General features: G+C 41.5%; 3 protein-coding genes across 3 annotated transcripts; all 3 read right to left on the bottom strand.

The window, feature by feature from the left end:
- Positions 1-32,476: 32,476 nt before the first annotated feature.
- Positions 32,477-36,214, bottom strand: LOC139381532 (protein phosphatase 1 regulatory subunit 3C-B-like). The gene is made up of 2 exons (XM_071125151.1): positions 36,025-36,214; positions 32,477-33,785 (listed from the first exon to the last, which is right to left on the bottom strand). Exon 2 carries the CDS (start codon positions 33,755-33,757, stop codon positions 32,822-32,824), a length of 936 nt encoding a protein of 311 aa, XP_070981252.1. The 5' UTR covers positions 33,758-33,785; positions 36,025-36,214; the 3' UTR covers positions 32,477-32,821.
- A 20,207-nt stretch (positions 36,215-56,421) lies between these two features.
- On the bottom strand, positions 56,422-58,077 carry LOC139381832 (fibroblast growth factor-binding protein 2-like). Its single transcript, XM_071125638.1, has 2 exons — positions 58,021-58,077; positions 56,422-57,262 (listed from the first exon to the last, which is right to left on the bottom strand). The coding sequence occupies exon 2, from the start codon at positions 57,154-57,156 to the stop codon at positions 56,524-56,526; it is 633 nt and encodes a 210-aa protein (XP_070981739.1). The 5' UTR covers positions 57,157-57,262; positions 58,021-58,077; the 3' UTR covers positions 56,422-56,523.
- Positions 58,078-71,865: 13,788 nt separating this feature from the next.
- LOC139381565 (D(1C) dopamine receptor-like) lies at positions 71,866-75,273 on the bottom strand. Its single transcript, XM_071125200.1, has one exon. It carries the CDS (start codon positions 75,271-75,273, stop codon positions 74,011-74,013), a length of 1,263 nt encoding a protein of 420 aa, XP_070981301.1. The 3' UTR covers positions 71,866-74,010.
- Positions 75,274-119,798: the final 44,525 nt, after the last annotated feature.

Below are 119,798 nucleotides of genomic sequence, written 5' to 3'. Positions count from 1 at the left end.
ACGCCGCCAGGGACTCAAATCCTGCAGTGCCAGACGTGTCCCCCTGCTTAAGCCAGTACATGTCCAGGCCCGTCTGAAGTTTGCTAGAGAGCATTTGGATGATCCATAAGAAGATTGGGAGAATGTCATATGGTCAGATGAAACCAAAATATAACTTTTTGGTAAAAACTCAACTCGTCGTGTTTGGAGGACAAAGAATGCTAAGTTGCATCCAAAGAACACCATACCTACTGTGAAGCATGGGGCTGGAAACATCATGCTTTGGGGCTGTTTTTCTGCAAAGGGACCAGGACGACTGATCCGTGTAAAGGAAAGAATGAATGGGGCCATGTATCGTGAGATTTTGAGTGAAAACCTCCTTCCATCAGCAAGGGCATTGAAGATGAAACGTGGCTGGGTCTTTCAGCATGACAATGATCCCAAACACACCGCCCGGGCGACGAAGGAGTGGCTTCGTAAGAAGCATTTTAAGGTCCTGGAGTGGCCTAGCCAGTCTCCAGATCTCAACCCCATAGAAAATCTTTGGAGGGAGTTGAAAGTCCATGTTGCCCAGCAACAGCCCCAAAACATCACTGCTCTAGAGGAGATCTGCATGGAGGAATGGGCCAAAAAAAAAACAGCAGCAGTGTTGAAAACCTTGTGAAGACTTACAGAAAACGTTTGACCTCTGTCATTGTCAAATACCAACAAAGGGTATTTAACAAAGTATTGAGATAAACTTTTGTTATTGACCAAATACTTATTTTCCACCATAATTTGCAAATACATTCATAAAAAATCCTACAATGTGATTTTTTGATTTTTTTTTCTCATTTTGTCTGTCATAGTTGAAGTGTACCTATGATGAAAACTACAGGCCTCTCTCGTCTTTTTTAAGTGGGAGAACTTGCACTATTTGTGGCTGACTAAATACTTTTTTGCCCCAGTGTATATATACAGTGCCTTGCGAAAGTATTCGGCCCCCTTGAACTTTGCGACCTTTTGCCACATTTCAGGCTTCAAACATAAAGATATAAAACTGTATTTTTTTGTGAAGAATCAACAACAAGTGGGACACATCCATGAAGTGGAACGACATTTATTGGATATTTCAAACTTTTTTAACAAATAAAAAACTGAAAAATTGGGCGTGCAAAATTATTCAGCCCCCTTAAGTTAATATTTTGTAGCGCCACCTTTTGCTGCGATTACAGCTGTAAGTCGCTTGGGGTATGTCTCTATCAGTTTTGCACATCGAGAGACTGACATTTTTTCCCATTCCTCCTTGCAAAACAGCTCGAGCTCAGTGAGGTTGGATGGAGAGCATTTGTGAACAGCAGTTTTCAGTTCTTTCCACAGATTCTCGATTGGATTCAGGTCTGGACTTTGACTTGGCCATTCTAACACCTGGATATGTTTATTTTTGAACCATTCCATTGTAGATTTTGCTTTATGTTTTGGATCATTGTCTTGTTTGAAGACAAATCTCCGTCCCAGTCTCAGGTCTTTTGCAGACTCCATCAGGTTCTCTTCCAGAATGGTCCTGTATTTGGCTCCATCCATCTTCCCATCAATTTTAACCATCTTCCCTGTCCCTGCTGAAGAAAAGATTCTTCACAAAAAAATACAGTTTTATATCTTTATGTTTGAAGCCTGAAATGTGGCAAAAGGTCGCAAAGTTCAAGGGGGCCGAATACTTTCGCAAGGCACTGTATATTTTTTGTGTTTATGTTACTCTATACTAATCTGGCAATAGAAGAGAATCTATCATTTTATTGTCTTACAAACTAACTAATCATACAGTAAATCAATGTCATAGTCTGTCACATGAATTATTGAAAATGTGTTCTCTATTCCGAATGTACAGCTATACTGTAGATCTGTAGAGCAAGTCTATGATGAGACATCAGGTTACAGTTCAGGTGTGTAATGTAACTGTTGATAACGTTATGTTGTGTTTCTATTTATTTGTGAGAATTACTGTCTTGTCACAAGCAATAAACTTCTCCCTTTGAGGTATTTTCTCGCACAAATGAAGTGACTGATGGAAAATCTTTTATGTTGTGAATTTGAATGAGTGCAGGGCCAGGTTAAATGTCCAGGATCGATTCCGTTTGGCAAAATCTCTAAAGTGAATTTGCCAAAAACACTCACAGGTAAATGTTATCAGGCGTCTGTTTTGCAAAACTTGTGTCAGCTGTGGCTCCATCCAGGGAAAGCACACTGTAACTTAAAGTAATACCCCATATCTGTATTTCAGCCTCACACAACCATATCTGAGTTTGAACTATAGCCCCACAAGCCATAATATAAGCAGTCAGAATGGCCTGCCTCAACAGGAGAAGAACACACCCTGAGAGAAGGGTAGAGGAACAAGCTGTCATTTTTAGGTATGCCTAATAGGTCAGGTCCTGCAGTCTGACCACTGCCAGGGTCATAGGCCACAGTATTACTAGGTTCTGGGAATGGCCGCAAAACGATTTCACAATACTTAGGTGCCGATATGATATGTATTGCCAATGAAAATGGCGCCGATAGATATCGTGCTTCTGGCCCCTTGGTAACTTTGCAGTATTTTTTTTTAATGTGTTATTTCTTATATTATTAGCGCATATTTTTTTGTTTTGTTATTAATATATTCTTAACTCCATTTCTTTACTTAGATTTGTGTGTATTGTGTGTATTGTTGGGAAATTGTTTGATATTACTTGTTAGATATTACTGCAATGTTGGGGCTAGAAACACAAGCATTTAGCTAAACCTGCAATAACATCTGCTAAACACGTGTATGTAACCAATAAAATTTGATTCAATTTTTCTATATGTATCAAGATTCTATATGTATTGCAATTCAATACTGTTATTTTATTGAGATTCAATGTTCCAAACATATTGCTTATTGCTTACTGTATGCCTGATGCAGAGGGACAGGAGAAAGCCTGGATAAAATGTGACTGACCGGCTCTATTCAGTCTTATGTAGCAAAATTAGAAATGGTGTTTTTTACATTGGATAAAAGTAGCGACAGAGCTAGAAAATGGAATATCATACACTACGGTTGAGGAACAATGGGAAAGTAATTCTGCTTTGAAAGTTGATAAATTTGTAACCTCACTTTTGAGAAAATGACCTATGAATGTTTTGGTAAAGTTACTGGAGACCTCTTCTTTGTCTACACCCATTCAGCATCGTTCACACCCTCTTAAGCCTTAGCCTCACCCATCTCTTTAATTAAGGATTCACATGTGAGGCCATGTACTAAACAACCAAAAATGTCAAGACTAAAGACTAGTTTATACTATGGCTGTGTCGTAAATTCAATCTGGAGTGCCAGAGTAAGCTCTGGGCGTTCGTAAACTCAGAGCGTTGTCAGATTGCTCTCGGAGCATACACTGGACGCTCTGGCTGAGGAGCAGGGTTGATCCGAGCGTTCAGACCTATCAAAAGCAGTCAAGCACCAACGCCAATTGGCTAATGTTAGCTAGCTTGCTAGCTACTTCCAGACACAAATGAGATAACAGCTCACTCTGACTATTTCACTCTCCCTAGCAGAGCTGGTTAGGCTGTTTTTATGTTATCCAGAGCATTGGTGACTGTAACTTGGCTGCTGGCAATTTTTTGGCAATGTTTACTGACACCGGCCATATTCAACGGGTGTTGAGCGTTTGTAAATTTGTCACTTATTCTGCACTCGGATGAGAGTGCTCTGAAATTTGGAGTAGATAGCCAGAGTGAATTTATTAGCTACGTCTATCGATAGTTGTCACAGTGACATCATGAACATTCTATTGAAATGGTTACTTGCATAATGGAGTCTTTTGTTTAGACCTGTAGCTAGCTAGCTAAACAATGAACCATAATCCCAACTCATAACGTTACTACTCTGCATGAATCTGCAGGTAACTAACCAGCCAGGTTCAATGTTAGCTAGCTAACATTAGAATATAACTAGCAATGCAAATGGCTCTGAGATACAAATAATATTACTACATAGATGATACACGTAACGTTAGCTAGCGAGACAGCCAGCTAACGTTAGCTAGCTAGCTAACAGTACGCTTTAACTTGAAATGAAAATGACTTTCTGACAAAATTAGAAACCTGTAATACCTGAAAATGTAGCTAACTAGACTAGCTTACATGGATTGACGCTTCTCCCTATCTGTCACGGATGCCATGGTTGCCCGTAGTTTGAAGATGTAACTCTGAGACAGGTGTTTTATACAACAGTGTGTTCTCTTTTCAACTCCCTCTGCATATTTACAATTCCATTTGCAATTCCAAATTCCATCTCCTCAGCTATCATACTCTAATTACACCAAGCATTCCACTGATTTCAAAAGTCGGTCCTCCAGAAAGTGGAGAGCAACACTTTTGCAGTTCTACTATGTGATATCTAAAAAAAGCCATGTTAGAAAGGATTACCTACACATACTGACCAGCTCATGTTATAGACAGAAGCTACATGGCAGACCAATCCAAACTCATCTCCAGCCCACCCATTATCTCAGCGAATCATGGCTAGCGGGAAGATTGCTTTCTTTTTTTTGTGGCTAAACAGACTGGTCTCGTAATTTAACAATTGTATTTGTATTTACAAATGGCATACAAGTTTGTGAGTAAGGCACATGAAAGTTAATATGTTCCAGAAGGCATTTCTGTTTTAAAAACAGTTTATGTTCAAATGGCTCTCCTGTGAAGTAGTGACTTGCGACATACACCTAGTTTCCTGAGATCATATATACAGATAAGATACATAGAAACATACACACAAGTAAAACCTGTTGATGAGTGGCTTGTAAACCAGTGTCATATAGAGGAAGAGTGATAGAAGGAGAGAGTGATGAAGGGGGTAGGTCAACACAAAGTTTACACGCTGCTGCAGAAGAGTATGTCCCTGCAGCCTGACCCAAGCATACCAGCAAGTAACCATCTGTGCTTACATGGATGAATCATTTAGATGTTAAAGTGCATTGTTAAAAAAATATATTGTACAACTTTTGAAATAACCACACACTATGCACAATAATCATAGAACAACTAGAAAATTACTTATTAACATGACTTTGTTATATACAAATTTCCAAATATTTTTTGCAAATAGTGTTTACTGATCTGAGTTGTTCTCATATGAACCAGACTAACCCCACATAATTGTGATAAAGCATAGAGTTAAGTCCCAAGGATTTCCTCCTTGCCATGCGCATGGTTTATAAAACTTTTGTTCGGTTGTGATTGTGTCGTATCTGACTTCAAATCAGTACCCACAAGTCATTGCTGGAAAGCAAATGCCCTTCTGATGCAAAATACTTAAACAAAAACAAGACTGGATTGATGATTAGTGCGAAGGGACAACCTCAAAGCTCCATTGCTATGCTGTTCATTGCCCTAGAAATCCCAGAGTAGCCAAGTGACCCAGTTAAGACACGTCTTTGCACATTGCTCCGTTCATCTTTCCCTTGATCCTGACTAGTCTCCCAGTGCCTGCTGCTGAAAAACATCCCCACAGCATTATGCTGCCACCACCGTAGGGATGGTATTGGCCAGGTGATAAGTGATGCCAGGTTTCTTCCAGATGTGATGCTTGGTTTTCAAGCCAAAGAGTTCACTCTTGGTTAATTCAGATCAGAAAATCTTGTTTCTCATGGTCTGAGTGTCCTTTAAGTGCCTTTTGGCAAACTCCAAGTGGGCTGTCATTTGCCTTTTACTGAGGAGTGGCTTCCGTCTGGTCACTCTACCATAAAGGCCTGATTGGTGGAGTGCTGCAGAGATGGGCGTCCTTCTGGAAGGTTTTCCCATCTCCACCAAGTAACTCTGGAGCTCTGTCATAGTGACCATCGGGTTCTTGGTCACCTCCCTGACCAAGGCGCTTCTCCTCCGATTGCTCAGATTGGCAGGGCGGCAAACTCTGGGAAGACTTTTGGTGGTTCCAAACTTCTTCAATTTAAGAATGATGTAGGCCACTGTGTCCATGGGGACCTTCAATGCTCCAGAAATGTTTTAGTACCCTTCCCCAGATCTGAGCCTCGACACAATCCTGTCTCAGAGCTCTAAGGACAATTCCTTCGACCTCATGGCTTGTTTTATGCTCTGACATGCACTGTCAACTGTGGGACCTTACATGGTCAGGTGTGTGCCTTTCCAAATCATGTCCAATTATTTGAATTTACCCCAGGTGGACTCCAATCAAGTTGTACAAACATCTCAAGGATGATGAATGGAAACAGGATGCACCTGAGCTCAATTTTGTCTCATTGAAAAAAGGTCTGAATACTTAAATAAGGTATTTCTGTTTTTATGAATACATTTGCAAACATTTCTAAAAACCTGTTTTGCTTTGTCATTATGGGGCACTGTGTGTCAATTTTTATTTTTGATATTTAATACACTTTAGAATAAGGCTTTAACGTAAGTGGCTAATGTTGGTGAGAGCTATGGGTTAGGGTTAAGGTTAGGGTGTCACGCCCTGGTCGAAGTATTTTGTGTTTATCTTCATTTATTTGGTCAGGCCAGGGTGTGGCATGGGTTTTTGTATGTGGTGTGTTGGGATTGTAGCTTAGTGGGGTGTTCTAGTTAGGTCTATGGCTGTCTGAAGTGGTTCTCAATCAGAGGCAGGTGTTTATCGTTGTCTCTGATTGGGAACCATATTTAGGCAGCCATATTCTTTGATTGTTTTGTGGGTGATTGTCCTTAGTGTCTTGTGTTAGTTTGCACCAGTTTAGGCTGTTTCAGTTTTCACGTTACGTTTATTGTTTTTGTATTGATTCGTGTTTACGTTGTTTTATTAAACATGAATCTCAATAGCCACGCCGCATTTTGGTCCGACTCTCCTTCAACCGAAGAATGCCGTTACATAGGGTTAGCTAAAAGGGTTAAGGTTATGGTTAGGGGAATGGTTAGCTAACCTGCTAAGTAGTTGAACAGATGCTACGTTACGGCGCCGACAGAGATGGCCGCCTCGCTTCGCGTTCCTAGGAAACTATGCAGTTTTTTGTTTTTTTACGTGTTATTTCTTACATTAGTACCCCAGGTCATCTTAGGTTTCATTACATACAGTCGAGAAGAACTACTGAATATAAGATCAGCGTCAACTCACCATCAGTACGACCAAGAATATGTTTTTCGCGACGCGGACCCTGTGTTCTGCCTTACAAACAGGACAACGGAGTGGATCCTATGCAGCGACCCAAAAAAACGACTTCGAAAGAGAGGGAAACGAGGCGGTCTTCTGGTCAGACTCCGGAGACGGGCACACCGTGCACCACTCTCTAGCATTCTTCTTGCCAATGTCCAGTCTCTTGACAACAAGGTTGATGAAATCCGAGCAAGGGTAGCATTCCAGAGGGACATCAGAGACTGTAACGTCCTTTGCTTCACTAAAACATGGCTCACTGGAGAGACTCTATCCGAAGCGGTGCAGCCAACGGGTTTCTCCACGCATCGCGCTGACAGAAACAAACATCTTTCTGGTAAGAAGAGGGGCGGGGGCGTATGCCTCATGGCCAACGTGACATGGTGTGATGAAAGAAACATACAGGAACTCAAATCCTTCTGTTCACCTGATTTAGAATTCCTCACAATCAAATGTAGACCGCATTATCTACCAAGAGAATTCTCTTCGATTATAATCACAGCCGTATATATCCCCCCCCCCCAAGCAGACACATCGATGGCTCTGAACGAACTTTATTTAACTCTCTGCAAACTGGAAACGATTTATCCGGAGGCTGCATTCATTGTAGCTGGGGATTTTAACCTCTTTGATCTCTAGGGGCGCTATTTCATTTTTGGATAAAAAACGTTCCCGTTTTAAGCGCGATATTTTGTCACGAAAAGATGCTCGACTATGCATATTCTTGACAGTTTTTGAAAGAAAACACTCTGAAGTTTCAGAATCTGCAAAGATATTGTCTGTAAGTGCCCCAGAACTCATTCTACAGGCGAAACCAAGATGATGCGTCAACCAGGAAATGAGCAGAATTTCTGAAGCTCTGTTTTCCATTGTCTCCTTATATGGCTGTGATTGCGCAAGGAATGAGCCTACACTTTCTGTCGTTCCCCCAAGGTGTTAGCAGCATTGTGACGTATTTGTAGGCATATCATTGGAAGATTGACCATAAGAGACTACATTTTCCAAGTGTCCGCCTGGTGTCCTGCATCGAAACTGGTGCGCAAAGCCATGTGCAAGTATTTTTCCATTTGATTGAGGGGAGAAACCATGCTTCCACGAACGATATATCATTGAAGAGATATGTGAAAAACACTTTGAGGATTGATTCTAAACAACGTTTGCCATGTTTTCAGTCGATATTATGGAGTTAATTTGGAAAAAAGTTCGCGTTTTGAGGACTGAATTTTCGGGTTTTTTTGGTAGCCAAATGTGATGTATAAAACGGAGCTATTTCTAATACACAAAGAATCTTTTTGGAAAAACTGAGCATCTGCTATCTAACTGAGAGTATCCTCATTGAAAACATCAGAAGTTCTTCAAAGGTAAATGATTTTATTTGAAGGCTTTTATGTTTTTGTTGAAATGTTGCGTGCTGGATGCTAACGCTAATGCTAACGCTAAATGCTACGCTAGCTAGCTACTTTTACACAAATGATTGTTTTCCTATGGTTGAGAAGCATATTTTGAAAATCTGAGATGACAGTGTTGTTTACAAAAGGCTAAGCTTGAGAGATGGCATATTTATTTCATTTCATTTGCGATTTTCATGAATAGTTAACGTTGCGTTATGGTAATGAGCTTGAGTCTGTATTCCTGATACCGGATCCGGGATGGGGAGATCAGAGAGGTTAACAAGGCTAATCTGAAAACAAGACTCCCTAAATTTTATCAGCATATCGATTGCGCAACCAGGGGTGGAAAGACCTTGGATCATTGTTACTCTAACTTCCGCGACGCATATAAGGCCCTGCCCCGCCCCCCTTTCGGAAAAGCTGACCACGACTCCATTTTGTTGATCCCTGCCTACAGACAGAAACTAAAACAAGACTCCCACGCTGAGGTCTGTCCAACGCTGGTCCGACCAAGCTGACTCCACACTCCAAGACTGCTTCCATCACGTGGACTGGGAGATGTTTCGTATTGCGTCAGATAACAACATTGACGAATACGCTGATTCGGTGTGCGAGTTCATTAGAACGTGCGTTGAAGATGTTGTTCCCATAGCAACGATTAAAACATTCCCTAACCAGAAACCGTGGATTGATGGCAGCATTCGTGTGAAACTGAAAGCGCAAACCACTGCTTTTAATCAGGGCAAGGTGTCTGGTAACATGACCGAATACAAACAGTGCAGCTATTCCCTCCGCAAGGCGATCAAACAAGCTAAGCGCCAGTACAGAGACAAAGTAGAATCTCAATTCAACGGCTCAGACACAAGAGGCATGTGGCAGGGTCTACAGTCAATCACGGACTACAGGAAGAAATCCAGCCCAGTCACGGACCAGGATGTCTTGCTCCCAGGCAGACTAAATAACTTTTTTGCCCGCTTTGAGGACAATACAGTGCCACTGACACGGCCTGCAACGAAAACATGCGGTCTCTCCTTCACTGCAGCCGAGGTGAGTAAGACATTTAAACGTGTTAACCCTCGCAAAGCTGCAGGCCCAGACGGCATCCCCAGCCGCGCCCTCAGAGCATGCACAGACCAGCTGGCCGGTGTGTTTACGGACATATTCAATCAATCCCTATACCAGTCTGCTGTTCCAACATGCTTCAAGAGGGCCACCATTGTTCCTGTTCCCAAGAAAGCTAAGGTAACTGAGCTAAACGACTACCGCCCCGTAGCACTCACATCCGTCATCATGAAGTGCTTTGAGAGACTAGTCAAGGACCATATCACCTCCACCCTACCTGACACCCTAGACCCACTCCAATTTGCTTACCGCCCAAATAGGTCCACAGACGATGCAATCTCAACCACACTGCACACTGCCCTAACCCATCTGGACAAGAGGAATACCTATGTGAGAATGCTGTTCATCGACTACAGCTCAGCATTCAACACCATAGTACCCTCCAAGCTCGTCATCAAGCTCGAGACCCTGGGTCTCGACCCCGCCCTGTGCAACTGGGTACTGGACTTCCTGACAGGCCGCCCCCAGGTGGTGAGGGTAGGCAACAACATCTCCTCCCCGCTGATCCTCAACACTGGGGCCCCACAAGGGTGCGTTCTGAGCCCTCTCCTGTACTCCCTGTTCACCCACGACTGCGTGGCCACGCACGCCTCCAACTCAATCATCAAGTTTGCGGACGACACAACAGTGGTAGGCTTGATTACCAACAACGACGAGACGGCCTACAGGGAGGAGGTGAGGGCCCTCGGAGTGTGGTGTCAGGAAAATAACCTCACACTCAACGTCAACAAAACTAAGGAGATGATTGTGGACTTCAGGAAACAGCAGAGGGAACACCCCCCTATCCACATCGATGGAACAGTAGTGGAGAGGGTAGCAAGTTTTAAGTTCCTCGGCATACACATCACAGACAAACTGAATTGGTCCACTCACACAGACAGCATCGTGAAGAAGGCGCAGCAGCGCCTCTTCAACCTCAGGAGGCTGAAGAAATTCGGCTTGTCACCAAAAGCACTCACAAACTTCTACAGATGCACAATCGAGAGCATCCTGGCGGGCTGTATCACCGCCTGGTATGGCAACTGCACCGCCCTCAACCGTAAGGCTCTCCAGAGGGTAGTGAGGTCTGCACAACGCATCACCGGGGGCAAACTACCTGCCCTCCAGGACATCTACACCACCCGATGTCACAGGAAGGCCATAAAGATCATCAAGGACATCAAACACCCGAGCCACTGCCTGTTCACCCCGCTATCATCCAGAAGGCGAGGTCAGTACAGGTGCATCAAAGCTGGGACCGAGAGACTGAAAAACAGCTTCTATCTCAAGGCCATCAGACTGTTAAACAGCCACCACTAACACTGAGTGGCTGCTGCCAACACACTGACACTGACTCAACTCCAGCCACTTTAATAATGGGAATTGATGGGAAATGATGTAAATATATCACTAGCCACTTTAAACAATGCTACCTTATATAATGTTACTTACCCTACATTATTCATCTCATATGCATACGTATATACTGTACTCTATATCATCGACTGTATCCTTATGTAATACATGTATCACTAGCCACCTTAAACTATGCCACTTTGTTTACATACTCATCTCATTTGTACATACTGTACTCGATACCATCTACTGTATCTTGCCTATGCTGCTCTGTACCATCACTCATTCATATATCCTTATGTACATATTCTTTATCCCCTTACACTGTGTACAAGACAGTAGTTTTGGAATTGTTAGTTAGATTACTTGTTATTACTGCATTGTCGGAACTAAAAGCACAAGCGTTTCGCTACACTCGCATTAACATCTGCTAACCAGATGTATGTGACAAATAAAATTTGATTTGATTTGATTTAATTAGCTAAAATGCTATTTCGAATGAGATTTGAACTTGCAACCATCAAATCCACCACAACCAATTCCCCCTCAATTACCCTACATTTGTTTTTGCCTTCAGTAACTATCTGTCTTATGAAACCATGCCAATTGTAACATATACGTATTTGATGTTCTTGGATTTACGTTTATTATGTTACGTCTAGTCTATGAGACCCGGCTGGAATACCATACTGTAAAGTATGAAGCTCAGTGTCATTATGACCCCAGAAAGCTATTTCTTAACCTGATACTTTCCTGTGAGGGACACACTGATCAAGTTGCGGCAGCACACATACCAAATGAAGCAGCTCAACAATACAGAGGAGCTGTCTGCAATATCTATAGCCTACAAAACATCGTCGCCACGTACTGCACTATAACACTGTCTTTGTCCACTTATTATTTAAGTCTGCCTCATACGGCCAATACAGGTGCCCAGTGTCATCTCTGGTAACCATTCAGACCATATTTTATCAAACACCTGATTTAACCACACAAATCAAATCACCTGGAACTTGTTATATATTGGCTTGCATGCTGTACCAAAATGCTGGCTGTGGTATCTGTTGGATTGAGAGAATATATTTGCCATGTCAGTTGGCACCGTTGGTCTTGTTTCCAGCCTTGTATCTTTGACAGACAGCTGCTATACTATAGTGGCACTGTAAGCCTGCAAAGCATGGCTAGCTAAGTATCAACAGGGGTGCCATGTTACATGCTAGAGAGCTGAAAATTAGCTGGACATTGCTGAACAAAATTATACTGAATAGAATATATCAATATTCTGCATGCATCAATTCAGCCTATATACATTTTAATACACTAGATAGCCAATACCATAGTTATAAGTTGAATAAAGACAATATGGATCTACAGTTGCCCCCTGTTTAAGTGACAGTGTACACCTCATCATTAAAGCCTTAGCCCACCATGTTGGACTCTTGCCCGTTACTATGCACAGCCCTGAGTGGTCAGGTTGCACCAGGCAGATCAACTGCATGTTCTGGCTGAGCAGGGCTTTCCACGCTCCCCTTTATCCAAAATGCCATGCTCTTCATGTCCATTCAACCTCCTCTCATACAACAGGCCATGTGAACATTAGGCCTGTCCTAGTTGATATAGGGGACTGGAGTACAGAGGATGTGTGTTAAGAGACAGATTACATTGTTGATTGTTTTTGGGCTGTATACCTGTCCAACATTTTACGCTCTAAATGCCCCCCCCCCCCCCCCCCCCCCCAACCCCTCTTTTTACGCTGCTGCTCCTCTCTGTTTATCATATATGCATAGTCACTTTAACTATACATTCATGTACACACTACCTCAATTGGGCTGACCAACCAGTGCTACCGCACAGTGGCTAACCGGGCTATCTGCATTGTGTCCCACCCACCACCCGCCAACCCCTATTTTTACCCTACTGCTACTCTCTGTTCATCATATATGCATAGTCACTTTAACCATACCCACATGTACATACTACCTCAATAAGCCCGACTAACCGGTATCTGTATATAGCCTTGCTACTCTTATTTTCAAATATCTTTTTACTCAATCAGCCTGACTAACCGGTGTCTGTATGTAGCCTCGCTACTTTTATAGCCTTGCTACTGTATATAGCCTGTCTTTTACTGTTGTTTTATTTCTTTACCTACCTATTGTTCACCTAATACATTTTTTTTGCACTATTGGTTAGAGCCTGTAAGGAAGCATTTCACTGTAAAGTCTACATCTGTTGTATTCAGCGCACGTGACAAATAAACTTTGATTCGATTTGATTTGAAAGGCCCTCTGTCGATGAGACTCACATGACCTGTGAAGGGTTATCTCAAATTCCACTCTTCTCTGTCTTCACATTTCCCCTGATGCTTGGTGGAAAGGAAAACAAGCTCTACTCTTTCCACAATGACAACAGAATGGAGGTAGACATAACTTTTCCATGTACAGTCATTTGAAAGCCTGTATAACAACATTCTAAATTGCAAGCCCTGTGTTCCTCTTTAATACTCTTTCTACACCTCCCCCCTCTCCCACCATCTCCTGCTCCCTCTGCCCCTCTCCCCTACCTCAATTTGAGGTTGATCATGCCCAGAAAGCATGGGCATTGAATGACTGCAGTCAGTAACACATGGACCAATCCTCAGTCATGGACAAAAATAGTGCTCCCCTATCAAATGTCACCATCCACACAGAAGGGCAGGTGGGCAGGTGGTCCATATCTTTCCCCAAAATATGTCAACTGAAATAAATGTAGGGGGATGAAATATGTAAAGCTATAGCTATAAATCTTATGAAAGGACAATGACCCTTTCATGGATGTTCAGGCAAGGTTAGCTCTCACATCAATTATACTTATTCCAGTAGGGAAGACCAATGTCTCACTTATAGGACTTTACTTTACCAGATACAAGTATATAAGCTATTAGCAGCTTGATTGATTTCCTGCTGTCTATAGATTGGACTTTTGAGAGGCCATGTGAACATCATGCTTGTTGTGACCTTTGGGACCTTAAATGATTTAAACTTCATTCAACACTGATTCATGGTCGTGAGTCAGTCTACATTGTCCATTGCTTAATAACTACATTTCTGGCCACTACCTTTGCCAACTCCGAACCATCTATATTTACAGTCTCTCTTATGTCTATCTCCAACCTCATATCTATCAGCTATAGTCTATTCTAATCTATTATTGTCTGATACTTTACATTGAGGTAAGTACTTTGTTCTTCCATTGCATAGCATTCTATTGGAAATGAAAGATTTAGTGAAACTTTTTCAGTCAGTTGCATCAGGGTTCCCAGGCTAATTGTGCACAAGTGTCTGGTGCACGAAATATGATAGGCTTCTTACATTCTTGTCACTACTTACTTTCTTAGGTTACTTTTGCACTCTTTTGGCAGAACTTTCTATATTTACCCATCTGGATCCTCTGACTGGGCTCTGCCATTGAGCTTCCCATTGAAGGTGCATGACATGCATCCAAATGAAGGATTGAAGGATTGATGGGTTGTCTTAGTGTCAGGGATTACCCTGGAAAAGGCCAATAACAACATATATTTTCAGCATAATGTAACGAATCTCCTCTTCGGCTCTGGCAGCTCCTGACTGATGGGCGGCTCTGGCAGCTCCTGACTGACGGGCGGCTCTGGCAGCGCTGGACAGGAGGGAGACTCTGGCAGCACTGGACAGGAGGGAGACTCTGGCAGCGCTGGACAGGAGGGAGACTCTGGCAGCGCTGGACAGGAGGGAGACTCTGGCAGCGCTGGACAGGAGGGAGACTCTGGCAGCGCTGGACAGGAGGGAGACTCTGGCAGCGCTGGACAGGAGGGAGACCCTGGCAGCGCTGGACAGGAGGGAGACTCTAGCAGCACTGGACAGGAGGGAGACTCTGGCAGCGCTGGACAGGAGGGAGACCCTGGCAGCGCTGGACAGGAGGGAGACCCTGGCAGCGCTGGACAGGAGGGAGACCCTGGCAGCGCTGGACAGGAGGGAGACCCTGGAAGCGCTGGACAGGCCGGAGCACCTGGAGGGAGGAGACGGAGAGACAGCCTGGTGCGTAAGAGGCCTGGTGCGTGGAGGAGGCACCGGATGGACCGGACCGTGGAGGCGCACTGGAGGTCTCGAGCACAGAGCCTGCACAAACTGTCCTGGCTGGATACCCCCTGTAGCCCGGCAAGTGCGGCGGGGTGGAACAGACCGCACTGGGCTGTGCTGGCGAACCGGGACACCGTGCGTAGGGCTGGTGCCATATACCCCGGGCCGAGGAGACGCGCCGGAGACCAGATGCGCTGAGCCGGCCTCATTTCCCCTGGCTCGATGCCCACTCTAGCCCGGCTGATATGAGGCGCTGCGATGTAGCGCACCGGGCTATGCCTGCGCATTGGGGACACCGTGCGCCTTACGGCATAACACGGTGCCTGCCCGGTCCACCTCGCTCCACGGTAAGCACAGAGAGTTGGCTCAGGTCTCCTATCTGACTTAGCCACACTCCCCGTGTTCCCCTCCAATACATTTTTGGGGCTGCCTCCCGTCCCTGTTGCGCTGCCGTGCTAGCTCCTCATATTTCCGCCGCTCGGCTTTGGCAGCCTCCAGCTCTTCCCGGGGGCTGCGATATTCCCCAGCCTGTGCCCAGGGTCCCCTACCGTCCAAAATCTCCTCCCATGTCCAGGAGTCCAGAAGCCTCTGCTCCTGGTTACCACGCTTCTTGGTCCGGTTGTGGTGGGTGGTTCTGTAATGAATCTCCTCTTCGTCTGAGGAAGAGTAAGAAGGATCGGACCGATATGCAGAGTGGTAAGTGTCCGTCATAATTTATTGACTGAACGCACAAAACAAAATAACAAAGTGAAATGGACGAAACAAAACAGTTCTGTAAGGTGACATACACTAAACAGAAAACAACCACACACAAACAAGAGTGGGAAAACAGGCTACCTAAGTATGGTTCTCAATCAGAGACATCGATTGACAGCTGCCTCTGATTGGGAACCATACCAGGCCAAACACATAGAAATACACAACATAGAACAAAAACATTGATTGCCCACCCCAACTCACACGCTGACCAACCTAAAAATAGAAACATACAAAAGGAACTAAGGTCAGGACGTGACACATAAACACATAAACTTCAGGTCTAGTGGAATGTGAGGCCATACACAACAAGACACCTTCAGTTCTATGGCCTTTACATGGTTAGACTACACTAATTCAATGAAACTATAGCTCAGATCATCCATTACTAACATCACTGTCATCATAATTAGTTATAGTTTCTTATGTATGTCATATCATATTGCATCTTTAACAACAATAAAATGCAACGTTGTTTACATGTACATTACAGGACTCTCCCGCAGCTGTTTTGTTCTGAGTTTGTCACTCAAGAATGTGACATCCATACGGGCTTTGGCAGATTCACTAGTAGCTGTACACTCTTAAATTTAAAAGGTTCCAGTCGGAACCAAATAAGGTTCTTCAGAGCGATGCCATAGGGGAACCATTTTAGGTTCTCTGAAGACCCTTAAATGGGATGGTTCTTTGAAGAACCATGCCAAAAATCAAAAACTCCAAAGAGCCATTATTGGTTCCATAGTGAACCGTCATAAAAGGTTATACAAAAATATGTTTATGGTTCTTTGGATGGTTTTGGAGTGTTGTTTTAACACTGTAGGTTTGAGCCTTATTTGCATATTTTCCAGGGGGCCATTTGAGTGTCACGACCTTAGAGATCCTTTAAATTCTCTATTTGGTAGGTCAGGGCGTGACGAGGGTGGGAAATCTATGTTTATATTTCTTTGTTGGCCGAGTATGGTTCCCTATCAGAGGCAGCTGTCTATCATTGTCTCTGATTGGGGATCATACTTAGGCAGCCCTTTTTCCCACCTTCTGTTGTGGGATCTTGTCTTTATGTGTTGCATGTGTTGCACTCCTAGCTTTGCGTTCGTTGAGTTGTTTATTGTTTTTTGGTGGAACATTTAAAATGAAAGAAAATGTACGCCTTCCACACTGCACCTTGGTCTTCATTTAACGACGGACGTAACAGAAGATCCCACCACCAACAGACCAAGCAGCGTGGTCAGGAGGACTGGACCTGGGAGGAAATCCTGGAGGGAGCAGGACCCTGGACAATGGCCGGGGAGTATTGCTGTCTGAAGGAGGAGATAGAGGCAGCGAAAGCGGAACAGCGACAATACGAGGAGATAACTCAACGAAGCAAGTACGAGAGGCACCCCCCCCCCCCCAAAAAAGAAATTGGGGGCACACGGGGAGATTGGTAGAGTCAGGGTTCAGACCTGAGCCAACTCCCCGTGCTTACCGTGGGGAGCGAGTGACCGGTCAAGCATCGTGTTATCAGGTTCTGCGCACCATGCCTTCACAGCACATCCACAGCCCGGTGCGCTCTATGCAAGCTCCCCGCAGTTGCCGTGCTAGAGTGGGCATTCAGCCAGGATGGATTGTGCCGGCTCAGCGCTCCTGGCCTCTGGTACATCTCTTCGGTCCAGGATATCCTGCGCCAGCTCTACACACGGTATCCCCAGTTCGCCAGCACAACCCAGTGCGGACTGTTCCATTTCCCCGCACTTGTCGTGCTACAGGGGGATTCAACCAGGACGCGTTGTGCCAGCTCTACGCTCCAGGCCTCCAGTGCGCCTTCATAGCCCAGTGTGTCCCGTGCCAGCTCTCCATACTCACTGAGCTAAAGTGGGTATCCAGCCGGGACGGGTTGTGGCAGCTCCCCGCACCAGGCTTCCAGTACATCTCCTCAGTCCGGTGAGACCTGTTCCGGCTCCATGTACGAAGCCTCCAGTGATGATCCATGGCCCGGAGCCTCTAGTGATGATCCATGGCACGAAGCCTCCAGTGATGATCCATGGCCCGGAGCCTGTAGCGAAGATCCATGGCAAGGAGCCTGCAGCGACGGTCCCCAGTCCGGAGCCTGCAGTGACGGTCCGCAGTCTGTAGCCTCCAGCGACGGTCCGCAGTCCAGCACCTCCAGCGGTGGTTCCCAGTTCAGAGCCTCCGCTTCTGATCCACAGTCAGGTTCCTCCGGCAGCGATTCACGGTCCGGAGTCTCCGCGAAGATCCACAGTCTGGTTCCACAGAAGCGGAGGGATCAGCGTAGGGAGCGGGGGCTACGTCCCGAACCGGAGCCGCCACCGAGGGTAGATGCCCACCCGGAGTCCGCACCTTTGGGAGGAATCCGCACCTTGGGGGGAGGGGGGGGGTACTGTCACACCCTGACCTTAGAGATCCTTTAAATGCTCTATTTGGTAGATCAGGGTGTGACTAGGGTGGGAAATCTATGTTTATTTCTTTGTTGGCCCGAGTATGGTTCCCAATCAGAGGCAGCTGTCTTTCGTTGTCTCTGATTGGAGATCATACTTAGGCAGCCCTTTTCCCAGCTTCTGTTGTGGGATCTTGTCTTTGTGTGTTGCACTCCTAGCTTTACGTTCGTAGAGTTGTTTATTGTTTTTTGGTGGAACATTTCAAATTAAAGAAAATGTACGCCTACCACGCCGCACCTTGGTCTTCATTTAACGACGGACTTAACATCGAGTGAATTTTTGTTACCAGTACATGACTATGTTTGCTAGTGACAGAGTCATACAGTAGTTCATTTTCAGTCATGTGGCCTTCAAGTAAGATCCTAAGTGAATATGATATCATTAAAATTAAGTTCTTTAAGACAATAAAATACATAGGGTACCGGTCAAACGTTTGGACACACCTACTCATTCCAGGGCCTTTCTTTAGCTTTACTATTTTCTACATTGTAGAATAATAGTAAAGACATAAAAACTATAAAATAACCCAAAACCAAAAAAAGTGTTAAACAAATCAAAATATATTTTATATTTGAGATTCTTCAAAGTAACCACCCTTTCCCTTGATGACAACTTGATGGCACACTCTTGGCATTCTCTCAACCAGATTCATGAGGTCAACTGGAATGCATTTAAATTAACAGGTGTGCCTTGTTAAAAGTTAATTTGTGGAATTTCTTTCCTTAATGCATTTGAGCCAATCAGTTGTGTTGTGAAAAAGTAGGGGTGGTATACAGACGATAGCCCTATTTGGTAAAAAAACAAGTCCATATTATGGCAAGAACAGCTCAAATAAGCAAAGAAAAACGACAGTCCATCATTACTTTAAGACATCAAGGTCAGTCAGTCAAGAACTTTGAAAGTTTCTTCAAGTTCAGTTGCAAAAACCATCAAGTGCTATGATGAAACTGGTTCTCATGAGGACCACCAAAGGAAAGGAAGACCCGTTTACCTCTACTGCAGAAGATAAGTTCATTAGAGTTACCAGCTTCAAAAATTGCAGCCCAAATAAATGCTTCACAGAGTTCAAGTATCAGACACATCTCAACAACAACTGTTCAGAGGAGACTGCGTGAATCAGGCCTTCATGGGCGAATTAATGCAAAGAAACCACTACTAAAGTACAGCAATAAGAAGAGGAGACATGCTTGGGCCAAGAGACAGGAGCAATAGACATTAGACCGGTGAAAATATGTCCTTTGGTCTGATGGTTCCAACTGCCGTGTTTTTGTGAGAGTAGGTGAACGGATGATGTCCGCATGTGTGGTACCCACCATGAAGCATGGAGGTGTGATGGTGTTGGTGTGCTTTGCTGGTGACAATGTCAATGATTTATTTAGAATTCAGGGCACACTTGACCAGCATGGCTACCACAGCATTCTGCAGCGATACGCCATCCCGTCTGGTTTGGAATGAGTTGGACCGCAGAGTGAAGGACAAGCAGCCAACAACTGCTCAGTATATGTGGGAACTCCTTCAAGACTGTTGGAAAATAATGTGTTTAACACTTTTTTGGTTACCACACGATTCCATATGGTTTATTTCATAGGTTTGATGTCTTCACTATTATTCTACACTGTAGAAAACAGTAAAAATAAAGAAAAAACATTGAATGAGTAGGTGTCCAAACTTTTAACTGGTACTGTACTGTACATGTACAAACTACTTCTGCTAACCTATACCCCTGCACATTGACTCGATACAGTATATAGCCTGGTTATTGTTATGTCATTTTATTGTGTTACTTTTTATTTTTTACTTTATTTTAGTCTATTTCTTGTCCTACATTGTTGGTTAAGGGCTTGTAAGGAAGCATTTCACCGTAAGGTGTTGTATTCGGCACATGTGACAACAACAATTTTATTTTATTTGATCAGCTGCACCATCGAGAGTACCTTGACTGGTACGACAACTGCAGCGCCCTCAACCAGAAGGCCTTACAGAGCGTGATGCAGACAGCCTAATACATCAGTGGGGGCGTGCTCCCTGCCCTCCAGGACTTCTACACCAAGCGGTGTCTGAGAGAGGCCTGAAAGATCATCAACAACTCCAGTCACCCGAGCCAAGGACTGTTTACTCTATTACCATCCGGCAAGCAATACCGGATCTCAGACCAATAGGCTCCGAAACAGCTTTTAACACCAGGCCATCCGACTGCTGAAAAGCTCAACCTAACTGTCTCCATGCACAGACCTGCATCTTAGAGACTATTTGCACTGACTACTCACACATCCAACCCTTACAAACAAATTTACAAACAAACACCCATAAACACACACACACACAAGCAGGCACACACACTCAGAACTCATACACACATACAGTCAACACTGGTGTTGTATTATATAATATTGATTCCACGACCCGCTTTATATTTCTAAATACTGTGTAAATACAGTCTATTATTACTATGCATACTAATTCTTATGTTACTTCTACGACTTGTTATGTTTTTGTTACGATTGATTGTTGATTAATGCACTGCATTGTTGAGGGAGCTAGCACATAAGCATTTCACAGCACCTTTTATACCTAATGTAAACTGTGTAAGTGACGAATACATTTGATTGGATATTAACTGGAACAAACATTTCAGTAACGGGTGCAATGAATCCAAGTAACAGATTGGATTAGTTTATAGAAAATATACGTTATTTATTTTTGAGAAGCATAAGATTCATTTAACAATCAATGTCCATGCAAAACATAGATATTGACACAAACAATTGTAAAATGAACCTGCAATATAAAATGTGAAAATAATGGGCATATTTTTGGTTCAACTCTGGTTATTAACACCAACACTGGGGTTCTTTTACACTACTGAGTTTTAATTGAACTCTTTACAGTTTTAATTTCACTCCTGAATCAGTGTATAAATGTTACACTGAAAATCAGTGTAGTGTAGTAGGAGAGTGTGTAGATGTCACGCCAAGAACCCCCACTTAACTCAACGGTTCTTTATCAGACACTAGTTGTCCAAGGAGTCTTAAGTGTTAAGAGCTGAGGAAGAAGCTCTATGTTTTCCTGCCTCTTAACAACTCATATGTTGGTTTGCATGCAGTTTTTGGTGAAGGTAGATTATTCTAATAAGCTGTTACTGAAACCAGTCTATAAGAACAGTAATGGACTCCTCAGAGCTGCAGTGGCTGATGTTTGACTTGTAGAATGATACACCTAATGAAACTGGTTTTAATGACCAGGGACTTAAATTAGACAGGACATTAATGTGTTTTATTTTTGCACTTTTTGCACTGAAACAAGACGTTATTTTTTTTATATGTAATCAAAGCCATTTCAGCCCAGGGACTGGAGACTGGGGAGGGAGCGACATGCTTGAGCAAACAGTCCACTCCCATCCTATTCCTACTCAAAGTGGACCTTTTTTTACTGTGGTGTTATAAAACCAAACAGGCTCCAATAGACATAGGCTATTTGCAATGTGTATGCATGGTTAACCAATGTTATATTATTGGCATTTGCAACATCTCCATTTTTGGATAATAAAATGTTCATGCAAGGTTTACCTGTAAATCTAATTTAAAATATAAAAATGGTCTGATATTATGGGTTAGGTGTAGGCTTTTAAGATTCTGTCAATTTCAACCGGCCTTGTATGTAGGTAAAATAGTTGTGGTATTCGGTTCTCATGGTGCAGTGTCCTTTTTTCTCAAGGTACAGAGTTCCCTTTGGCAGTGCTGTAATGACAAGAATGGCATCACATCACATAAGTGAGTTCTTAATGGCATCACATCACATAAGTGAGTTCTTAAGAGACTGGATAAGACTGTGGTTAAGCTTGGCCATTTATCAGTGTCATTTAGTTTTTTCCTTGAAACCGCGTGTCTGGGTAGAATTCCTTGCCTCTCATAGTCAGAAGTGAGTTCTGTACAACAGTGTTTACTTTGAAAAGTTATGAAACAAAAACAGTTTGTTCCACCAGAATATCGAATAAACTCTTCTTAACAACCTATCCCTACCCTGCCAGTTCCACACTGTTCTTTTGTTTTGATATCTCCCATGACAATGAACAACCACAATGCCATTTTCATGGCTGAACGATCGCAAAACACACAATGTAGTACAGTGCATTCTGAAAGTATTCAGACTCCTCGACTTTTTCCACATTTTGTTACGTTAAAGTCTTATTCTAAAATGATTTGTAGATTTTTCTGTAAAAAAAACTGCAAATGCAAAAAAACAAACGCATCGAACAAATTTGAAGTCACAAGATAGATGTAGTCATTTCTTGCTACGAATATGTTAACAAATACTTCACTCTTTACTACTTTAATAAACATACAGTTGATGTCGGAAGTTTACATACACTTAGGTTGGAGTCATTAAAACTCGTTTTTCAACCCCTCCACAAATTTCTTGTTAACAAACTATAGTTTTGGCAAGTCAGTTAGGACAGCTACTTCATGCATGACGCAAGTAATTTTTCCAACAATTGTTTACAGACAGATTATTTCATTTATAATCCATTGTATCACAATTCCAGGGGGTCAGAAATGTCTTTAACAGCTGTGCCTTTAAACAGCTTGGAAAATTCCAGAAAAGGATGTCATGGCTTTAGAAGATTCAGATAGGCTAATTGACATCCTTTGAGTAAATTGGAGGTGTACCTGTGAATGTATTTCAAGGCCTACCTTCAAACTCAGTGCCTCTTCGCTTGACATCATGGGAAAATCCAAAGAAATCAGCCAAGACCTCGGAAAAACATTGTAGACCTCCACAAGTCTGGTTCATCCTTGGAAGCAATTTGCAAAAGCCTGAAGGTACCACGTTCATCTGTATAAACAATAGTGTGCAAGTATAAACACCATGGGACCACGCAGCTGCTTCATACCGCTCAGGAAGGAGACACGTTCTGTCTCCTAGAGATGAACGTACTTTGGTGCGAAAAGTGCAAATCAATCCCAGAACCACAGCAAAGGACCTTGTGAAGATAATGGGGGAAACCGGTACAAAAGTATCTATATCCACAGTAAAAAGAGTCATAACCTGAAAGGCCACTCAGTAAGGAAGAAGCCACTGCTCCAAAACCACCATAAAAAGCCAGACTACGGTTTGCAACTGCACATGGGAACAAATATCGTACTTTTTGGAGAAATGTCCTCTGGTCTGATGAAACAAAAATAGAACTGTTTGGCCAAAATGACCATAGTTATGTTTGGAGGAGAAAGGGGGAGGCTTGCAAGCCGAAGAACACCATCCCAACCGTGGAGCACGGGGGTGGCAGCATTAATTTTGTGGGGTTGCTTTGCTGCAGGAGGGATTGGTGCACTTCACAAAATAGATGGCATAATGAAGAAGGACAATTATGTGGATATATTGAAGGAACATCTCAAGACATCAGTCAGGAAGTGAAAGCTTGGTCGCAAATGGATCTTCCAAATGGACAATGACCCAAGCATACTTCCAAAGTTGTGGCAAAATGGCTTAAGGACAACTAAGTCAAGGTATTGGAGTGGCCATCACAAAGCCCTGACCTCAATCCCATAGAAAATTTGTGGGCAGAACTGAAAAAGCGTGTGCGAGCAAGGAGGCCTACAAACCTGACTCAGTTACACCAGCTGTCAGGAGGAATGGGCCAAAATTCACCCAACTTATTGTGGGAAGCTTATGGAAGGCTATCCGAAAAGTTTGACCCAAGTCAAACAATTTAAAGGCAGTGCTACCAAATAGTAATTGAGTGTATGTAAACTTCTGACCCACTGGGAATGTGATGAAAGAAAGAAAAGCTGAAATAAATTATTTTCTCTCCTATTATTCTGACATTTCACATTCTTAAAATAAAGTGGTGATCCTAACTGACAGGGAATGTTTACTAGGATTAAATGTCAGGAATTGTGAAAAACTGAGTTGGCTAAGGTATGTACTTGGCTAAGGTATATGTAAACTTCCGACTTCAACTGTATCTACAATACAAAATGTATACTACCACCATACAACAATGTAACAATGTATGTGTGTGTAGAGTGTGTGTGCTAGCGCTTGTGTGCTACTCCCCTCTGTTCCATAAGATGTATTTTCACCTGTTTTTCTAAATCTGATTCTACTTCTTACATCAGTTACCTGATGTGGAATAGAGTTACATGTAGTCATGGTTCGATGGGGTTGAGGTCAGGGCTCTGTACAGGCCAGTCAAGGTCTTCCACATCGATCTTGACAAACCATTTCTGTATGGACCTCACTTTGTACATGGGGCATTCTCATCCCCAAAGCACAGAATCGTCTGGAATGTCATTCTATGCTGTAGTGTTAAGATTTCCCTTCACTGGAACTAAGGGGCCTTGCCCGAACCATGAAAAACAGCCCCAGACCATTGTTCCTCCTCCACCAAACTTTCAAGTTGGCACTATGCATTAGGGCAGGTAGCTTTCTCCTGGCATCCACTAAACCTAGATTCTTCCGTCGGACTGCCAGATGGTAAATCGTGATTCATCACTCCAGAGAACGTGTTTACACTGCTCCAGAGTGAGCTTTACACCACTCCAGATTGCTTTTGGCATTGTGCAAGGTGATCTTAGGCTTGTGTGCAGCTGCTTGGCCATGGAAACCCATTTCATGAAGCTCCCAACGAACAGTTATTGTGCTGACGTTACTTCCAGAGGCAGTTTGGAACTCACTTGTGAGTGTTGCAACCGAGGACAGACCATTTTTATATACTACGTGCTTCAACACTCTGTGGTCCCGTTCTGTGGGCTTATGTGACCTACCACTTCGCAAACGGGGCGTTGTTGCTCCTAGACGTTTCCACTTCACAATAAAAGCACTTACAGTTGACACGGGCAGCTCAGCGGGGAAGAAATTTGACTAACTAACTTGTTGGAAAGGTGGCATCCTATGACGGTGCCACATTGAATGTCACTTGGCTCTTCAGTAAGGCCATTCTACTGCCAATGTTTTCTGTGGAGATTGCATGGCTGTGTTCTCAATTTTACACCCCTTTTAGCAACAGCAACTTTTGTATGTATAGTGTATTTTATTGTCCATAATGTAGCGAATTTGTTTATCAGATAGTTTCAGGAAATGAAAACACTTGTATTTTGCCCATCATTCAGGGGCTGGTGAGCGGACGTATCCTGGGGCTCTTCCTGTTTGAGGCAAAGAAGTTATTTTGTATCCTGCAGGGTATGAGTCTGCACAGAGCACAGGAAACTGACTAGAGTCAGAGAACACTTTCATTTACTGACAGAATGACAGAATGACACTGACAGAATAATGCATGGACATATAACCACCTCTGAAAGAAGAGAGTGATGAAAATATATCTCGGTTATCCTTCTCCCCTCTACATTTAAGAGGTTATTTAAGGCTTTTTTTGCTATTGTATATGTAATAACCAATGACACACTGCAACTACTTGTCTTAATAAAACTTTAATGCTGTATGTAATTTCCATCTATGTGTAGCCACACTGCCCTTATTCCAAGGTGTCACAAGACGGGTGTTGAGTTTCAGCACTCCTCTGGCATGTGAGCGGCCAACAAGCATTTATGTGTCATGCTGCTGGCCTAGGTGTAAAGGATTCTAGGGGTTACCCAAAAGGGGAGGCTGTAGTAGGGAGTTGACTTCAACCCTCTCCAATACCTCATCGTCAAAGTCATCTGTTTAACGTTTGTCAATAGAAAGTTCTGCTCACAGTCAGTGACAAGAGGAGCACTTTGCCTTATTAGGCCTTACATTGAGGCATACCCCTCAAGAGGTGATGAAAAGTGACTCGGGATCATGAACGGTTTGCACAATATTTTATTTCTAAAAGTATCACATGCACTTTAAACACACATTCAAGTGCACACTGAGATAAATACCTTTTTTCACAGTAATTAAATAGTGTACATACATATTTCAGACTCATGCTCACGTCAGCCACACCACTTCTCAACACTCACACCAAAATTGCTCTTAAAGAAATTAGAAAAACAATCATATAGCCCAGTTAAACTTTGAATAGATCCACAACAAGGCACAGTTCTGTAATACTGACCGAACAGTATCGGTGTCCCTTCCACGGGACTGTTTAGCTACCGTAGGCTAATGCGATTAGCATGAGGTTATAAGTAACAAGTAAATTTCACAGGACATAGACAATTCTGATATTGGCAGAAAGATTGAATTATTGTTAATCTAACTGCACTGTCGAATTTACAGTAGCCATTACAGTGAAATAATCTCATGCTATTGTTTGAGGAGGGTGCACAATTTTGAACATGAAAAGTTATTAATAAACAAATTACGCACATTTGGGCAGTCTTGATACAACATTCTGAACAGAAATGCAATGGTTCATGGGATCAGTCTAAAACGTTGCACATACACTGCTGCCATCCAGTGGCCAAAATCTAAATTGCACCTGGGCTGGAATAATACATTATTGCCTTTCTCTTGCATTTTAAAGATGATGGTAAAAACAGACGGTTGTTTTTATCTTTGAATTTTCTTTTACCAGATCTATTGTGTTATATTCTCCTACATTAATTTCACATAAATAATTCAAATATCTTATCCATAATAAATTATCAAAGTTTTTGAATGAAGGGGAAATATCATCCAATATCTCAGACTTAGGAAAATATTGGAGAGAAAGGCGTTAAGTTCTGGATTCAGCCCCACCAGTTTTTCAAACATTTCTATAGGTTTGCATAATTAGGAACCATAGTGCTGCCTATCGCTGTTCTTTTGGTCTGGAAGAAAAAGTATCCTCTGAAGAGAAAATAGTTTAAGGTTAGTACCAGTTCAGTCAAGTCCACAATACACAGAATATTATTTTCTGGTATATGGTCCACAGATTTCACAAAATTAATAAAATCAATAGAGTCTCGGGTATACGTGGGGAGAGAGATCGCCCAGGGATTCACAAAATGGTGAAACCCTGGGACCCAGAAAGAACTCTTGGAATCCCATGCCTATCTAAAATCTCTGAATGAGCACGTTCCTTTCACCATTAACTATGACCTATCCCAAATCAGTTTTCTTGATGTCATGGTTATTAAGGACAACACCTCCCTCTCTGCAGATCTCAATAGGAAACATATGGACAGGAATACCCTCCTTAGAGGTGACAGCTTCCCTCCAGGTCCATTTAAGGAAAGGGGGTACAAAGACAATTGGGTAAAACATGCCAATGTTTTGAAGGGCTAACACAGTTGGAAAGCCTTCAACCAAAAGGAAAAGAAAAAGCAGAACATGTCCCCTCATGCTTCACCCAATACTCACAATTGCGGAAGGCATTTAAGGACAATATCAAAAAGTAGTGGTACGTTATTGATACTGACCCACAATTGAAACCCATCTATAAATAACCCCCGCATATGGTCTTTAAAGACCCCTAAATGTGTGAGACATTGTGGTCAAATCTGAATATCCACAGAGAAAAGGGAAACTTTCTTGGAAAAACTAATTGAATATTGTGTAGATAAAAACTCAGCAAAAAAATAAATGTCCTCTCACTGTCAACTGCATTAATTTTCAGCAAACTTAACATGTGTAAATATTTGTATGAAAATAAGATTCAAAAACTGAGACGTAAACTGAACAAGTTCCACAGACGTGTGACTAACAGAAATGGAATAACGTGTTCCTGAACAAAGGGGGCGTCAAAATCAAAAGCAACAGTCAGTAAGTATCATGTATGGCCGGCCACCAGCTGTATTAAGTACTGCAATGCATCTCATCCTCATGGACTGCACCAGATTATCCAGTTGTTACCCCACTCTTCAACCAAGGCACCTGCAAGATCCAGGACATTTCTGGGGGGAATGGCCCTAGTTCCAACAGGTCCCAGACGTGCTGAACGGGATTGAGATCCAGGCTCTTCGCTGGCCATGGCAGAACACTGACATTCCTGTCTTGCAGGAAATCTTGCACAGAACGAGCAGTATGGATGGTGACATTGTCATGCTGGAGGGTCATGTCAGGATGAGTCTGCAGTAAGGGTACCACATGAGGGAGGAGGATGTCTTCCCTGTAACGCACAGCGTTGAGATTGCCTGCAATGACAACAAGCTCAATCTGATGATACTGTGACACACCGCCCCAGACCATGATGGACCCTCCACCTCCAAATCGATCCCACTCCAACGTACAGGCCTCGGTGTAACGCTCATTCCTTCAATAATGAACGCGAATCCGCCCATCACCCCTGGTGAGACAAAATTGCGACTCGTCAATGAATAGCACTTTTTGCCAGCCCTGTCTGTTCCAGTGACGGTGGGTTTGTGCCCATAGGCAATGTTGTTGCCGGTGATGTCTGGTGAGGACCTGCCTTACAACAGGCCTACAAGCCCTCAGTCCAGCCTCTCTCAGCCTATTGCGGACAGTCTGAGCACTGATGGAGGGATTGTGCATTCCTGGTGTATCTCAGGCAGTTGTTGTTGCCATCCTGTACCTGTCCTGCAGGTGTGATGTTCAGATGTACCGATCCTGTGCAGGTGTTGTTACACATGGTCTGCCACTGCGAGGATGATCAGCTGTCCGTCCTGTCTCCTTATAGCGCTGCCTTAGGTGTTTTACAGTACGGACACTGCAATTTATTGCCCTGGCCAAATCTGCAGTCCTCATGCCTCCTTGCAGCATGCCTAAGGCACGTTCACTCAGATGAGCAGGGACCCTAGACATCTTTATTTTGGTGTTTTTCAGAGTCAGTAGAAAGGCCTCTTTAGTTTCCTAAGTTTTCATAACTGTGAACTAAATTACCTACCGTCTGTAAGCTGTTAGTGTCTTTTAACGACCGTTCAACAGGTGCATGTTCCTTAAAACCAGTTGAGTCTATGGGGGCGCTATTTCATTATTGGATAAAAAGTGCCCGTTTTAAGCGCAATATTTTGTCACGAAAAGATGCTCGACTATGCATATAATTGACAGCTTTGGAAAGAAAACAGTCTGACGTTTCCAAAACTGCAAAGATATTATCTGTGAAATGAGCAGAATTTGTCTCTGTTTTCCATTGTCTCCTTATATGGCTGTGAATGCACCAGGAACGAGCCTGCCCTTTCTGTCGTTTCTTCAAGATGTCTGCAGCATTGTGACGTATTTGTAGGCATATCATTGGAAGATTGGCCATAAGAGACTACATTTTCCAGGGGTCCATTGTCTAAATTGGTGCGTAATCTTCAGCTGCGGGCATTTTCTCCTGGGATTCAGAACAGAAAGCACACTTCCACGAACGATATATCATCGAAGAGATATGTGAAAAACACCTTGAGGATTGGTTCTAAACAACGTTTGCCATGTTTCAGTCAATATTATGGAGTTAATTTGGAAAAAAGTTCGGCGTTTTGATGACTGGATTTTCTGTTTTTTTTGGTAGCCAAACGTGACGCACCAAATGGAGCGATTTCTCCTAAACAAATAATCTTTCAGGAAAAACTGAACATTTGCTATCTAACAGAGTCTCCTCATTGAAAACATCTGAAGTTCTTCAAAGGTAAATTATTTTATTTGAATGCTTTTCTGGTTTTTGTGAAAATGTTGCCTGCTGAATGCTAACGCTAACGCTAAATGCTACGCTAGTAGCTAGCTAGCTACTGTTACACAAATGATTGTTTTCCTATGGTTGAGAAGCATATTTTGAAAATCTGAGATGACAGTGTTGTTAACAAAAGGCTAAGCTTGAGAGCGAGCATATTTATTTCATTTCATTTGCGATTTTCATGAATAGTTAACGTTGCGTTATGGTAATGACCTTGAGGCTGTAATCACGATCCCGGATCCGGGATGGCTAAGTGCTAGAGGTTAATTGTTTATGGTTCATTGAAAAAGCATGGGAAACAGTGTTTAAACACTTTACAATGAAGATCTTTGAAGTTATTTGGATTTTTATGAATTATCTTTGAAAGACAGGATCCTCTTGAAAAAGGGACATTTCTTTCTTTGCTGAGTTTATATTACCGTAAATATTGATCACATTCCTTGCGTATTGTCATATATTTGATACATTGAATGTTGATATTGGGAACCTAAGTTATATATTTTTACCTGCTGTTTCAGGAGGTGATGTCACCGAGTACTGCCCCTATTTATACGACCTTCCACCAACACCTGGGCTATGGATGCCTGATGAAGAACTAAGGGTTGAAATTTTGTTATAATAAAATCACCTGGGAGCATGAGCAGCAGTGTGCAGCATTTTATAATTTGTATGATTTACTGTACTATTAAATCTCACATAAATTCATATTTGATTGAATTACGTTTATTTTTCCCCCCAGATGGATGGTACCAGTCTAACCCTTCAATATGAAGGACATCCTATTGGTACCAATCTCACCACATACTCTATGCATAGAAATCAGGATGTTCATCTCAGTCAGTGCATATGCTTACGGTAGGTTCCAACTGTGAAAATGGGCTTATGTCTGGTTACACATTGTGAAAATTAAGTTTCAATGGGCTTTTGTTTTATAACAGGCATAATATTGATAAGGCACTAAACTGCTTTACACAAGAATCACATGTCAAATAAAATAAAAATCAATTGCCTCTGATCATATTTAGAAAGTGTCTCAATGGTAGCCAAATAGTAGTAGAATCTAGCCATGGTCCATATTTCCATATACTTTTTCTTTCTTGATATGCTTCATTGCATTCAAAGCAGCTATTGACATTTTAATATACAGTAAGTTACAGTGCCTTGCGAAAGTATTCGGCCCCCTTGAACTTTGCGACCTTTTGCCACATTTCAGGCTTCAAACATAAAGATATAAAACTGTATTTTTTTGTGAAGAATCAACAACAAGTGGGACACAATCATGAAGTGGAACAACATTTATTGGATATTCAGCCCCCTTAAGTTAATACTTTGTAGCGCCACCTTTTGCTGCGATTACAGCTGTAAGTCGCTTGGGGTATGTCTCTATCAGTTTTGCACATCGAGAGACTGAAATTTTTTCCCATTCCTCCTTGCAAAACAGCTCGAGCTCAGTGAGGTTGGATGGAGAGCATTTGTGAACAGCAGTTTTCAGTTCTTTCCACAGATTCTCGATTGGATTCAGGTCTGGACTTTGACTTGGATATGTTTATTTTTTAACCATTCCATTGTAGATTTTGCTTTATGTTTTGGATCATTGTCTTGTTGGAAGACAAATCTCCGTCCCAGTCTCAGGTCTTTTGCAGACTCCATCAGGTTTTCTTCCAGAATGGTCCTGTATTTGGCTCCATCCATCTTCCCATCAATTTTAACCATCTTCCCTGTCCCTGCTGAAGAAAAGCAGGCCCAAACCATGATGCTGCCACCACCATGTTTGACAGTGGGGATGGTGTGTTCAGCTGTGTTGCTTTTACGCCAAACATAACGTTTTGCATTGTTGCCAAAAAGTTCAATTTTGGTTTCATCTGACCAGAGCACCTTCTTCCACATGTTTGGTGTGTCTCCCAGGTGGCTTGTGGCAAACTTTAAACAACACTTTTTATGGATATCTTTAAGAAATGGCTTTCTTCTTGCCACTCTCCCATAAAGGCCAGATTTGTGCAATATACGACTGATTGTTGTCCTATGGACAGAGTCTCCCACCTCAGCTGTAGATCTCTGCAGTTCATCCAGCGTGATCATGGGCCTCTTGGCTGCATCTCTGATCAGTCTTCTCCTTGTTTGAGCTGAAAGTTTAGAGGGACGGCCAGGTCTTGGTAGATTTGCAGTGGTCTGATACTCCTTCCATTTCAATATTATCGCTTGCACAGTGCTCCTTGGGATGTTTAAAGCTTGGGAAATCTTTTTGTATCCAAATCCGGCTTTAAACTTCTTCACAACAGTATCTCGGACCTGCCTGGTGTGTTCTTTGTTCTTCATGATGCTCTCTGCGCTTTTGACGGACCTCTGAGACTATCACAGTGCAGGTGCATTTATACGGAGACTTGATTACACACAGGTGGATTGTATTTATCATCATTAGTCATTTAGGTCAACATTGGATCATTCAGAGATCCTCACTGAACTTCTGGAGAGAGTTTGCTGCACTGAAAGTAAAGGGGCTGAATAATTTTGCACGCCCAATGTTTCAGTTTTTGATTTGTTAAAAAAGTTTGAAATATCCAATAAATATCGTTCCACTTCATGATTGTGTCCCACTTGTTGTTGATTCTTCACAAAAAAATACAGTTTTATATCTTTATGTTTGAAGCCTGAAATGTGGCAAAAGGTCGCAAAGTTCAAGGGGGCCGAATACTTTCGCAAGGCACTGTATGTAGGATCTTAATTTGATCACCCTGTTGCAGGATAACTGTCCTGCAATGCAGTAACTTTAAAACTTGTAGTGTATTTGAGGTTTAAAAAATACAAAAGTTTCTAATTTCCGCTTAGACATTTCAGATTTGATTTTCCCTTATGACAAATGGACCAACTCCTAGAAAAATGTCCATTAATTATAATCCACATACTAATTCACATTTCCTGTTGGTACATGATTATTTTCCTGCTGTAGCAATCTGGCTCTAATTAAGGTCCTACATCTATATCACCCTGCTCCATCCAAGTCCATCCCTGTTATACCTCTTCAGTTGCTATTTCACCCCAGATGAAAGTCTTTCCTAATTTCACCAGTAGTTGGCACCATTCTCAATTCTGCCCAAGCTTTGCCACCCAGGAAAGAGTCCACTTGATAAACGGGGACTTCCAAACTGGTCAAACTCCATCTCCAGTAGTTTATTACCATTGTTGTGCTCTGCTGGTTTCTTATGCTCAACAATGGTTTTTGCCAGTGTTTGCACATCCTCTCCATTCCACCCAATGGGTTTGAGCATGTAGTTTTCCCCATCATTATTGTCCCAGAAAACCTGGTCTTTGCTCTTGAAACATATGCAAAATTCAACTTTATTATAAGGATGCACGTAACTTGGCAGATCGAAGACAAAGGTGAATGTATCTGTGTCCTGGCAACTGTAGACGTTGTTTATGAAGGAGCAGTCAATGTCTGTGTTGGTTTTCCATGAGTCAACGGTCAACCGGACCTGGACAGATTTCTCAAAGCCAAGGTTTCGGACTTTCACAGTGCCTGTGAGTGACCTCTCCTGCAGTGTGCAGTTTTCCAGGCACACAGAGTCCTTCAACAGCCGGTTCCGGAAGGCCAGATAGTCTGCAGCGGGTTGGGGGAAGTCCAGCACCAGGCTTCGCATGGTGCTGATCTTCAGCTGCATGTTGGCATTCTCCAGGTCTGTAAGGTCAAATTGTAAGTCGGAGAGCACAGGCTTTTCATCGAACTTTGAAAAGATGTGGATGGCTGTGAGGGACATGCCTTTGGAGTCGGCAAAGACCACTTTCTTCTTGCCTTTGGGGATCTTTATGGTGGTCTTGGGGCTCTTCCGGGCATCCAAGGGCCTTTGGGAGCTAATGCAGGGCCGGAGGGGCTTGTAGTGGTTTTCCCGGTTCTTGACCCTCAAGTTCTCATAGGAGCTGAGGAAGCTCCAGAGAGGTGGAGAGTGTGTGATGTACATCTGCATAGCAATATCTACAGGCATAACAGGGCCTGGCATTGCTGATGAATTGAATATGTGGAACACCCTGAGGAAAGAGGGAACAAACAGAAAGCATTTTAATAAAGTGCTTGGATATTTTTTCTTAAGATCTTTTGAGGTTCTCTTATTTTTTTATATATATTTTTTTTAACCTTTATTTAACTAGGCAAGTCAGTTAAGAACACATTCTTATTTTCAATGACGGCCTAGGAACAGTGGGTTAACTGCCTGTCCAGTGGCAGAACGACAGATTTGTACCTTGTCAGGTCGGGGATTTAAACTTGCAACCTTTCGGTTACTAGTCCAACACTAACCACTAGGCTACCCTGCCGCCCCAAATGAGTTCATTATCAAATGAGTTCATTATGTATTCATCTAAACACACAATTAATCTTTATGCACTTTACTTAACCATATTATACAGTCGCAGGAAAAAGTATGTGAACCCTTTGGAAGTACCAGGATTTCTGCATAAATTGGTCAGAAAACTTGATCTCATCTTCATCTAGGTCACAACAATCGATAAACACAGTCTGCTTAAACTAATAACACACAAACAATTATATGTTGTCACACTGTGTAAACATTTACAGTGCAGGGTGGGAAAAGTATGTGTACCCTTGGATTTAATAACTGGTTGACCCTCCTTTGGCAGCAATAACTTCAACCAAATGTTTTCTGTAGTTGCACAATGGTCAGGAGGAATTTTGGACCGTTCCTCTTTACAAACTGTTTAAGTTCAGCAATATTCTTGGGATGTCTGGTGTGATCTGCTCTCTTGAGGTCATGCCACAGCATCTCAATCGGGTGGAAGTCAGGACTGACTGGGCCACTCCAGAAGGCATTATTCATTGTTGAAGCCATTCTGTTGTTGATTTACTTCTGTGTTCTGGGTTGTTGCCTGTTGCATCATCCAACTTCTGTTGAGCTTCAATTGGCAGGCAGGCAGCCTAACATTCTCTTGCAAAATGTCTTGATAAACTTGGGAATTCATTTTTCTGTTGATGATAGCAAGCTGTTCAGGCCCTGAGGCAGCAAATCAACCCCAGTAAAGCAGCCCCAAACCATGATGCTCCCTCCACCATACTTGGGATGAGGTTTTGATGTTGGTGTGCTGTCTCTTTTTTTCTCCACACATAGTGTTGTGTGTTCCTTCCAAACAACTCAACTCTAGTTCCATCTGTCCACATAATATTTTTCCAGTAGCGCTGTGGAACATCCAGGTGCACTATTGCAATCTTCAGATGTGCAGCAATGGCTTTTTTTGGACAGCAGTGGCTTCTTCCGTGGTGTGCTCCCATGAATACTATTCTTGTTTAGTGTTTTACGTATCGCAGACTCGATAACAGAGATGTTATCATGTTCCAGAGATTTATGTAAGTCTTCTTCTTCTTAACCTCATTAAGCATTCTGCGCTGTGCTCTTGCAGTTATCTTTGTAGGACGGCCACTCGTAGGGAGAGCAGCAACAGTGCTGAACTTTCTCCATTTATAGACAATTTGTCTTACCATGGACTGATGAACATCAAGGTTTTTAGAGATACTTGTAACCATTTCCAGCTTTATACAAGTCAACAATTCTTAGGTCTTCTGAGATCTCTTTCGTTTGAGGAATGGTTCACATCAGGCAATGCTTCTTGTGAATAGCAAACTCCAATTTTATGCAGGTTTTTTATAGGGCACGGCAGCCCTAACCACCATCTCCAATCTCATCTCCTTGATTGGACTCCAGGTTCGCTGACTCCTGACTCTAATTAGCTTTTGGAGAAGTCATTAGCCTAGGGGTTCACATACTTTTCCCAACCTTCACTGTGAATGTTTAAATTATGTATTCAGTATAGACAAGAAAAATACAATCATTTGTGTGTTATTAGTTTAAGCACACTATGTTTGTCTATTGTTGTGACTTAGATGAAGATCAGATCAAATTTGATGACCAATTTATGCAGAAATCCAGGTAATTCCAAAGGATTCACATACTTTGTCTTGCCACTGTACATGTCAATGTCTAGTACTAAATTCAATGTCTTATGACATTGCATTGCTGCCAACATTGGTTTTTTGCAACTACTTCACCAGACAAGTGAATTGACCAACCATAGACTTTTTTCAGCTCACATTATCATGATAATCCTAAAATCTAAATGAAAACCCCAAACTTTGTGAAATGATCCATACAAAATGTATTCTGCTTACAAATTGAGAACCCATCCAATTGAGTTATTGCCTTAAACTGCAAATATCTACTGTAGAGCCACATTAAAAATAAAAATGTATTATCCTTACCTCGTGGCACTCAATAAATATAATCAACAATGTAGAGAGAGGTTCCAAGACAAAGATGATTGAACAAAATACACTTCAAAAATAGTTTTGTTCAAGTATTTTGCCATGAATTCATAAGTTGATGTCAGTAGTTTTGAGCAGGCACGCCCCCCTCTTGCTATCTCTGCAGTTCAGTCTCCCAATGCATGAGAGCCAGTGATTTCAACTGCCACATCAAGCCAATTTGCATATTTCTCTCACATGGTTTCTCAAACAACCAATGAAAAATCTGAGGAGTTTAGCTTCAACCAATCAGAATCAATATGCCTTGGACTCTGGTCAATCCATAATGGGGTTTTGAGTATGCAAGATCCATGGTTTGGATACCTCAAACTGACACACTTTCTATTTGAAAATCATTGTAGACCTCTGCTGGTATTGATGATGTGCTACAGCTAATTAACTGTTTCTGTTTTATGTTTTTATGATCTCCTTTCCTTCAATATAAAAAATATGAACACGTGACAAAAGTGAGGTGGAATCCTTCAATTAATTTATTTTATCTCACCCCTAGAGTTATCAAGGGCATTTTCCAAGGTGATATGGGTATTGTAATTTGGTCAAATGTTTGCAAGAGTGCTATTTAAAGCTTATTTATTTTCTCAATTGGTTTTAGGCAATGGTTATAAGTTAATTATTATCCATTATTATCCAAGACCAAATTAATCCATTTGAATCGCTTTTGATATAAGATCTAAAGCCACTTTCTAATAGTGAACAGATAATATTAGTATTTAGAAATGTCACAAATCACTGTGTGTGTTGACCTATCAGACCTTTAAAAAAAAGATAAAGATGGCAATTTCATTCCCTCCTATATTTGGGCCTGTTCGGCACACTACGGGGCACACTAAGTCATTTCAACATAGATAATCATATTTGGTAGAGACATTGATCAATGAGATTACAACCTACAGTAAATTCACCCACTCAAAAAGTCAGATAAAAGTTAGTGATGACACATTATATATTAAACAATGCTTTCAACGATCTAAAAGCTCAATAAAATTCCAATGGAAAACATATCAGATTTTTGGTTTAGTTGTCAACCAAATGTATACAGTGATGTAAAGTACTTAAGTAAAAATACTTGAAAGTACTACTTAAGTAGTTTTGGGGTATCTGTACTTTACAATTTATATTTTTGACAACTTTATACTTTTACTTCACTACATTCCTAAAGAAAATAATGTACTTTTTACTCCATACATTTTCCCTGACACCTAAAAGTACTCGTTACATTTTGAATGCTTAGCAGGACAGGAAAATTATCTAATTCACACACTTATCAAGAGAAGATCCATGGTCATCCCTACTGCCTCTGATCTGGCGGACTCACTAAACACATGCTTCGTTGTAAATTATGTCTGAGGGTTGGAGTGTGCCCCTGGCTATCCGTAAATTAAAAAACAAGAAAATAGTGCCTTCTGGGTTGCTTAACATAAGGAATTTGAATTTATCTTTTAGCAATTACGTTTACTTTTGATACTTAAGTATATGTAAAAACCAAATACTTTTGGATGACTTTTGGGTGACTTTACTTGAGTCATTTTCTATTAAGGTATCTTTACTTGACCACTGGGTGTCATGCCTGCTCCCGCACTTCCTTCCCAAGCACCAGACTCCCCAACATTACGCATTCAAGCCACCTTCAGTACGCACACCTGTCTTTCCCCGTCACGCGCATCAGCGCTCATTGGACTCACGTGGACTCAATTACTTGTTTAATTTCCTTCCCTATATCTGTCTGTTTCCTAGCTCTGTTCCCTGCTTCGGGATTGATTGTTATATATTTTTTATTTATTTATTTTACCTTTATTTATCTAGGCAAGTCAGTTAAGAAAAATTTCTTATTTTCAATGACGCCCTAGGAACAGTGGGTTAACTAACAGATTGTACCTTGTCAGCTCGGGGATTTGAACTTGCAACCTTTCGGTTATTAGTCCAACACTCTAACCACTCTGTTCGTATGTCTGTGTTACCCATGTTCTGACGCTGTTCCTGTCTTGTTCTTTGTCTGTTCCCTATTAAATCAAAATCAAATCAAATTTAATTTGTCACATACACATGGTTAGCAGATGTTAATGCGAGTGTAGCGAAATGCTTGTGCTTCTGGTTCCGACAATGCAGTAATAACCAACGAGTAATCTAATCTAACAATTCCACAACTACTACCTTATACACACAAGTGTAAAAGGATAAAGAATATGTACATAAAGATATATGAATGAGTGATGGTACAGAACGGCATAGGCAAGATGCAGTAGATGGTATCGAGTACAGTATATACACATATGAGATGAGTAATGTAGGGTATGTAAACATAAAAGTGGCATAGTTTAAAGGCTAGTGATATATGTATTACATAAAGATGGCAAGATGCAGTAGATGATATAGAGTACAGTATATACATATGAGATGAGTAATGTAGGGTATGTAAACATTATATTAAGTGGCATTGTTTAAAGTGGCTAGTGATATATTTTTTACATCAATTTCCATTATTGAAGTGAGCTGGAGTTGAGTCAGTATGTTGGCAGCAGCCACTCAATGTTAGTGGTGGCTGTTTAACAGTCTGATGGCCTTGAGATAGAAGCTGATTTTCAGTCTCTCGGTCCCTGCTTTGATGCACCTGTACTGACCTCGCCTTCTGGATGATAGCGGGTGAACAGGCAGTGGCTCGGGTGGTTGTTGTCCTTGATTATCTTTATGGCCTTCCTGTGACATCGGGTGGTGTAGGTGTCCTGGAGGGCAGGTAGTTTGGCCCCGGTGATGCGTTGTGCAGACCTCACTACCCTCTGTAGAGCCTTACGGTTGTGGGCGGAGCAGTTGCCATACCAGGCGGTGATACAGCCCGACAGGATGCTCTCAATTGTGCATCTGTAGAAGTTTGAGTGCTTTTGGTGACAAGTCAAATTTCTTCAGCCTCCTGAGGTTGAAGAGGCGCAACTGCGCCTTCTTCACAACGCTGTCTGTGTGGGTGGACCAATTCAGTTTGTCAGTGATGTGTACGCAGAGGAACTTAAAACTTACTACCCTCTCCACTACTGTCCCGTCGATGTGGATAGGGGGGTGCTCCTTCTGCTGTTACCTGAAGTCCACGATCATCTCCTTTGTTTTGTTGATGTTGAGTGTGAGGTTATTTTCCTGAATCCACACTCCGAGGGCCCTCACCTCCTCCCTGTAGGCCGTCTCGTCGTTGTTGGTAATCAAGCCTACCACTGTAGTGTTGTCCGCGAACTTGATGATTGAGTTGGAGGCGTGCATGGCCACGCAGTCGTGGGTGAACAGGGAATACAGGAGAGGGCTCAGAACGCACCCTTGTGGGGCCCCAGTGTTGAGGATCAGCGGGGAGGAGATGTTGTTTCTTACCCTCACCACCTGGGGGCGGCCCGTCAGGAAGTCCAGTACCCAGTTGCACAGGGCGGGGTCGAGACCCAGGGTCTCGAGCTTGATGACAAGTTTGGAGGGTACTATGGTGTTAAATGCTGAGCTGTAGTGGATGAACAGCATTCTCACATAGTTATTCCTCTTGTCCAGATGGGTTAGGGCAGTGTGCGGTGTGGTTGCGATTGCGTCGTCTGTGGACTTATTGAAACGGTAAGCAAATTGGAGTGGGTCTAGGGTGTCAGGTAGGGTGGAGGTGATATGGTCCTTGACTAGTCTCTCAAAGCACTTCATGATGACGGAAGTGAGTGCTACGGGGCCGTAGTCATTTACCTCAGTTACCTTAGCTTTCTTGGGAACAGGAACAATGGTGGCCCTCTAGAAGCACATGGGAACAGCAGACTGGGATAAGGACTGATTGAATTTTGTCCGTAAACACACCAGCCAGCTGGTCTGCGCATGCTCTGAGGACGCGGCTGGGGATGCCGTCTGGGCCTGCAGCCTTGCGAGGGTTAACACGTTTAAATGTTTTACTCACTTCGGTTGCAGTGAAGGAGAGTCCACAAGGTTTGTTAGTGGGCCGTGTCAGTGGCACTATATTGTCCTCAAAGCGAGCAAAGAAGTTATTTAGTCTGTCTGGGAGCAAGACATCCTGGTCCACGACGGGGCTGGTTTTCTTTTTGTAATCCGTGATTGACTGTAGACCCTGCCACATACCTCTTGTGTCTGAGCCGTTGAATTGCAACTCTACTTTGTCTGACGCTTAGCTTGTTTGATTGCCTTGCTGAGGGAATAGCTACACTGTTTGTATTCAGTCATGTTTCCGGTCACCTTGCCCTGGTTAAAAGCAGTGGTTCGCCTTTCAATCCACGGTTTCCGGTTTGGGAATGTTTTAATAGACGCTGTGGGTATGACATCGCCGATGCACTTTCTAATGAACTCGCTCACCGAATCAGCGTATTCGTCAATATTGTTGTTGGACGCAATGCGGCACATATCCCAATCCACGTGATCGAAGCAGTCTTGAAGCATGGAATCAGATTGGTCGGACCAGCGTTGAACAGACCTGAGCGCGGGAGCATCTTGTTTTAGTTTCTGTCTGTAGGCTGGAAGCAACTAAATGGAGTCGTAGTCAGCTTTACGAAAGGAGGGCGGGGGGGGGGCCTTATATGTGTTGCGGAAGTTAGAATAACAACGATCCAGGGTTTTACCGGCCCTGGTAAATGGGAATACAATATCAGATAGTTTGCTTAGTTATACAACAGAATATTGTGATTTCACTGTGCTTCATCTAATAGCAGAACCAAATGACATGGATTGCAGTTGAGATTACATTAAACGGACATGGTGCAAGTGACCAATGCCGTTCGAGATTCTGCACAGATTATTACAGCAATTGTGAAGATATCCACAGACCTGTGATGACCTATGCATAATATCTTGAACATGCATGCTTTATATGATTATATAAGAAGAAATATATAGTTACAGTAACCTCAAAATGTGGCCCTAGTTGTGTTACTCATTTTAAGGTTGAATGTTACAGTTTGTAAAATAGCCTTAACTTTGAGTTGGAGACTTGAATCAAACATATAATTTGTTAATTTTTCGACAAATGAATAGGCTATTTATTGTATTTCAAAAATGATATTGAATTGTGTTTGGTTGTCAGCAAATTTCAGTTTGTCTACAAATTAATCATTTTTATGTTGGATTCATGTCTCCATCTAAAACAATAATCAAAGTCAAAGAATATAATTAAATCCACACTATGAGGTTGGAATAATATTGTGAACTGGTGAAAATTAGGATAATGCCCCTTTTAGTGTAAGAGCTGTTTGAAAACACTGCCTGAAATTTCAGCCTGTTTTGTTGGGATGGAGTTTTGGCCTTCCCTGGTGACATTATTATATGGTAAATTAGTTTATAGACCAACAAGACAGAGAGTTCCAAAACTCTTCACCAATAACAGGTCATTTTCAGTTTTTCCCTTCCCACTCAGACCACTCGATCTAGCAGTGCTAGCTAAATTATTTCTTGAAAAATTGCTCTTTGCTAAGAAGCTATTTTAGTTTATTTTTGACTTGACCATTTTAATTGAAAACAATCACAATAAGGTGCTTAATTATTAACCAGAAATTATTTGATATTGAGATAAAATTGTCTGCAATGGACTATTAACCAACTGAATAGGCAAAAGTTACTTTACTAACCTTTGCCTGCTCATAGTTGTTTAAAATCACCTGATGCACACGAGAAGTCTATTCAAGAACGCTGATTAACGTTTTGGGGAATCGCGTTGTTCAAACAAACCGTCACGCAAGGTAGCATACATTTAATCAAACTGAACGCACCCCAGTTGATGTCATCAGTTTTTCCGAATGATGTCATCGGAAACGCTTATCTTCTATCTTTTTCACGTTGAAAGGTGGTGAGCTTTTCTTACAATGACATGTATTTACATTTTAGTAATTTAGCAGGCGCTCTTATCCAGAGAAACTTACATAGCAGCTGTGTACATCAATGTCTTGTAGTAAAGTGGTGGTGCATGTAAGGAGTGATATCCTCCAGCAGATGGCAACATCTTCATGGGCAGTTCAATATCTAGGTGATAGCTGGTTACAATATAACATGAGTAATTACGTTCAGCCAAATAAAGGGTTTAGGAAATGTTTCCATATACTGCTGGATTAGCATATGAAACTATCTGCTGTCCACATTGCAAACCGTAAAAAAATATATTTAAAAAATATTTCTGAAAAGACGGAGATAGTTCCCCAACCAAAGTAAAAAACAATACCACTCATCCAATTAATATATTCAGGGCGTGACAAATGAGAAGGCGGATATGAGGATTTGATGTTGCTCAATGTAAAGCCTAATGTACAGCATAATCTCATATAACTAGGGTGGTAACACTAAGAGTCTGTTACCCTGTTTTGAGTTTGTATGACATTCTATTGAGTTTCTTTCCTGTTACAGACATTGAGCCCCTGCTCACCTTATACAAATTGGAGTGAACATAGAGCTTCAGAACACTATTGTCGCAGTTTTAGCGAGGCAAAAAAAGGAACAAGGGGGTCTTTCTGTGAGGCAAAGTGGGAAGCCATCTAGTATACTTTGTTGGTTATTTTTATCCATATCTATCGAATATGTGACCCATACTGCTCTCCTCTAGCCTACTGAATGTTTGAAGAAGGACATTTAGAATGTGGCCCACCGTGGAGATGTTGAATGTGGGGTATTGGGGCAACAGGACACTGGCAGGATGCCTGTTGGGCACTTGGCTTTGAGCACTGAATTACGGCCAAATGAACACCCAATTCATTATATGGGAGAGTGGGATGAGGGAGAGGGTGGAGACAAGAGGAATGGGGGAATATTATCATTTTGGGAGATGTATAAGTCATTTGCATGTGGTGTCCTAGCTCCATCCAAAGTGATGTGGCTTTCCAAATAGGACTCTCTCATGAAATAATATGTGGATGAAGGGTGGGTAAGTGGCGGGCGGGTTGAATAAAGAGAAAACAATAGCTTAAAGAATCCATACATTTATAATTATTGTGCAAATTATATCTATAGCCTACATTGAGCTTTTTCTTTCATTAGTTTAGGCTGGCATTAGTGCTTAAGCCTAGACTTTCGGGCTTACCTGTACACGTGCCAATTGGTCTACATGCCAATCGGCAAATGCTTTTGAGGGCAGAAAAGTTAAGGTGATCCATGGAAGCAAAAATGAAAATGTCGGATTTGAATTCAATAAGAGAAAAGCTGCGAAATTGAGAGTTGGAAATAAAGAGAAGGGAGAGATAGACAAGTCATGTTAGGGAAAGAGCTGGTGATGTGGTAAAAGAGGATGATAGTGGTGCCGATCATGTGATGTGTGATGATTTTAAGTCGCTATACCAGGGTTTTCCAACCCTTTTCCTGGAGAGCTACCATCCTGTAGGTTTTTTCTCCACCCTCAGTTGTAACTAACCTGATTGAGCTTATAAACCAGCTAATTATTATAATCAGGTGCGCTAGACTAGGGTTTGTGCAAAAACCTACAGGACAGTATCTCTCAAGGAGACGGGAGAGCCTTGTGCTATGCAAATTCAAGAGACACAAGGGGACTTCAAATAACTGTAGCCTATTGTTCATGGGTTAATTGCATTTTCTCCCTGGTCCTTAAACTTATTTTCTCTGCGAAAGAAGCAGAGATGACAGAGAAAACTTGACCTATGTCAACTAGATTGAAGCATTCATTCTATCGATTTATGACATTATTCTCGTGAGCAAGAGTTGATTTAGTCTTCTAGGGAAACATATGCTGCATGTATCTAACTATACACAGATTGACTAACAAATAGCCTAGATTCAATTTCAGAAATTATAAACAGAAACACATCTAAATCCGTCCAAAAAAGAATTCAGCCGTCTTTTACTGTAGCTATAATCTACAGCACATTTTCTGTATTAGCAGGTTAGTGTTGGGTGCTGGCCTCAGATTTTCAATGTGTCATATATAGTCGGGAGGTTGCGGATGGGTTAGTTAGTCTATAGTGCCACTGCAGCCACACAAACTGAAGCTTAGAAAAGTTTGGTGAACATATTTGTTTTGATATAAAATATGTTATCATATATTTCAACATTGCTTTAGATGAAATATCAGTATGTTTGTTGTGTTTGTCTGACATTCCTGTAATTCATTCACTGCAAACATTAGTGTGCACAGCAAAACATCAAAATACAACAAAGCCTTTGTTTGTTGTACACTGTTGCAAGACTGTACAGAACTTTGTCTATCATTACTGCCCTGCAGGTCTCCTTGATCTTCTTTTTCAAGAAAACCTGCAATTCACATCATCACAAGACCACCACTTAAGATTCCCAGTCATATCCCCGGGCATCAGCAATAACCATAGGTGCAGGGTTGGAGTCAATTCCATTTTAATTCCAGTCAATTGAGGAAGTACACTGAAATTCCAATTCTGCTAAAGGCTTTTCAGAAAGACATTTTTTTAATTGGAGCGTGAATTTGGATTACTTTTTGAATTGACTGGAATTGAAATGGAAATTATATGTTGGCAAACGGAATGCGCTACTCAATCCAACATTCTCTTTAGTTTCTGGATTTCTGGCTAAACCTTGAAGAGACCTTGAACAGATACAATAAAGAGTCTTTCTTCAACCAATAATTTGTTTCAGTGTCATTGTCTACAAGTCATGGACATGCGCTCCATGACAAGAATACTATAGGAAATACTACAGTATTATCTGCACAAAAACACTGTAGTAAATATTACAGTAATGTCCGCAAAAACACTAGTGTCTGCAAAAACACTACAGTTTTTTAACTATAGTATTACTACAGTATTTAATTTGCATATGGGTGTGACGAGTGGTGGGTGTGGCATGAAGTAATGAGTGTCGTATTTAAAGGGCAGTGGCCATGCTGACAGCATTCCCCTCTCTGTTTTTCAACTGGTCATTCAGTACAACACCATTTCTGTTTAATTGCATGTTCCAGAATGTAAAAACGTTCTGAACGCAGCCCAGGTTTTCCATCTATTCTGGCCACGCCCCTCCCTTGCTACTCACCTCACCTGTCTCCACTCTACTCATTAACACCCTTGACTATTTAAGCAGCCGTTTCTGCCGCACGTCTTCCTTATTGCTGTTGGTGAATGCATGACGCGGCCATCTTATGGTTTCCTTGCATGTTGTAAGTGTCTGAGTACTTTTAGTGACGGGGAAACATAACTTTCTGAAACATTGACACTTTCCAGCCAATTGTGTTGAAAACAGGTTCAGTTCTCTATGCTTTGATCAACAAAGTGTACCCTAGTGGCACCGCTGGTCAAAATAATTTAGAGCAGCCAAATTATTGATGACATCCCACTACAGTATGTGTGCAGGATAGCCTTTTTGTCTTCTACTGAAGCTAACACAAAACCAATCAGGTGGTTGTTTGACAAAAAGAAGCTTAGGACCACATTTATCACGCTCTTCTGTTAAAGTGATACAAGCATCAGCACACTGCTGTGACGTAACCTACTCAGTGATTTCCACGCAAGCTTTGGAGCTCCGGTATAAAACGAAACCACAAATGTATCTTGCAAACCTTTCCCCACGTGCTCCTGTGTTTGTGTGCATTAAAACCCACACAATTTGGTTTCCTGCTTCATCTCCTCATTTCATCTGCATTTGTATCAATGTGCCATGGTAGCACTCTGAACCAGTCAAAACCTCCAGTCAACCTTTTCAATAACAACATTTTCAGGGACCCGTTTTTGAAACAGCTGAAACAGCTGTTTTATTTGTTCGTTACACGTTTCTCCATTAATTTCCCGCTATGATTCTTATCTCTTCCTTTTCTAATATCTCTGAATGCACTGAGCCACTGATGTCCAGGCAAGAAGCAACTCGCCAGGGAATTATCGTTTTCAGTCACAATGTCCTTTCACCTCATATAATGACTTCCATGACATACAGTGCCTTCAGAAAGCAGTCACATCTGTTGACTTTTTCCACATTTTGTTGTGTTACAACCTGCATTGAAAATTAATTATACTAAGATTGGACTCACTGTGTGCAATAACAGTGTTTAACATGATGTTTGAAAGACTACGTCATCTCTGTACCCCAACACATACAGTGCCTTTGGAAAGTATTCAGAACACTTGACATTTTCCGCATTTGGTTATGTTACAGCCATATTCTAATTTTTTATTTTTTTTATCCTCAGCAATCTACACACAATACCCCATAACGACAAGGTGAAAACAGGTTCTTAGAAATTTTTGCAAATGTATAATAATTTTTTGTTTTACTTAATTAAATAAGTATTAAGACCCTTTGCTATGAGACTCCTCGAAATTGAGCTCAGGTGTGTCCTGTTTCCATTGATCATCCTTGAAATGTTTCTACAACTTGATTGGAGACCACCTGTGGTAAATTCAATTGATTTAACATGATTTGGAAACACCTGTCTATATAAGGTCCCACAGTTGACAGTGCATATCAGACCAAAACCCAAGCCATGAGGTCGAATGAATTGTCCGTAGAGCACCGAGACAGGATTGTGTCGAGGCACAGATATGGGGAAGGGTACCAAAACATGTCTGCAGCATTGAAAGCCTCCCGAGTGGCGCAGCAGTCAAAGGCACTGCAGTGCTTGAGCATCACTACAGATCTGTGTTCGATCCTGGGCTGTGTTGCTGCCGGCCGCAATCGGGAGACCCATGAGGCGGCGCACAATTGGCCCGGTGTTGTCCGGGTTGGGGGAGGGTTTGGGATGTCCTTGTCCCATCGCGCTCTGGCAACTCCTGTGGCGGGTTGGGCGCATGCATGCTTACACGGTTGCCAGTTGTACGGTTTTTCCTCCGACACATTGCTGTGGCTGGCTTCTCGGTTTTCTATTTTTATTTCATTTTTTGAACCTTTATCTAACTAGGCAAGTCAGTTAAGAGCAAATTCTTATTTTCAATGACGGCCTAGGAACAGTGGGTTAACTGCCTTGTTCAGGGGCAGAACGACAGATTTGTACCTGGTCAGCTCGGGGATTTGAACTTGCAACCAATGATCTAACCCCTAGGCTACGCTGCCGCCCCTACGGTTAAGCCACCTCCGGATCTATGGCCTATTTGTTGCGTACCTCCCTACTCTTCTACATTTGCACACACTCTACATAGATTTGTACATAGAAAAAAAAACAATATAATCAATTTTAGTATAAGGCAGTAACGTAACAACATTTTGAAAAAGTGAAGGGGTCTGAATACTTTCCAAAGGCACTATACATTTATCTCTAAGGTCCCTCAGTCGAACAGTGGATTTCAAACACAGATTCAACCACAAAGACCAGGGAGGTTTACAAATGCCTTGCAAAGAAGGGCACCTATTGGTTGATGGGTAAAAAAGCAGACATTGAACATCCCTTTGAGCGTGGTAAAGTTAATAATTACACTTTGGATGGTGTAACAATACACCTAGTTCCTACAAAAATACAGGTGTCTTGCTTTTGCTGGTTGATCTGCTTCTGTTTTGTGGGTGGCACTGTGTGCTCCCTTCGAATGGATGGGTCCCATTCTCTTGTGGGCAATGTTTTTATTTTTCAACAGGAAAATGAACCAACACACCTACAGGTTGTGTAAGGGCTATTTGACCAAGGAGAGTGATGGATCAGATGACCTGGCCTCCACAATCAGTCACCCGAACTCAACCCAATTGAGATGGTTTGGGAAGCGTTGGACCGCAGAGTGAAGGAAAAGCAGCTAACAAGTGCTCAGAATATATGGGAACTCCTTCAAGACTATTGTAAAAGCATTCCAGGTGAAGCTGGTTGTGAGAATGCCAAGAGTATGCAAAGCTGTGATCAAGGCAAAGGGTGGCTACTTTGAAGAATCTCAAATATAAAATATATTTTGATCTGTTTAACACTTTTTTGGTTACTACATGATTCCATATGTGTTATTTCATATTTTTTTTCACTATTATTCTACAATATTAAAAATTTTGACTGGTACAGTATACAATATTTTTTTCAAACCTATAAGCAATACAAGACTAATATTATGGTGGATGATTATAATACGGTTTTAAATACCTCAATGAACCGTAAAGGAAATCACACTACAAACTATCACTCTCACGCACTTAAGGAAATCACAAAAGTCATGGATACTGTATAAACAACAAAAAAAGAAACGTCCCTTTTTCAGGACCCTGTCTTTCAAAGATAATTCATAAAAATCCAAATAACTTCACAGATCTTCATTGTAAAAGGTTTAAACAATGTTTCCCATGCTTGTTCAATGAACCATAAACAATTAATGAACATGCACCTGTGGAACGGTCGTTAACACTCTAACAGCTTACAGAGGGTAGGCAATTAAGGTCACAGTTATGAAAACTTAGGACACTAAAGAGGCCTTTCTACTGGTTCTGAAAAACACCAAAAGAAAGATGCCCGGGGTCCCTTCTCATCTACATGAACGTGCCAGAGGCATGCTGCAAGGAGGCATGAGGACTGCAGATGTGGCCAGGGCAATAAAATGCAATGTCCATACTGTGAGATGCCGAAGACAGTGGTACAGGGAGACAGGACGGACAGCTGATCATCCTCGCAGTGGCAGACCACGTGTAACAACACCTGCACAGGATCGGTACATCCGAACATCACACCTGCGAGACAGGTACAGGATGGCAACAACAACTGCCCGAGATACACCAGGAACACACAATCCCTCCATCAGTGCTCAGACTGTCCACAATAGGCTGAGAGAGGCTGGACTGAGGGCTTGTAGGCCTGTTGTAAGGCATGTCCTCACCAGGAATCACCGGCAACAACACCGCCTATGGGCACAAACCCACGGTCACTGGACCAGACAGGACTGGCAGAAAGTGCTCTTCACTGACGAGTCACGGTTTTGTCTCACTAGGGGTGATCGTTGGATTCGCATTTATTGTCGAAGATATGAGCGTTACACCGAGGCCTGTAGTCTGGAGAGGGATCGATTTGGAGGTGGAGGGTCCATCATGGTCTGGGGAGGTGTGTCACAGCATCATCGGACTGAGCTTGTTGTCATTGCAGGCAATCTCAACGCTGTGCGTTACAGGGAAGACATCCTCCCCCCTCATGTGGTACCCTTCCTGCAGGCTCATCCTGACATGACCCTCCAGCATGACAATGCCACCAGCCATGCTGCTCGTTCTGTGCGTGATTTCCTGCAAGGCAGGAATGTCAGTGTTCTGCCATGGCCAGCGACGAGCCCGGATCTCAATCCCATTGAGGGTGATCTCAATCCCATTGAGGGTGAGGGCTAGGGCCATTCCCCACAGAAATGTCTGGGAACTTGCAGGTGCCTTGGTGGAAGAGTGGGGTAACATCTCACAGCAAGAACTGGCAAATCTGGTGCAGTCCATGAGGAGGAGATGCACTGCAGTACTTAATACAGCTGGTGGCCACACCAGATACAGACTGTTACTTTTAATTTTGACCCCCCAGTTCAAGGACACATTATTCCATTTCTGTTAGTCACATGTCTATGGAACTTTTTTTTTTTTTTTTTTTTATTTTACCTTTATTTAACCAGGCAAGTCAGTTAAGAACAAATTCTTATTTTCAATGACGGCCTGGGAACAGTGGGTTAACTGCCTGTTCAGGGGCAGAACGACAGATTTGTACCTTGTCAGCTCGGGGGTTTGAACTCGCAACCTTCCGGTTACTAGTCCAACGCTCTAACCACTAGGCTACCCTGCCGCCCCATACCCTGCCGCCCAAACTTGATCAGTTTATGTCTCAGTTGTTGAATCTTGTTATGTTCATACAAATATTTATTATTATCTTAAGTTTGCTGAAAATAAACACAGTTGACAGTTAGAGGACATTTCTTTTTTTGCTGAGTTTATTTGTTGTTTCAGTGGATATATGGAGGCTTAAATATACTGACCGAGTGAGATGGCGGAGGCTCAATCAAGCTAGTTGTCTTGATTACTTTCTTATAATAATTCTCGCTGGCACCAAAAGTAAAAAATAAAATTAAAAAAAGTGTTGATAGGGGACTGAATACGGTCGGACCATTAAAAGAAATGGCTATATATTACTCTTACAGTATTTCTACGTGGGCGAAGATATTGGATGGTAAATTGTTTTTAACTAGGACAGAATAATTTATAAAGGACATTAACAAAAAAAATGTTTTATCTTAGAAATGCTACCAACAATAATTGGCTGGAAACTTGTGACAAATGATGGAGTCACCCATGATTCACCAAACAATATTTTGAAAGAGGATGAAAAGTACTTTAAGCTCATGTTTTCGTTTCAGTCTCCTCCATCTCCACTAACCAAAGATAACTGTATGGATTTTTTTCTATGAATAATGTAAAATTAACAGCTGTACAGAAAGACTCATGTGAAGGCCAAATTACACAGGAGGAACATTTAAGTCCAGGAAAACTCCAGGCTTTGAAAAGGCTTTTGATAAGGTACGACTGGAATATATAAATGCCTGGAATATTTCAATTTTGGAGAATCGCTTATAAAATGGGTTAGTTATGTAAAGTAACCCTAGGTGTAAAATAGTAAATAATGGCTACTTCTCAGAAAGTATTAGACTGTCAAGAGGAGAAAATAAGGTTGTCCACTATTGGCATATCTATTTAATATGGTCATCGAAATGTTAGCTATTAAAATCAGATCCAGCAATAATATCAAGGGGTTAGAAATCAAGGTCTTAAAAACAAAGGTGTTGTTGTACGCTGATGATTCATGTTTTTTTTTAAATCCACAATTTGGATCCCTCCACAGCGTCATAGAGGATCTAGATACTTTTTTAACCTCTCTGGATTACAACCAAATGATTATACATTTACTATATTACCTATTGGATCACAAAAAAATACAACTTTTTCATTACCATTTAGTTTACCAATAAAATGGTCAGATGGTGATGTGGACATACTCTGTATACATATCCCGAAAAAAAGAAATAATGCATTTTAATAGAAATAACAAGATATCTACTGTAAAATAGAATAGTTGTTTAGGGTTAGCAGAAAATAATACATATACAGGCTTCTTTCCTAACTCAGTTGCTGGAGAAGAAGGAAACCACTCAGGGATTTCACCATGAGGCAAATGGTGACTTTAAAACAGTTACACAGTTTAAAGGCTGTGATTGGAGAAAACTGAGGATGGATCAACAACATCGTAGTTACTCCGCAATACTAACCTAACTGACAGAGTGAAAAGAAGGAAACCTGTATAGAAGAAAATGTTTCAAAACATACATCCTGTTTGTAACAAGGCACTAAAGTAATACTGCAAAAAATATGGCAAAGCAATTAACTTTATGTCCTGAATACCGTAGTGAACACGAGGGGAGACAGAGAGCTGGTTTCAAGCGCAGGGCTCAGCTTATGTTTATTGCAAGGACCACAGGCAGAAGGTCATACACAGCGGGTCCAAAAGGGCAACAGTACAGGCAGGGAAAAGGCTGCGAGGATGATCGAATACAACACATTACTGAGGACCACTCTCCATATTTTCAAGCATAGTGGTGACTGCATCATGTTTTGGCTATGCATGTAATCATTAAGGACTGGGGAGTTTTTCAGGGTAAAAAAAAATAAACGGAATAGAGCTAAGCAGAGGACAAATTCTAGAGGAAAACCTGATTCAGTCTGCTTTCCACAAGACACTGGGAGATGAATTCACCTTTCAGCAAGACAATAACTTAAAGCACAAGGCCAAATCTGCACTGGAGTTTCTTACCAAGAAGACAGTGTACGTTCCTGAGTGGCCGAGTTCCAGTTTTAACTTAAATCTGCTTTAAAATCTAAGACCAAATAACTAATTTGACGTAGTTTGAAGAATTTTGAAAATAATAAATGGGCAAATGTTGCACTATCCAGGTGTGAAAAGCACTTAGAGTCACACCCTGACCTTAGTATTCTTTGTTTTCTTTGTTATTTTGGTTAGGTCAGGGTGTGACATGGGTGATGTATGTGTTTTTGTCCTGTCTAGGGTTTTTTGTATGTTTCTGGGGGTGTTACCCTATCTATGTGTTTTTGTACGTCTATGGTTGCCTGGATTGGTTCTCAATTAGAGGCAGCTGTCTACCGTTGTCTCTGATTGGGAATCATATTTAGGCAGCCATATTCTGTGGGTATTTTGTGGGTGATTGTTCCTGTTCCAGTGTTCAGTGTTCACGTTACGGGACTGTATCGTCTTTGTTCCTTTTTTGTTGGTTTGTTGTTTTGTTCGGTGTTTAAGTATTCCTATTAAATATGGATAATCATCACGCTGCATTTTGGTCCTCCTCTCTTTCACCCAAAGACAGTCGTTACACTTAGAGACTTACCTAGAAAGACTCACAGCTGTAATAACTGCCAAAGGTGTGTCGTGGAAATTTCCTGTATTACCAAATCATGAGAGAGCAAACCACAAACAAGTCAGAGTTATCATAAAGTCCATCTTTAATTTAATTATATGAGCTTCAACATAGCCCTGTGACTCTGTGTCTATAAATGAATTCTCTGAGTGCTTACAAAACAGTTCTTAGTATCATTTATAGCCAAGACACACCTCTTAACTCACATAACAAATAACACAGATCTTAGTTAACACAAAAGTAACTTTTCCCACATAAGCATACTTATGAAAATTAATAAAACATCTTATTTATAAATGTTACCTAAAGGATTCTGATTCTGCTACCACAGGTGCTTCTACAAAGTAATGACTCATGGGTGTGAATACTTAAGTAAATTAGACATTTCTTTATTTCATTTTCAAGAAATTTGCAAACACTTCTAAAAACCTGTTTTCACTTTCTCATTATTAGTTATTGTTTGTAGATTGGTGAGGAAATAAATATATTTAATCAATTTTGAATTCCGGCTGTAACACAACAACATGTGGAATAAGGCACTGAAGGCACTGTTGATAAGATTAAGCCTGTTTTTTTCTAAGGCAACTTTAGTATGCTAGTGTAAGCCTAAGAGCTCCTATCTAACTATAGTTCAGCTAAGCGTCAGCATTCACTAACAGCCGGCACATTGCTAGCTAGCTAATATTAGCTTACTGAGGGAGTGTCACATCCTGACCTTAGTTATCTTTGTTTTCTTTATTATTTTGGTTAGGTCCGGGTGTGACGAGGGTTGTATGTGTGTTTCAATTTGTCTAGGTTTTTTTTGTATATCTATGGGGTTTTGGTATTGTCTAGGTAAATGTAGGTCTATGGTGGCCTGAATTGGTTCCCAATCAGAGATAGCTGTTTATAGTTGTCTCTGATTGGGGATCCTATTTAGGTTGCCATTTCCATGTATTATTATTATTATTGTCTATGTGTAGTTGCATGTCAGCACTCGTGTTTATAGCGTCACGTTAGGTTGTTTAGTGTTCTTTGTTTAATAAAGAAGAATGCATTCATCAGTTTGTGATTGTACTGCATGATCTTACAGTATGTTTCTGTCTTGCTAGTGAGACAGACAATTATGTTGTCTTAATTGGTACTTATTTAGAATCAAGTGAGTCCAGTTCTCAAGGTTACTCAACAGCAAAACAGAATGAACCATCACAATGAAAATATTTTGTATCAATCAGACTTCATGCCACAGTAAACATATATCATACTGAATTGAAAATACATGAATTGAGAGACATACAGTATCTTCTGCAGGTCACATGATGAGATCTTTATGACTCTAATTCCCTGAAATGTTCAAGCCGAAGTTTCTCTAATCTTTTTTTTTTACAAATTTTTGGACCTGAGAGATGTATTTTTAATTCCCAGGGTTCTATGCTCACAGTAGGGTGAGAAGCTCTTTTCAAATGCTGAATGTGAATTCTGCTGGGTCAGAAAAATTAAGGACAATTGTGTAGTAGTCTATGTCCTCGTTCCTGTGTATTTTTAATAGTTCTATAAAAAAACACCAACAAATATAATAAAGGAGGAGCAACAGTTTGATATGCAGTAATTGAGACTGCATCAACTCATGAGAGGAGTGAGGAAAAACTGGGAAAAATAAAAAAGTTTACAAATGGTTGCTCTCATTTGCTAACCCCACCACTCTCTCTCACACACACACACACACACACTCAATTAGTTATTGTGTAACATTACAGATGTTCATTCTACTTTGTTTGCTATTCTCCCCATGTTTAACAGATATCTTGCTTGTCTGGGTATATCATGTACACACACAGTTTATTGGTTGTGTGAAAAGTACATATGCTCATTCTGTTTTTGTTTGATATTAATAGTCCTGTTTTTTGCATGTTCCCTATGAACTATGGAACTTAAGATATGCACCTATTGTTACGGAAAAATACAAACTATTGGAACCAAGACTTGAAAATAACTGATATTGACTCAAGGTGTATGGAAAGATGGAATATTTTAATAGTCTGCACAATCTTGTGAATTGTTGCATTATTTGCTTGGATTGTTAAGTAGTTTGTGCTTACTGGCTTGTGGCTACTGTGATATTTATGAAAGCAAAGGCAAGGATTTAATGTGAACTGAAAAGTAAAACTCTATCGCCACGCCGCTCCTCAGACTCCTTCATCTCGTAGTGGGAATAGGGCCCTAGTAGTGTATACAGGTTCTTCCTTAGTTATTCTGGGGGTGGCCACACTGCTAGGGCAGAGGCATGCAAGTAATCACTGCTCTATTTGATGTATGAGGGACAATGGAGCGACTGTAGAGAGAAGAAAGACAGAATCCTGGGTTGAGAGGGGCGTTTTGGCATTACTCTCCTGTGTGTGTGTGTGGTGTGTGGATATGTGTTTGTCTGTCTGTCCTAATGATATATGTACTGAAGATGTAAATGAAGGACTTAGAGAGATTGGGGGCATGCTTGGCTGTGCTATCGAAGGAATATCTTCATTACTTTTTACACATCATTATATATTAGATCTGAGGAACAAACCGCTATCTCTAGTGTGAGTTGATTGAGTTGCTGATCCAAACAATAATGTACTTTGAAATGAACATGATAGCTACTGCTTTCAGAGGTGTATAATCAGTCTGTTACTGAGAGCAGATTGATAGCTATAGTTATAGAGGACGTTTTAGTGACATAGAGACACAGAGGAAAAAGCTGGTACAGGTGGGAGGAGTGCCTTTGTGGGACAATTCACACCATGACTGTAAGCCCATCCTCTTTCTATTCACTAACCCACCTTCCAGTCATCATCACATACATTTCACAGAGACCACACATGGACACACACACACACACACGCAAATTGCAGTGAGACTTAAAGGCAAGACTGTGGCTCTGGTTGGTATAATCGGTCCAAGTTTTTATTAAAAATGTTTAGTTTGTGTTAACCTGAACAAATTGGGCACTTGAATAGCTTAGGTGGACTGCAATGATCACCCACTATAGTGCCAGGAGGTACCTCCTGCCATCTGTTGGCATTGGCAGTGCAACTCATAATCGTCTATTTGTTGTCTGTGGCCACTGGCTACCAGATCACACAAAAAAGCAACACTAGAAAAGACAATTGATAACCACACAGTTGTCTCATGAAGAGAATCTCAATCAAACTATGGATGAGAAAGAGATAGTAGAGCCACAGATACTAAATAAGATGGTACTTTTAAAACTATATATAAACATCCACTTATTACTGTAGTCACAAGACTGCTTTATTTCCCAGAGAGCATGCAATCAATTGTGCAAATTTGGAGAGTCAGTGTCACCTCAAACAGATCACAACAGGTTTCCACGATATTTTGTGAGTCTTGTTTGCCATAAAGTATTTTCACATATCTCATCTTAATCTTGTGACATTTTCAATTAACACTTTCTGTATGTCTATTCTAAGTGTACACAAGGTCTCACAGACGTGACCCTATCACTACATACAAAGACATGAAAAAAAATTGATTATCAGGGTTGGCAATTTTTAAGAACTGCATTTCCTGTGTTATGTTGACATCATTTTGGTTAAGAAAAATAACATTGTCTCAAGAGATTTTTTATTTTCTGGCAACTAATATCAAGGGATAAACTATGGGGAAAATACATAAAAGTTTCTCAATATTATCCTATTCATGCTCATTACCATTAATTTGTTATCCTCAAGTGTATACACTACAGCACAAAGATCTTGTCAATACTATTGCGATTTTGTATCAAGTATTACAGTATTTCCCCAACTTCACAATATAAATAACTATATCATCCATATAGTCCTTCTAATTAACTGCTTCTAAAAAATAACCATATAATTTGTGATCATTTATTAAACTAATAAAACAAATGTTCAATATTTATAGAGTACGGTATGTTTATTCACAGGTATAATTTTGTATGCTGTGTTAAAGTTAAAAAATAGAAATCTGATACAAGTCTAGTGACTACAAATGAACAATAGCAAATATTAGTTCACAATAAAATACACAACCCAAAACATTCCTATGAAGCCTATATTTCATCTCTATATCGCTTCAGACAAACCATTTTTGTTTACGTAGCAAAGAAGTAAGCCCGGATATAGAGGTGGAGTTTTTCAACCAACTGAGTTCATCAGATTTGTCCTTTGTTTAACCTTAGAAACACTTAAAAACTTTAACCTTCCAAAAACCTTACAAAGAAAGAACAGACAGAATGCCATCCCTCGGCACAGTAATTCTCCACTGGCTCCATGTCGTTTATCTCTCCATCCCAATTCCTCTCCTCCAACAGAGTCCTATCCTCTTTCTTCTCCTCCATCTCTACCATTTCAGGAGCCAGGGGCAATGGATCCTTCTCTCCTCCACTGTTCCCCTTCTCTTTGAGTTTCATGTGGGAGTCCATGGGGGCCTTGCAGGTGGGGGTCTTCAGCACTTTCTCCCCTTTGCACGCGTTGTTCCTCTTCTTCAGCTTGCCCACCAGTTGTTTCCAGTGCCTGACCTGTGCCTTCCTGTCACTGTAGGCTTGGCACAAGTCTGGCTGTCCAGTGTAGCGGCACCAGTAGGTCTGCTCCCCGGAGTTACAGCTGACCAGCAGATTCACCACGCCCTCCCCAGACGTATCCCAAGTACAGTTATGGCCAACCTTTGTGCTGAACCCTCCTGAGCTTGTTACAGAGTTCTTGGGCATCTTGCCTGCCAATGGTGGTGGGAGATGCAACGTCTTGTCGTCGGAGATCTGGTGTTTGGCCTCGGTGCTGGGTAGGACACGAAGGCACAGGAGGAAGAACAGGGGCCACAGGAACCTCATGTTTGGTGGTGATTAGTGCTACTTGAAGGGTTCTTTATTCAAGTGCAGCCAAGCATCAGTAAGACGCCGAAGGGAATCAAAACGGGATGCTCCAAGATCAAAAGACCTACAGGGAGTGAAAATGGAGAGGGAAAACAAAGTGAAACATAAATACACCCCATTTCCCTTCTTTTCATAAAAACACATGAGAAGTTTTACAACATTTTATATTCCCTACATAAAAACATAATTCATAAGATGTTGTGTACCAATTGTACAGCACATTAGAATGTGTATGATGTTGTTTTCAGTGCACCTATTTCTAAATGAATCGTAATAAAAATATATATACTTTGTCAAATCACATTAAATCAATACGAGAGGAATGCTTCAGCTCTAAGCTTAAACACTGTAACATAGATCTCATGCCAAGTGAATCCTCTACGGAGCGAATCAAGAAAAGGGAGAGATGGAAATACTGCCACGACAGCTATTTTAGGGGGGCAGCCACAACTGCAGCACTACCTGGTACATGGGACTAATCTGTATAAAAATCACCTCAACAAACATTTTGGAGTATGAATCCACTCATGCTTTTTACACGGGAGTAATCTGAACATCCTTACTCGGAGTATATCCTGCCATGTGAAGGAAATCACATTGGATTGTTCCAAAATAGTGGTACATAACAAAGACATACACCAAAACAAACAGCACCAAGCCGGCGCAGAATTTCCTTACTTCACTTAGAAATAACAGGGAAAATATACCCATACTTTGCAAACATACAGTACACCTGGTTGCTTGCAAAAACAAAATGTACCAATGAAATGATATCCAGTTCCAATATTTGGTATTCGGTATCTATGTAAATGTCGCACTTACCATGTGGGAACCGTAGTGACTGCTACTATTTGCGAATGCGGGGGCCCAGGACACTTGCATAAAAGGGGCTTATAGAAGAATAAAGGAGAATGGGGAGGGGTAGAGAGGGGAGGGGAGGGGAGGGGTAAGGGCTTAAATGGGTCTACCCAGACCTCCCTTAAGCAGTGCCCTTCGTAACAATACTCCTCGCGACCCACAGCCTAAAGACTGTGTGTGGGGGAGGTGAGGTGGTAGGTGGGGTTTGGGTCATGAAGTGTTGACTCACACACCCCCACCAACACACCCCCTCTTCACAGCTAAGAAGACAATGTTCTCTAGAAATGTGATTCTAGTTGCTTTTATTCTGTCCATTCTTTAAGCTTCACTCTGCTGGTGATACTAAGAGAGTCCTTGACGAGGCGGAAGGTTTGAGAAGACCAATCTCCGTTAAATTGTTTGCAATCAATGTGCTGCTAGCTGACTACATTTAAGATACCATTGACTGTGATTAGACACTGATTGAGGCGCGTAGTGCTGCCCCTGTCCTCACCCCTCAGACCGTAGTGACAGGGGGAATCTAATTGTGAAGCAGAGGAGAAGCACCTTGCTTTGCAGAAAAGTTAGCATAGTGTATGTAAATACAATGAAGATTGCCCTCAGCACAAGCTTCCATGGCAACACCTGATTATTAGTGCTTAATTTCTTTGCATAATGAGGAACACAGACATATTGACTGATGGCCTGGCATTGCTATCATGTCACTCTGTATGGTGTCTGTATGTAGCCTCACTACTTTTATAGCCTCGCTACTGTATATAGCCTCACTAATGTTATTTTCCACTGTATTTTTACTGTTGTTTTTATATCTTTACTTACCTATTGTTCACCTAATACTTTTTTGGCACTATTGGTTAGAGCCTGTAAGTAAGCATTTCACTGTAAGGTCTACCTACACCTGTTGTATTCGGTGCACTTGACAAATAAACTTTGATTTGATTTGACTCTAGACAAAAGTGCACTGTTATGGTGCCAATGTCAATCCATTTTAAAATTATAGCGTGTGTGTGTGTGTGTGTGTGTGTGTGTGTGTGTGTGTGTGTGTGTGTGTGTGTGTAAGGTGGAGGTGGGGTTAGCAAATGAGAGAAACCATTTGTTGCTTATTTTCACAGTCTTTCCTCACTTCTCTCATGAATTGATGCCCTTGTAAGACTGGCTATCGTGCGTCCTCAGAGTACTTCTGGCCATATACAATGTTATGAGCATGGGGTTCATCTGGTCTATCAGATACTGTCCACCTGAGTGCTCTGCAGAACAATACATGGGTGAAGGAAAACAGTTTGTTTCTAACTAAGGTCAGAGAACACTGACAGAGGAGTGCATGTTGTGGACTTAAAACTTCAATTTACTCCTCCTTTATTATATTTTTTGGTGGGTTTGTATAGAACTATTAAAAATACACCAGAACGAGGACATAGACTACTACACAATTGTCCTTGTTTTTTTTTGACCCAGCAAAATTCACATTCAGCAATCAAAAAGAGCTTCTCACCCTACTGTGAGCATACAGCCCTGGGACATTTTTTAATCTCAGGTCCAAAAACTTGGAAAAAAAGAAGATTAGAGAAACTTTGGCTTGAACAGTACACGGAACTGGAGTCATCATAAAGATCTCATCATGGAAACTGCAGAAGATACTGTATGTCCCTCAAGTAATGTATTCTCAATTCAGTATGGTGAGTTGTCTGTTTACTGTGCCATAAATTCTGATTGATAAAAAAATCTACTTCTTTTCATTTTGATGGTTCATTCTGTTTTGCTATTGTGTAACTTTAAGAACTGGACCCACTTGATTCTAAGTAAGTACCAATACATCCCAGTTTGTCTTTCTCACTAGCAAGACAAACACTGTAAGATCATGCAGTACACTCACAAACTGTAGGTTAACAATACTCACCCTGGATTGGATTTTTATACCATTACTCCAGGTTCTCAAGGTTATTATCAGTGGCGACCCGTCAATATAAAGAAAAAATTGTGCCCGTTTTGTACCCAAATCACTGAGTTAATAAAGCTGCATTCAAACATGGTCTGTTTTTTGCTTTCTTGAGCAGGCAGCTCCAAAATGCAGGTGTTTCAGCCTAGCTCAGTGCTTTCTGTGGTGGTGGGGCAGCCAGCAGAAAATAAAGAGCGTAGGGGTTGCTCATATTCTCTAGTTTAGCCGTGATTGGCTCGGTGTTCTGTTACTCATGGGGACACTACGTCACCTCAAAATCTATAGGAAGAGATAGAAATCAAATCCTTTTTAATCCTTGCCATATGAAGATAAAATGTATCAGTGCTCATCAGTCATTGGACATAAAAATTACACAAGTTGTAAATCGCAAATTCAACAATGAGCGGTTTGGAAGGAATCAGTGGCTAACTGCAAGCATTGCAAACCAATCAATAGCCTGCTATTCAATGGAAAGGGTGTGTGGTCCAAGTCTGGGTTTAAGGGTTTATTTTCCAAGCTTAAAAGGTTAAACATTCACATGCAACACCATGGGCCAGAAAAGGTTGAACACATTGGCCATGCTGTCAATCCAGCATGACTTTTGCCTCGTTCAAAACAACTGGAAACTTGGAACTGGGAAATATCAGACTTCAGTGAGTTCAAGAAAACTGGGAACTCTGAAAAAAAATTGCTCCGACTTGGAAACATAGGTTTTGAACAGTCATCCAACTTGCAATTCCAAGATGGGAACTCTGGCCTCTTTCTAGAGCTCCCAGTTGTCTTGAAAGCACCATAAATTCAGAGAATGCCATACATTGATGACAAAGTTTGTTGACAGAATTTGGCACAAGAAGGACTACCTTCCTGTTGAAGTGAGCACAGCACAACAATGTGAGTCAAGCAATGTGTACAGTGCATTCGGAAGTATTCAAACCCGTAGACGTTTTCCACATGTTGTTATGTAACAGCCATATTCTAAAATGGATTAAATAGTTATTCCCCCTCATCAATATACACACAATACCCCATAATGACAAAGCAAAAGCAGGTTACAGACTCAAGTCTTCCTGGGTATGACACTACAAGCTTGGCACACCTGTATTTTGGGAGTTTCCCCCATTCTTCACTGCAAATCCTCTCAAGCTCTGTCAGGATGGATGGGGAGAGTCGCTGCACAGCTATTTTCAGGTCTCTCCAGAGATATTCGATCAGGTTCAAATCTGAGATCTAGCTGGGCCACTCAAGGACATTCAGAGACTTGTCCCCAAGCCACTCATGCATTGTCTTGGCTGTGTGCTTAGGGTCGTTGTCCTGTTGGAAGATGAACCTTCGCCCCAGTCTGAGGTCCTGAGCGCTCTGGAGCAGGTTTTCATCAAGGATCTCTCTCTACTTTGCTCTGTACATATATCCCTGAATCCTGACTAGTATCTCAGTCCCTGCCTGTGAAAAACATCCCCACAGCATGATTCTGCCACCAACATGCTTCACTGTAGGGATGCTGCCATTTTCAAGTTTTGCCATAGATTTTCATGACGATTTAAGTCAAAACTATAACTAGGCCACTAAGGAACATTCAATGTAATCTTGGTAAGCAACTCTGGTGCATATTTGGCCTTGAGTTTTAGGTTATTGTCCTGATGGAAGGTGAATTTGTCTCCATGTCTGTAGGAAAGAAGACTGACCCAGGTTTCCTTTAAGGATTTTGCTTGTGCTCAGCTCCATTCGTTTTTATTTTTATCCCCCAAAAATAACTCCCTTTGCTGATGACGAGCATATTCATAACATGATGCAGACAGCATTGTGCTTGAAAATATGAAGAGTGGTGTTCAGTAATGTGCTGGATTTGCCCAAAACGTAATGCATTGTATTCAGGGCAAAATGTGAATTTCTTTGCCCCATTTTTTTTACTTTGGTGCCTTATAGCGAACAGGATGCATGTCTTGGAATATTTATATTTTGTACAGACTTCCTTCTTTTCAATCTGTAATTTAGGTTAGTATTGTGGAGTAACTACAATGTTGTTGATCAATCCTCAGTTTTCTTCAATCACAACCATTAAACTCTGTAACTGTTCTAAAGTCAACATTAGCCTCATGGAGAAATCCCTCAGTGGTTTCCTTCCTGTCTGGCAACAGAGTTGCCTGTTGCCAGTATCTTTATAGTGACTGGGTGTATTGATTGACCATACAAAGCATAATTAATAACTTCACCATGCTTGAATAAATATTCAGTGTCTTCTTTTAATTTTTTTTACCCATCTATCAATAGATGCCCTTCTTTGCGAGGCAATGGAAAACCTCCCTGGTCTTTGTGGTTGAATCTGGGGTAGAAATTCACTACTCAACTGAGGGAGTTTACAGACAATTGTATGTGTGGGGTCTACTTTTACATTGTGGGGTAATGTATGTAGATCAGTGGCACAAAACCTCAATTTAATTCATTAGTAACACAATAAAATGTGGAAAAAGTCCCCTCAAGAGAATTAACAATGCAGTTACTAATGAAAACTAATGAAAAATTAATTTTTGAAATCTGACACAGCGGTTGCATTAAGGAGAAGTTTATCTTTAAATGTATGTTAAACACTTGTATCTTTCATCAATGTTTATTATGAGTATTTCTGTAATTTGATGTGGCTCTCTGCACTTTCACCAGATGTTTGTTTGAGACCATGCATTTCTGAACATAACGCACCAATTTAAAATGAAGTTTTTGGACATAAAGATTAACTTTATCGAACAAAATACACATTTATTGTGTAACATGAAGTCATGTGAGTGCCATCTGATGAAGATCATCAAAGGTTAGTGACTAATTTAATTGCTATTTCTGACTTTTGTGAGCACTCTCCTTGGCTGGAAAATGGCTGTATGGTTTTCTGTGACTAGGCGCTGGCCTAACATAATCACATGGTGTGCTTTCTCCGTAAAGCCTTTTTGAAATCGGACATTGTGGTTGGATTAATAAGAAGTTTGTCTTTAAAATGGTGTATAATACTTGTATGTTTGATGAATTTCAATTATGGGATTTCTGTTGTTTTGAATTTGGCGCCCTGCAATTTCCCTGGCTGTTGTCGAGGTGGGACGCTAGCTTGTACCAGTGAGGATAAAAAAAGCCAGACTACGGTTTGCAACTGCACATGGGGACAAAGATCGTACTTTTTGGAGAAATGTCCTCTGGTCTGATGAAACAAAAATAGAACTGTTTGGCCATAATGATCATCGTTATTTTAGGAGGAAACAGGGGGGGGGGGGGTTGCAAGCCGAAGAACACCATCCCAACCATGATGCACGGGGGTGGCAGCATCATGTTGTGGGGGTACTTTGCTGCAGGAGGGACTGGTCACTTCACAAAATAGATGGCATCATGAGGCAGGACAATTATGAAAATGATGTGGATATATTGAAGCAACATCTCAAGACATCAGTCAGGAAGTTAAAGCTTGGTCGCAAATTGGTCATCCAAATGGACAATGACCCCAAGCATACTTCCAAAGTTGTGGCAAAATGGCTTAAGGATAACAACGCCAATGTATTGGAGTGGCCATCACAAAGCCCTGACCTCAATCCTCCAGAACATTTGTGGGCAGAACTGAAAAAGCGTGTGCGAGCAAGGAGGCCTACAAACCTGACTCAGTTACACCACCTCTGTCAGGAGGAATGGGCCAAAATTCACCTAACTTACTGTGGGAAGCTTGTGAAAAGCTACCCGAAATATTTGACCCAAGTTAAACAATTTAAAGGCAATGCTACCAAATACTAATTGATTGTATGTAAACTTCTGACCCACTGCGAATGTGATGAAAGAAATAAAAGCTGAAATAAATCACTCTACTATAATTCTGACATTTCACATTCTTAAAATAAAGTGGTGATCCTAACTGACCTAAAACAGGGAATTGTTACTGGGGTTAAATGTCAGAAATTGTGAAAAACTGACATTAACTGTATTTGGCTAAGGTGTATGTAAACTTCTGACTTCAACTGTATATCTGTACCTGGGGCAAAGACTTTGTGTTTTCCTGGAGAAAAAGATCAGGATATCACCAGGTTTCCCGAGGCTGTGAGTCAGTCACCGGGGGCTGATACTGTCATGGTTCATGTGTGGTCAAAGAACATTATGAAGGGCAGCTCAGAAGAGCTTAAGATGGATTTAAAATAACTAATTGGGTCATTACTCGACAACAACAAACGCCCTATAATATCTGGCCCTCTGCCCTCCCTACATCATGGCATTGAACAGTTCAGCAGACGTTTAGCCCTCAAGAAACTGGTTACGAGACTTTTTTAAATGTATTTTTATTTCACCTTTATTTAACCAGGTAGGCTAGTTGAGAACAAGTTTTCATTTACAACTGCGACCTGGCCAAGATAAAGCATAGCAGTGTGAACAGATAACAACACAGAGTTACACATGGAGTAAACAATAAACAAGTCAATAACACAGAAAAAGAAAGAGTCTATATACATTGTGTGCAAAATGCATGAGGAGGTAGCGAATAATTACAATTTAGCAGATTAACACTGGAGTGATAAATGATCAGATGGTCATGTGCGGGTAGAGATACTGGTGTGCAAAAGAGCAGAAAAGTAAATAAATAAAAACAGTATGGGGATGAGGTAGGTGAATTGGGTGGGCTATTTACCGATGGACTATGTACAGCTGCAGCGATCGGTTAGCTGCTCAGATAGCAGATGTTTAAATTTGATGAGGGAGATAAAAGTCTCCAACTTCAGCGATTTTTGCAATTCGTTCCAGTCACAGGCAGCAGAGAACTGGAAGGAAATGCGGCCAAATGAGTTGTTGGCTTTAGGGATGATCAGTGAGATACACCTGCTGGAGCGCGTGCTATTGGTGGGTGTTGCCATCGTGACCAGTGAACTGAGATAAGGCGGAGCTTTACCTAGCATGGACTTGTAGATGGCCTGGAGCCAGTGGGTCTGGCGACGAATATGTAGCGAGGGCCAGCCAACTAGAGCATACAGGTCGCAGTGGTGGGTGGTATAAGGTGCTTTAGTAACAAAACGGATGGCACTGTGATAAACCACATCCAGTTTGCTGAGTAGAGTATTGGAAGCTATTTTGTAGATGACATCGCCGAAGTCGAGGATCGGTAGGATAGTCAGTTTTACTAGGGTAAGTTTGGCGGCGTGAGTGAAGAAGGCTTTGTTGCGAAATAGAAAGCCGATTCTAGATTTGATTTTAGATTGGAGATGTTTGATATGAGTCTGGAAGGAGAGTTAACAGTCTAGCCAGACACCTAGGTACTTATAGATGTCCACGTATTCTAGGTCGGAACCATCCAGGGTGGTGATGCTAGTCGGGCGTGCGGGTGCAGGCAGCGAATGGTTGAAAAGATTGCATTTGGTTTTACTAGCGTTTAAGAGCAGTTGGAGGCCACGGAAGGAGTGTTGTATGGCATTGAAGCTCGTTTGGAGGTTAAATAGCACAGTGTCCAAGGAAGGGTCAGAAGTATACAGAATGGTATCGCCTACGTAGAGGTGGATCAGGGAGTCGCCCGCAGCAAGAGCAACATCATTGATATATACAGAGAAAAGAGTCAACCCAAGAATTGAACACTGTGGCACCCCCATAGAGACTGCCAGAAGCCCAGACAACATGCCCTCCGATTTGACACACTGAACTCTGTCTGCAAAGTAGTTGGTGAACCAGGCAAGGCAGTCATTAGAAAAACCGAGGCTATTGAGTCTGCCGATAAGAATATGATGATTGACAGAGTCGAAAGCCTTGGCCAGGTCGATGAAGACGGCTGCACAGTATTGTCTCTTATCGATGGCGGTTATGATATCGTTTAGGACCTTGAGCCTGGCTGAGGTGCACTCATGACCAGCTCTGAAAACAGATTGCATAGCGAAGAAGGTACGGTGGGATTCGAGATGGTCAGTGATCTGTTCGTAAACTTGGCTTTTGAAGACCTTAGAAAGGCAGGGTAGGATAGATATACTTTCAAAAAATTTTGGCAGATAATTTTAGAAAGAGAGGGTCCAGATTGTCTAGCCCAGCTGATTTGTAGGGGTCCAGATTTTGCAGCTCTTTCGGAACATCAGCTATCTGGATTTGGGTGAAGGAGAAATGGGAGAGGCTTGGGCAAATTGCTGTAGGGGGTGCGGAGCTGTTGAACGGGACAGGGGTAGCCAGGTGGAAAGCATGGCTAGCCGTAGAAAAAATGCTTATTGAAATTGTCAATTATCGCAGATTTATTGGTGGTGACAGTGTATCCTAGCCTCAGTGCAGTGGGCAGCTGGGAGGAGGTGCTCTTATTATCCATGGACTTTACAGTGTCCCAGAACTTTTTTGAGTTTGTGCTACAGGATGCAAATTTCTATTTTAAAAAGCTAGCCTCTGCTTACTTAACTGCCTGTGTATATTGGTTCCTAACTTCCCTGAGAAGTTGCATATCGCAGGGGCTATTCGATGCTAGTGCAGTACGCCACAGGATGTTTTTGTGCCGGTCAAGGGCAGTCATGTTTGGAGTGAACCAAGGACTATATATCTGTTCCTGGTTCTAAATTTGTTTAATCGGGCATGCTTATCTAAGATGGTGAAGAAAGCACTTTTAAAGAATAATCAGGCATCCTCTACTGACGGAATAAGGTCAATATCCTTCCATGATACATGTGCCAGGTCGATTAGAAAGGCCTGCTCACTGAAGTGTTTTAGGGAGCAGTTGTTACGGATGCAGGCAAAGTGATCACTGAGATCCTGGTTGAAGACAGCAGAGGTGTATTTGGAGGACAGGTTTGTTAGGATGATATCTATGAGGGTGCCCGTGTTTACAGATTTGGGGGTTGTACCTGGTGGGTTCATTAATCATTTGTGTGAGATTGAGGGCATCAACCTTAGGTTGTAGGACGGCCGGGGTGTTAAGCATGTCCCAGTTTAGGTCACCTAACGGCACGAGCTCTGAAGATAGATGGGGGAAATCAATTCACACATGGTGTCCAGGGCACAGCTGGGGGCAGAAGGTGGTCTATAGCAAGCGGTAACGGTGGGAGACTTGTTTCTGGAAAGGTGGATTTTTAAAATTAGAAGCTCAAATTGTTTGGGCACAGACCAGGATAGTAAGACAGAACTCTGCAGGCTATCTCTGCAGTAGATTGCAACACACGCCCCCTTTGGTAGTTCTATCTTGTCGGAAAATGTTATAGTTAAGGATGGAAATTTCTGGGTTTTTGGTGGTCTTCCTAAGCAAGGATTCAGACACGGCTAGGACATCTGGGTTGGAAGAGTGTGCTAAGGCAGTGAATAAAACAAACTTAGGGGGAGGCTTCTAATGTTAACATGCAAGAAATCTAGGCTTTACGGTTACAGAAGTCAACAAATGAGAGCGGCTGGGGAATGGGAGTGGAGCTAGGCACTGCAGGGTCTGGATTAACCTCTACATCACCAGAGGCACAGAGGAGGAGTATGATAAGGGTACGGCTAAAGGCTTTAAGAACTAGTTGTCTAGTATGTTCGGAACAGAGAGTAAAAGGAGCAGGTTTCTGGGCATGGTAGAATAGATTCAAGGCATAATGTACAGACAAAGGTATGGTAGGATGTGAATACAGTTGAGGTAAACCTATGCATTGAGTGACGATGAGAGAGAAATTGTCTCTAGAAACATAATTTCAACCAGGTGAGGTCACCGCATGTGTGGGAGGTGGAACTAAAGGGTTAACAAAGGTGTATTGAGCAGGGCTAGAGGCTCTACAGTGAAATAAGGCACTAATTACTAACCAAAACAGCGATGGAAAAGGCATATTGACATTAGGGAGAGGCATGAATAGCCAGGTGATCATAGGGGTCCAGTGAGTGACTTGGCGGGCTGGGGAGACACGGCGATTCAGGCAGCTAGTGGGCCTGGGCTAGCAAGCTAGCAGAAGGGCCTTAGAGGGACGTCACGATGGAAGAAGTCAGTTGTTGCCCCCTCGTACTGTTACCTCGGCAGACCAGTCATCATGGATCAGCAGGGCTCCGTGTGGTAAAAGGGTCCAGGACAATTGGCAAAATAGGTATAGTGGCCAAATAATTTGTCAGATGGGTCTCTTAAGCTAACAGTCCGATATGCTCTATACAGCTTGCAGGCCGTGGCTAGCAGGCTAGCTGATGGGCATTCAGGGGACGTAGCGACGGAGGAGCCATTTGAAAACCCCTCTCGGGCGAATTACGTTGGTAGTCCAGTCGTGATGGGTCGGCTAGGGTCCAGGCCAATTGGCAAAATAGGTATTGTAGCCCAAGGAGTGGCTGATGGACCTCTTCGGCTAGCCGGGAGATGGGCCTAGCAAAGGCTAGCTCCAGGCTAATTGGTTCTTGCTTTGGGACAGAGACGTTAGCCAGGAGTGGCCACACGGATAGCAGCTAGCTAGCTGCGATGATCCAGGTGAAAAGGTTCAGAGCTTGCGGTAGGAATCCGGAGATATGGAGAAAAATAAGTCTGATTTTCTCTGGTTTGAGTCGCGCTGTGCAGACTGGTGAGAGTTGTCCAGACTAAAGGTAGCTTATGACTGCTAGCAGTGGCTAGCTGACTACTAGCTAGTAGCTAGTTAGCTGGCTAACTCCTGTTGGGGGTTCCAGTACTGAAGTAAAGAAAATAGCAGATTTATACCACATTGGGTGAGGTGGATTGCAGGAGAGTATGTTGAAGTTGAGGTTAAGAAAAATATTTTTACAAATATATGCAAAGAAAAAAGATATAAAATATATACACACGATATAAACACGGGACACGACAAGACGAGGACAAAGATGTCTGACTGCTAAACCATCTTGGATCTTTGTAAACAAACAGTATCTTTTCAGTTGAGCATACTAGCTCTTCGCCTATCTACCGGAAGTTGATGCTGTTGCTATGCAACCTCTTGCTAGCTAGTTAGCATAACAAATTACTAGTTAGACATTTTACGACTTCAGGTGTGTTCTTAAATTCAATCTGGAGTGCTCTAGTAAATTCAGAGCGTTGTTAGAGTGTAAGTTTCTAAATTCACTCTCAGAGCGCACACTGGACACTCAGGCCGAGGAGTAGGATTGATTTGAGTTTGAGCGTTCCGACCTTACAATGGTAGTCAAGCACCCAAGCTAATGTTGGCTAGCTTGCTAGCTACTTCCAGACACAAATGAGACCACTCTAACCATTTTACTCGCCCTAGCATAGCTGGTTAGACAGTTTTCATGTTATCCAGAGCTTTGGTGACTAACTATGCTGCTGGCAACAATTTTATTAGGCTTCATTGCCAACGTTTACTAATAATTAGTTAAAACAATGCATTTGTATCCGCTCTCGTTGTACTTCGGCTGCATATTTTCTGCCATTTTCTTCAAATCTGAAAACTATGAGAAGCCGTGCCTATTTCCTGAATAATTAATCATGGGCCCAAAAGAACAGAAATAGCATCCTCTGTGTGTATACTTCATATTTTGGCGAATTTAGTACGACATCTGGGAACTTTTGACATACTAACTATATCCATACTATGACCAATACTATATACTATATACTATATTCTCAATTCACGTCACACATTGTACTGTGGGTGTGGTTACTATGAGTATTTGAACACAGCTCTAGGTTCCTGAAATGGGTCACATTTAGCAGCAAATCCGCTGATAGGAACACCGCTGAAAGATGTCCAACTGCTCTATCGAACAAGGACAACCATATCTACACGCACAAAAATGTATAGTGTGATCAATAACACATATACATGTAGCCTTTGTAAAATGCCACAAAGCAGGACTACATTTACTTTTGAAAGTACCATGCTCAGATTCCTAATGACATCTCAGATTTTATTATTTGCAGAGACAGTTTCGTTGCAAACAAGACACACAATTGGCATAGGACTAATATGACAAGATGAACACATAGGCATCTCTCTCTGTCCATTCTTATCCTGTAATTTAGGTCATTTGTAGGATATGAAAAAAATATTCTGTTAATATGTAAAATTATGCATAATTGCTTTATTCATTCAAAGGAGATTTTTTTCACCCTTACTCTTGTCTACAGTGAGATGCGAACCCACAACCTTCTGGCCCACAATCCTGTGCGCTATCAAAATTCCTGCGTTTACATATAATGCTTACAGAACAAAGAACAGTTTCTAAAACTGCATATCGGAAGGCTCTGGTCTGTCCAAGAAGTGAGGGTAAACAGCAGACATGTTTTCTGAAATTCACTTTGTTTGAATTATTATGTTGGGTACACGGGAGGGTCACTTGTTTTTTCAAGCATTCAGGGAGGGTTTAGGTGAAATATAATTGTCTTAATGGAAGGCCATCCATTTTCATTTCAGAAAGGTCCGATTTTCTCCATGTAACCTTTATTATAAATAACGTTCAGTCTATAAGGTAGTTTGCACTCTGAAATAGGTTCTCTTCAAGGATTTGCCTATATTTGGCTCCAATTATTGTTCCCTCTATCTTTACCATTCCCTGACACTGAAAAGTGGTAGGGATGATGTTAGACAGGTGATGAGCTGTACCGGGTTTTCTCCAGACATAGCGCTTTGCATTCAGGCCAAATAGTAAAATGTTTGTCTCATCAGACCACAGAATCTTTTGCCATGTGCTATCAAAGTCTTTCATGTGCCTTTTTGGAAACTTCAGGCATGCTGTCAAGTCCCCTTTTCTCCAGGGTGGCTTCCACTCTCCCATAAAGCTCAGATTGCTGAAGTTCTGTAGTTCTTCTGGCAGGTTCTCCCATCTCAGCCAAGGAACTCTGTCAAAAGATGTTATCGGCCACAGGGGGACTCCAATCAAGTTGTAGTGACATCTTAAGGACGAATTTGGAGTGGCATAGCAAAAGAGTGTGAATACTTATGTTACTGAGATATTTCTGTACTTAATTTTCAATAAATGTTCTAACATTTTTAGAAGCACGTTTTCACTTTGTCATTATGTGGCACTGTCATTATATGGCACACAAAATATGGAATAAGTCAAGTGGTATGAATATTTTCTGAAGGCACTGTGTGTGTGTGTGTGTGTGTGTGTGTGTGTGTGTGTGTGTGTGTGTGTGTGTGTGTGTGTGTGTGTACACGTTTATTTGTGCTCATGCGTGTGGGTATACAGTGTATGCTCAAGTATACTTGTTTGACCTATGTATTTTCAATATAACTAATTTCCTTTTATGCAGACATTTATCAGAAGCTGGTTCTCTTTTGCCTAAAAGTTCATTTCCCCCATTCTTCAATAGTATTTCAAACAAAAACATTGTATTATATAAAATTCCATATTTTGATCAAGTCACTGCATGTATGAGTCCAAGCTCAAATGTTAAACTGCAAAATTGTAAAAATAATTAAGGTCTTTGAAATGTCTCTTTAAATATCTGCAGCCATTTGGAAAACTAAATGAAGGGGAGGTGATGAGGATAATGTCATATCAATATGATGAAATATCATCACTAATAACACGAGATGATAGCATGACATTACATCATCTGGCTTGTGTATGAAGCACACCTGTGTGTCCACTCCACTCCACACACCTGCCATGCGGTTCACCAGGTCACATCTCTCAGTGTCCAGAGACTCCTACTCTGTTTTTCAACCCTCTGTCCATTGAAGATGAAAGGGGCACTTGAAAAATATGGCTTGGTTGTAGATTCAAAAGGACCATTCAAATAGGCGAAAACTTAGGTGTTGATATTAGGCCAGTAATAACCACTACAAAATGTCTGTCCAGAACAATGAGGAGTCAGAATGTCCAGGTAAGGGGGTTTAATTGACAGGAAGAATCCCCCCCCCCCCCCCCCACACACACACACACACACACAAACACGACATCAATATACTGTAGATAGTGGTTCTAAAAGGGTGGAAGATAAAAGGACATATTATAGTACACAATAATACATAAAAGGGGTAAAGCTATATACAGATACACCTTGACTTAACTGAATGATAATGCAACACATGAATATGAATGACAATAGCAGGATAAAGCTGCAGTCTTTACTGCTACATAATATAGATTCAAAATGCTCTGACTGTAAAGTATAATGTGGCCCGAGAGTACACATGACCACCGCATGGTGAGAAAACTGTCACTAAACCAAGTAATGGCGAACAGAGTAAGAGGCTCACCAAAACGACTCAACATGCAACACTTGGCTAGTAAGCTGCTGCAATAGCGAGCAGGCTGTACAGTACAACAAACTCTGCATAGAATGTAACTACTATAACAAAGCTATTACTATTGTACGTATAAGCATAATGTAACTGAAAAGCACTGTGTTCATGACACTGTGAAAAGGTAACCAGTGAGCCTGGCTAACTGGCTACTTAGCTAGCAATGACAGTGCACACACATATTTTACAAAATTCTATACAAACACCCAAACTTTATCCACCGCAAATCAATACCTGGAGGCGGGACTTACAACAAGCAAGTGATAGAGAATGTCTCTGATTGGTAAGAAACATACAAGTGATTGACTGAGGTGCTGTTGGGAATTCTAACTAAAGGGACAAACTAGGAGTGCATAGAATGAGTAACTGCGTGGCCAATTTTACAGCACTGGTGTAATTTGGTGACTGACAGTGTGAAGTGAAATGTATTTTATTTTGGAATAGTAGACTATATTTTGTATTTAACCTGGAAAGTCAGTTAAGAACAAATTCTTATTTACAATGACCGCCTACCCCGGCCAAACCCAGACGATGCTGGGCCAATTGTGCGCTGCCCTTTGGGACTCCCAATCATGGCCGGATGTGATACAGCCTGGAATTGAAACAGGGACTGTAGTGACACCTCTTGCACTGAGATGCAGTGCCTTAGACCGCTGCGGCACTCGGGAGCCCTATAACATAATGCCTATAATATATAGCCCTAAATCTTAGACACCCTTCCCATTTATTCAAATTTGATTGGGGGAAAATGGCTTTGATGGGAGATATTTTAGATGTTGAATATTTAATCATGTTCTAAAGCTGATTCTGAAAACATTTTGGGCCTAGGGATTTTGGGCCAGGGCTCATTTTACTATTTTCTATCTGCCAACACCGCAGAGCAGCTTTGGAGAATATAATAATCCTAAAATAAAAATAGATGCAATTATCAGAGGGGAAGATGTGGTTCTGTTACCATGGGTTACATGGTGTTGTCAGGGACTATGCAGAAGACGATTATAGTGAAGCTTTGGCAAGAACATAATCAGTTCTACATATTTTTCTAGCTATATTCATTCACAAATGGTTGAGTACATTTTACATTTTTTTATTTAAATGTTCTTTGTAAAGTGTGTTGAGACATTGTGAAATGCACTTTAAATAAATGATGACTTAACTTGAGTAAGAGGTGGCAAAAGCTTACAAGATTTCTACAGCTATTTTCACAAAACAATGTCAAGTTATGGTTCCATTATTATATACTGTATCTGATTAAACATATCAACTTATACCAAAATAATTACCTTTTCATTAAGTATTATTTTACCATTATTGCAAATAAATGTGATTTGATTTTAAATAGATTACTCCCATGGTGTTTGAGAGCTACTTTGCTACAGAAACACTACCACCATCCTCATTGAATTAGAACAAGTATTTTGGCAAGAGAAAAAAAAACACTAACAAAATGTAATGATATCCTCTCATTATGCAATACACATCACATAGCTTATTCGTTCAATTGTGTCTTTTTATTTATATATTTTTTGTTTACCCTTTATTTAACTAGTCTCAATTATTTGAAATGTGTGTAATAGCAAAACTAAAACTAGGCTAACATTTCTAAGTGATTTCCTTCCATTTATCAAGACACGTGCCTACTTTTTAAAAGAATCACTGTATAAATGTATTGATCATGATCAGTGAGATAATAAAGAAATTATAACATTGCGCACGGCATTATGCAAAACAACATAAGTGAATGATTTCACAATATAATATAACTTAAATAAATACAAATAAATCAATACTTCATGAATAAATCATAGCCTACAATTGTGCAAGATTCTAATCGTGGATTTGACCATGGATTGCATCGCACTCCATGGCTCCAGCTGTGGTAAATTACATTTCCCCGTCACACTGGAATTGGACATTGGCTGGCAGAAACATGTTCTTGTGATTGCGGGATGCGATTGAGATAAGAGAAACTTTGTCGAACAGTGGGGTTGTGTCCTCTCCCAAGTTAGGGATTGCGTTTGGATGGTGTGTAGCCATTAAGACTTGTGCGTCTTTTTGGAGCGTTGTGTCGTGGTGATAGGACACCAATTCATTGCTGAAATTAACAGCCTCCAATGTATTGCTTGAACACATTTTATTGCAGCCTAGAATAGTTGTAAAGGCTTTTCTGAAATCCGCGTTAAATGCGTAAATGACGGGGTTTAACGAAGAGTTGGCCCAACCAAACCAAACGAAAATTGTAAACGTGGTGTCGCTTACACACGGAGGGTCATAGAAAGGTACCATGCAGTTTAGGACAAAAAAGGGCAGCCAGCAAAAAACAAAAACTCCCATGATAATGGAGAGGGTCTTTAAGACCTTTGTTTCCTTTTTAAACGCAGTTTTCAATGCGTTTTCGTGTGCGCAAACGTTTGGGTGTTGGTTATTTTGCGCTTGCTCCACAGCTCTCTCCAATGAGGATATCCTCCGTATCTGTGTTTGCGCAATACGGAAAATCCTCGTGTAGGTGGCAACCATGATAACAACTGGGATGTAGAAACTGATCAGTGATGTGAAAATAGCATAGGTCTTGTTCAAGTTCGCTATGCAGTTCTCGGAGTGGTTGCTAACGTTTCCCGCTGATGTCTCCTCCTCGGCCACGTGCCAGTTCAGTTGGACAGGTATGAAGGATATGAGAATTGACAGCGTCCACGCCACTGCAATCATGATAAATGCAACTCTGTGGGTCATTTTCCGTTCATATCTAAAAGGACTTGCTATAGCCCAGTATCTGTCCACGCTTATGATACACAGATTAAGAATTGATGCCGTCGAGCACATTATGTCAAAAGCTATCCATATGCCACAAAATCTACCAAACAGCCAGGTCCCAGTCACTTCAGATATTGCCTCCCATGGCATCACGAGGACGGCAACGAAGAGGTCTGACACAGCCAGAGAAATCACGAAAAAGTTGGTTACCTTGGACCGGAGGTGTCTGAATTTAACGACTGCGGCGCACACGAGTGTGTTCCCCAGTAGTGTCGACACAATGAGAACAAACAAAATGCATCCAATTAGCGTCCGCACACCATTCCCTCCGGTCTTGACTTCTGTGGGGTAAGATTCCGACATAACTTGCGTTTCATTTCCAGTGTAGTTTTCCATTTGCACTTTTCTGTCGTTGGGTAAAAACGCCTCAATTTCACATTTAACCAAGTATTTATTCACTGTCTTTATTCTCATGTAGGTTTCTCTGACTGCTTCCAACCCGTAGCAATTCAACTGGTCTCAGTACTCAGTAGGCTACAAAAAAACGGTGCAAACTGTCCGATGATTCTCTCTCGTGACAGGCTATGACTCATAGCAGGTGAGATAATTATGTCTATGGTCTGTCTGGATAGTGAGGGGTTTCATTTCATAGTGAGGGGTCTAGCCCAATGTCAGCAGCAGTGGTCCACTCATCCAGTTTGTTATAGGCTAGATTATATAATCTTACAAAAAGAGCTTCAGTGATGGGGATGAATAAAGAATATAGTAATTAGCCTATTTCTATATGCATGTTGAAATAATAGGCTACCATAAACTATATTTTGAAATTAGTATGCTTGTGACTACAGTATTTTAGCCTATGCTAGACATATGTAAGGATTATGCAAGAAATAAGTATTTTATGTTTGTAATCAATATTTTAAATAGGGTTACTACACATCTGTTTGTGCATGGCCATTCGGTTCCTGTCAAAACATCTTTAATAATCTGGTTTCCAGATTATATCTGTTTACAATTTCTTTGGAACTCTACATGACCCCAAGGCCTAAAGTTAGTATCTGTGTAATTCACACCATCTCAAATTTAAAATCACATTGTTTTCATTAACTGGCTGCTTGGCTCAGGGTCATTTTAATTAACACTGTTGCAATTGTCCACAACCCTAGAAACCATTACAAAATCTCACGTGCCTAGCAAGAGACAACAACAGTGAAGTCAATAATGTCAATGTTTACCCAAAACATAGGCCTAGTGATGAAATTGATGCTAGTTTAAATTATTGTAGATTAAGGCTCAGGACAGTAGGCTAGCCTATAAGAGCAATGCAGCCAGTGGAAAAAAGTTACTTTCACAAAAAAAAATAATAATACAGTATTTACTCATAAAAGGTGTGAATAGTGCAATTTTTGGCCAAAACTTTTCACAACATTTCAGAAATGCCAAGTTGATCAAATATTGTTTACCCAGTAAACACGCACACCTTTGGCCGACATATCAAAATGCATAGGGTGTATGTAGTTTGGAGAGTGTTTGCAAATTGGGAAAATGTTACTGAGACATCAGAATAGAATGTTGATGTCTGGCCAACATATAAACGATGTACAACTAAATAATTTATTCTAAATAGCCTACAAGACATAATGAGCAAATGACATCTAAACTGCATTTTACCGATTTATCCTGTATACATTGTGCCTACTTACGAAGACAAAGGTGTGGTTTACATGCAGCAAAACACATCTCATTTGCATGCTGTTGATTGTGGCCTGTGGAATGTTGTCCCACTTCTCTTTAATAGCTGTGCGAAGTTGCTGGATATTGGCGGGAACTGGAACACATGGTTCAACTGTAGTCTCTTTCATATTGCTAATTATCTTTATGGAGTCAGAAAAACATTTTATTAGGCTAATTGCTTAGTCTTATTACGAGTTGCACGTAAGGTATTTATAATATCATATATACTGTATATTCACATATTGAATATTTACTACACTACAATGTCACTTTCTATCCAATATCTGACTTTTGGTTTTAGCAGAGGAAGAGGAAGAGAGAGGCCCAACTCTGTGGAAAATATGTCTCCGTCCAGCAGGTGGCGGTGTTTCGCCCAGCAACCAAGGAGTTTTTGTATGTGTGTTTAATAAGAGAGTGTAGCCATCAAAAAAATGTATGGCTTATTTGCTATGTGTGGTTTATTTGATTGAATATAAGTTTTGTAATGCTTAAGTTGTTACGATATAAGTAGGACACATTACATCCCTGCATCTTTGAGAAAAAAAAACGTAATATCGGAGTTGTCTCGAGATGGTAATGCATATTCATGAAAATAGGCTAGTAGCATAACATCTCTCTCCCTTGAATACAGGCGGTTGATGTTAACAACCTTCATTGAATATTCAAAAAAGGATTAGAATAATGAGATGTATCCACCAATCCAAAGAAAGTATATGTGGGACCTAGACAGCCCGCCCTGCCGCTTTGTGGACAACGACTACCATTGAAAGGGCGGAGGGACATGCATCCAGTGGTGTGTATTCATGAAAATATGGACCAATAAAACATTTCATAAAATAATTTGTATTTTTCATCTCTCTGTGTTTCATAATTGTCCTCAAATTCGCAAGAGGCTGAATGTAATTCACAGGATTTCTCAGGATTTCTCAGAGCGAGCGAAATAGCGCAACTATGTCTCTCTACATGTAGGTCATTCATCTGATGCTGTCTGGTCCAAATGTGTATGACATTGTTTCCGCCAGTAGCATTGAAGGCAAGGGAACCCAGCGAGCATTTGGCCTCCCTTGATAAAAAAAAGTATAAAAAATTTACCAATCGGTGTTGAGCTAAAATAAGCGAGCTCAACTGTGAATGGTCCTTGCGCCACAACAAAAGTGTCAAGGGAAGCCAGTTTGGATTTTGGCGTCACTCCTATCAAATCCCATTGAGAGCATAGGTCATTAACAGAAAAACTTGAATTGTTGCATCTCATTGTGTTGTCCTCCGGTGATGCAAGCTTGCTAGCTAAAATTGGACCTTTCCTAAATTAGCCATGGATGGAGATAGGGATTTGGACTTGTGGTTTTACTTAATTCTCCGTACTGGCCAATGATTATAACTGCAACTCTGATCCAACCATTAATCCATTTGTTTTGCCCCTGACCTGATAGGATGGAAGTTCAGTGTGTAGCTAGATGTAGAAGGATAATGTTATCTAGCTAACATTGCCCATGAATGGAAGTTAGGCTAGCGAGCAAGCATTTTAGCCAGGTAACCTGGCCAAGGACTTGATTGCTCTATCAAGGAAGTAAATGTAACAAATAGTGGCACTGCATCTCAGTGCTAGAGGCGTCACTACAGACTCCCTGGTTCGAATCCAAGCTGTATCACAACCGGCCGTGATTGGGAGTCCCATAGGGCAGTGCACAATTGGCCCGGCGTCGTCCGGATTTGGCCGGTGTAGGCCGTCATTGTAAATAAGAATTTGTTCTTAACTGACTTGCCTAGTTAAATAAAGTTTCAATAACATTTTTTTTTTATAAACACCGAAGCAAAATGCGATTTTGATGCCGTTTCCTCAGAAAGAACCACAAACGTGCCTTTCATCATGGTGCACGCTTCTAATCCGCAGCCCCAAATCATCCAACCATCGCCTGCATCATTTAAGTGCAACAGCTTGTGGTTGAGGCATGCCAGCCCAGTGGAAGCTGTCCCAGTGAACAGTGTAACGGACCCCTCAGAATCTAATGCCAAACTCCTGTCTCCCTACCCGCCAATACTTTCTGAAAACATCAGCGACAGTCCAAACACAGAGCCCAGCACGAGCGAAGACTTAAGTGAGTGCAGTCTCCCAGCTAAGCCGCTCAGCCTCAGGACTAACCCAAACATCACAGTCTCGCTCAGCTGCGATGCCACCCCTCTCAGCCCGAAGAATGGGGACATGTTTTTTGGGGATGAGGGGGGCACTGACTCTAGAAACACTTATGAGATCTGTCGTCGTCAAAGTGCCCCAGAGAAACTCCCCGATGGTTCGATAGCTCTGTCCTACTCTTCTAAGAAGTTTGGAATGGTAGGCCTCACTGAACAATTAGGCCTACTTAGTCTATCTCCTCAGCGGTTAGCCTACATGTCCGAAGGCATCAACAGTGTAATTTATTGTTCATCTTTAAACTGACAGACTACCTCAGTATCAACCAACTACTCTATTCCAGAAGCTGGTTATCTGTAATGACCATCATGTTTTGTAGTGATTAGGTCCATCATGCATGATTACTGAGAGCATCCATTCAAGCACATGCAGGCCTGGTGAATGTCATTATTTATCTGGTGCATCTTTAGTTAGTTACAGTGCACGGCAGCAGACTGGAGAAAGCACTCACGAAGACTACTGATCATCATACTGCTAATGTTGGTTTGACAGGTGGCTGGATGTGTAGATTGTGAAATAAATTAGCCAATGTCATCCAACTTCTGCAGATTAACAGGTTGAAGGACAAGGCAGCTGGTTCATTGTTTTTTTCCCCTTCAGGTCCATTAAAAGAAAAGGCTTTAAAAACAAAGAGGCTTTAAACTTAGGAAGCATTTTAATATCAACTAGAATAAATATAATCTGAAACCTAATTGCTGGATAAAACATCCTGAATTACACAAAGTCTACTTGTAACACTATTCGCCTGTCCCTCCCTGTGTTGAATGAGATTTACTGGCCTCCAGTTTCTCCCACAGTCCAGGGTAATGTGGAGAGAATTGTAGGGTTCTCTCAGCTCTTGTCGGGACAAGCCCTGAGACTGCCAAAGAAATGTCCTCGATCTGTCGCTCTCTCTCCCTCTGCTACGCCCCTACCTACCCCACTCTTGCTCCTATGAAAGTACTGTACAATTGGAACTGAATCAATTCTCTGCTCATTTCAGAAGTATTGCTTTTGAGCTGTGTGCAATGCCGGTGACACGCACATAGACTTATTCTACAAAGTCAATATTCGGCTAGGCCTAGCCCTATAGGATAGGGGCGATTCCAACGTTATGAACTTCAATGTCTCACAGAATCGACTAACAAAATATAAATGAAACTTTTGACGTGCAGTCTATGTCTATAGTTACCGCTTGGGGAGAGTGTTTCCTCAAGAAAGCGGATGTCTAAGTACAGACATGTTGGAGAAATAAAACAAACAAGAAGTGCTATGGATGTTGCAGTTAATGGACAAGCTTTTTGGGGAGATTAAACATGTTAGTTTGTAAATCTTAGGTCAAAGCATGTATAGCAATTTCAAAGGAAAGGCTTGGCTGAACACAAAAATGTAATTATGAAAAGATTGTCATTTTCATCAGGCTTATTACTTTAGAGCAGTAGTTCCTAAACTTTTTATAGTCCCATACCCCTTCAAACATTCAACCTCCAGCTGCGTACCCCCTCTAGTACCAGGGTCAGCGCACTCTCCCCAAAAATGTTTTGCCATCATTGTAAGCCTGCCACACTATATGATACATTTATTAAACATAAGAATGAATGTGAGTTTTTGTCACAACCCGGCTCGTCGGAAGTGACAAAGAGCTCTTATAGGACCAGGGCACAAATAATAATATAATAATAATCAATAATTTTGCTCTTTATCTAGCCATCTTACATATAAAACCGTATTTGTTCATCAAAAATTGTGAATAACTCACCACAGATTAATGAGAAGGGTGTGCTTGAAAGGATGCACATAACTCTGCAATGTTGGGTTGTATTAGAAAGAGTCTCAGTCCAAACACAGTCCGTGCCTGTATTTATTTACATGTAACGAACAATTACACACACAGACATGGGGGAAACGATGGCTAGAAGACCAGTGACGTCGACCGCCGAGCGCCACCCGAACAAGGAAATGAACCGACTTCGGCGGAAGTCGTGACACCCTATCCAGAAATCTGGCAGTGGCTTCTGATTAAATTCAATTTTCATAGAACTGCTTGTTGCAATTTTTGTGAGGCTCTCTTGTTCAGATATCGGTAAGTGGACTGGAGGCAGGGCATGAAAGGGATAACGAATCCAGTTGTTTGTGTCGTCCATTTCGGGAAAGTACCTGCGTAATTGTGCACCCAGCTCACTTCAGGTGCTTCGCTATATCACATTTGACATTGTCCGTAAGCTTGACTTCATTTGCACACAAAAAAATCATACACTGATGGAAAGACCTGTGTATTGGCCTTGTTAATGCAGAAAGAAATAGAAATAATCATAGTCTCAATTTTGTCCCGCACATTTAATATAGTTGTAGAGTCCCTGTAATCTGAGATTCAGATCATTCAGGTGAGAAAAAACATCAACCAGATAGCCAAGTCGTGTGACAAACTCGTCATCATGCAAGTGGTCAGACAAGTGAAAATGGTGGTCAGTAAAGAAAACTTCAAGCTCATCTCTCAATTTAAAAAAAACTTGTCAATACTTTGCCCCTTGATAACCAGCATTCTAAAAACATTACGTGGTCCTGCCCATATCATTGCATAATGCAGAAATACACGAGCGTTCACAGGCCTTGCTTTAACATAGTTAACCATTTTCATAGTGTCTAAAACGTCTTTCAAGCTGTCAGTCATTCCCTTGGCAGCAAGAGCCTCTCGGTGGATGCTGCAGTGTAGCCAAGTGGCGTTGGGAGCAGTGAAACAGTGTTTTTTGATGAAGGCATTGTCTGTATAGTTTTTGGGGTCTTTTCCCCCAGCATTGTCCCAGCCATATCCGCAGCAGCAGAGGACTCTACCACCAGTCGACTTAACGAGCCAGCACACCAGTCCATTCAGCAGTCCGTCCAGGTCAGCGAAGCCCGTTTGTGCCTCCTGGACAAATATGAAGGAAACCTCATCTAAATACTGTGGCTTCCTACTCCAGTGCTCCCTCTATTTTGCGCTCCAGATGGGAGCCCCCACCACCGAAAGGTCAAAGGTTGCCACAGTTTTTTCTTTGCTGACTGGGTGGGCGTTGGAGTGAGCTACAGCCAGCTAGTGTGATCGACACTAAAAAGGGTTTGGCAGAAAGTGATGAAGATGTGATAATTACACCAGCCCCAGGAGGTGGAAGATCACGTGAACGTCCCTCACGTGAATGTCCCTATACATTCAAACTCGGGATCTACAAGAGCAGAGGGACGTTCATGTGATCTTCCACCTCCTGGGGCTGGTGTAATTATCCCATCTTCTTCACTTTCTGCCAAACCCTTTTTAGTGTCGATCACACTAGCTGGCTGTCCCTCATGTAGTGTTTCTATAATGTAAGTGGATTCTGGTGCTGCGGGGAACTTTATTGACCAGACCCTTGCATCCTCTCTGAACATCACCTCATACCTCTCTGTTTCTGGTTCAAGCCCTTGATAATCGGCCACTAGGATCCGGGACCATCACCACACCACTCACCATCACCGTGGACTCCATACATCAGGAGAACATTCCCTTCTTCATCATTAGTGCACTAGCTCACAAGATCATCCTCGGCCTCCCATAACTCCAACACCATAACCCCAGCATGTCATGGTTGAGGATGAAAATCACGGACTGGGCACCAGACTGCTGAATGACCTGCTGTCCCATCCCCTGTGGTTGTACGTCGGTTGAAAGTCCTGTGGTTGCCCTTCAGCCCTACATCCCAGAGGTTTACCAGGACCTGGGGGAGGTTTTTTCCAAAATCCGTGCCACCGGTCTCCCTCCTCATTGCCTCTGGGACTGTGCCATTGACCCGCTAGCAGGCTCTGCACCCCCGCGCAGACACATCTACCCTTTGTCGGTGGCTGAAACTAAGGCCATAGAGGAGTACATCCATGAGGTGCTCCAACAAGGTTTCATCTGCATGTCCACCTCCTTTGTCTGCAGGCTTCGTCTTCTTCGTGGAGAAGATGGATTGAGGATAACGCCCGTGTACTGATTACAGAGGACTGAATGAGATCACCACTAAATACCATTACCCTCTCCCATTGGTGCTGGCAGCTATCGAACAGCTCCTTGGGGCTCAGTTCTTTACCAAATTGGACCTGCGGAGTGCATACAATATCAACCGCATCCAGGAGGGGGATGAATGGAAGATAGCTTTTAGCATGATGTTTGGTCACTACGAGCTCTTGGTGATGCCTTTAAGGCTAGCCAATGCTTCATCAGTGTTCCAGGCATTCGTCAATGAGGTATTCCGGGGCATGCTCAGATGCCAGGTGGTCGTGTATATCGACGACATTCTGGTCTACTTGGCTACCTTGGAGGATCACATCACTCACTTCCGAATAGTCCTGGAACGCCTCCTGGCCAATCAACTATATGTCTACTTTAGGCTACCAGATCATCCGGCAAGGAATGATGATGGATGTTAAAGAAGGTAGATGCGGTCAGGTCACGGCCAGTCCCAACCATCATAAAAGATTAACAACGTTTTTTAGCGTTTGCCAACTTCTACCGCTGTTTCATCAGGAACTTTAGCTCAATCGCCTCTCCTCTCACCTCTCTCTTCAAGGGTGGTCCCCGTAGATTGGTGTGGACTCTGGCAGCTGGCAGAGCCTTTTGCCTACTGAAAGGACGTTTCACCTCCGCCCGATTGCTCAAACACCCGGATCCTATGCTACCCTTTGTGCTGGAGGTGGATGCTAAAGAGGTGGGCATCCTTGTGCGTATTACTCTAAGAAACTGTCTCATGCAGAAAGAAAATATGACATTGGTGATCGAGAGCTCCTGGCGGTGAAGTTGGCATTAGAAAAGTGGACACACTGGCTGGAGGGCGCCAAGGACCAATTCGTCATCCTCACCGACCATCAACACCAGGAGTAAAAATGGACAGAGGCGGCTGAACCCACGCCAAGAAGCTCGGGGTCACGGTCAGCCTCACTTCCAGGTATAGGCCTCAGTCTAACGGGCAGGTGGAGAGGATCAACGAGGAGCTGGGATAGTTCCTGAGGAGCCACTGTCAGGACAGGCAGGGGGAGTGGGCCCGATTCCCTCCTTGGGCGGAGTACGCCCAGAAATTGTTACATCACTCCTCCACTGGACCAGACTGAAGCTCATGCGGTGGATGAGTGGTTCAGGCGCGCAGAAGAAGTGTGGAGCAATACCCACGTGAGACTCCAGCGCGCCGTCCACCATCAGAAAGAGCAGGCGGATTGCCATGACAGGGAGGCTCCCGTGTCCCATCCTGGTGATCACTTCTGGCGCTCCACCAGGAACCTCCCACTCCGCCTGCCCTGCAAGAAGCTGAGCCCCAGGTTTGTGGGGCCGTTCAAGGTTCTCCGGAGGGTCAACGAGGTGACATATAGATTACAGCTCCCCGGTGACTACCATATCTCACCTTCCTTTCATGTCTCCCTTCTCAGGCCGGGGGTTCCTCATCCCTTGGCTGAGGCTGTCCCCCACGACACCCCTCCGCCTCCCCTGGATGTTGAGGAAGGTCCTGCCTATGCTGTCCGATCCCTACTGGACTCCTGACATTGTGGGGGTCGGCTCAAGTACCTGATGGACTGGGAGCGGTACGGTTCAGAGGATCGGTGTTGGGTTCCAGTAGAGGACATTCTGGATCCCAACATCATCTGTGATTTCCACCTTCGCCGTCCGGACCAGCCTGCTCCTCGCCCTCGGGGCCGTCCCCTTGGCCGGCATCGTCCTGCGGCTGGAGCTGCGCATCTGGGGGGGGAGTACTGTCACATTTACTCCCGCTCCCCCTCTCTGGCACTCGACGTCGCCAGTTTACTAATCACTGGCTCTGACAACCATCATTACGCACACCTGGCACCATCGTTATGAGCACCTGCGCCTCATCATGAGACACATCTGGTCTCCATCACTTCCCTGATTACCTCCCCTGTATTTGTCGCTCCCTTAGTTTCATTCCTAAAGGCAGCATTGGTTATGTGTTTCATGTCCAGACGCTACTCTTGTTTTGTATAGTTCCTTGTTTATTGCATTATTAAACTCACCACCTGCACCTGCTTCTCGACTCCCAGCGTGTCTGTTACACCCATGTTGACTCCAATGCTTCCCACAGTTGGGTTAAATTAGCTGGATGTCCTTTGGGTGGTGGACCATTCTTGATACATACGGGAAACTGTTGAGCATGAAAAACCCAGCAGCGTTGCAGTTCTTGACACACTCAAACAGGTTCCTGGTACCTACTACCATGTTTCATTCAAAGGCACATAACATTTTTGTCTTGCCCATTCACCCTCTGGCACACATACACGATCCATATGTCAAGGCTTTAAAATCTTTCTTTAACCTGTCTCCTACCCTTCATCTACACTGAAGTGTAATTAACAGGTGACATCAATAATGCCAGGTTGTAGTTGTAAATTATAACCTGTTCTCAACTTGCCTACATGGTTAAATAAAGGTGAAATAAAAAAAGTGATCATAGCGTTCACCTGGATCCCCTAGTCATTCGGTCATGAAAACAGCAGGTTTTGTTTTGTACACTCAGTGTAGATGTGCCTATACTGCCAATTCCCTTTTATGGACACTAGATGAAGTCAGTATATTTTGGGGGCTTTCATTTGAAGAAAAAAAAAACAGTACAAGACTATTCACAGATTATTCTTGCCATAATATGGTATTTTACCAAATAGGGCTATCTTCTGTATACCTACCCTACTTTGTCACAACACAACTGATTGGCTCAAACGCATGAAGAAGGAAAGAAATTGAAGAAGGTACACCTGTTAATCGAAATGCATTCCAGGTGACTACCTCATGAAGCTGGTTGAGAGAATGCCAGGAGTGTGCAAAGCTGTCATCAAGGCAAAGGGTGGCTACTTTGAAGAATCTCAAATATATTTTGATTTGTTTAACCCTTTTTTGTTTACTAAATTATTCTATCTGTGATATTTCACAGTTTTGATGTCCACTATTATTCTGCAATGTAGAAAACAGTAAAAGTTAAGAAAAGTCCTGGAATGAGTAGGTGTGTCCAAACTTTTGACTGGTACTGTATATATATCATTTTTAATCACATATTTTAAAAGATAAATTGTTTGGCGTAGGCAGGACCATAAGTAAATATGCCCTGGATTTCCAGACCATCTATATTAGTGTTGGGTCTGATTTTAATAGCAAACATATCCATAGCCATAAGATATAGATATGCAGACATTGGACAACCTTGTTTTACTCCTCTTGACAGTTTAATGTATTCTGAAAAGTAGCCATTATTTATTATTTTACACATGGGGTTACTAAACATAACTTTAACCCATTGCATAAGACATTATCAAAAAATAAAATAGCCCAGATATGTATATATAAATTCTAGTCAAGATTTTTTGTGGTGTTCTATTGTTTGAAGTCTTATATTATCTCCAATGTATCATCCATGTAAAAAAAAAAACTGTCTGATCAATATGAATAATATCTGACAACACCTTTTTAATTCTATTCGCTATGCATTTTGCTAGGATTTTTGCATCACAGCATTGAAGTGTAAGGGGCCTCCAGTTTTTTAGATAGACTGGATCTTTATACTTAACACATATTTCCTGTTTCAGTAATAGTGAAATCAGACCTTCTTGCTGAGTACCTGATAGTTTACTATTTTATAGGAGTGGTTAAAAATGCTAATAATGTTTCTTTGAGTAAATTATAGAAGGTTTCAAATACCTCAAATGGTGTGTGATTCTTCAACTTCGGGCACTTTGGCCCTGCAAGCTTTCAGAAATTAAAACTTTTTGAAACATAATTTTAACAGTATTATAATTGTCTTTGATTTGTCTAGAAACAATATCTGATAATGGCTGAGATCATATTATTCAGTAATTTAAATATTTGTGTAATTTTTCTCAGACAGTCATAGACAAATATCATTTCCATCAGGTCCATTAAACATCCATTTTAGTTTATAATTAAATATCATACAATTAATTTATAAAACATTTCTTATTCATTTGTACATGAACTTGTATTGAATACTAGTTTAAGTGATTTTTAAGGTTTTCCTAATATTAATAATTCAACACAACGTCTGAATGTATAAACTTGCCATTGTGACAGCTGAAAACATTTATTTATCATGAAAAATAAGATTTCCAGCCAACCTTTTTATGGGATTATGATAACAACCATATGATTTCCCTATCTAAAACCAATCAATCAATGTAAATTCTACATAATATACTAATTTACCTCAAACATATGTGTGTGATGGAAATTACAATGTGTTGGAAATTACATCTATATTAAAAAAAAAATGAATAAAAAAATATTTTATTGCCAAAATGTTGAACTACAACCTTTTTTAAACATTTAATTAATATAAGACAAAGTAAGATTCCAACAGTAGCCGATTGTCAGAGCTCAAGGAAGTAGGACAGTGTTTTTGAGAGACGGACCCAGATTGCTCAAGGAAATAGGACAGTGTTTTTGAGAGATGGACCCAGATTGCAGAGCGGTCATCCGCATAGAAGAGCTCAGTGAGCAAAGTGAAACTGTATCATTTGTGATATATCCAACACAGGTGTGGAGGGTCACCTGCTTGTGAGAATCACCAAAGTGAAGTGCCTGGATTTCACTGGTGTATTTACAAAGGTAGTTCTCTGCAAAGTCAATATGCACAATGGTCCCCTCTTTCCTCAGATTCTCTTTTAACTCTCTCAGTTTTGAGTATTGGTATCGAATGCTGTACACGTGTATCCCCAACTTCTCTTTCAATCCTTTGGAGAAGTCCTCCAGTACAGTGAACTCTGAAAACTTGTGCAGTCCATGAGGAGGAGATGTACTGCAGTACTTAATGCAGTTGGTGGCCACACCAGATACTGACTGTTGCATTTGATTTTGACACGCCCTTTGTTCAGGGACACATTATTCCATTTCTGTTAGTCACATGTCTGTGGAACTTGTTCAGTTTATGTCTCAGTTGTTGAATCTTGTTATGTTCATACAAATATTTACACATGTTAAGTTTGCTGAAACTAAACACAGTTGACAGTGAGAGGACGTTTATTTTTTTGCTGAGTGTATATAGCCTTGCCATAACAAAAGGGTTGTATACTTATTGACTCAAGACATTTCAGCTTTTAATTTTTAATTAATTTCTAAAAAAAAATCGAAAAACATAATTACACTTTGACATTATGGGTATTGTGTATAGGCCAGTGACACAATCTCAATTTAATAAATTTTAAATGCAGGCTGTAACACAACAAAATGTGGAAAATGTCAAAGGGCGTGAATACTTTCTGAAGGCACTGTAATTTCCTGCAATTCTACCCATTTTGCCATGGGGTGGAAAGAAATGTTTGCAGTTTTAACACAAGAATCACTGGTTGTTGATGGACCTTCCTTTAAGCTAATGAGCAGTCATTCTGACAGCAACATTATATCAGTGTAATATACTTCATATATGCTATAGCAAAAATAATCATTTGGGTGTGTTTTTGAAGGCTTTGGGTAACATTTGTAGTTTATTTGAAATAACATAATAGCATTTTCATTCGTTTTGTTACTGTAGGCTATATGTAAAAACAAAAAAACGCCCAATATTCACCTGCAGTTTTCATTACGTCCACCAACAGCAGTTAGGGACCATCAACATAGTGACAAATCAATTTTTTCACATTTCAATAGCTCTTTAACCATTACTCCTAAAACTGGTTGTAGCTAACCCGATAGCATAGATAAACATTGCACATACCTTTTTTTGTAGATTTACACTATTTTAAATGATTTATTTACATTTTTGAATTTCAATAGTTTTTTGGTCATCTGTGCTATTGACTTCAAACAAGGTTCAGAATGTACACTGACTACCCTTCTATATTGCACACCCTTTAGTTTGTCCATTTTCATCTCACTTGATTTTACATTAATTTTTCAAATTTCAATAGCTCCTCAGTAATGTGACCTACTGACATTCTGAAGGTGCAGAATGTCCACTCAAGTGGGCCTACACATTGCACACCCCTTGGTTTGTCCATTTTCATCTCACATGTTTTTACATTAAGTTTTCACAATTTAACATTTCAATAGCTCCTTGGTCATGTGACAATCTGACTTCAAACAAGGTGCAGAATGTCCACTCAGTGGGCACTCCTTTTAGTTTGTCTACTTTCATCTCATGCTATTAAATCTCCAAGCCTGAGACCCAGTAGGTGTGGACATTGCTGTACAGTGGACACCCACACTCAGAAGTCATTTGGAGAAAAATAGATTATCTGACTGACAGAGTAGTTAACAGTGATTACTATTATCTGTCTGACCCCCTTGTAACCTCAAACCCTTCCAGGACATTCTAACGAACCACTATTCTCTGAAATGTCTATGTATTTTAGTTCATGCTTAATTATTTCTATAATATTCTTCACATTCAAAGCATTTGTGGTTTTACTTCCTCTCCTTATACAGACAATCAAATAGTATTTTCGAGCAACCACAAAAAGCTGCGGTCACGGAACAAAGATTTAAATCATTACTCAGCCCAAGCCATTCTAAATGGGGAAAGAAGTTTAGTGCGAAAGCAAAGTCTGCCCAAGGTACTAATACAATCTGATATTGGAATTGTAAAGGGTTAACTATTGATAAACAAAATTGGCTTAGTGGCAAGCATGTGAAATTATTTATTTTAGGTGATCTTCTGGACTACAATGCTGTCATGAGTTTCTTAAACGTGAACCAGAACCACTGGAAGTTCATTGTGAGTAAAATCCTTTTTCCAAAATTGATGTAGGTACATTTTTGTGAAGGGGTATGAGGGTTGTGATATGGGTCATTTAATAGTAAAATTATATAAGGGATCAATAAATTTCTATATTGCTTCCCCAGTATCTGCATGAATCATCAGGCCAAGTGTTTTTGGTTGATCCTGCTGGACAGAAAGAGAAGGAGGAATCGGAACACGCTGAATTCAAATTCAGGTCTTAGTTATTCCATTGTACTAGATAATACATATTTTACATACATTCATAAGTGTAATAATTTTTTGACATACTGTGAAAAACACTCTTGGCTGCTGGCTGTGTCACTTTCAGACATGCACAGAGCAGACTGTGAGGGGAAGGGTAGCTCTTGACTTGAACCACAGGGGTTCTCTGTGAAGAGTTAGTAATCCAGAAAGCACAGACACACCCCTTGACTTTCAATTGGCACCCTTGACCTGTATGTATTCTCTCCTGATTGGCTCTGTGGTGCATAGTCTGGCAGAGGTATGACGAGAAACATCCTCCTTTGTATTTATGGGAACAAATATTTCCTAACACTTTGGATCCTATTCTTGGACAGTTAGAAGACACAACGCGTCAATGCAAAAAAATATATATACTAATTACTCTCCATGAGTAACCTCAACCTTGTGAGTCTGTGGGTGTTTGGGCCAATAAAGTGCCAACTCAATTCTACCACTGACTAGTCTCATGCCCCTATGGACGGGGACGCAGGGCAATAGCTTTTAATCTAAACCAGGCCTTTTTTACTGGAGTACACTAACCCCTAATTGGGGCTCTTTTCTTGACACACAGTAGCAGTTTACCAGATGAGAAGTCAAGAAGATCAAAAAGTAGATTGTTGTAAGGGTGTATTACGTCATGTGCCGGCCCTATTGTCATATCCATTCTGGATTCTGAGTGGTAAAATCATAGCTGAAAAATGCCTCTATGCATGTGTATACTGTATGTGGGAATGTCTTATGTCCGTCCTACATTTCATGTTGGTACATTAAATTTTCATCATCTGTATACACAGTGCCTTGCGAAAGCATTCGGCCCCCTTGAACTTTGCGACCTTTTGCCACATTTCAGGCTTCAAACAGAAAGATATAAAACTGTATTTTTTTGTGAAAAATCAACAACAAGTGGGACACAATCATGAAGTGGAACGACATTTATTGGATATTTCAAACTTTTTTAACAAATCAAAAACTGAAAGATTGGGCGTGCAAAATTATTCAGCCCCTTTACTTTCAGTGCAGCAAACTCTCTCCAGAAGTTCAGTGAGGATCTCTGAATGATCCAATGTTGACCTAAATGACTAATGATGATAAATACAATCCACCTGTGTGTAATCAAGTCTCCATATAAATGCACCTGCACTGTGATAGTCTCAGAGGTCCGTTAAAAGCGCAAAGAGCATCATGAAGAACAAGGAACACACCAGGCAGGTCCGAGATACTGTTGTGAAGAAGTTTAAAGCCGGATTTGGATACAAAAAGATTTCCCAAGCTTTAAACATCCCAAGGAGCACTGTGCAAGCGATAATATTGAAATGGAAGGTGTATCAGACCACTGCAAATCTACCAAGACCTGGCCGTCCCTCTAAACTTTCAGCTCATACAAGGAGAAGACTGATCAGAGATGCAGCCAAGAGGCCCATGATCACTCTGGATGAACTGCAGAGATCTACAGCTGAGGTGGGAGACTCTGTCCATAGGACAGCAATCAGTCGTATATTGCACAAATCTGGCCTTTATGGAAGAGTGGCAAGAAGAAAGCCATTTCTTAAAGATATCCATAAAAAGTGTTGTTTAAAGTTTGCCACAAGCCACCTGGGAGACACACCAAACATGTGGAAGAAGGTGCTCTGGTCAGATGAAACCAAAATTGAACTTTTTGGCAACAATGCAAAACGTTATGTTTGGCGTAAAAGCAACACAGCTGAACACACCATCCCCACTGTCAAACATGGTGGTGGCAGCATCATGGTTTGGGCCTGCTTTTCTTCAGCTGGGACAGGGAAGATGGTTAAAATTGATGGGAAGATGGATGGAGCCAAATACAGGACCATTCTGGAAGAAAACCTGATGGAGTCTGCAAAAGACCTGAGACTGGGACGGAGATTTGTCTTCCAACAAGACAATGATCCAAAACATAAAGCAAAATCTACAATGGAATGGTTCAAAAATAAACATATCCAGGTGTTAGAATGGCCAAGTCAAAGTCCAGACCTGAATCCAATCGAGAATCTGTGGAAAGAACTGAAAACTGCTGTTCACAAATGCTCTCCATCCAACCTCACTGAGCTCGAGCTGTTTTGCAAGGAGGAATGGGAAAAATGTCAGTCTCTCGATGTGCAAAACTGATAGAGACATACCCCAAGCGACTTACAGCTGTAATCGCAGCAAAAGGTGGCGCTACAAAGTATTAACTTAAGGGGGCTGAATAATTTTGCACGCCCAATTTTTCAGTTTTTGATTTGTTAAAAAAGTTTGAAATATCCAATAAATGTCGTTCCACTTCATGATTGTGTCCCACTTGTTGTTGATCCTTCACAAAAAAATACAGTTTTATATCTTTATGTTTGAAGCCTGAAATGTGGCAAAAGGTCGCAAAGTTCAAGGGGGCCGAATACTTTCGCAAGGCACTGTATCATGAATTGTTATTGCAAATAGAAGTATTATGTTCAAAAACTGACATTTTCAGATATTATTTTGACAAACACCCTTTAACACACTTTGGTGTTTACAATTCATTTTTATTTTCATAGACTTGATAGGCACTGTCATCTGTGATCTTTGTGATGTTACTTTTTTTTAAGCACGTACTGATGAAACTGTCACTTAATATTTTTTTCTTAAAGTCTACAAACGCTCTACATTTATTCACTCTGTGATAGGATTGGATCTTATATGCAACTTTTATTATTGTCCTATAAATGGTTCAGTGCCTATAATTTAAGCTGTGTGTATAATGGGCCATAAAGGAAATTACCTCTACTAGATTATAGTGATAAGTAAAACAGCATACCATTTTGGCCTGTGTATTCATTTGCCTACAACTAATCAGAATTCCATTATGTTAACATAAAAAAAGAGAATACTTCAAAATGAGAAGATCCTGCCATGGAAAAGATGACTGGGTGGATATAAAGAGGTCGTCGTCACCGGTCTACTAGCTGCCACCGAATCATTTTCCCTTTTCTGTTGGTTTTGTCTTATTAGTTACACCTGTTTCTTGTTTACGTTTAGTTGGGCGATTTAAGCTAGTCGGCCCGCCTGCTCTTTGTGCGGGCTTATTTTTCCCACTGTGTTTGTGTGTGGTAGTATATTGGTAGCGTCTTTCATTTTGGGGTTTTCCCTCTGGACTGGTTAGATCCTGGTTTTGGGTATCGTGTTTGTTGCGCCCGTGAGTTTTGGCGCAGACGATTTTCCCCGTGCCTAATAAAGCACTACTCAGTACTTTCTGCCTCCTGCGCCTGACTCCGCACCCACTACGCTTAAGTGCATCACACCAGCAAACCCACTGCAGCCTACCTTACTAGCTCACTCTCCATCCCTGCTTTGGACAATTAATAACATGACTCTCGTACTTTGCCCTTTTCCTTTATGTTTGATATTAACGATGAATGGAGATATCTGTCTCTCTCCTATTGTGTACCACTGTTAAATACTGTGGCAAAATAAAAAACAGGGAAAATAAGTACTTAGAACTTCCAATTATTATAGGTACATATTAAAGAAAAGGGTAAACAACACTGGACTGAACCCCCTAATTGTCAAACTAATATGAATGTACAACAACATAGAACAGACATGACTAGAGGTTATGCAATATGGGTGTATATCCACTGCATGCTTCTTAGGTGTGTAATTGACATGACCAAGGAGCTAAACTATGAAAAATGTACGTTACACCGTGTGATGTTACAGTACACAAACAAGAGTGTTCAATATATAAGGGTAGTCAGTGTACATTCTGCAACTTGTTTGAAGTCAGTAGGTCACATGACCAAGGAGCTATTGAAATTTGGAAAAATTCATGCAAAATCTTGTGAGAAAAATGGACAAACTAAAGGGTGTGCAATATAGAAGGGGTCAGTGGACATTCTGAACCTTGTTTGAAGTCAGTAGGTCACATGACCAAGGAGCTATTGAAATTCAAATGTAAAAAAAGTTTGTACTTTGTTTACCCTCCCTAACTAATTCAACTAGGAATACAAAATGCTTCTCACATTTCCACGTTTATTCGCTTTGGAAATCTAATCTCCAAATCGTGAAAATAAGACCTGTGCAATGTTGTGCGCAATTTTTCCAACATCATTACACTTATTTTAAGTCTGTGACTCAAGTGGTTTGAAAGCTAGAATATCCGTTGAATATCCAACTTGAAACTGGCTTTAACTAGGTCAAATTATTGTCAGCTCGTGCTTGTGTGCATCTTCAGGCAATAGCATCAATTAGATTTCATTAGCGGTTATCCCTTGTTGTCCTAACAGCTGACACAATTTTTGTAACTTTTACTTGCTTGACAAACATTGTCAAACCTTTGTTTTGTTGTAGTGCGTAATAGTATATGGATTTCTCTTGATTGTGTCCGGTTATCTAGTCATACTTCAGCACCGCTGTACAACGGTGGTGCAGGTGCACCGTAATTTCCTTAATTTTGTGCCCAGACAAAATACATATCATTTTAAGATTAGGCCTTCCATTGCTCATCAACTCACCCATTCTCCTCATCATATTTTTCGGTTCAGTTGCGAGGCAATTGTAGGTGGGGATTATCAACTGGGCACTGCACCTTCATATTTTGGAAGAAGGGGCGAAATAGACCCTGCCATTTGGAGAAGGAGTTGCAAAGGGGGAAAACCATTAAAAAAATTTACATGCCCTCCTAAAACTGGTTATATCTCCAGTTCTGTTTTTGATATTAAGATTCTAACATCGGCAGTGTGTTATATAGACTTATTTAGGAAAAGTCAATGATGGCGGGGGGCATGGGGAAGTAAATGACAGAGTAATAAAAAAAAAGAATAATCATAAGCAATCAAAATGACTGTTAAATAGCTGTTCTAGTGTTAAAGCAAATGTCCTGCAATTGTACACTTTTTGCCACGACTTGTGCCATGTTAATGACATGAGTGAGACTGAATAACAAAATCAATTGGGGCCCCGTGGAGTTCAGGGCCCCTGTGCACATGCCCTTCGTGGCCGGTCAGTATTCAGACATGATAGCTGGCTAGACTAATTTACCAATCCAAAAATGATTTGCTGGCATGGCTAATTGAATGACTGTCAGTGACTGACATAGCAAGAGAGAAACTGCTGATGCACAACCAAATTTAGAAATGGCACCTTGTGTATTCTAGCTCTCAGCAGTATGTTGAGACCCCTACTGAGTTCCTTATCTCGCTTTTGCCTGGAGCCAGCCATGTATGGATGTAACATTCATTGTGTGTCCAAGTCACGCCCTGTCTTTACAAGACGGTAGAACACACAAACAAAATTCAACACAATTCAATTTGTTTGTATTACTTCATTAGCATCTAATCACCACAACTAATATTGGGGGAGAGCTGTGAGTGGAAAAACAAGCTCCGTGAGCCCTTTCTAAAAGCCATGAAATATGATTGACTGATAAGCCTGTTTTGAGACTTGGCCAACTACTCTCTAATGGTCAAAATCCATGCATAAACGTTTCAAATAAAGCCTGGACTCCAACATATACACTCAGTGTACAAAACATTGGGAAAACCTTCAAAATATTGAGTTGCAACCCTATTGCCCTCAGAACATCCTGAATTCGTCTAGGCATGGACTCTACAAGGTGTCGAAAGCGTTCCACAGGAATGTTGGCCCATGTTACGCCAATGCTTCCCACAGTTGTGTCAAGGTGGCTGGATGTCCTTTGGGTGATGGACCATTCTTGATACACACGGGAAATAGGCTTGGGTGGTATACCGTATATATGTACCATATACCGGGGCATTTGGGAAAAGCCACAGGATGGTTTTTCAATACCGTCCAAATTTATTTTTTACGTTTTTCAATACATTTGAATATATTTCTACATACCTTTTATGTTATTACCTGCAGTCAACTTGTGGAGATAAAGCAGATTGTGTTCATAATTTCACCTGTCACATTATTTGAAATTATGAAGCTTACCGTAGTTCCCCAGAACAGTTGAGTCAGTCATGTGTTTGTTTGTAAATGGCACAACAGGAAAAAGCCAGCAGGTGAGTCCATAGCGTTCTATATCTATCGGTGAGTCTCTGTTGTGCAGCGCACATGAGGTGATGAAGTTACACTTGTATGCAATTCACTACTAAATGTTTGCCATCAGATATCTTATAATGACTTCTGCCAGAAGTGAAAGAGCTCTAGATGAGTTATCTTTACAGCTGCCATTTGTTCCCCATGCATTTTCTTTTCTTATCTGCTCTTCTCCCATATGCTCCCTGTACACATGCTAATCTTCCTTCAGAAAAGCATGCATCTCAACTCTGTTCATTTGCACAATTTTCTCGTTCACTTTAGCTTGTAAATGTCCACACTTACCGAAAATGACATTCGGTAGCTACTAGCTATGCTTGTACAACTTTATGAGCTGTATTTCAAATCAAAGTGTATTTGTCATGTGCGCCGAAAACAGGTGAAATGCTTACTTACAGGCTCTAACCAATAGTGCGGAGAAAAAAAAGTATGTGTGTGTGTAGGTAAGTAAAGTAATAAAACAACAGTAAAAATATATTTGAAAATAAGAGTAGCGAGTCTATATACAGATACCGGTTAGTCGGGCTTATTGAGGTAGTATGTACATGTGGGTATGGTTAAAGTGACTATGCATATATGATGAATAGAGAGTAGCAGTAGCGTAAAAAGAGGGGTTGGCGAGTGGTGGGACACAGTGCAGATAGACCAGTTAGCCAATGTGCTGGAGCACTGGTTGGTGGGCCAATTGAGGTAGTATGTCCATGAATGTATAGTTAAAGTGACTATGCATATAAGATAAACAGACAGTAGCAGCAGCGTAAAAGAGGGGTGGGGGGGAGACAATGCAAATAGTCCGGGTAACCATTTGGTTACCTGTTCAGGAGTCTTGTGGATTGGGGGTAAAAACTGTTGAGGAGCCTTTTTGTCCTAGACTTGGCACTCCGGTACCGCTTGCCATGCAGTAGTAGAGAGAACAGTCTATGACTGGGGTGGCTGGGGTCTTTGACAATTTTCAGGGCCTTCCTCTGACACCGCCTGGTGTAGAGGTCCTGGATGGCAGGCAGCTTAGCCCCAGTGATGTACTGGGCCATACGCACTACCCTCTGAAGTGTCTTGCGGTCAGAGGCCGAGCAATTGCCATACCAGGCAGTGATGCAACCGGTTAGGATGCTCTCGATGTTGCCTGTCTTTGCGGATTAGTTTATGTTAATTTTCACTAGTTAGCATTAGCTAACAGCATCTGTGATTTCACTATTAGTTTGCTAATTTTGTTAGCATTCTGGTAATAGATACCCAATGGGCTTTTCTTGCATTTTTAGCGCCCCTTCTGTGCTATGCCGGTAACGCCGTAAATCCCGGTATGAGAGAAGGACAGTATGACAATATGAAAATCTGGATACCGCCCAAGCCCAACAGGAAACTGTTGAACGTGAAAAATCCAGCAGCGTTGTAGCTCTTGACACACATAAATATGGCATCAACTACCATACCCTGTACAAAGGCCCCTAAATATTTTTTATTGGCCATTCACCCTCTGAATTGCACACATACAGTGGTGACCCAGCATTCTGGGCAGGTGGGACAGAGCTCCAACTGTCTGAGCCCCACTTTTTTAACTAAATACGTGTCACATTGTTTGCAAACAATGTAAAAATGTAAAAAATCATTGTGTTAATAAAGCTGTTAATAAAGCTGCATCTCTTTTTTGCTTTCTTCAGTAAGGCAGCTCCAAAAATGCAGGTATTTCAGCCTAGCTCAGTGCTTTCTGTGGTGGTAGGGCAGACAGCGGAAAATACAGAGCGTAGGGGTTGGTAATGTTCTATAATTGCGCTGTGATTTGCTCAGTGTTCTGTCACTCATGGGGACACTACGTCACTGCCAAATTTATAGAGTTACATTAGAAGTGCCCATCCAAGAAGGCTCAAGGTCATTGGCCACAGATACTTTCCAAATCTTAACTAGCAGACATCATCACGAATCAAGTCAACAATCTACTTGCAAATCCTTTTTAATCCTTGTCATATGAAGAGAAATAATGAAAATAAAATAAATTATAGATAAAACGTATCGTACTCATCGGCCATTAAACATAAACTTTACACAACAAGTTGGAAATCGCAAATTCAACAATGAGTGGTTTGGAAGGAATCAGTGGCTAACTGCAAGCATTGCAAATCAATCACTAGCCTGCTATTCAGTGGAGTGGGTGTGTGGTCCCAATTCTGGGATTAAGGGTCTCTTTTCCAAGCTTTAAATTATAAACATTCAACATTGGCCATGCTGTCAATCCAGCACGATTCATACCGCGCTCAAAACAACTGTTAACTTGGAACTGGGAAATCTGACTTCAGTGAGTTCAAGACAACTGGGAACTTGGGACATCTATATCTGTGTTGTGTGACAAAACTGCATCTTTTAAAGTGGCCTTTTATTGTCCCCAGCACAATGTGCACCTACTGTATGTATTGATCATGCTGTTTAATCAGCTTCTTGATATGTCACACCTGTCCGGTGGATGCATTATCTTGCAAAGGAGAAATGCTCACTAACAGGGTTGTAAACAAATTTGTGCTCAAAATTGGAGAGAAATACATTTTGTGTGTGTATGGAAAAGTTCAGGGATATTTTATTTCATCTCATGAAACATGGGACCAACAGTTTACATGTTTCGTTTATTTATTTGTTCAGAATAGTACAATAGTCTATCTCACGCTGAGCTAGCAACAAGCACTGTCATTGTCAATATCATCATCCAACCAGAATCCATCTTTTCAGATGGAATTAGTTTTTGTACCACACTGTTTCTTTGACAGTGTTAATAACAAGTGATTGATGGCTCACTGTGTCCTGCTGTCCGTGTGCACAACATGAACGGAAAAACTGGTTTGTGGCGCTGCCATCTTATGTTTGATACTGAAGTGATTATGATGGCATGGTTGGGTTGACAATGAACATTGTAATAATCTTTGTAATAATCTCTCAAGTGATTATGAGGAGGCTAGATGATTGACAGTTTGTATTAAATTAGTCACATGTACTGTATCTGGACATCCATAGCAACACTGACCTTGGGGAGGGTGAGAAGAAGTGTCTGCCTTTCTGAATTTCTTCACAATAAGGGAAGAACAAACATGTCTGGTCTGGCCCCAACTGTACCACACACTCGCTCACCCCAGCAGACACATATCTCTGCAGCTTCACTGATGGTCCAATTCTTCACACACCTACGGTACACAGGGCAGGATAAAAGCCTGGGAACCTCAGGGGACTGTGTGTGTGCATGAGTGTGTGTGCATGTTATCATTTCATTGCTCAACACTCTTCTTTTCATCTTCTCTACTTCCCTCAGATTTGTACCACCCTCTTTCACAATGTACAGTACCAGTCAAAAGTTTGGACACACCTGCCAAGAGTGTGCAAAGCTGTCATCAAGACAAAGGGTGGCTACTTTGAAGAATCTAAAATAGATAATATATTTTGATTTGTTTAACATTTTTTTGGTTACTACATGATTTCATATATGTTATTTCATAGTGTTGATTTCTTCACTAGTATTATACAATGTACAAAATAGTATAAATAAAGAAAAACCCTGAAATGAGTAGGTGTGTCCAAACTTTTGACTAGTACTGTACATTTTCCCTGCAGACCCCCCCCCCCCCCCCCCCCTCCTTGTAAGTGTCCATCACGCTCTCTTCCAAGAGCCTGTTTTCTAGGAAGCCCAAAGGGTCCAAGCAACAGTCCCAGGGTGTTTTGGAAAGTTTCCTCTGAGGGAGAGCACTCCTAAAGATACTAAAGACTCCTTCACCATCCTGTAGGTTAGTTACACTCCTCTATATCGGACTCAGCAACAACCTGTTGGACTCAATCCCAACTTGTTTGAGGTCTTCCCATAGAAATTAATGGAGATAAGGATATACTGTGCATTTGGAAAGTATTCAGACCCCTTCACTTTATCCATTTTGTTACGTAACAGCCTTATTATAAAATAGATTAAATAAATAAAAATCCACATCAATCTACACACAATACCCCATAATGATAAAGCGAAAACAGGTTTTTAGAAATGTTTGCAAATGTATTAAAAATAAAAGACATAAATACCTTATTTAAATAAGTATTCAGACCCTTTGCTATGAGACTTGAAATTGAGCTCAGGTGCATCCTGTTTCTGGTGATCATCCTTGATGTTTCTACAACTTGATTGGAGTCCACCTGTGATACATTCAATTGATTGGACATTATTTGGAAGTGCACACACCTGTCTATATTAGGTCCCACAGTTGACAGTGCATGTCAGAGAAAAAAACAAGCGATGGGGTCGAAGGAATTGCCCGTAGAGCTCCGAGACAGGATTGTATCGAGGCACAGATCTGGGGAAGAATACCAAAACATTTCTGCAGCATTGAAGGTCCCCAAGAACACAGTGGCCTCCATCATTCTTAAATGGAAGAAGTTTGGTACCATCAAAACTCTTCCTAGAGCTGGCCGCCCAGCCAAACTGTGCAATCAGGGAAATAGGGCCTTGGTTAGGGAGGCGACCAAGAAATCGATGGTCACTCTGACCAAGCTCCAGAGTTCCTCTGTGGAGATGTTAGAACCTTGCAGAAGGACAACCATCTCTGCACCACTCCACCAATCAAAAAGGCACATGACAGCCCACTTGGAGTTTGCCAAAAGGCACCTAAAGGACTCTCAGACCATGAGAAACAAGATTCTCTGGTCTGATGAAAACAAGATGGAACTCAATGGCCGGAATGCCAAGCGTCACGTCTGGAGGAAACCAGGCATCGCTCATCACCTGGCCAATACCATCCCTACGGTGAAGCATGGAGGTGGCGGCATCATGATGCGAGGACGTTTGTCTGTGGCAGGGACTGGGAGACTAGTCAGGATCGAGAGAAAGATGAACGGAGCAAAGTATAGAGAGATCCTTAATGAAAACCTTCTCCAGAGCACTCAAGACCTCAGACTGGGGGCAAAGGTTCACCTTCCAACAGGACAACCACCCTCGGCACACAGCCAAGAAAACACAGGAGTGGCTTCAGGACAAGTCTCTGGATGTCCTTGAGTGGCCCAGCCTGTCCGGACTTAAACTCGATAGAACATCTCTGGAGAAACCTGGAAATAGCTGTACAGCAACAATCCCCATCCAACCTGACCGAGAGGATCTGCAGAGAAGAATGGAAGAAACTCCCCAAATGCAGGTGTGCCAAGCATGTAGCGTCATACCCAAGAAGACTAGAGGTTGTAATCGCTGCCAAAGGTCCTTCACCAAAGTACTGAGCAAAGGGTCTGAATACTTATGTAAATGTAATATTTCAGTTGTTCTTTTTTTTATACATCTGCAAAAATCTCTAAAAACTGTTTTTGCTTTGTCATTATGGGCTATTGTGTGTAGATTGATGTGGGAGAGTATCACAGTCAAAATACCAATAAAGCCTAGCGGTCAAACAAGTAAATGGTTCCGTTTTTACACTAATAATTTTTCTCATAGGGATTTTAGGAGCACTTAAAATAAGGGCTGTGTTTCGTGTAGACTTATTCTGGCATGACGTTCTGATAACTGTGTAAATCTCTGTTAAACAAGGTGATTTTTGTCAATATGTATATTTGCCTGTATTTACCCCCCCAAAATGAAATGCTAATTAGCTTCTAATGTGGCTATCATAAAGAACTACAAATGCCATAACGATCTGGACAAGACTGCCGAATCGAGGCAAAGGTAAGAATCTCGGAATTAACTATCTAATGTTAGCTAAATTTACTAATGAATAAATTGGCTACATTTCTTTAAATTGACAATTCTGTGAACTGTCTTGTGCAAGTTTTTAATTGACACAATACCTGTTAGCAAAGGTGTTAGCTAGAGATGACGTGCAGGAGCTTGCAGGGAATTGTAGTCTTGCATCATGTCTACTTTGATTCAAACCAGCATTTTTGAATCTGAGAGTAAATCGAGCCGCATATATGAATAACAGTCACCTTCGAAAAACTTTTGGAACCATTTCCCTGTCTGATCGCTAGTGAGTGGTGAGCGAGCTGGCCGAGACACAGCCACACAGCATGCAGAAGTGGGGTTGGGGGGCGAGGGAAGGGGGGGTTGGCTGTCCCTCTGCTCTGCTGTTAAAGTCTGCAGCTGAGGCCCCAGCTGGCTACTCTGCCCCCTTCCCTGCTATTGAGGAGGAGCACTGCGACACTGCGTTAAGTGGGTTAGCATTCCTGCCATGCTCTCCTCAGGTGGGACTCTGAGTTGCTCTGTCTATGCTCCTTTATTAAAGGATATGGAGACAGACACACTCTGCACTTTTTTACAGCAGCAGTCAACTGAGACTGAAGCTCAATTAATAATGATAAGGGCAAGCAGTAGGATCTTACACTTAGGATCCCAGTCAACAGCAAAGTAATAAACTACAACATACTGACCAAAAAGAGAGTTTTTGTTTCATCAGGATCATAATCCAGTTTTGAGCATGAATTGACACCTAATCCCAATCTCTTAAATCCAGGGGTATGGAATGCCTTTTTTATAAATCACATTATTCTCCCCCTCTGTTTGCATGGAACTATGAAAATGTTTCACCCCTTAGACCACCGGCTGTACTTCTACCTGTCTGTCTGTCACACCTTAATCTGTTTCACCTTTTCTTGTGATTGTCTCCACCCCCCTCCAGGTGTTGCCCATCTTCCCCATTATCCCCTGTGTATCCCCTTATACCTGTGTTCTCTGTTTGTCTGTTGCCAGTTTGTCTTGTTTGTCAAGTCAACCAGCGTTTTTGTTCTCAGCTCCTGCTTTTCCCAGTCTTTCTTTTTCTCACCCTCCTAATTTTGACCCTTGCCTGTCCTGACTCTGAGCCCACATGCCTGACCACTCTGCACCTTTGCCCCACTTCTAGATTAGTGACCTCTGCCTACCCTGAGCCTACCTGCCGTCCGGTACCGTTGCCCCACCTCTGGTTTACTGACTCCGGCCTGCCTTGACCTGTCTATTGCCTGCCCCTGTTGTTAATTCGACGTTGTCTGCTTCCGGGTCTTACCTTCATACCTGACACTGTCGGCCTGCTTCACATGACCATAGAAAGATGATCCATGACTACACTAACTAATTGGCAGGTTGGCATTTATTGGGATGACTTGTGTACTGGAGGCAGCCATTTTCGATTCATTCTCTCTACCTCACCTGCTGTCTTGAACTCTGAATGCTCAGCAATGAAAAGCTACCTGACATTGACTCCTGACGTGCTGAACTGTTGCACCCTCTACAACCACTGTGAATATTATTATTTGACCCTGTTGGTCATCTATAAACGTTTGAACATCTCGGCCATGTACTGTTATAATCTCCACCCGGCACAGCCAAAAGAGTACTGGATCAGCAGCAATCGCAAGTGGGTCCAGGTCAGATGTGTTGAGTTGATCTGTCCTGAGACAGGGGGTATCAGTGTTCTTCAATGGCTTCCTTTGCCCTTTGTCTTCCCCTCATGAACCTATAGGGGAAAGGACTGCTGGGTAGTTATTTACCATGTTGCTTCATTTTTTGAAGTCTTTAAAAATCACTGTTTTTTGAGGAAAGGAGATGAGGAGAGGGGAGCTTTTATGCTTGATTTTTTTGGTGTGTTTTTGTAACAACATTGCCTTCTGCTGGACATGTGTAGATCTACCATATGCTTATTTTATTTTACGTATACATCTTTCCTTGAGGTCTTCTCTGCATTGATGAAGGATGGCAATGAGGAAATTGCCAACCACAGTTCAGAAGCTAACAGTTTACAGGCACACTAACCCAGTACCCGATGTGTTTCTGAATCTGTGACATGGCCACTTCGATTTCCTCCGGGAACTGTTGCTAAGGCAACAGGAATGCCTTGCTTGGTTAGGAAATGGACACCAAATGGATGTAGTACAAGGAATAATGAGGAGACGGCAATGCTTAAATAGCAGTAACTGAAATGAATGTCGGTGTATCAGAGAAACATCAGCAGCTGTGGATAGATGATGAATTCTGGGGCGGCAGGGTAGCCTAGTGGTTAGAGCGTTGGACTAGTAACCGGAAGGTTGCGAGTTCAAACCCCCGAGCTGACAAGGTACAAATCTGTCGTTCTGCCCCTGAACAGGCAGTTAACCCACTGTTCCCAGGCCGTCATTGAAAATAAGAATTTGTTCTTAACTGACTTGCCTGGCTAAATAAAGGTAAAATAAAAAATAAAAAAATAAAAAAATACTTTAGGCCTAGAGAGTTCTGCCATTGTTAATGAGCATAGTGGCTATACAGAGTTCCCAAAACGCCTATCAACACCCCATTGGTTTACGTACACTACACACATATGTATGAACTATATGTCGATTTTCATCCATACATATCTCTCCACGCACACACACAATACCAGCATTATGAACAGGTCTTAGGTGGAACATGAAGCAGACAATGCAAATAGTCCGGGTAGCCATTTGAATACCTGTTCAGGAGTCTTATGGCTTGGGGGTAAAAACTGTTGAGAAACCTTTTTGTCCTAGACTTGGCACTCCGGTATCGCTTGCCACGCGGTAGTAGAGAGAACAGTCTATGACTGGGGGTGGCTGGGGTCTTTGACAATTTTTAGGGCCTTCCTCTGACACCGCCTGGTGTAGAGGTCCTGGATGGCAGGCAGCTTAGCCCCAGTGATGTACTGGGCCATACGCACTAACCTCTGTAGTGCCTTGCTGTCAGAGGCCTAGCAATTGCTGTACCAGGCAGTGATGCAACCATGCTCTCGATGTTGCAGCTGTAGAACTTTTTGAGGTTCTCAGGACCCATGCCAAAAAAATGTTAGTTTCCTGAGGGGGAATAGGCTTTGTCGTGCCCTCTTCAAGACTGTCTTGGTGTGTTTGGACCGTTGTAGTTTGTTGTTGATGTGGACACCAAGGAACTTGAAGCTTTCAACCTGCTCCACTACAGCCCCGATGACGAGAATGGGGTCGTGCTGTCATCAAGGCAAAGGGTGGTTACTTAAACAAATCTAAATATATTTGAGATTTTTCAAACACTTTTTTGGCTACTAAATGATTCCATATGTCCCAGCTACCAATGAGGAATCGGCCCAGAAACGGCACTCTTCCGGAGGGCAGAACTGATTGAATCGGCCTGGAATCGGGTGTCGGAACCAATTTTAGTAATTTTAAATATTACTATTATACATTTTATACATACAAATTATACCCATCCACAAAAAAAAACATTTTGTGTCAGAGGAAACACCAAACACCATGTGACTGTGTCAGCGTGCATGCGCCTAGCCCGCCACAGGAGTCGCTACAGTGCGATGAGACAAGGACATGCCGGCCGGCCAAACCCTCCCCTAACTTGGACAATTGTGCGTCGCCTCATGGTCACAGCTGGCACGGGTCTCAAACCAGCATCTCTATCAATGCAGTTATGTACTGCGATGCAGTGTCTTAGACCGCTTGGGAGGTTCCAGCCACAAAGTTTTTAATGCTTATCAATTGCCTTGCACAAAGTATAAAAATACTCAAATACTACAGAACTCTTAATTGTGTTTTTTGATCACGGAAACAATGAGGAAAATATGGAAAAATAAGTAATACATTTGGGCCAGATAACTCACACCGGAATCGGCACAAGCTCAATCCCCGCATCCTAGCCATAAGTAATACTGCCGAAGGCATCCCAGACTCGGGCCACATGATGTCGGCTGAGTCTGACTCTCAGCCGGAATCGGCCCAGATCCACTGTGCTTGCTGGGATGTTATTTCATAGTTCTGATGTCCTCACTATTATTTTACAATGTTGAAAATAGTCCAAATAAAGAAAAACCCTGGAATGAGTAACTTTTGAATGGTACTGTATATGTATTGATGTATGGTATACACATATAGGTATTTTCCTCAGATACGCTAATTCAAATGGACCTTTGGCATACAGTGATTCTGGAATTAGAAATACCAATGGTAAATCAAGGAGATTAGACATTTTGTGAAATCTTTTGAATTTCTTATTGCTTTTCCATCTGTTTACATAGGTATAAATAAAGCCCCCCCCCCCCCACACACACACACACACACACACTTAGTAACAATACAGTGCATCAACTAAATATTTTGAAAGTAATAGAGGAGGACAAAATTCTTGCAAGATGTTTGATTTATTTTACATACATGTACTGTATGTCTAATGATTTACTTTATTTTAAGATTGACGTTGGTCTGTGCATACTATTTAAGTTGTATCATAATAATTCAGCTTGTTTTTGTCCAATTTACAATTGTACAGTTTGCATATGCCTTACTGGTATTGTATATAAAATGTAATGTTTTTAATGTGTTTTTCTAAAGAAAATATTTTTTTCTTAAGTAACTACGCTAGCTGATATAATTTATTGGACAAATTCCAATAACAGGAAATTGCATTTTCTAATACTCATGCTGATGTTTTGACACCGGTCTGGTTACCATTGCCAAGGAAAGTGAAAAGCCATGCCACGCTATTAAGGCAATTTCATGTATGGTTTGCATACACTAAGGGGAGTATAACCACTAGGGGGAGTATAACATAAGAGCAAGCTACTGTCACTGCACATCCCTTGCATGACAAACTTTGATTTGCAAACACTGTTTAGTAGTGTTGTATATGTAGCGTGCCATATGTTTCCGGTCTATGTAGTAGTAGCTTGCGGAATGTGCTAGAATACTTTATTAGGTGTCTTTGTCTGCATGCGTCTCTTTCTGAGTTTCTGACAAGCTAGATGCGTGCTTAATAATTTGTCTTTTAGAGTTGGATTTTGAATGTGTACATGTGACAGACAATCGGCTTCCGTGCGGTTTTGCTTATGTGCGATTTTGTCTTCAGTTCAGTCTGTGTGTTTGTAGTGTCTATTTTCATTGGCATATGGCTGTCTATAATTGTGTAATTTGAGCATGCAGTGCATTTATGTGCATAGCTGCGCTTATCGCTCTTATCTTCCTCTTACCCTCTATGTGGTTGGTTTTTGCTTGAGTAAACATAATTGGCAAAACTGTAAACTCGAAATAAAGTGATACCACGTAGTGGTATCTTGGCCAGGTTGCAGTTGTAAATGAGAACTTAAAAGGTGAAATAAAAAATAATATAAAGTGTCATTTCTGCCACATGCAGGCTTCCTTTCTTTTCTCTTTTTTTCTCACAGTAACAGTCATATTCTCACCTGGAGCTGTGAGGGGAGATGTCTCTCCAGTGAGGGCTTCCAGTGAGATGGGGGCCAACTAGGGTAGAGAGAAAAGGCCAGAGTCGCCTGCCCTGCCCAGGGGAGAGCCTGGAGATGAGTGATCCACTCAGCCTAGGCATCCCACCCCCTGAGGACAGGAAGGAGAATGTTGACCATTAGTCTGGTACAGCCCTTTCTCCTCTCTCTCTATCGCTTGCTCGTTTGCTGCTGCTGCTGTCTTTTCTACCTCTGTCTTTTGTTGATATAAATATGTTTTTGTTTTGTATTTGGTGTGTAGATGTCCTTATACTTGGTATTTCCAGGCAGTAACTGCCAAAATAAAGAAACACTAACATAAAGGGTCTTAATAGAGCATTGGGCCACCACGAACCAGAACAGCTTCAATGTGCCTTGGCGTAGATTCTACAAGTGTCTGGAACTCTACTGGTGTTTTGTTGATGGTGGTGAAAAACGCTGTCTCAGGCAGCGCTCCAGAATCTCCCATAAGTGTTCAATTGGGTTGAGATCTGGTTACTGAGACACACACACACCCTTTAACCCCCCTTATTCTCATTTGAGACCCCTCTTTCAAAGTCACTGAGATCTCTTCTTCTACCCATATTAGCCAAAATATGGGCAACTGGGCATTTTTATACATGACCCTAAGCATGATGGGATTTCCCTCATTTACACAAGTGTTTACTTTATTTTGAAAGTTACCTGTATTTTGGCTGAGGCCCCCATAATGACATTAATGACTTTTCCTCTTTCTCAGGCTTTAGATAGATGTGTGTGGTCTGACTTGTTCAGCAAGCAGCTTCATTGCTGTCTCACTTGATTGAGAGGTTTGGCCTTTCAGCGTATTACTTTGAAGTCAAACTTAATCTCAGAGAGTGGAGGTGATCCCCGGCCTGTGAGTTGACATCAAGGTGTTTGTTAAATACATTTGGACCAGACAAGTTGGCATCCATGACTGAAAAATACTGACTTGCAACCACCACCGGGCAAAAACTGGTTGAATCAACATTTCCATGTCATTTCTACCAACAAAAAAAATGCAATGTAATGACGTTGAATGGACGTGGAAAACTGATTGGATTCGCAAGAAGTTATCAACATAAGGGAATTCCATTTTTTTTTCAACTAACTTTTAACCTAAATGCAATGACATGGTGAAATGTTTTGTTGATTTCATGTTGAACTGACGTCTGTGCCCAATAGGATGTGCCTAATGTGAAATTGTTTGATAATATGATTCTTAATTTCCTGTATAATCAAAGATTATTGCACTACTATAATTGTTTTTCTATTATGTCACAATTTGGGCTGTAGACATCACATTGAGTAGGCTATAACTTAACTGTGTCGCTTGTTATGACAAGGGCTTTGCATGTGTAATTCGTTCGGTGACTGCTATTAGGTGAATCATTCGTGGGTATTGCTTTCCTATTTTATGAAGTGACATCTTTTCCAATACAAACACAACATTTAATTGAGATGCATACGATACCAATCCACAGTGTGACGCACAAATGGAGGAAATGTGCCACTGCCATCAAAATGATTGTTGACACCATCGCATAGCACTTTCCCCTGCTATGGGAATAATAGGTAGACGAGTCCACGTCTTCCCTCTGTCCACGGGAGTGTGAGGCTGAGAGAGAGGCAGAGTCTTCAGAGGAGCCGTCGGCCGAGCAGCACTCAGACCTGCCGCTTTAAAGGCTTTAATCAGCTCATCTTTACTCTCTGTCATGCCAACCAGTCGCACCGCTCACACACACACACACACACACACACACACACACACACACCTCTCATGTTTGAACACAAGAGTTGGTGCAACCACGCATTTTCTCAACGTAAATTAATTAATAGTTGGGGAGTTCCATGTGTGTGTGTGTGTCCTTCTTATATCCGGGTGTGGCATTATGTGTCCCGTCATTCTTCTCTGTGCCCTGTCAGACAGACAGCTCGCTGGGCTGGCTCTGGGCCTCAAGGGACTGACTGGTGTGAATCAGAGAGCAGAATGATGAGGTGATTGTTGAGGGCCCAGAGGTCAGTGCAGCCTCCCGTCCTTCCCCTCCACTCTCCTCTCCACCTCCCCAACCTCTCTTTCAGGAGTCTTTCCCCAATCTGAATGGTAACCATGTGAGACTTGAGAGCTCAGCATACCTCTCATGCTGAGGGTGGGGTGGGGGGCACATTGTGCCCCTGTCTTTCTTCAGACTAACTCCTTAATCCTCCTGCTTTAATACCCGAGCACAGAGTTCCCCACCACAGAGGTGCTATCAGATTCCTCCCCATCCCCGGGTCCACTTGCCCCCTCGGTTCCCCCTGACCCCCTGTTCAAGGATAAGGTCGGCCAGCCAAGGCCTCTGCGGGATTAGCATTCATATTACCGGGGGAGAGAGAGGGGGTCCTCCCGAAACCATGCTGACACGCACAGCGGCAGACTGCTGACAGAGAACAGGGGTGAGGTGGGGCATGGTTGGGTGGAAGTGTGGACGATTAAAACAAAAACAGTTGCAACCCCTTTAAATTGATAATTTAGAAATAAGAATTTCCTTGTTAAAATTGGAATTCAGATACAGATTTGATTGTGGAATACACATTTGAGCTGAGAAAGATGTCGTAATTTGTGCGTCAGACACACACGTCATGATGGAAAAAAGTGAGTGAGGTCCAAGCCAATTCCCTTTAGCTCCCCTTACACTTGCGCGGGTAAAATCTGTGCACAGGATGGCGCTGAAGCAGTTAGCTCGAAGTTGCAATTAGACAGGCATTATATAAAGGATATTCACATAACAAGGGAGCAGCTACGGCATCAATTAGGTCACTGGGCGTCTTTGTTGAAGAAATAATGAGATTTTTTGATAAAACAAAATGTGCTTCCTTATTACGATGACCTAATGAGTTGTCCAGTATGTGGGAAAGTCTGGGGTCGTGCGGTCCCCCCTGCACCTGCGGCTCTGCTCCGCACTGATACTGTGCAGCGGAGGTCCCCATATGAATAATTAATAACCAGTAAATGCTATCAGCATTTTTCCCCACACAATGAATGGCACATAGAGCTCATTGAGGTTATCAACAAGGGACCCACTGGTCAATTGGGTCATTGATTTGGATTGTTTGACAGACCCGGAGGAGCAAGTAAAGTTCAAAAATCCCAAGTAAAATTGAGAAGTTTGTCACAGAATCTGTTGGAAAGGGCTGTCAGGAGTGATTAAAGTGCATGAAAGGGCCCAGCGATCAAACGGCCAAGTCTCCCGCTGCAGATTTAATTGGAATTTGCATCCCTTTGTTCCTGACTCCTCATGAAGCATGATCTGATTACAAGGGTGAACAGTTACAACGGGGAATTGTGTGCTTATTTGTCTAACAAAACTGATCTTATTTTTTAATGTCCATGTTACAGATACCAATCATATTTATCAAAACCAATGCACACAAAAGCAGAGGGCATGGTTAGATACACTTTACATTGGTTTACATTCAGGTTTCCTTCGGTGACATTAACTTTTAGTGAGGTTAATGGAGTTTGTTACGTAGCAGAGACAGTGCTGCCTCATTAACTGCGAGGCGCCTAGCCCTCTGACCTTGCTGATGAAGGGTGACAGGCCAAACGGGAGGAGGTGATTGGCCAGCAGGTTCAGCAGTTGAACGTGCCACCACCGATGTTTTCCGAGGAGAAAAATAGACAGCCCTCCTCTCCGTTTGATCCACTCATTCCACGGTCCTCTGTGCTCCTCACACCGAAAAATAGCTTTAACGTTAATGGTTAAACTACAGCAAATGTAACTGTGTACAATCAGTAAAGCATTTAAATGGTGGCTTAAATATGAGAAATATAACTCAAACATTAAATACATTTTAGTAAATAGAATTATTGACCAGGGTTAAATGGGTGTAGCAGCTGTACAGATCAAGCCTGTCATTTTTGTAGGGCCTTTTAGTCTTTGGAAACGTCTGCAGTCTGAACAGACACATCTTCTTTTACATGGCTGTCATTTGCCTTTCTCAAATCTTTAAGACATTTCAATCAACCTCAATGACTTCCTCATTTTACTACTTAGGATGGTTAAGAGAGAAACGACATATGTCATATTTGTGTTTTTCTTTAAAAAAGTGAAACATTTCTGTAGCATTAGAGGTGAAGTATATTTTGTGTTTTTTATGTGTAAACATTTCTTGGTGTACAATAATTAGTTTTTTAAAGGAAACATTATTATTCCATTTGTTTAGTTTGGCAGTTTTTTTGTTTGATCATAAACATGTAAACTCTTGTACTTTGCTGCATGTTGCTTGTTCATAACCATTTCATATGTATAGAAGACATTTTATAAATAATTTTACAATTGAAAAAGTGTGACGTTAAGATTACAGAAGATGAAATGATATGATTTCATAAATTGAAATGGTTCATTAAGGGAGAAAGAGTCTTCTGTTGTGAGGTACACTCTGAACTATATAAAAAAAATGACCCTTCCTTGTTCATTAGTGTCTTCTTGGTCAATCATAACACATCAGAAATGAGTTTACTATTCAAACACAAGAAAATTGACCTTGTGTGTGCCCTTCTTCACCATGGAGATGTCACAAGGCTTCATCCAAATTGAGGCAATTAGCAGTGATGTGTCTCTCCATTAAGCTGAGTGTCTCCACTGTGTGCTAATGACGGCACTGGGACATGGCCTAATCAGTCTCGGATTCCCCCAGAGTTCACAAACATCTTTGGCTGGCTGAGAGAGGGGCCAAAGATGGTTGTGAACTCTGGTGGAATCCGAGACCATTCAGGCCAGCATCCAGCCCATTCAGGCCAGAGCAGCAGGTACTGTATATCAGTGGCATGGCCTGCCTGCCATGTACAAGTGTTGTAAGCTTGTGAAAGAGCTCCTAATGGACTTTTGACATTTTAAGTTGTATTTAGTTTAGTTTCTGAGCTAGTAGCCTACATGCCTTTTCAAGTCTTGTCATTCACAGTTTACTGTAAATTGTTTGAGAACAGTGGTTTCCCGGCTATTTTTCTCAGAGCCTCCTATGAGCAAAAGTGTAGAGAATGAATTAACTTGAATGGATGAACCAAGAATGAACCAAACAAGGCAATATATCATTTAAACCCCAGCTGAAAAACACCGCTTTGACAGTAGGCCTCATACTCCTGTGATCTGGTAGGGTGGTGTACTTTTGAACCAGGCACACGCCCTCTTTCTTTATGTATGTAATCTTTTGGGATTTGTCTGTCTGGGCCATGAGGGCGGAACAAAGTAGGGTGTAAGGTGAGATTCTACTTTGCCTGCTGGGTAAGATTGCCACTGTCTCCTGCATGTCTGAAGGAGTAGGGGTTAACAACAACCATAACACAACTCCATATCCGACTCCACCCTTTAGAGATAAACACTGGTAAACCTGGCTGGGAGAATAAGGGACTGACCTCAGTGAATCAAGTCATGTCCCTCTTACTATAATTATTAGTTGCCATAGTCTAAATCTGTGTAGTGGGGAAACAGAAAACTATTATGATACATTTTGATTCACATTGCTTTATGATAGGACTCTCATCCTTAAATATCACAATGTGATATTTTGATGTATTCTGAATACAGGTAGTGTGCATTCCTCACTTGCTGTAAATATTGTAATATTGCATATTCAGTGTTGTGACTCAAGGAAGCTACATTTTGTTTCACAGAGTTATAAAACTCCTTCAAGATTCTCCTTTAAGCAAAATAATTATTTTAGCCACGCAAGATCAACCTCAAAGGAATGAACAGCTGTAATGTTTTCAGACACTTTTTTGTCTTTAATTGCATTTATTAATTCATAGTTTATATTTTCACAACATATTAATAGTCTACTTTAATTGAATAATCCGATTTACTAAGAATTCAAATTCCTAGCCAAGAAAGCATTTTGCAAAATTTAGACTTTAAATCCTGACCTGTCGCTGACCTTGAACAAGGCCTCATATTGTGGGTGAGGGCAAGTACCCGGCCTTCAGATAGATATAATTACTGTGAGTCTGAGCTGGATTATAGTAATACTGATCAGCCTACTCGACACAACTCACACAGATAAGCCCATCCGTATCATTCAAATTAAAACCTTTGATATTGATATTATTTTTGATGCCTTCTTACGGATTTAGAGTTCCTCTTGTGGTACTCATTGGGCTGTGTGCCTTTGTGAGAAGCGATAAGGGCGCAACCTATCTGCAGAGCCATATGCCCGTGGTATTACTGAAACAAATCTGTGGGGGCGTCTGGGTCGGGGGCTAAGGGCGGTGGGCGTGTGGGAGGGAGGGGGGGGGGGGGGTGTATTACATCCTACATTGGTGAGGGATGAAAGAGTTTTTCAGTTCAACCAGAATCAAATCCTCCTCTAGTTCAGAGGGAACATTCATTTTCCTTTTTTTTCTAAGTGGGTTTAAGGTTTAGGCCCTGTATGGGAAAGCACTGACAAGCTTTCAAGAGAAAGTGGTACATTTTTGTCTCCTGTTTCCAATTTTCCCCTTTTCTTTGTTGTCAGGTATGTCAGCAGCAAAAATTAGAATGTAAATGTCATATACATTTCCAATCTAAAGACATTGTAAGCACAATGCAGTGTTTTTCATTGCCCATATTTTTTAGACAGTTTAACCTGGCTTAAAGTAGCTATAACATCTTCAGAGGTGTTGCTAGGCATGGAGAGAATAATTTCTGTAGCTGTTTAAATAAATCATATAGGTAAAACATGTTTTTAATACCTTTGATAACAAGGACAGTATTCAATACCATTTATGGCAATCAAGACCTTTCACGGCAAGCTAGTTCCTTGTTCTACCAAAAGTAATAAAACACTCTCACACTCTCAAATAGGAATGGAACATTTTCTAAATCCATTGACCCCTTACTCTACCCGTTCAATATAAACACCAGCCGTGCAGTCATCGTTTAGAAGACCCCTTTTTGTTTGCACATTGTGTAAGGTCATTAGGTTACATAAACTGTGGCTTTACACTGTTTTGACAGAAGTCTCAGCATCCTTATTGTGCTGTAATACTGAATTAAAACAGTGATTCAGTGGTGGACTTTGCTCTTTTTGTCATGCCATCCTCTAAGCCCAGTATCTGGTGTGAATTAAATCCTGTGTGTTTTAAGACTACAAACAGTACAGAGTCTAATAGGTTTGACCAGTCAGTAACCTCTGGCAGTAAAAATAAAGCATGGGGAAAAAAACTAAGCTTCTGTATTCATCTTGTGCACGAACTGCACTGTGCGGCAGATGAGTCAGTGTTGTGCTTCAGTGAAAAGGGGGGTAATAGGGGGAGGGGGGGCGCTCCCCTCAATAGAGCCATTAATGAGAATACAGAGCGAGAGAGGGAAAGAGTGCAAGAGACGAGTAGAATGCATGTGAGAGCGACTTAGATGGGAGACCGAGGGGGAGACAGTGAGAGAGACAGAAATAACAGGAGAATGTCTGGGACAAACCACTGAGGTAGAACATGTGAATAAGAGGAAGGAAATCACAAGTTACATCACATTTTTTATATAATTTCAAGTAGCACTAAGGTGTAACTATGCTCAAAACAGGGGCAGGATGTGATGACCCCTGTCTGTTTTTGTTTGAAGCTTAATAAACCTTGTTTATATAAAAAGTTTGTAAGGAACATGAGCCTGAAGGGTGTGGCAGTTAACAACCCACTACTAAAAACAAAGAAAGAAATACCTGTTGTTAGTGCGACATTTAAGCGAGGCTGAGCCATTGTGGTTTGCAACAAAAAAAACTTTTCACGTGACTTTATGAAGTTCATTGCTGGTCAGAGTTAGCTCTTCGTTTTTAACCACTAGAGGCCACCACACCCAAAACACTGGCACCCCTACTGAGAGTTAAACTGCATTTACTAGACTGGGCCCAGTTTCCCAAAAGCATCATAATTAATTAAGGTTAAGTTCATTGTCAGAACCATATGATCCTATGGTTCTAAGATGAACATAGCCTTAAGAGGCTTTTGGGAAACTGGGCCCTAATCAAGAAAACAATCAAATAAATATTGGACATGCATCGACAAGGTGGCAAACTGTTTTTCTTGTGGTTTAGACAGTTGTTTCTCAAATAGCCACAGCAGACATGCACTCTGGACTTTAAGCTTCGTAAGGTAGCTCTGTGCATTGACTCCCTGTCAAAATAAAGGTTAAATAAAAGCAAAATACTTCCTGAACTCTGTTCTCTCTCTGAACTTTATGGCTATGTCTTTCATCGCCAACATCTGAGCACTTAGATAGAACAAAAACATAACATAAGGCTTTCTCTATCCATTGTAATAAACCATAAGGATTTATGTAAGAGAGAAAAATACATTCCTACCAAGGTGAAATGTAACTTGTAGGCCCCATTTCTGTCTGTGTGTCTGTCCTCACTCTGTTGATGGCTGAGGGCTCCTGAAGGTAGACACGGAGCTCCAGACATCTGTCAGAGACATCATGGCCTGACAGAGGCCTCATGACTTTCCTTAAAGTCTGTGTGGTGTGGTCCAGAACTGGGTTTTATATTTCAGCCACCTAGGACAGATCTCAACTCCTGACCTTCTCCTCAAGACTTCCTCTCTTTTTCTCGCTCTCTTTCTCTCTCTCTCCAGTCCCTTTAATTTTCTCTCTCTCTGTCTCACTCCCTCTCTATGGTAAAAAGTAAAACCTCCTGTCGATTAGCAGGCTCTGTTCCAAGCCTAACATGGTCTGGGAACTTTTCACCCCAAAGTCGACAAATAGTGAATTATGCTTCCATGGAAAAAGAGCATTAGGCAGGAGGAGGAAAGGTTTGGTTTCTGTACAATACCCAGCTTAGTAGCTAACACATATGTGTTATGTGCTACTAAGCAACAACCAACCAAGAGCTGGGTATTTGTAAGGGTAAAGAGGCCTTTGGTGAAAATAAAGAAAGATTGATAGTTTATTTCTAATGGTAAATCTATCAACTAATCAGCACAGTAACATTTCCTTCCACTCAATCTAACATGGACATACAGCTTAACAACGTGTTTCTCTTATCCAGTACTCAGTCATCTGTTTCATCAGAGAAAGAAAACTGGTCAGATGACCTCAAAGAGAGGCTGATGTGGTTAAGAACCATGATAAAGGGCTTCACTCACTCTGTATCCAATTACATGTGACCTTTTCTGACATAGCTGATACTGTATTCAATAATGTATATGTATAACCCTGAGATTTCAAGAGCAGAGCCAGGTTAAAGCAGCCCACTCAGGCCAACTGTAGGCCTACTTCCAAAGAAAGCGAGATGAACTCTTCAGATCAAATGGCAAGCATCTAGAGGGCAGCACAATGCTGTGACTGCTAGGTTTGCTGAGATTGAAGAAGAGGATGGAAACCAGTGTAGGGGGACAGAGACCAGCGGAGCAGTTTAATGACATGAACACTGAATGGTTTTGTTTGACTACATGTATGACCTTGGTTGCTCCATATACAAGTTGACTCAAGCTGAACAGTTCTCTGAACATTTGTAACTGTTTGTTATGATCTGTATTGATAGTACTTAATGGACACACACACACATAACCATCACACTTTGGGTATATACTGTAAGCTTACTCTGACCTTTTGGAAGTTGAACAGTCTTTCTGCTCTGATGTGGACTGTTGTTCCCTTGCTGCAAATTGTGTTGTATTACACCTGAATTATTGTTCCAGCTGTTGCTCTTTTTTAGAGACCTGAGTTTTCCCTGTTACAGCCACCACTGCACACAGTTTCACTGATCAGGTCAATGCCTGGAAAGATTTACACTGAGATTGGCTTGACTGTTGATCCAACACAAACAAGCAAACACAGACAGACAAACACACAAACAAACAGACAGGAAAACAGACAGACAGACAAACAGACAACAATCAAACAAAGCACAGAAAGTGGAGTTGAAATGAATGGCAAAAGACCTATACCTCTATGAAGGACAATGATGACCTAAAGGGCCAGTTATTTCACTATACCTGCCAGATAACTCAAGATCCAAGGCGATATTCAAAGTTCATTCAGGTCCCCAGGACATTGGGAGATGCCTTCAAAAACCAGCCAATAGGGGCAACGGTGAGCGCTATTACCATCAAATAGGCTTGCAGCTTGCTAGAGTGTTGTGGATGGGGGATAGCGGATGGGCGTAAGTCACGAGCCCTGGCTCCGAGGGTCACATTTTCAATCCCATTGCTAGGCATTCATTTAAAAAATAATCATGTTTACCCTATCCCAAACCTTAACCCTTACCTTATTGCCTAACTTAACTGTTGAGTTCTAACCAGGGGTTGGAACCAAAATTATTTTCCAATCCTTTCGTTCTGAAAAGAACAGTTATTAAAACTGAACTGATTCGAAACCCCAAAAAAGTAACGGTTTATATTGTCCTTTCTGTTCCTTTTTCAACCTCTGTAATTTATTTATTTTTTAGATTTAGCTCAGCTTGCTATGGAGCGAGCAAGCTATAAGAGTTGTTTACATGCATTGGACAGACAACTGTAGGGAGCGAGATGCAACTGACGTTATGTAGGTGAGGAGAGAGGGTGGAGGAGGACGCTTGGCTTGAAGCGCTGGGCACCTTGTTATGCATTATCTGAATTAGGCCCACAGAATTATACCTATGGAAAAGTGGCTTCTATGAAGGACATTTGAATGTCTTTGAACTTCAGAGAGTTGACTTAACGTTGTACCAGAACTAGCTAGCTAAGAAGCTTGTGAGTTCAGCGGCACCACGGTGTCATTGTAATGATGCATCTATTAAGATACCTGTATGAGCGTGTGCATAGTATGTAATGAATGCACTATGGATATGTTATGGATATATTTCATTAACCTTTAATAATGTGGTTGGACCTGCTATAACACATTCATGGAATGCTTATAGAAGTGTAATGAATGCATTATTGAGTTGTAGTCAAAGTAAACCATTAGCAAGTAAGTATTTCTCATTTTGTGTAACCTCCCCAAGCTTCTTTTGAGCTTCTGCTAGCTCTGCTAATGCTATTCAGCAAGTAATTCAGAGCTCCATATGGTCTTGATGTAAACCTACTGTGTTGTAGTCAGATCTATGGTATTAAGATTAGTTTAATCACAGCCCCAGTATGCATTTTTGGGGTGTATAACATTTTTACCTCTATAACTTTCTCACTCATCCTTATTCACAATTCATTCATGTTTATCCGTAATCATGTTAGCATCCACATTAAGGTAGAAGTGTTTAGAAACATATTCTATTCTTATTTACAATAAAAGTGACTTCAAAATGACGCGATACATTATTTACCATTCATTTCTATTGGGCACAACATAATCCGAAAACACAACCAAAACAAACAGCAAATGCATCCAACAAGTAGAGGCACAATCTTGATGTAGTTGTTGCATGCTAGGAATATGGGACCAATAATACACTTTTGACAAAATGTTATACACATGGAGTGAATTTCTCAAAATTCTTATGACACATTCAAATGGGGAGATAAAAAAAAAAAAAGTGCTTTCATTTCTAAACGGTAAAACAGATATATATGAAAATACCCTCAAATAAAATGTGAAATTCTGTACTGTCGCCTCATATAAAACATTTCATCTCAAAAGCATAGAGACAAATTAAAAGTTTTATCTACACTGCCTAAATACGTAAGGGAGTGTACATGGTTTATACAGCTGTTTTTTTTTATTTAATGGCGAAAACAGATATGTCATCATTGTTTTTGAACTACGCACTACAAGTTTTCTTTTAACAAAAGCATGCAACATTGTTCAATGGCCCATAAATCAAATTGTTCTTTTTTCAAATTGCTGCTGGGAGCTACACTGAACACAAATACAAATGCGACATGCAACAATTTCAAAGATTTTACATGGTTACAGTTCATATAAGGATTTCATTCAATTTAAATAAATTAATTAGGCCCTTATCTATTGATTTCACATGACTGGGAATACAGATATGCATTTGTTGGTCACAGATACCTAAAAAAAAAGGTAAGGGCGTGGATGAAAAAAACAGTCAGCATCTGGTATGAACACCATTTGTCTCATGCAGCGCGACACATCACCTTCGCGTAGAGTTGATCAGGCTGTTGATTGTGGCCTGTTGAATGTTGTCCCACTCCTCTTCAATGGCTGTGTGAAGTTACTGGATATTAGCGGGAACTGGAACATGCTGTCGTACACGTTGAGCCAGAGCATCCCAATCATGCTCAATGGGGGACATATCGATCAACTGCGACCCCTCGAGATGAATTCATATTTTTTTGTGGCCCCCACCCCGATCAAAGTTTCCCATCCCTGATGTATACTGTGCTAATGCAGATACAAACAAAAATAACTAAGAACAAGCTACAATACAGTGAACTTATCAAACAACACTTAGTAAATAAGGCATTGGTGATAAGTGGATGGGGGTCATCTTCTTTAAGCACGTCTACCACGAATAAATTGAAAATCAATTGACCCCAACCTTTAGACACACACACACGGTCTTGTACAACTAACCTTATGGGGACACATAATTCACTCCCATTCAAAATCCTATTTTCACTAACCTCTAACCCTAAGCCTAACTCTAACCCTTATCCTAACCTTAACCCCAAAACCTAAATTTAACCTTAAACCTAGCTCCTAATCCTAACCCTAGCTCTTAACACTGAACCTAATTCTAACAATCCCTAAACCCCCTAGAAATAGCATTTGACCTTGTGTCCCCAATTGGTCAAATGTTTGTTTGTTTACTATTCTTGTGGACACACACACACACACACACACACAGAATTGTTGCAGTCAGTGTTCACGAGGGTCTTTGGATGGATCACTGCTGGCTGTAGAAGCCTCATCAGGAAGTGGATCCTCATTAGCTCTCCAAACACGTTGTTTACAAAATAAACTCGACCACAAAATGCCTCCC

This window comes from Oncorhynchus clarkii, chromosome 23 (genome assembly GCF_045791955.1).
Source record: "Oncorhynchus clarkii lewisi isolate Uvic-CL-2024 chromosome 23, UVic_Ocla_1.0, whole genome shotgun sequence".
Taxonomy (NCBI): domain Eukaryota; kingdom Metazoa; phylum Chordata; class Actinopteri; order Salmoniformes; family Salmonidae; genus Oncorhynchus; species Oncorhynchus clarkii.
The sequence above is the reverse complement of the archived record's forward strand: the minus strand, read 5'-3'. Positions and strand labels throughout refer to the sequence as shown.

Coding starts and splice junctions, on each gene's coding strand:
- LOC139381832 (XM_071125638.1), bottom strand. CDS start 57,156: ATGAGGTTCCTGTGGCCCCTGTTCTTCCTCCTGTGCCTTCGTGTCCTA.
- LOC139381565 (XM_071125200.1), bottom strand. CDS start 75,273: ATGGAAAACTACACTGGAAATGAAACGCAAGTTATGTCGGAATCTTAC.
- LOC139381532 (XM_071125151.1), bottom strand. CDS start 33,757: ATGCCAGGCCCTGTTATGCCTGTAGATATTGCTATGCAGATGTACATC.